At 37.3% G+C, this 144,179-nt stretch overlaps 1 protein-coding gene and 1 long non-coding RNA gene across 8 annotated transcripts in view; both read right to left on the minus strand.

Annotated features, from left to right (window-relative positions):
• Positions 1 to 13,417: 13,417 nt before the first annotated feature.
• TSPAN12 (tetraspanin 12) lies at positions 13,418 to 103,497 on the minus strand. 7 transcript variants are annotated; one of them, XM_016189043.2, is made up of 9 exons: positions 103,034 to 103,495; positions 101,822 to 101,957; positions 83,594 to 83,676; positions 82,395 to 82,530; positions 49,666 to 49,740; positions 45,056 to 45,163; positions 36,867 to 37,010; positions 21,240 to 21,401; positions 13,418 to 14,966 (listed from the first exon to the last, which is right to left on the minus strand). In XM_016189043.2, exons 2-9 carry the CDS (start codon positions 101,885 to 101,887, stop codon positions 14,661 to 14,663), a joined length of 1,080 nt encoding a protein of 359 aa, XP_016044529.1. In that variant the 5' UTR covers positions 101,888 to 101,957; positions 103,034 to 103,495; the 3' UTR covers positions 13,418 to 14,660. The 7 variants fall into 7 exon arrangements, with proteins under 7 accessions (XP_016044529.1, XP_016044530.1, XP_060052468.1 ...); XM_016189044.2 differs by lacking the exon at positions 103,034 to 103,495 and adding an exon at positions 102,170 to 102,761; XM_060196485.1 differs by lacking the exon at positions 103,034 to 103,495 and adding an exon at positions 84,779 to 84,861 and having other exon boundaries at positions 101,822 to 101,959.
• A 28,624-nt stretch (positions 103,498 to 132,121) lies between these two features.
• LOC132539789 (uncharacterized) overlaps positions 132,122 to 144,179 on the minus strand; it is a 12,467-nt gene continuing 409 nt past the window's right edge. Inside the window, exon 2 of the long non-coding RNA XR_009551082.1 lies at positions 132,122 to 132,655. This is a non-coding gene — a long non-coding RNA (uncharacterized LOC132539789). The remainder of the gene's footprint in view (positions 132,656 to 144,179) is intronic.

Genomic DNA, 144,179 nt, shown 5'->3' on the forward strand with positions numbered 1-144,179 from the left:
TTGGTCCATATTCCCAGTCTGCCTCTCTCTTTCCCTAGTAGGGTGGGTCTCTGTGGAAGCAGAGCTCCAGGACACATTGGTGGGGTCTTCAGTCCAGGGAAGCCTGGCCGGCATCCTGATGACATCTGGAACCTCGTGACTGAAAAGAGAGTTAACATACAAAGCCAAACAAATTGTTGAACAATCATGGACCCAAAGCTTGGAATAGTGGAGAGGAAGTGTTAGGGGGTGCTCACTGCAAACTCTAGTGTACTTCTGCTTTCAGGTATATATTTTGCAGTAGTTTATGGATACGTGTGAACAAATGCTCTCTCTCACAGAAACTGGTGTATATCTAGGTTTTGAGACTTTGTTAGAAAGTGATTCATCTGGGATGGAATTAGAGAATGCTATGAAAGGGAAGGTCTTACCCGAGTAATGAAGCTGAAGGGTTGTCATTCCACACGTGAAGTCTCTGGACACAGTCTGAAGTGAAGCATGTTGAGGTGGCGATCGTTGCGTTGATTAGGTTGTGATCGGCAGATGCAATATTATTTGATATGGATTGGGAGATGCACATGGGAAAGTGGGCCCTATCCAAAGGTTCCAGGACTGGGGGAAGTAGAGGGTCTATAGTGGAAATGTGAGGTTCCTGCTGTCTTAGGGTTCAAAAAGACAATCGATAGTTAATGTTATCATCACATTATTTGGTAATTGGGTTAACTTTGAAAAGTCCTTCTGTTAGGGTTTGCTGTACAGTACCCAGTATCTTGTATATAGCTGTGCTATTGGTTGCTTCTGATCTACTTGTTCTAGGCTTTTGAGAGAGTCCGCATATCAAATACACAGCCTATATATTAAAAAGATTCAGTCTATGTTTTAAAAAACTTCAAGACATACTATTAATTTTCCCCCTCTCATATTAATTAACTAGTGATTTTTATGACTACATTTTACTAGGAGTGTACATAAACACCATTCCCACCACCAAAAGACTGTGACCCATCCCTCCCACCCACTCCCACCCCCCACTGGCCCAGGAAGCTTCATGTCTACCCCTCACCACAGGGCTTTTACTTTGGTGCCCCACTTACAATTTGGTCAGGTCCTGCTTTTAGTTTCGCTTTCAGATCTTCTTCCTCAACTTCTGTTGATGAGTGGGATCATCCCATACTCATCTTTATCTTTCTGACTTAGCTCACTTAACATAATTCCTTCTAGCTCTGTCTAAGATGGGTCAGCAAAGGTGGGTTCATTGTTCTTGATAGCTGCATAGTATTCCATTGTGTATATATACCACAGCTTTCTTAGCCACTCATCTGTTGCTGGGCACCTGGGTTGTTTCCAGGTTTTAGCTATTATGAATTGTGCTGCTATGTGATGAATTTTTTATCTATTGTTCTGAATTTTTTTGCCCCTCTTCCCACATTTGAATGAATATCTTAGCAGGACAGAGTATTCCTGAAATTCCTTTCTGTTCTCTAACTTTTCTTTTGATAAATCTGCTTGTGATTTTATGGTGAATTATATGTGATATTTTACTTTTTTCTTTCATCTTTCAAATTTTTCTCTTTGTCATTTTAACAACTCCCCTGCAGGTGGGGAGCGGGGGAGTGGTGGAAACTTTGGTACATTTTAAGCATCATAACTCTCAATACATGTTTCTTTTTTATTATGAGGAATTTCTTAGTTATTATCCTTTCTTTCTTCTTTCTCTCTCTCTCTCTTTCTTTCGTTGTTTTATTTTTTTTTTCCCACCAGAGTTACTGCTGGGACTTGGTTACTTGGTGCCTGCATGATGACTCCACAGTTCCCAGCAATCTTTATTTCCTTTTTTCTTTCAGAGACAAAGAGAAAAGGAGAGAGAAAGAGAAAGTATTTTCAACAGACATATGGAACTCTATGGTATTTGGATCCCCACTTTCCTAGGCTTTTGTCTTGATCTATCAGTATGAATAAGTTTCTATTTATAATTGATTTATAATGGCTATATCTGTATCAGGGTACTGGACTTATGTGGGCTTGCGGGAGACCTGACTCACCTGGTAATCAAGCTGTCAGTGCCCAGTTGCTATGCTGGCTGCATAGAGTTTGCATATGTAAGCACTTACCACATAATGCTGAGAAGAAATTGAAGGTGGCTGTGCTGGGGTCTGGCAAGAAGAATATTGACTAATGGCTATTTGCTGCCAGGGAACCTAAGGTAGGTGGGTAAGTGCTTGCTGAGAAGGGCCTTTGAGACTATGGGAGCATTTCAAATAGAATTTAGTAAGATAGAGGGTGAGTGATGACTGTGAAAGTCACTGTGAGGTAGATGATATATGTTTTCAAGATGAGCCTGCTTACTGTTGTGGAACAGTACAGCAGGAGATTGGATATTTTCCACAAAAATGTATGAGCTCTGGAAGACTGGTTTTATCCCTTGGAAGGGAGACTATCTCCCATAGAGTCATTTTAGGTATGACAGGCAATAGGGCTGATGAAAGTGTAAAAGGCAAGCAATTTTGGGGAGGCTTGCGCTACCGTGGAGGGGTGGTGAAGGTATCTGCTTGAGGAACTTGGTGATATCTCTACAAATCGTCAGAAGTTTGTCTTCTGAATCTTCTGTTATGGAAATTGATTGAATATGGTGTCAACTGTGATACCGTCATATGAGTGACTTGCTAAAACTATATCTAAAAGGGATGCCTGTCCTCTAGTTTGATGCATGTCCTCTAGTTTCATTTTTTATTTTTATTTATGAAAAGGAAACACTAACATAAAACATAGGATAAGAGGGGTACAACTCCCAACACCAGAACTCTATCTCATCCCCTCCCTTGATAGCTTTCCTATTCTTTATCCCTGTGGGAGTATGGATCAAGGGACATCATGGGGTGCAGAAGGTGGAAGCTCTGGCTTCTGTAATTGCTTACCAGCTTAGCATGGGCATTGGCAGGTCGATCCATATTCCCAGCCTGTCTGTCTCTTTCCCTAGTAGGGTGGGGCTCTGGGGAAGCTGGGCTCTAAGACACATTAGTGGGGTCGTCTGCTCAGGGAAGTCCATTTAGCATCATGGTAGCATCTGGAACCCAGCGGCTGAAAGAAGAGTTAACATGTAAAGCCATACAAATTGTTGACTCATCATGAACCTAAAGGCTGGAATAGTGCAGATAAAGAGCTGGGGGTCTCCGTTTTGTAGATAGTTAGTAGGCCTATTTTAGTTATTATATTCCAAAGGGCCCATGACTGTACTAGTTTTTTTTCTTTCTTTCTTTCTTTCTGAGCCTGACATCTGATATGCAGGTGGATCCAAGTAGTTATCTGAAGAGATGATGTCATGGCTGGAAAAAGGACCAGAAAGCTGGATCAGGGAAGAGAGTAGCTCCCAAATATGGGAAAGGTGTATAAATATTGTTGACTGTAAATCCCATCAATTTGATATGATCTGGGGCCCATATTCAGCTTAAGAGCCTATGTGACCTCTGCAGTCCTGTAGTCTGAGCTCACATTCTGTGGTCATGAGTAGTAATGTTCTCTAGTTTCTTTTCTCCCCCTTCCTGTATGGAAAGTATGGGAGTATCAGATTGAGGCTATAGGGTGAGGGAGATGGCATAATGGTTATACAAAGAGACTTTCATGTCTGAGGCTCCAAATTCCCTGTACCTCCATAAGCCAGAGCTGAGCAGTCCTCTAATCTCTCTCTCTTTCTCTCTCTCTCCTCTCTCTTTTATTCCCTTTCTGTCTCTCTCTCTGTATCTTTATCCTTCTCTCTGTATCTCTCTCATTAAAATATAGCAAATAAATATATATTTAAAAAGGATTAGGGTTTAGGTGTTTATCATAGTCTCCCCAGGTGCAAGGATCCAATCCGAGCCCCTGCTCCCCACCTGCAGGAAGTCTCCTTCACCAGGGGTAAAATGAAATAAAATGTTCCCCAGTTCCACAATAGATAGGCAGGCCAGTAGATCTATTTGGATAAATTGTCATCTTTATAATATTAACATATTTGATCCTTAAACATAATACATGCCTTCCTTTCCATAGATATTAAATATCTTACCAATGTTTTGTAGTCTCTGATGATCAGAGCTTATACATCCTCCCAACATCCTTAAGTATCTAGTAATTTTAGTGCAATTAAAAACAGTACTATTTAATTTCACTTTCTGATTATTAGTTGCTAATAAATAAAATGCAAATTTTACATTGAATTTCTGCTTCATGTGTTTGCTAAAAGCATTTGTTTTTTTCTCCTAAATTTGTATATTTCACTGATTTTCCTACAGAAACAATCATACTGTCTGCAAATAAAGACTGGAATTTAGCTAGATGATTTTTATTTCTTTCCTTGTTTTATGTGATAAAAATGTAATATATTTACTTAGATAGCAGACCCTATAATATTTCTAATGTCAGGATAATTTTTATAGCTCTAAGTATTCTTGAACTTTGTCCTAGAAGTAGTTATATTATGTGAAAACTGTATGATAGCCTATAGTCTTGCTTTTATAGTTTGTGCCAATAGAATAACATTTATTTTAGAGTTAATGATTTACCATTATTGAATAAGACTTTCTGGGTACTCCACCAAATTCCCTATGAATTTGGAAATTTTTCTAGTCCAGTGTGCAAAAAAATAGCAATTTCCAGCTTTATAAGTTCACCACGTTTCATCTTTTTCTGTGTACTGGTCAGAACTTCTTTGAAAACTCCAAGGGCCTATTTCAGATATCTTTTGGGTTCATTATCTATGTAGTTCTCTCCTCTATTAATCTGTGCTTTAACTCTTAACTGCATGGGGTTTCTCTATTCTCAATGTCACTTCTTCTGATCATGAAGTACTCCAGGTCTACTTAAATTCCTCCTCCTTTTTGCCACACTGTGAAAGTTCTCTCAAAGTAATAAATAAGGGAAAGAACAGGACGCACCTCATTTGTTACTGGTGTCTCAAAGAGCACTGTCTTCTATCACCTGAATATCCTTGAAAGCATTGTTTCAACTATTTCCTAGTAGTCCATTTTGACTAGAAGTGAAAAGCCTATTTTGCATTCTTAATGTAAGTATACTTAGATACATACACTCAATATATTTTATTCTATAGAATAAAAGGTATGTACTATATATTATTAGACTAAAATAAAATCTCCTTGATGCATGCAATATCTATGTACTCACACCACACACATTAAAAAAAGTAGTTACCAAAATGTAGCAGTCTGCTAAAGTAAGGAGATGCCATGACCAAGAAATTAAGAATAATTTAATAATGTATTAATATGACAGCTTTGTTGTAAAGTAGTCAAGAGCTTGAATTCTTTTTTTTCTTTTTTTATTTATTTATAAAAAGGAAAAATTGACTAAGCCATAGGATTAGAGGGGTAAAATTTCACATAATTCCCACTAACACAACTCTGTATCCCTCCCCTGATAACTTTCTATTATTTAACCCTCTGGGAGTATGGACCTAAAGTCATTGTGGGATGCGGAAGGTTGAAGGTATGGCTTCTATAACTGCTTCCCCAATGAACATGGGGGTTGACAGGTCGATCCATACTCCCAGGCTGTCTCTCTTTCCCTAGTGGGGAAGGGCTCTGGAGAAGCTGAGCTCCAGGACACATTGGTGGGGTCCTCTATCCAAGGACGTCTGGTCTGCATCATGCTAGCATCTGGAACATGGTGGTTGAAAAGAGAGTGAACATACAAAGCCAAACAAATTGTTGACTAATCATGAACCTAAAGGCTGGAACAGTACAGATGAAGGATGGGGGGTGGGGGGGTCCTCCATTTTGTAGATAGCTAGTAGGCCTATTTAGTTATATTCCAAAGGGCCTGTGGCTATACCTGTTTGTTTGTTTGTTTTTTCTTTTTCTTTTTTTCCCCTGAAATCTGATATGCCAGTGAATCCAAGTTATTGTCTGGGGAGATGATGTCATGGCTGGAAAAAGGACCAGAAAGCTGGATCAGGGAAGAGAGTAGTTCCCTAATATAGGAAAGGGGAATAAATATTGTTGACTGTAAACCCCATCGATTTGATGTGATCTGGGACCCATAATCAGCTTAGGAGCCTATGTGACCTCTGCATCCCTATAGATCCATGCTCACATTCTGTGATCATGAGTAGGAACATTCCAGGCTGCCCCAATATTGACCCATTTTCCTCAGATGTAGCATAGAGTATGTTGTCCAGCCTCCCTTTGGAGGATGGAACATTCTCTACCATTGTTGATCCAACTTGAGGGCAAGGTCTTATGGGGGACCACGAAGGGGTCTATTGTGTTGTTCCTGATAGAAATGACCAGTAACAATGGAGAGAGGGATTTATTTCAGGTCTAGGCCCATCATGTGTGTTTGGGAATCTCAGGACTCCCGAATAGGGCCCCAGCTGATGGGGTGGCCTGATAGGGACTAAAGAGTCATTGTTAAAGTATGCCAGTTTCTTGCCCTTATTCAGCTTTTGCAGTCCTTGCTTTGATAAGGTTAGCTTTGGAGTGAGTGAGAAAACTGGAATAGGAAGTAGGTGAGGAGCGTATCTAAGTCTAAGTAGACATTATTGCATTATGAACTTGATACTGACTCACTGCAGGCTATTGTGTATTTTTGCTTTCAGGTATATAGTTTGCCCTAATTTATGGATACATGTGAACATATGCTCTATCTCATGGGACCTGGTCTATATATAGGTTTTGGGACTTTGGTAGGAAGTGAACCTCCTGGCATGGAATTAGAGAATACTATGAAAGGAAAAGTCTCACCTGAGTAATGAAACTGAAGGGTTGACATTCTGTGCTTGATGTCTCTGGACACAGTCTGAAGTAAAGCATGCTGAAGTGGTACTCATTGTATTGATTAGGTTGGGATCAGCGGACGCAATATCATTTGGTATGAATTGAGAGAAGCATGCAGCAAAGTGTGTCCCACTCTAGAGTTTCCAGGACTGGGGAAAATATAGGCTCTATAGTGGAAGTGGGAGGTTACTTCTGTCTTAGGGTTTAAGGAGACAATAGATAGTTATTGCTATAATCACATTATTTGGCAATTGGATTAACGTTGAAATATCCCTTTATTAGGATTTGCTATATCATACACAACATCACCATAATTTATGTCCTTTGACATTATTTGTAACGTGTTTACTCAACCAGGTGTGCCACCACCCTGCCCATTTTGACATTACTTGTATATAGCTGTGCCACCAGTTGCTTCTGTTCTCCCTGTTCTAAGCTTTTAAGAGAGTCTACATATCAAAGACTCAGCCTATGTATTAAAAAAGACAGTCTGGGGAGTTGGGCAGTAGTGCAGCCGGTTAAGTGCACATGGCGCAAAGCACAAGGACCTGCTTAAGGATCCTAGTTCAAGCCCTGGTTCCCCACCTGCAGGGAAGTCACTTCACAGGCGGTGAAGCAGGTCTGCAGGTGTCTATCTTTCTCTCTGTCTTCCCCTCCTCTCTCCATTTCTTGCTGTCCTATCTAACAACAATAATAACTACAACAACAATAAAAAAAACAAGAGCAACAAAAAAGGGAAAATAAATAAATAAAATTTTTTTTAAAAGACTCAGTCTGTGATTTTAAGTTTGAGACACTGAATAAATTTCTCCCTCTCATATTAATTAGTGATTTATATGACTACAGATTAATGGAAGTGTACATAAACACCATTCCCACCACCAAAAGACTGTGTCCCATCCCATCCCTGCTCCCCTCCCCCCTCCCCCCCACCTCCACCCTGTGAAGCTGAATATCCACCCTCACCCTCAACCCAGGGTTTTTATTTTGGTGCTCTACTCCAAATTTTGTCAAATCTTGCTTTGAGTTTCCCTTCTCGTTATTCTTTCTCAACTTCTGTTGATGAGTGGGATCATCCCATACTCATCTTAATCTTTCTGATTTAGCTCACTTAACATAATTCCTTCTAACTCCATCCAAGATGGGTCAGAGAAAGTGGGTTCATTGTTCTTTTTTTATTTTTCTTATATTTATTTATTTATTTATTCCCTTTTGTTGTCCTTGTTGTTTTATTGTTGTAGTTATTATTGATGTAGTTGTTGTTGGATAGGACAGAGAGAAATGGAGAGAGGAGGGGAAGACAGGGGGAGAGAAAGATAGACACCTGCAGACCTGCTTAACTGCCTGTGAAGTGACTCCCCTGAAGGTGGGGAGTCGGGGGATCAAACCAGGATCCTTAGGCCGGTCCTTGTGCTTTGCACCACCTGCGCTTAACTCACTGCACTACTGCCCGACTCCTGGGTCCATTGTTCTTAAAAGCTGCGTAGTATTCCATTGTGTATATATACCACAACTTTCTCAATCACTCATCTGTTGTTGGACACCTGGGTTGCTTCCAGGTTTTAGCTGTTATGGATTGTGCTGCTATGAACATAGATGTACACATACCTTTTTGGTTGGGTATTATGGAGTCCTTGGGGTATATCCCTAGGAGAGGGATTACTGGGTCATATGGAAGGTCCTTGTCTATCTAGCCTTGTCAGAGTTCTCCAAACTGAAGAGCTTGAATTCTAAATTTAGAGATGCCTGATTAAAATCTGAGAAGAATCATTTTTTGCTACATTAATTTGGGGAAGATTCCTTAACATCACTGATATATAGCTAACATCTTTATTAAAAAGCTCAATTCTTGGTGTATTGCACCAAAGTAAAAGGGGGTGTGAAGGGGGAGAATACAGGTTCAAAAAGTATGACAGAGGACCTAGTGGGGGTTGTATGGAAAACTGGGAAATGTTATGCATGTACAAACTATTGTATTTACTGTTGAATGTAAAACATTAATTCCCCAAATAAGAAATTTTTTTTTTAAAAAAAAGCTCAATTCATTGGGATTGTGAGAAGAGGATATGTAATGCTGCATACGATATACTTAATTGAGTGATTTGGGATGTCAAATACATTACTTCGTAGAATTACATGTAAATTATAAATAATCTGCTCCAAATTCTAGCTCCTATAGATCTCTTCAGTACTGTAAACTTAGCTGGTTTGCTGTGCATTCCCAGTTGAACAAATGTAGATTTAAAAGTTAAAGGAATTTGAGTTAGACATAAAAATAAATACAATTCACTATTAGAACATGAGTGCAATTTGCTAGTTCCTTCAGACATTTATAAGACCCAACTAGTTTTTGTAAATGCTTTTTACAGATCCATTTATAACTAAATAAGAATTTAGCCCATGATATTCCAGTGTCCTCTATCCCAGTCAAGAAGAGATCACCTATTTTAAAGAGGTTCCTCCTTATTGGAATAACTTTGGCTAATGAATTTTGATTAATTTAAACTGCAGTTCTATTAATTCATATACATGTTGAGTAGATATGACCTGTGAGAAATAGAACCTAATATAAAGCAAAATGCTCAGTGGAATCAAAATAGTACATTTTTTTTCTCTGGAGACAAAATATATAGGTCCAAAATAATGAATAAATAAGGTATATTATAGAATAGAAACCAGATTAGATAACATTACATCAAATAAATTCGAAGTATAGAGAGAAAATGATTGTTGGGGGCTAAAGTGGTCGGGGTAATATCTCATAAGCAAAATGAATCTGCAGAGCTGAAATTATGCGCTATAGTTTAATGGTAGAGTATTTGACTACAGAGATAAGGGCATATTGGTGGAAACAGCATAATGGAAGCTAAATCAAGGACACAAGGGCTACACATGGTCTTGTAGAAGCAGGGAGTAGAGCATGAGTGGTTCATCCAACTATTGTACTGTTAGTGACTTGTGGGAAATTTGTAGGGAATAAATTTATTTTTAAAATATATATAAGGCTTCAGAGGGAGATTTTTGTTCTATAGATACTAAGGAGTGTAGCAGAGAGTGCTAGATGATACCAAAAAAACAGTTTCTTCTCTCGTGATTATGGAAATTTCTGGTTTGGCTGCATACACAAATGTTTAGAATAAAGACTGTTTTTATGATTTCCCTCATAGCTGTGAATGCAAGATATATGTGCTTCTAGGTATGTTCTTATAGGCGAGGTGCATGCCTCCTCTCCTTTAACTTCCCTTTTCTCAAGCCTGATGTCTGAAATGTGCAAGTACTGTACCACTTAGAAGGTAAGCAAATAAAATGCTTGAGCACAGCAGTATATCATGAGTCTGAGTCCTTGACACCTTCAGGAACAGGACCAAATCAGATGTCCTGCATGTTTTACTATATATAGAATGACTTGTTTTCTTTATTCATTGTAGTCAAGCCTATGTGTTAAGCTGTTGCTTCTCTGTTGTCCTCAAATTAGTGAGGACTGTTGCTTCTGATCTTCACTTACCCCGATGGGTTGTATGAATGACATATACAGAAATGAATTGAACAAATCTGTCTTAAGACAAGGAACCCCTGGAAGTGTATAAGTAAGGAAATCAACTGCTAAGAATTGTGTTTGAGAACAAATTGGAATGACATTAAACAGATCAGTACTATCTATGACTAGGAAAGGGTATAGTAGGAATTTAAAGCAAAGGAATTTGAGATGGTGAAATGTTCTGTATGTTGATTGTGGTTATGGTATTTTGTGACATATATGTGTGTGTATGTATATATATATATATATATACATATGTGTGTATCACTAATTGAACTGTATATTTAAACTAGTGACAGTTATATATTATATATATTGTTGCTCTCTATATATGTCTATATAACCTCAATAAATTTGATTAAAGAAATGAATTTTGTTATGTGTATTGCAAGATAGAGTGATAGAAGGAGATAAGAGGTGGGGAGAACAGTTTATGACTTCAATAAAAGCATAAGTACTTTTGATGTGGTTTGGTGAAATTATAGGAAGAATGAAATTAGCTAGACAAGGATCATTTTGAATGAAGAGGCAACAGAATTTGGAAATAAATGGAGTCTGGAGATATTGAGTCATACATAGGAGAATCTGGCTGAGTTTTGGTGTTGATTAGTAAAGAGTTCATGAGCAGGAAGAAGAGAGTTTCATTTGTAAAATGGCATTGATAATGTCCACGTATTTCACAAAAGCTAAAAAGGGCAGAGATAATATGTATAAAAACACCCAGCACCTAAAGGGACCCTGAATGCATGAGATAAAGAATGATTGCATATTATGAATTAATGGAAAATAAATGAGCTTTTAAGATGATATAAAATTCCTCCCATATATGTCTATAGAAGTTTTATGGATGCAGGAAAATAAGAAGTCAGTTAATAGGAGAGACATAATTATATATCATGTAATAGTAAGAAGAGGAGTTGGGTGAAATGACAATGCAGTTAACAGTATTTTTTTTTTTTAAGGAAATAGCTTCTTAACCACAAAAGATTCACTGGTGTATTCATTTCTCATTCTTTACCTCCTTTGACTCATCTGCAGGAGTAGGAGTTCAAACAAAAGGAAACTTTTGTAGCCTCCTGCTTAAGATTCTCATCATTTAAATTTTGGTTTTCAGCCCATTTACTGTCAGGTTTCCTGTGATTGGAAAGCGGCGCATAAGAATTCTCAGGCTTTGCAGTGAACTCTCTAGAGCTCCAGACTGGGATTTACAGCTGCCTGCAGACATCTCCATCTGCAGGTACTGCAGGCAAGTCCAACTCAGTGTGTCCCAAATCAAATTAATTACCCTCCCACATGCCCAGTCCCCTATCCAGTCTCCCATCTAAGTTAATACCATCGCCAATGTACCAGGTACAGAGTCTATGGAGATTTCTCTTCTTTTGCTTCTCATCCCATACTCCCTGAGATCAATCTGCTGCTAATTTTTGTTAAATTCATCCTGATGTACTCAGTTTCAAGTACAGGCTTTTTTTTTTTTTTTTTTTTACTCCCTTTGTCCTGGTCAAGGTCTTTCACTTTCTCTCCAGGTCCACAGCTGTACAATCTAACCAGATCTCCACCAGAGGCCCTGCTGTTCTGCCACTTCAGTGACCTTCCTATTTATACTATGTATAGGCTGGCCCACCCAGGAGAACTGACTCATTGGTATACCTGTTCCTCTGTCTCCAGTTTCTCCATTTTTGTAATCCAGATAAATTTCTCAAGTACAAATCACCCATCTTGCTGAAAATCTATCAGTGATTCCCCATTGAGCTTTCAGAACGATGTTCCAAACTCAAGTTCATACATTTCCTGTCCCATAGCATGTCTTTGAACATTCTATGTTCTGCCTGACCATTCTGAATGGCAGGTTTTGTCCCCAAAATAATGTACAATTATGATTTCAGAGTACTGATCACAGGCTGTTCTCCATGAGCTAGTTAATTCCCTGTCCCCCAACTCCTTTCTTCTTCAACTTAAAGACCATCTCCCTGGTGTAGTTGCCTTAATTACACTCTACTGTGTCTCATTTTCCTAAGAATCATCCCCTATCTGCATATAATTTTACTTATGGTTAGCAAGAGTGTCTCTTAATCGTATTTTATAATGCTTGAGGACAGATAACATTTTTACGGTCCTCTGACAGTTTAAGTTGACTATTAGCAAAACCAAATGTAATCTTAAATCTTTAACTTACAAAATTGGTAGTTTTGAGAAAAGAAAGCTTTTAAAAATTACCAAAGAAACAGTTAACAATATACCTAAACAGTGAGCTTTTTCAGCTCTACCATATTAAGTGAGTGTTTAAAAGTTTCTTGCAGTTTTATTACCCCAGGTGCACTGCTGCCATAACAGGCCTCTGTAGACCACTGCAATAAATGTCATTTGTTCAAATTAAGTCCATACATTATATATATGACCACCTAAATTTATGCTATTACAGAGGATTAAATCTGTTAATATATCAAAATCTAAATAAAATGTAGAAATCTACTTTTATTTATAATCTTGAGTACTTTTACTAAGTTTAATACAACGTGTGATTGTTCCTTCTGTGACTGTAAGATGAATCAGAATGGAAGCATCTAATTTGATCTATATTCATTAATTCAAATATTCATAGCTGTCTCAAATCAGCATCTAAGTAAAATTGTGATGAGTTGAAGTCTTAAAAAAAAAGGGGGGAGGCTGCTTTTGGTTCTGATTTAGCCAATAATTTATTCAGTTTTCATGTAAATCCATGGAAGATATAAAAATTTTAAAATTTCAAATATTGGGTCTTTTAGCTTCATTTTCTTTGAAAATTTATTATTAAAACAGGAATATGAACTTATTGAAAAGATAAATTGAATGTACATGGCTTTATTTTGTGTTTTATTTAGAATAAAAACATTTTATGCTCAGAAACAAAGATAAACTAGCATATATGGGTAATTTATATTATATTGAACAATGAATTATTTACTATTTAGGTATGAACAAACAAAAATAGACATTTTTTGCCTTTTCCCAGTAAAGATAGATCAGTTCTCAAATATGCAAATGAGTATTCATTTTTTATTCAATAATTTTTTCATATACTTTCCCTTTGCTGATCTTCTCAAGTGGTGAAAGTGCTTACAGTCCATAAAAATTAGACACAAGTTAATATTTGCTAATAATTATTTATTAATATATTTTAATTTTCTTTCCACTTTCTGAGAATTAAACACAGTACACAAAATACAGTAAAATGCACTTTTCCCATTTCAAATAAATATATTTCACTCTTGCAAAAAATTATTATCTTTGTCATTCACCACAGTATTTTAATCAGTGAAGCAAAGCAAAGAAACTCTCTAGTAAATTATCATTTATTTTAATGATTCCCCAAAGCATTTTACTAGAGAAAAGAAATGCTGTTCTCTGTAAAATTATATTCAGACTTGGCAACTGTTGTTTCTTGCATGGAAAAGCAAAGATAAGTTCTTTTAAAAGGTATCTGAGTGTAAATAAAAAAGGTCTGGAAGATAGTATTTAAGTCTTTAAACCAAGTTATATGTAAACTTTCTTATTAATATTTCCTAGCAAAACAAGCTACATCCTGAATAATAATTGTCCCTTTGTATTACACTGAAAATATTTCAAAATTAGTGGTTATGTATTTAAATTTCTGGTTATGTGCACATTATAAACCCATGGTAGAATTTTATATCTCTATTACCCGGAAAAGTTAGAAATAACTGTGCTATACAAGACAGTATATCTCTTTTCACAACTTAACATTATAAGCACTGAAATCTACCGAATTATACAAATTGAACACATACATTTATGTACAGACATAGATCCCTGATCAGGTTAAGACACTATTAATTTGTCCTTGTAAGTAGTAAGACTATTTTAATAACCAGTAACAATCACATTAAGGTAGTCACCAATTTTCAGTTATCTTATGTGCAATCCATCCAGACTCAAAAGCACTTATTGCCAAGTAATAAAAGTTATTAGTATTATCTAACTTCCTGTGTGATTAATTAAATTGTATTTTATATTACTAGCAAGCTTATGGAAGTATTATCAATTGTTTATGGTACCTCCAATCCCACTCTAGTGCTGGTCATTGACACACATGCAGAAATTGTGTTTAACTATGCTGGAACATAAACCTTAAAGCATAACTGTGTTCAGTTAAAATCTTACACATACTACAAAGTGGGTATGAGAACAAGCCTCAGAATTAATAGGGCATCTATTATGTCCACGTAGAGTTTTAGATATAGAACTTTTTGTCCTCATTTTATGGGGTAGAAAAGTACATGCACAGGCATCTGTTTATGGCAACATTTTTATTTCTACGCATTTCTGAAAGAGGTCAGTATATGCTCAAGAATTCACACATCCAGTAAAATGAATCCTTATAACTCCTCCATTTCAAAATGTGTGTTAAAGCTGTTTGCCATGGGTGTATGTTGAAATATCCTTGACAGGTTTGGATTCAACAGCTCCACTGAATGGCATGATAGCTGCTGAGTGGTGTCGTTCTTCAGGGACATCATTTGCTCTGTTCCAGGTTCTCTTCTATCATAATAGAGAGCCCAGAGCAGTGTAATGGTAAGAATCATGGCCAGAATTTGTGTCACTCCAATGGAGATTCCCAGAAATCTTAGCACTTGCAGTTGTTTGGTTCCTCTCAAAAATGAATACATTTTCTTTCCACAACCCTGTAAAAGAAACATAGTCAAAGTTACTTTGGGTATCTTACAGCAGGTCAAAATAGTGAAAGCAAATAGTGTTTTAAAAAGTGACTAGAATCATAGAGTTTAAAAGACAGTGACTCTCAACAAAGACTGCCTTTAGGAAGCTGGAGGAGAGAGAGCAGTGAACCTTTTGAAAAGTGAAAATCACCTGCTGTTGTGATTCTCATGAGTGTACTCCTCCTTTCGTCTTTCCCACAAACTGAAATTGAGAAGCACTGTTACAAAACACATCTAGAGAAGTTGTTTTGGAAATAGCCAGACAGTAAATTTTTAAGGCCTTACAAGTCATATAGTCTTCATTTCAACTATTCATCTGTTATTGAAAGCAGTTATAATGAGTAAATATGATTTTGTTCTTTTCTAAAAATATTTTACTTATTTTAATGAGAGAGAGAGACCCCAGAGCACTGCTAGCTCTGGCTTATGGTGGTGCTGGGGGTTGAATCTGGGACCTTAGAGCCTCAGTCATGAAAGTCTTTTTGCATAATCATTATGCTATCTCCTCAGCCTGATATGACAGTTTTAATGAAGCTTCTTTTCTTTTGTTTAATTACTAAAAAAAAAAAATCACTGTCTTTATTTATTGAATAAAGATAGCCAGAAGTTGAGAGGGAGGCGGAGGTAGAAAGGGAGAGAGACAGTGAGAGATGCCTTCAGCCCTGCTTCACTACTCAGAAGCTTTCCCTCTGCAGGTGGGAACTGGGGGCTTGAACCTAGGTCCCTGCACATTGTAACATGTGCACTTAACCAGGTGTGCCACCCCCTTGCCCCCTAATGAAATTTCATGCATAAAAAACAAAACAGATTTGGGATATAGGTCATAGAGATACCAGTCAAAACAGATTTGGGATACAGGTCATAGATCCCTAATACATACTGATTCAAAATTTCACAAGTTAGTTAATATTATATGCAAAATGCTGAGGACTAAGGTAGATACTCTGAAAGAAGAAAATTAAAATTAAGAAAAATTAAAATCCATTATCAAGGAAAATTAGAGGCAAGGGGACACAGTAAAAGGCATAAAACATACCTAATAATTGTCATAAGTTACCTCTGAAGCGATTAAAAAAAAAGTCTACCTATCATGTCTCTAGTGAACTCATGGTAAGGAAATGGAAAATCGATCTTTTAAAGAGAAGTAGATTCTAACTTATGGAGAAATTTTAGGAATTACTTTTGTATCTACAAGACATTTCAAAAAATATGAAGACTCAGCTTTTGTTCCACTGGAAGCTAACAGATTGCCTGCCACCATTTCAGGGATGATGGTAGAAAACATGTAGCAATAGCAAATACCAGAATGCAAGTCGGTTCCTCCATCCCATGAGCACCATAACTTTCCCAAACCTGTGGGCCACTCAAATGACATTGGTTATGTCATGACCTGCATTATCAGAGAATTCCCCTAAACTTAGGTAATGTAATATCCTAGTTGGACAGTGAGCAAACCTATCCTTTGCAATGGAGAGACAGACATTATCTTTACTACACCAGACAATAAGCAAATCTGCTCTTTTCTCTGAAGGGACACACTATATCTTCAAGGCAGTATTCTACACAGACACCCTTGAAAAGATAGACCAGAATAAAGACAACCAGTCTCTCTGCTTGTTAAACACACAGAAAAGGACAAAGAGCCAAAGAAAAGTATCTGCAAAGAATAAGAAGTTGGTTTTTCAAAGGTTTTATTCTTCTGAGTTTGGAATAAAATGACTCAGAAGCAGCTCTTTGAATAAAAAGGAACTCATAATTATTTTAATGACTGTCTCCTTGTTTTCTTCTCCAGATTCATAAGCACCCCAAATAAATGGAGGAAAGCAAGAGTGTAGGTATTGTTAATCTCTGTATTATAATGAACGGTAAGACTTTGACCAGTGATTGTATCCCAGGATGCATAATTCTCAATAAATTTTAAAATCATATTAGGGCCGCCAACAAGACAGTTCACCTAGAAAGACACCTTCTTTGCCACATAGACAGCTCAAGTTCAAGCCCAGGTCCTTCAATAATACACTGTGATAAGCTTTGATGTTGTGTTATCTTTCTCTCTCTTTTTATCTGAACAACTCAATTTGGAGTGGTGAAGTAATAGTGATAGTAAAATAAGTCAAAGACTTTCAATAACTACTACTATACCATGTAAGGAAAATTAACAATAAAAGATTAACAGAGGTTCATCAATTTAACCAAAATTAAAATCAAAATGTTTATTGTTGAGTCTGAGTGGTGGCACACCTGGTTGAGTGAATGTTACAGTGTACAGGGACCCAAGTTCGAGCCCCTGGTCCCCCCCTGCAGAGGGAAAGTATCACAAGCGGTGAAGCAGTGCTGTCTCTCTGGCTCTGTCTCTCTCCCTCTCTATCTCCCCCTTCCTTCTTGATTTCCGACTTTCTCTATTCAATAAATAAATAACGATAATAAAAATGTTTACTGTTTAACACTAGTAAGTACTGATATAATAAAGTCACTTCTCTGATCATCTGACCTGTTAAACACATACACTAACATGTATGAACACACATGTGTGCAAACACACAAAACTCATCCCCTCACTCTAGGAAATCATAACAGATAACAAAAAGACAATTTGTCAGAATTCAAATCCAAATTTGAAACACCTTTTCAAAGAATACCACTCAGATATTACATAAGAGCCCATTAACTTATATGTGTAATTCTAGCAAGCAGCCTTACATCATACCATATGGCATGATACAGAGTTGGAATTCTAAATTCAAAACCCTACTCCACTACTTAAAATTTATTTTGTTTTTTGGTAAATTAATTCTCCTCTCTCTTTGATTTTTGTTCTTTTTGATCTGAAAATGGATAATAATAATACTCCCTACCTGTTTGGGATGTTGGCAAAAATAGATGGAGCAACAGGTATTAGTGGATAAGTCTGAGGTGCTACACTTTGAAAGAATATTAAATACCCACAACACAGCATTCCATCACCATTGAGTACTTGCCACAGTTCATGTCTGTGAAAGCTGAGGTGCCTGTCAGTTTTCAGGACAGTGCAATAACTGCCCTAAGCCCTAATGATTATTTGTCATTGAGATGGTAAACCACTAACCCCCATATTAGTAAGGTAATATTTTATAGAATCTGGAAAAGTCACATCAACATCATTGAATTCAAAAGGTTTAGTTTCAGATATTTATAAAATTAATTTATGTGGATACATAATAGTGTTGCCATGTGAGGTAGTACATGAGGTCATTATAAAGAAATTGAAATAAAATAATATTGGGTTATGTTTAATATATCCCTTATCTAGGCTTTACTATTTAGAGCAAAGATGGGTCTTTAATAAGTAAACAATTAGTATGATGTTAGATGTAGCTGTCATAATGATTCTGACTGATTTAGAGGTAAAGGCAACTTGAGAGATCACTATGCCATAAATCAAAAAGCAACCACTCAAGAAAGCACTGATAAGCAGATGTGGAAAGATAAAGGCAGATAAAAACTAGCAGTGCAAAGAGCAGCCATCTAAATTGAAAGTAACAGGTAGGTCCAATTACACACTTCTGAAAGCAGTATAAATATCAGAGATGAATTAAGCCATCTGAGATACCTTCTGGCTATCTCATCTTGAAGTTCTACAGATTTGGCTAAATTCAAGGATAAAACAGCAATTCCACACCCCATCCTACTGAGGCTTGATGCCTACAAAACTCCACCACTCACACTGGGGAAAGATGGTGGCAGGCAGATAATGCCATCTTCGTTAGCTCCAAGATGGGACTAGATTGCAGGAAAGAACTACAGGGACAGCAAAGGAATAAAATCATAGAATAACTTACAAGACAAACCCACTTTTTTTCTTCTTCTTCTTCAGAAAAACCAGTATAACTCTAGCAAGCAAGGGAAGATGTGCTTATGGCATTACAGAATGGGGATATCTCAGATACACACGCATGGGGACTAAGAGAGAGAGCCTCACCTAGGCCTGAAACACACAACCCAGCTACTTGTAGAAAGTGGGCAGGAGCAAACAAGAATGGAACCAGAAGTAAGCTACAAAACTTTGTGCTAGGACCCCAGCTGAGGCTGGGAACAAAAGAAATCTGCAAGTTCCCAAAAGCCTGGGAGCCAGTAGTGGGGGTGAGGAGGGTGTGGGGGAGGAGAAGTTTTTTATGGGTAGGAATTGAACCTGGAGACCAGCATCCACAACTGAGGTATCTCCCCCTACATATCTGTACTTCTCTCCCAAATTCACAAGTACTTAGGTTAGTGCTTTCCAAGTGAAAGGGAACTCCTTGCTCTCTGGGTAACATGGCTCTTCTAGAGTGATATCAATAGAATTGGTAAAGGATCTCTGAATAATTTCTCTTCCATATGATAAGTAAATATGGTTAGAATCCACATTTGTGAAGTTCTTGAAATTTAGATTTGTGAAAATGGCAGCTAAGGTGCATTTATTCAAGAAAAAAAACAAAACAGCTGACTCTCAATAAAAACAAGCTTTGTGACATTTTAATTTGTCCTGTCCCTATACCTTCCTAATGAAGTTCTCCAATAGGCTATTATGAAAAAAAGCAGAAACCCTGCAGTCACCATAAGGAACAGAACAAGGCTGCATTCTCAGAGTACTATCATTATTTGTCTTATTCACAGCTTCCCTGGAAGGACCCATTTGTAAAAAACTGTGTTTATTTGATCTCACTTGCAACTCAATCAGGCGGGAACACCTTCTTCCCCCAGGGTGTTTGTCAGAAGCAGTGGGAGCTGACTATTTAACTCAGAGGCTGCCTGAGGCAGTGGGAAACAGTTGTACCAAATGAGCTGGTTAAAAGCTTAAAACGCAAAGCATAAAATGCAAAGTTCACAGATTTGTCAAAACTCTGACATATTTGTGAGGGATCTAGAAATTATCCACATAAGCAATGTTCATGTCTAGCACCGTGCACATGCACAGGAAAGATGTATGTACAAGGACTTCAAGATCTCATACCTAAGGAAGTTCCAGGTTCTGTAGATCCTCAGATAAGGGATCTTGGTTTCTGGGATCTAGTGAAACCTCTGTTTATTCATTAACTGATTGCTAAGATACAGCCGACTCCAGGGGGTATAGATGGCAAAGGATACAACAATTTACTAAATTATTTCAGAAAAGTCATCAGCAATCAAATAACAATAAGATCTCACTCTCAGGCAGAAGTTGAAAACAAGATAAGAAAAGAGAAAACACAAGTAGAACCTGAACTGGAATTGGTGTATTGCACCAAAGTAAAAGACTCTGGTGGGGGGGGGCGGGGGGAGAATACAGGTCCAAGAAGGATGACAGAGGACCTAGTGGGGGTTGTATTGTTATACGGAAAATTGGGAAATGTTATGCATGTACAAACTATTGTATTTACTGTCAAATGTAAAACATTAATTCCCCAATAAAGAAATAAAAATACAAATAGAAACTTTTTTCCACGTGGCGCAAAGCGCAAGGACCAAGTCCAAGAACTGGCATAAGGATACCGGTTCGAGTCCCAGCTCCCCACCTGTAGGGGAGTCGCTTCACAGGTGGTGAAGCAGATCTGCAGGTGTCTATCTTTCTCTCCCCCCTCTGTCTTCCCCTCCTTTCTCCATTTCTCTCTGTCCTAATAACGACAACAATAACAAGGGCAACAAAAGGGAAAGTAAATAAGTAAAATAGAAAAAAAAAAAAAAGAGAAACTTTTTTCACTTTATTGAGGAAATGCTGAGTTACAGAATTGCTGCTATAACAAGGGTTACAGCTTCATAACCCTTCCTTCTTCTCCAATCCCCCAATCCTCTGAGTACACAACAGTGATCTAATGACAGATCACAAAGAGACAGGGCCCTGAGGTTAACTCTTTGCCCAAGTAGGCATCTGTGATTTTCTCAAAGCAAAGGTCCCTTCACTTTTTAGAAAGATAGGGGAGTTATTTTTCAAAAGGCATAAATAACCCCTCAGACAAAACATTTTATTACTGACGTTTGTTATAGTTTATTGAATTACAATTTTCTGCTTCATCTTTTTCTCTGAGAGAAGACTTACATAGGTTGCTTGCTTTAAAGTTAAGTCAACTGTCATCTCTAAATTACTTCTTACATTGAGTCATTTAAAATATTACTTGTATTAGTAAGTTAGCAATGATTTATGAGATTATAATAAGTATTATTTCCTTGACTATGGATTCTCCTCCCTTTTTTCTTCACCTTTTAGAATTGCTCATTGTTCTTATAATGACGTTTATAGTAGTATACCATATTCCTTGTGGTTACTTCATTTCTCCTAAACCAAATTTCTCTGTATTCTTCCATTTGAGAAATTATGATCATTTTTTCTTCTAGCACAGAGATTCTTTCCATTGCATGGTCAAGTCTATTCTTACATTTTTTCAAATTAGCATGAAAATCACTGAGAAGCTGTGGAGATAGAACAGTAGTTATGTGGGAGTCTGTGGTGGCACAGCGGGTTAAGCACACATGTGGTGCAAAGTGCAAAGACTGGAATAAGAATAGTAGTTATGCAAAAGACTCTCATGCTTGAGACTATAAAGTTCCAGGTTCAATCTCCAGCACTACCATAAGCCAAAAGTGAGCAGTGTTCTGTTGTTAAAATTCGGTGGCTCCAGCTGGCCGGGCTAGCTTCATGAGCGGGTAACAGAGACGACCAGAGACATACGGCTGGGCAGGGAAGCTGTATTTCTTTATTCAGGAACAACGATTCATAAACTAACCCAAACTAATCACCAAACAGAACTCTGCTGCCTCTTTCCCCCGAGACGGTGCCAAGCACTCTCTTACTCTGGAACTCTGGAACTCCGGAACCCTCTCGGGGTTCCTTGGGGCGGGGCCAAGCAGGCCCACGAAAACCAGCAGGACTGATCCAATTTTCTTGACAGGGGGAGAGCTAGAACAACCCAATGTAAAGCATACAACAGTGTTCTGGTCTCTTGCTCTCTGTAACTCTCTCATTAAAATAAAATAACATTAAAAAAAGATATTTATTTATTATGCCTTCATACTGGTGTCATTGGAATTGTGCTTGAAAACCAACTACCTAGTGAAGAATCCCCTGTGATCCCATATTTTTACTATGAACCAATTTACACATTACATTGAGAAAAGATAGACCAGAATAAAGAATATTCCCTAAAAAAAAAAATTGGGGAAGGAAATATAGTATAATGGTTATGCAAACATGCCTGAGGCTCTGAGGTCCCAGGTTCAATTCCCTACATCACTATAAGCTATCACTGAGCAATACTGTGACTAAAAAAAAAAAAAAATGAAGAAAAAAATTATTCATAAAATTTGTATAAAAAATATATTAAAGGTGTTTTCCTAGATAACTTATAGTAGTTGACATAAAGTCCTGAATGAAAAAAAAAATCAAAACTTCAGTATCTTGATCCCTTTCAAATGCTAGAATATTTGATCTCCTAAATTAAATTGTGCAAGGAATTATGTCTTCTTTAAACCTGGCTGTCATAAAATCGTTAAGGCAAATATGAACTCTAAAATGAGCAACCCTATTTGCTATCCTGTTGAAACATATTTAAGTTTCCTTAACTGTGATTTTCCAGTCTTATGTATATTTTATTGCTTTATTGTATCCTTTTATTGGTCTCCTTAAATTCTCCAATTAGCTAAATATATATACATATATATATATATGCTATACACATAGGAATAAAAGCACAAATATCCCTATATTGTACACAATGTAATATTTCTCAAGTGATTTAGAATGCTTTGTGAAAACTCATAGAGTAGCAGATATTATGTTGAATATCTAAACTATTTACATAGCTGAAGTTAAAGATTAACTTTCCAAAAGAGTATCGATACCTTTTTTTGAGAAAATAGTATTTTTCCACATTTCTGTGTATCATTCTATGATCCTCAGTCTCTTCCTACTTTTTTTTAAAATTTCATCCTATATTGAAACAGCTCCAGGATTACAGCCTGTTCTGTGTCATCTTTGTTGAGGTAGTTCATTCTATACATACACTAGCAACTTGTTTTGAGTCAAACAATAATGCATAACATTTGTACTTTTCAACGTAAACTTGGACACTGCTGTTGAAAAGCAAGCCCTTTAGAGAAGAAAAAATACAGATATGTTCCTGTGAAATCTAATGCACTAGTCATGGATATTTAGTTATATAAGCAAAAAATTGTTGAATCAGTCAAAAGAGAAAATAGAAATGTCAGAGTTCAAAACTGCATTTCTTTTACAAAGAAGATTTGATTAAGAATAGGAAAGAAATTATTTCACTTAATAGCTTTTCTCAAAGTAAATTGCTCTTGAGTTTTTACTTTAAATATGTTTTCTTTCTAAATAAAACATAAATTAGCTCTACCCTAATAGTTTCAGATGTCAAAGGTGTGGATAATACATACTGGTTGACTTACTTGACTTACTACAATATTATAATTCTGGCCAATATCAGCTGTAAATAAAAATCATTAATCCCTACATTTTTTTTTCAGAATTTACTTGAAGACATGTCAAGATGTCTCATTTCACTTGAGGAAATTATACACTTGAAATAATTCTCTGATAAATCTCTGAAATGAGTTTCTAAAATTGGAAAAACACCCATAAATTTTCAGTACTATATATTCACAGGTCACATAAAAATAGGTCAACATTTAATATGCTTATGAATATAAACTACAAATAAAATCAATAAGTCTATCCATACCAGTATTGACATTTTTGCAATTGATGTTTTGTAATAAGCATGTACCCAAAAATGACTGCATTATCAGATACAAATAAGTAACTTTTTTTAAAACTTTTTAAAAAATTTTATTTATTTTCTCTTTTGTTGCCCTTGTTATTTTTATTGTTCTTGTAGTTATTATTGTTGTCGTCGTTATTGGGACAGAGAGAAATGGAAAGAGGAGGGGGAAAAAGAGAGGGAGAGAGAAAGACACCTGCAGACTTTTTTTTACCGTCTGTGAAGCGACTCCCTTGAAGGTAGGGAGCTGGGGGCTCGAACCGGGATCCTTACACTGGTCCTTGTACTTTGCACCATGTGCACTTAACCCGCTACGCTACCACCCTACTCCCACAAATATATAATCTTCTGTCTTTTTTCTTCTAGAACTGAAAAAGTGATTGAGAGAAGCTGATGAATTCATAAGCTTTAACCAGGTTTGCCCAGCACATCTCTTCTGACAATGGTAAGCCCTGCAGGGAAATAAATGTTTACTTAAAAAATTAAACAGCAAAGAATGAGATTCATTGCAGGATTTTCTATTTTATGAGTTAAGACCAACTAAACCACACATAGAAAATGCAGTAGGGAAAGTCTCCTTTCTTACTAATGATAGCTACACACACCTCATTTAATACTCTCAGTATCTCCACTACAGTCACCCAATATAAAAGACTGAATTTGCTGAACATGTTTTTATTTGTATCAAAAAATAATGTTTCTAAAGAGACTCAAGTCAGAAAACCCATAACCTCCCTAGTGAGGTCATGCCCTGCAACAGGCATTCCCTACCTGACCAAACAGAAGAACATTTCAAAATGTTAACTCAAAATCTCTTTCCTTAGGTGCTACTGACCAGTAATGGGGAGGTAGTTCCCTTATCTGTGAACATAAAGACTTAGGGGAGAAGTGAAAAACTATGGATACCTCACACTTTACCCCTAAAACTCATCTTGATTGCCATCTCGTCCAAGTGGCTACTAATTTCTGCCCTTTAATATCTCTGTTAATAAATTGATGGTCTAGAGTGTGAAAAAGCAAAGCTGGAAGGTGTTGAAATCACCAAAGTGGGAAACTAAAGTCCCTAAAATGTTAATTTGAAAATCTACTGCTAGCAAGCACAAATATATAACCAGGAAAATGTATACTTCCATGTTACTGCTAGCAAAGCTAAGAGAAGTCAATGTAGTTAAAAATATAGCAGATCACAGTGGGTCTATTTATTTTAATCACTGAGCCAGGGAGATAGCTGTTCAGGTAAGGTATGTGCCTTGTCATATATACAGACCAGACTTGAGCCCAGACACCACAGGAGACGTGCTATGGCATCTGATCATGCTTGGAGGCTATGGTATCTCTCCATCTTTTAATCTTTCTGTCTGAATGAATAAGTCAGACAGTAACAGTGAAATCGTGCATACTTGAGGCCTTAACTACACTACATAAGTAAGGGGAAAAAAACCTACTTTTATTATCATCACCACTATTAATATCACTGTTATTTACCACCACCATGCATTGAAGATGAGTGATTATGCGCCAAATGTTTTGCTGAGAGCTTCTCATAGGGTAGCTAGATTTGTCCTGGTAACACTGTAAGGAGGTAGGTACTAGTGCTGTTTCATTTAAGAGATAAGGAATTGAAGTTTAGAATTAAAAGGAATCACACTCAGCTTGCACCTCACCATATAGCCCATATCTCTATTTTAAGGGTGTAAAATATGGGTTTTGGAATCAAATATGTCTGAGCTCAGTAACTAATCAGGTCTACGCCATTGGACAGTGTCATTTAACTTCTTTGTGCCTCACTTTTTGCACCTGTAAATAGAGATGGCAATCTTTTTTTTTTTTTTTGTCCTCTCCAGGGTTATTGCTAGAGCTCAGTGCCTGCACTAAGAATCCATTGTTCCTGAGGCCATTTTTTCCCTTTTGTTCCCCCCCTTTTTTAATCACTGTTGTGGTTATTATTATTGTTGTTAATTGATGTCATTGTTGTTGGATAGTACAGAGAGAAATGGAGAAGGGGACGACAGAGATGGGGAGAGAAAGTTAGACACCTGCTGACCTGCTTCACTACTTGTGAAGCGACCCTCCCCACAGGTGGGGAGCTGGGGGCTCAAACTGGGATTCTTACACTAGTCCTTGCACTTTGCGCCATGTGCACTTAACTCGCTGCACTTCCACCCGACCCCCAGAGATTGTAATCTTATTCACTGCACCTTCAGAGAAAATATTTAGGGCTTAAATGAGGTAATGAATATAAATGTTTATTCATAGTGCTACCTACATGTGAATGAATCCCTTTAGCAAAATCCAACATGTACTTTTCAACCCTCAATTTACATGAACTCTCAACTAATTCTGGTACTATATTTACATATACTGCAAATAGGTGCTACTCTGAGAGATTTAAGTTCATCAGTTCACTCTCTAAGCAACTCTCAGATAAGTACCTGGACTCATTTTACAGTTGAGTAAGATGAAGCACTGAAGGCTGAAAAACTTGCCTAAGGTCACACAGCTAGGAAGGAGCAGGCTGAAAATTTAACCTAGAATCTACCTTTTCAAACCTGGTCTTAAACTCTGACCCATACTATCTCATCAAGGACAACTTTTTCCTAAAAGTCTCTCCTTACACAGCCTCCAGAATGCTACTTTCCATTTCTTATCTGGCTTTAAAAGGTGCCCCCTACTTTGCCCTTAAGCATTTCCATTTCTGCCCTTGTGCTTTTATCTCCTTCCATGCACTCAAACCTTCTCCTCTAAGATAAGGTCTACCTGTCCCCACTTGATCACAGCAGGCAGTACTGTCTATGGGAAAACCATATTTTCCCACCTCCCCTGCAGCTAAACACAGCGTGAGTAGCTGACCAGAGAATGTGAGCAGAGGTGATGAGAATAGACTTAAAGCACTGGATATTCTTCTGCTTAGAGACTGACTGGTTTGGAGAAAAACAACTGCAACAAGGCAGTAAAAAGGTAAACTTATGTCACTGTCTTGGGCACCTGGATGAAACTGTTGAGTAGAGATTTCTGGCAACTCTATCAACTGACTGATTTGTGAAAGAAACAGATTCCACCTTGTTCAAGTCATGATACTCTGAGTCAGTGCTTTTCCTATTAGTACACTCACAATCCTTACCTCCAGGTAAGTATTGTCTGCTGACTTCTTTCTTTTAATGTTTCTGTATGTGGAACTAAAAAACCCAAGACTTTTAAACTGAAAATAGTTAAATTACAACTTTTACCCCTCAATAATCAGTTTCTTCATCTATCCAGGATCCAAGTTCAAGTCAAATGTCCTTGCAAGTTCCTTGTCACTCACTTCCCACAGCTAATTCATCACCTAGATCTGCTCATTCTTTCTTTAATAGCATTCCACATTCCTTCCCTCCCGCCTCTCTATCCTCAGTAGCACAAGCTAAATTCCAGTTCTTAAAATCACTCACATGAATTACTTGTAACAATTTCCTACCTGATTTCCTGGTATCCAGACTCAACCCTCACCTCAGTTCATTCTCTGCAATGCCAGCAGGGTGATTTTTAAGCACAAAGCCAAAATTGTTTCTTTGTGAGGTACTGTTTCAGGTCAAAATCATATAATGGCTCTCATATCAGTAAACTCTACAGGCAAAATTTGCAAGTCTACTAATAAAGCACAAGAGGAAAAGTTTCAATAATGAATAGGTAACAGGAAACTCCAATTGAGCTGTGTGGAGAAAGAGAGTGAAAGAAAAGAAGAAAGCATTTGTATACCTGAAGCAAAACTGGCAGAACAGTTCAAGACCTGATTAGATCAAGCAGAGTCTAAGATAAAAGGGACCCCCTCCTCACCAAGCCCAAACTGGTCCTGCAGGGCTTTGAATGATAAAAGAGGTATCACCCCAACTTAGTCAACTTGATTCCAGCCAGCAAGTTACAGAGGAGATAATGAAGTCAGCAGAGAAGCAGGAGGAAGTGGCTTTGACTTTTTATAAAAGAACACTGAGAATGGGACTTCTTGGGGGATATTCTATCTAAATAACCACTGAGCCTGAAAGCTGCCTACTGTTTACAATCTGAGCCAGAGATTCTACGTGTGTTTATCCAAGAATGGAGTTTGATAATTTAATAAATCAGAATCCATGATTCCTCTGTCCTAGTCCTTCCTTTCAGAGTACTACCTCAAGTTTGTGAATAAGTTTGCATTTTTATTTGGCAACCATACAGACTTCTGTATAAAATTCATTTTTTAATGAAATGCATAGCCTCTTCCTAAACCACTGCTGGCTCTGTCTAGCACTGTCCACATGGGCCTTCTTACAACCCAGTGTCCAGCTGTGCTATCTTGCTTCTAGTTCTAACTTTGCATATTGTCTCTTGGCTTGGAATGTCCTTTGGCCTGATGCCACCAAATGTTTGCTGCATTTGACTAATGCAGAGAGTGAAAACCTGCCATCCCAAAATATGTCTATGATAAAAGGTCAACTTCATGAGAGGAGTCCTAAGGCAGGACTGAAGTCACTTTGGAAAGAAATAATAAAAAGACATATCTTTTTAAGAAGTGTTTTCCTATAAAATCTTAATTTATATAGTAGATGGAGAAGGCAGAATTTAAATCAGTTTGGCTGTTTAAATCTGCATGCCCTGTTAGCCTCCCTAACTGACCTCCCTCTTTCCAACATTCCCTTCTTCTGCTAAACTGATCTTAAGAACACATCTAGAGCCCTACAGCTGAGTTACTCAAACTTGTTGTATTTCTCTCATGTATTCAGAAAAAACATGGTATTAATAGATATCTCTTTTCTCTTACCATTAAGTCTGATACTTGATCATCTATTATATAAAGGATCCAGTGAAGTACAGGGTGATTTTAGTGTGTGTATACATGTTCCCTAGTACTGACATTTGCTTCTCATTTAAGATCAGAATCTTAGGGGCCTGTGTTGTCACACCCCATTGTACTCACATATTACCATGTTCAAGCACACATTCGCATACACGAGGACCTAGGATTCAAGCCCCCGGTTGTGAAGTAGCACACTTTCCATATCTATCTCCTTTCAACTTTTCTCTAGTCTAAAAACAAAACAAAACAAAAAAGGAAATAAAGAAAAAGATAGAAAAAAATGAAAAAAGAAAAAAAAAATGACCCCAGTGAACTGTGAATTTGTCATGCAGGCACCAGTTCCTAGTAATAATCCTGGTAGTAATAAAAACAAATCATAATATAAAATCAAAAGTGCTATACATACTACTCCCTCTTTATGCTCTCACTGAAATTTTCAACTCAAACAACGGCAATAATAAATCATACACCCTATGCCTAGATCCATCCTAAACCTCAATTCAAGATCACAGATCATCAAATATAAGTACACTTGCATATATTGTATATGTACTTGTATAATATATTTAATTTAAAAATTAATAGTATAGTAATAAATAGATAGATAGTAACTGAATGGCTATTTATAAGATTATAAGATAATGGTATAGTTCTACAACACTCTCATTACCAAAGTTCTGTGTCCCCTCTCCCCCCCAAAGATAGCCACCATCATTCTCACAAGGTCTTAAAGATGAGATGGTTACTTTTCTTTGCAATTTAATGTGTTTCAATTCTCTATATTCCACATATGAATGAAACCATCCAATAGTTGTCTTTCACTTCTTTGTCTACTTCAATAAGCATAATCACTTTCAGTTCCATCCATTTGGCCCCAAAGGACACAGATAGTACCCTACTGAGCCTATATCCCATAAATTCTTTATCCAGTCATCTGGTAATGGAGATTTAGGTTTCTTCCAGATTTTGGCTCTGTGAATAATGCAACTATGAACTGTATTTTCATGGGTTACCAATGTGGTTTATTTGCATTACTCTAATGGTGAGTGACACAGAGTATTTCTTCATCTTTTTGTAAGGCATCTCTCTCATTTGTTGTTGTTTTTTTGAAAACTGTCCATATCTTTTGCCCACTTTTTTATTGGGTTATTCCTTTCTTCATTTTGTTTCAGGGTCTAAATGTTTGCTATCAACCACTTGTCAGATATATGATGTAGAAAGGTTTTCTGCTTATCCTTGTTGAGTTTTATTTTGATGTATAGATGTTTTTCAATTTGATGTAAAGCCATTTATTTAATATTATTTTAATTACACTTACACATGGTTTGAGTCTCCAAATACAAGATCACGTATGTAATTTTTACCTGTTATTCAAGCCAATGACATGAATATTATTTCTCCCTAGATTTAGCCAGCTTGATATTAGTGCAACTGGACAGTACATGCCCTTGCACATTTCACTTTGTGTCTTGTCCCCCCACCCCCCAAAGCTAGCCCCTAGTCTTGTTTACTTTATGTTAGCAACTTTCTTGGTACTAAGAAGTATCTCACAAGTTTGAAGAGCAAAGTTGTCTGGGTGAAAAATAATCAACTTAAAACTACATGAGCAGGTCAAAATGCCACACATCTATTCTACACCATGTTCTTTTGCACCCACAACACTGCCATATCACTACCTTCAGAAAATATTTATGAGGGTGCTATGTGTAAAATTTATGAAATAAAAGTTGTTTCTATAAATCACAACCAATAGGTATGAACTACTGATTCATCTTTGTTAATTGGTCAAAGACACTAACAAGGAGAAAAGTTATTAACAAAATGGTTTGACGGCTGATATAAACCTCAGAAATAAAGCACAGATTATAAAAACAAACACCATTTGCCATGGGTAATGGGAGAAAAAAGAGAGGAGTAGAGATATGTCCTCCAATTTTGGGTGAATGCTTAAGAGTAAATTCATAACTCTCAGAATCAAAGAGCAGATAACAAAGAATAAAACTTGGAAGGAGTGAGAACTGGGCAGTGGTGTACTCAGTTGAGCACATATGTTACTATGCACAAGGACCTGAGTGTAAGTCCCTGGTCCCCATCTACAGTAGGGAAGCTTCACAAGTGGTGAAACAGTGTTGCAGGTGTCTATTTCCCTGTTTATGTCCCCTCCCTCTCAATTTCTCTCTATCTCTTTTTTAAAAAATTTATTATATTTTTTATTGGACAGAGACAGTTAGAAATTGAAAGGGAAGGGGGTGACAGGAATAAAGACAGAAAGACACCTGCGACACTGCCTCGCCACTCACAAAACCTTCCCCCTGTAGGTGGGGACTGAGGACTCAACCCAAGTCCTTAAGCATTGTAACGTGCTCACCCGGGTGTACCAGCACCCGCCCCCTTTTCTATCTATCTACCAAAAACAAACAAATAAAAACTTCAAAAGGGCTCTGAGATGGCATCATCTGAGGCACCAGATCCCAGGTCCAACTCTTGGCATCACTAAAAGGCAAAGTTGAGCAATACTCTGACAAAAACAAACAGAAAACTGATTTATTATTTTGCCACGCATAGCCCAGCTCTCACTGTACTTAAGGACTCAGTGTTACCATATCTTTTCTTCCCTTCTCATCACCTTTGGTTTCCCTGAATCTGTATCTGAAAAAGTCAGAGCAGTGAGGCCCTAACATAAGAACAACAGAAACAACAGAAGTCAACTCTATCACCCATCCCATAAAGTTCACTAAGAGCTGATGGACTTTGACCCTCAAAAAGCACTGCTACATGTCCATTTACCTTTTGTGAACAGTAGGGACGCATGCATACTTGTCATTACCTGGGTTTTTTTGTCCTGCAAACCAAGACCCCCATCCATACCCCGGTTCTTCCTGCCTCTCTCTTAATAGATGTTTTCTGTTACTCAGAGAAAATGTCAACAACCATCTAGAGACAAAATAGTTTTGAACAACATTTTCTGTCATACTGCAAATTATTAGAAACATCTGGTATCAAATTCAGCGCCACATGAAGCACAGAATGTCTACAGGACAAATGAAAAGTATACTAAGTTTATATAGCCAGGTGGAAAATATCTCTGTCCAGTCCTTACAGAAAGTTCTGCAAGTATCCATTTTTGAAGAAATAGTTTCTCTTAACTGTGATCTTTCCTCTAACTATAAAACAAATATCTTGGGAGTCGGGCAGTAGCGCAGCGGGTTAAGCCTATGTGGCTCAAAATGCAAGGACCGACAGAAGGATCCCGGTTCAATCCCCCGGTTCCCCACCTGCAGGGGAGTCGCTTCACGGGCAGTGAAGCAAGTCTGCAGGTGTCTTTCTCTCCCCCTCTGTCTTCCCCTCCTTTCTCCATTTCTCTCTGTTCTATCCAACAACAACAACATCAATAACAACAACAATAATAACTACAACAACAAAACAAAAAGGGAATAAATATTTAAAAAAGGGAAAAAACAAATATGTTTTGGAAGATACATTTTACCGATTCTCTGTCTTTAAAAACAAACAAATAAGGACTTACTTATTAACACCATAGAGAGGAGGAGAGAGAGGAAAAATACCAGAGCATCACTCTGGTACAGGGATTGAACTCAGGAACTCATGCTTTGAAGTCCAATACTCTAGCCACTTCACTATCAATTGGGTTACATCATTCTTTTTTTCTCCCTGTTCCTGTCCTTCCTTCCTTCCTTCCTTCCTTCCCTTCCTTCCTTCCTTCCTTCCTTCCTTCCTTCCTTCCTTCCTTTTTTAAAACTTGAGTTGGTGCATTTCAAGTAAGTTTAATTGTTAGTCTGATTTCTTCCACTTCTTGTTGTTGTTATCATTGTCAGAGTTTCATCTTTTTGGGCCAACATTTTCAGGTAGAAAAAGGTAAAGATAGAAAGGCAGAGGAAAAGGGCAAAAGATACCATAACTTCCTCCAGTACTGTGGGATTTAGTCTCAAATCTGGGTCTTTCACATGACTATGTCTACTTTTTTTCTCTTAAGTGACATACAAAGGGGCAAAACTACTTTTTGCATTTAATTTATGCTTTACTTTCTACCTGAAATAGCAGGCACTGCCACTGTTCTCTACAAGAGTGGGTTTGTTTGTTTGTTTATTTGTTTGTTTTCATCATGCTTTAAAGCACTAAACTCCAAGGAAAGTTTATAAATCCTATGGCTCCTACCAGTCATTGAAATAAATACAAGCAAAATATCAAAACCAAACTCAGCACTATACCTTTGCTCTTGAAGGGCATCTAAGGATACACAGGTCTATGGGAAGGGGTTGGGAGTTTTACCCTACAAAGACAATTTCTCTCTTGGATTTCTTTATTCTTTCTCCCTGTTTTTCTTCCAAATCAACTCTAGACACAGAACTTTAGTAACTGATAGGATAGTAAGCTCAGCAGAAGGATGGGCCTCGCCCTGTAACTCTGAGTTTGGTGTTTGGCTGAGGCTGAGTCTCAACTCCAGTATGTAGAGAGTGGGGTTACAGATACACTCACAGAGGCGAAGTAATGGACAGAAATCACTGACCCAGACTTCCTGTGGACTGGGCTTGGCACTTGCAATTCCCTAGGCCAAAAATATCTTTCAACAGATCTCTGCATGACTGTGTCCTTCTCACCTGTTGGCCTCAGTTCAAATGCTACCTCCTAATACAGTTTATTCCTATATATCCTATTTTAAGTATCTCCCTTAATAACAACAAAGTCATTGCCCAGAACATAGCTTATTCAAGTCATCAAAGTGCTCACCATCACCTGAAACTATTTTTCATTGTTGTATTTTTTTTCTTGTATAATGTCAGTATGACTAACCAGAATACAAGTTATATAAATGGCAGTATTTTTTTTTTGTCTGTAATATTCTTCACCGAATCTTCAGCATTTATAACAGCAGCTGGAACCCAGTGTGGTATTAACAAAGCATTATGAATAAATATAATGGAGCCAAACTGACAGCCAGAGTTATTTTTCTCAATGATTTTAAATCTGTACTTACATACAAGTGTGTAGTTTATTACAGATATTTGAGGAGCTGCAAGCCAGATCCAACAATACTTCTGATGGTAATGGTTTTAAAATGTGCAATTGTTGCTATATTTCTATTGTCATTTTTCACCAGTTTTAAAAGGTGTCAAAAATGTTACTGGGTCAGGGACTATGCAGGTCACCAGATGGTTGAGAATGATTTATTTCCTTGATTTCAGATTACTAAGGAAAGACTGGAGGAAGAAAGCCAGTTCTTATCTCTGCACTAACAGAATATGAAAGATAAAAGGGACCTTGAATTTCATCTAGTCCAGATTCACTCTTAATTTAAAAACCCATTCCACCCACCGATGACATGATTTTCTGACCTTGACTTTAATATTTTTAGTGATGAGACAGTAACTATTTTACAAGGGAACCTGTCTCACAATCGGATAGAATTTGATGAGCAAGGTCTTCCTTCTATTGATTCGAAATTTCCTTCCTGTAACTTCTGGCCCTTGGAGCAACAATGAATAAGTCTAGTTCCTGTTCAGAATGATAACTCTGAAATTTTCGAAGACATCTAAATATCTCTCCTTAGTACTCTCTGCTTTCTCACTTGTTCTTTCTTCTAGACCCCCAGGTAGTCCCTTTCAGATGGGTGATTGCTAGGCACACTGCAACCAGTTAACTTGTATTCTCCATGGCAAAATAAGAATAACGTTTAAGCTTGGCATCCACTGTATTGAAAAAAGCTTTAGTGCTGTGGCTCCTCTCCTCCTCACTTCCCACCTTCACTTCCACCTGTCTCTACCTGAAAAAGTCAGCCTAGAGTGGTAACACCGTAACACCTGGTGATGACAAAAAATACATAGATATTTAAATGAATGACAACATCCAATCACAATGCATCTCAATACTACAAGACACAGTTAAAGGTATTTTGATTACTTTTTAAACATATGGCCTTAGTTTTCCAGTAGTTTCAACAATTCTGGTTGAGTTAAATCATGTCTCCCAAAGCAGTAGATGCCGAGACCCTTATCTAAAGTGCATCAGAATGTGACTGTATTTGGAAAGAGAGCTGTTGCAGATACAACACGTGAGGCCATACTAGAGAAAAGAAGACCCCTAACACAATGTGAGTGGGGGCCCTATGTTAAAAAAAGAAGAAATTTCAAGATAGACCCTAGTGAGGAACCTGCCATCAGCACAAAGCTTCTACTAGTAAAGGAATGCCAATTATTGCCAACTGGCCACTAGAAATTGAGACACACAGGGGTGTACCCAGATTGTAGTTGTATCTGGGACATGATCCCAGTCCTTTAGGGCACCCTAACTTTCATTTAATTTTTTCACTCTTTTTTTTACAAAGAGAAAGGACAGAGATAGAGTAGAAAGAGAGACTAACACAGTATTGTTTCACCATTCCTTTTAAGTTTCCATTATAACTTCTAACAAAGAAAAAAAGACCAAAGAACCACTACACCATTTAGGATGCTAGATTTTTAAAAAAATATTTATTTATTCCCTTTTGTTGCCCTTGTTTTACTGTTGTAGTTATTGTTGTTGTTGTTATTGATGTCATTGTTGTTGGATAGGACAGAGAGAAATGGAGAAAGGAGGGGAATACAGAGAGGGGTAAAGAAAGATAGACACCTGCAGACCTGCTTCACTGCCTGTGAAGTGACTCTCCTGCAGGTGAGGAGCCGGGGGCTCAAACCTGGATCCTTACAGCGGTCCTTGTGCTTTGCACCACTTGTGCCTAACCCAGGATGCTAGATTTTTTTTTTTTAAGTCTCTTCTGTTTTTTTTTTTTTTTTTTTTTGCCTCCAGGGTTATCACTGGGGCTTGGTGCCTGCACTAAAAATCCACTCTTCCTGGAGGCCATTTTTTCCCTTTTTGTTGCCCTTCTTGTTTATCGTTGTTGTTTTTATTATTATCATTGTTGTTATTGCTGTTGTTGGAGAAATTGAGAGAGGAGGGGAAGATAGAGAGGGGGAGAGAGAGATAGAACTGTTTCACTGCTTGTGAAGTGACACCCCCCCCTGCAGGTGAGGAGCCGGGGGCTTGAACTGGGATCCCTACGCCAGTCCTTGCGCTTTGTGCCATGTGTGCTTAACCTGCTGCACTACCCCCCAGCTCCCATCTCTTCTGTTTTTATGTGATGCGAGGGAGAAGAGCCTATAATTTGATGCATGTAAAACATATGTTTTACTGCTTAGACACCTCCTGGCCTACAGTTTTCATTCTGGATCAAGATTTCTCAATTACATAATGACCACGTAACATGACATAATAAAGCAATATTTTATACCTAAATTGTTAAACACAGCAGATGTCATTCCAAGAGTGACTGGGCATTTGAGATGTGGCTAGTACAACCAAGGAACTGAAATGTTTTTATTTAATTTAAGTCTAGTCATTTTAATTAATCAATCAACAAGCCAGTTAATTGCTTCACTGATTTTGGGCATAATTGAGGCCTCTTGTTCAATTTCAAAGTTCAATTTCTACTTTTACAACTGGAGGGAGTGACAAAGAGAGGGGAATTCCAACACCACAGCACTGAAGCTTTCTCCACTGCCAAAACATCTCCCTTGTAGGGCTGGGCCACAAACCTGGATATTGGACATAGCAATGCAAGCATACTACCTGTTGAACTGTCTCTTCAAGGCCCCCTAATTCTAACTTGAGTAGCCCCATCCAAGTATTGGTTATTGTACTGGATGGCACAGTTCTAGATTTTACATAGAAAATAAGTCCCCTAATAAAAAAGTTTGAATACCACTACTAAAAATGAAGGGATAGGAAAATTTCTGTTAACAGAGAAATAATTCCCAATTCTGATAAAATTCTCTGTATAAACATAAATGTATAGCTATCTAGGGCATGTGGCAACTGATTTTAACACCATGGAGCTTCTAACATCATAAATCAGCTAAATGAAATTAACATCACTGATCATTCACCAGCAGGGGGAACTGAAGAGTAGACAACAATTTTTCTCTGAAAGAGTGGACTTTTCTAACATGAATTTGAGTGTAGATGGAAACCCTATAACACATATTCTACTCAGACCCTATAACACATATTCTTCTCAGACCCTAAATATACATCTTTGCTCAGGATATTCCTGAATATCCCAAGTTAGCTACATGTTCTGTAGGCATCCCATTGCAAAAGATCTTGTGAAGCTTTCCTCCTGCAGGTGAGGAGCAGAGGCTGTATTGCAGGTCCTTGCACATAATAACATGAACAACGCTTAACTGGTTGTGCCACCGTCCACCCCCCTTGTTGGTTCTTTAAGATTAATTACAGGAAAACCTGTATACATAATAAGATAACTACACATTACCTTACCTCTTGATAAAGGTCACTGAGATCTTCCTGGTGGGCCTGTTTGGAACATCCTGGAAATTCCCTAACACAGCAGGAATCTGGAGGCCAGTCCATCTCTGTCATTTCCAACCAGTCCGTAAAATACACCACTCCACAGCACTTAAACTGCAAAAGAATGCCTGGTTAGAGGCAGAAACTGCAAAGATATTTTCTTCACTTTTAGGAAATTAAATGTTAGATTTCATACATTTTGTACCCAGAGCTAAACTCACTTCTCTCATTACCTTATTCATGATAAGTGCACATTCTATGCTGATGACAGAAATGTACTAAAAGTGTCCATAATAGAACAATTTGAAATAACAATATTCTAACACATAAAAACAAATCAAACACGACCAGGACTCACACCCCAATTGTAAGATCCTCTGCCAGGTTGCATATGTCAACAACTTGATGGATACTAGCAAAACCAAGAAATAAAATAATATATTTATCATTAAACCTGTAGCCACTAAAGAGTGGCAGACTCATTATTTGCATATACCCACTTACCAGTTTAATTGCTCAGCAAATTCAAATGTATATATAAAAATTTTATATAAATATATAGAAATTATTATATAATTATAACATAATTATAATATATATTATATATAAATTATAAATTATATATATGTATATATAAAATTTCCATAACCTCTCTATAAAGATTTGTTAACTACATTTCTTTAGAGTTTCACACTGTAAAAAATATCAGACTTCGATTCATTAACCAGAAAATGTTCCAAAACAAGCAACACCAAAAACCAACAAAGTTTAGCCAACACATTTTTAGTCAAGCAAGTGAAATTCTAGAAACAAGCTGATATTCTATCACCAGTCTCAGAAGAAATGATGTTACACTACTTTGAAATAAGTTGGGCTTTGTTTTGCTTCCTTTCTTTCATTTCACAAAAAGTTAGCAACCTTTTTCTCTGGTCAATATTTAGCACTGGCTAAAGGACATACATAGATTAGAGTCATAAAAATTAACTACAATGAACAACTGTTTTTCCTGGGGTGTTAGTTCTTCCATATTTTAAAAAGGAAAACCAACAGCAAAAAAGTCCAAGGACGATAAGCAATTACTGAAAGCAGCTTTTCCAAGAATTATTGACTCTGAAAATTATGTATCTCAGCAGATCACTCTGTCTCCAGAGTAGCACTGCATCATAAAATATTAAAATCATTGCAAAATTTAACTAAAATCAGCTTTGAAGAATCTTGTACTTAATATGCAAAGTGAAACAGAGACAATACTAAAAATGATTTTTCCATTCATCTAGATATATAACTTGCAGAAAAAAATCATCTTTAGAGCATTACAAATGATAAATTACTGAATACGATACTACTAAAAATTTCTTAGAAGCATTTTTCTATTATTTAAAAACATTTTACCTTTATAAACTTGTTCTAAAAGCCATGGATATAACATAAGCATCAAGAACTAAATCAAACATAATTTCATATCATATGTTACATAAGTCATTGATTATCCATAAAACCATATGCATAAAAGACTTCACTTCCTGAAAATCATAATAAACTACTTCATTTCCATGTACATATTTTAATATCCTTGCACTCAGAGAAACCTTACTTTCTCTCATTTCCGAACATGTTTTTCTATGTTGATGACAGAAGGGCAGTTCTTGGAACACTCTAACCTTATTCACAATAGAACAGCCCATATACCTGACCTTGTCAGGAAATGAGGTAGGTGCTCCACAAATTTTCCCAAATCACATAAGCATATTACATTCAACATCAAATGTATTATTTTAATAAGTCTCTTACACTCTTTTTTCTCCCTTTTACATATCATTTCTTCTTCAATACAAGGCATTTAATTGGTATTAAAATTTTTCCTATGAGAAATTCTGTTAAATCCTTTATTAAGCCACACCTAACTTTGGTATACATATTTGTGCTGTTTCCTGTCTCATTCAAAGTGACTTTCTGAAGTAATGCCACAATTATTAACACTGTGTCAAACTCTAGGAAATGGCACCATTACTTTATATACGAAGAAGATAAGGCTCTAGTGGGTCAAGTAATTGTCTAAGACACTTGGTTAAGACAAAAATCAGTGTGCAGCAGAGACTTTATTCACTCCAAACCTTTCCTTCAACCACTGTTAAAATAAATAATCTGACTTCCCTGGGCAGATAATCTCACCAATGTGTCCTGGAACCCCGCCTCCACAGAGCTCTGCCCCACTAGGGAATGACAGAAACAGGCTGGGAGTATGGATCAACCTGCCAATGTCCATGTCCAGTGGAGAAGCAATTGCAGAAACCAGAACTTTCACCTTCTGCAACCCATAATGATCCTGGTCCATGCTCCCAGAGGGATAAAGAATAGGAAAGCTTCCAATGGAGAGGATGGGATACAGAACTCTGGTGGTGGGAACTGTGTGGGATTGTACCCCTCTCAACCTACCGTCTTATTTTATTAAATCAATAAAATAAATAATAAATAAGATTTTTAAATTCTCTGGATTTTCTCCCACTAGAAAATTACTCTTATTTATTTTTAGATATAATTGACATATAAAATTACACTGATTTCATATGAGACATCGTGATTTGATATTTGCATATATTACAAAAGGATCACCACACTAAATCTAGTTAACAGATACTACTATACATAGTCACTTTTTTTCTGCAGTGAGAACATTTAAGACCTAGTCTGTTTGAAACTTTATTGTTGCAGTTATGTTTTTTTAAAAGACAGAAATGTATTAATTCAACTTGACTGACAAATAAGAAAACCTAGTGATAGTGATAAGATTTCTCTCCCCCCCCGACCAGTCAACGCCCATGTTCAGCGGGGGAAGCAATTACAGAAGCCAGACCTTCTACCTTCTGCAACCCTCAACGACCCTGGGTCCATGCTCCCAGAGGGCTAGAGAATGGGAAAGCTATCATGGGAGGGGGTGGGTTATGGGGATTGGGTGGTGGGAATTGTGTGGAGTTGTACCCCTCTTACCTTATGTTTTTGTTCATTAATCCTTTCTTAATAAAAAATTAAAAAAAAAAAGATTTCTCTCCCTCTAGGACTTCATAAATCATAGCACATTATGGTCTGATTTTTTTTTTTCAGATGAAGACAGAGGTAGAGAAGCAAAGAGTTGGGGGGAGAGAGAGGAAAGAAGGAAAGAGAGAAGAGGGAGATGGAGATACCATAGCACAGAAGCTTCCTTTAATACAGTAGGGGCCAGACTCAAGGCTGGATCATGAACATTTCACTCCTCTGTTACCTAAGAATTAAACTGAGTCTAGTTTAAAGTGAAACAGACAGTAAATTTCTTTTTGTATTACCTTGATAATCATATATGTTTTGAATATTTCTAAACAGTGTCATATATACTAGAATCATCCTACAGATAAATTCTCCTTGACTTTCATATCATGGTCCCTGGGGTTGTAATTTATTACCAGGTTGAATGTAATTATATCATTAAGATGTATTTCTATGGGATTGGAGAGTTTGCTCATTGGGTAGGATATATATCTTGCTATGCAGGAAGCCCAGGTTTGAGTCCCAGACCACAAGAGAATACCACAACACCACAGGAAGCACTCTCTCTTCTCACTCTCTGTTTCATTCTCTACCTGCATGGGAAAAAATGAACTAGGAACTGTGGAATCTCAGTGCATTAGGCTCTGGCTTCACGAGAAAGAAAGAATGAAAGAAAAGGAAGGGAGGAAGGAAAGAAAGAAGGAAGGAAGGAAGGAAGGAAGGAAGGAAGGAAGGAAGGAAGGAAGGGCAAAAGAAAGAACAAAGAAAGAGAAAGAAAGAGAGGGGGAGGGAGGAAGGAAGGAAGGAAAGAAGGAAGGAAGGAAACAAAATCTATCAAAGTGGAAAAGCAAAATCATAGCTTTTCATTCTTTTCTTTTTAAAATCACTTCATTGGAGTAAATGATTTACATGAATACAGATTCTTATTTCTCTATGACAGGTGTCCTCACACCACACCCATCACCAACTGACATCTTCCTCTGCCAATAGTTCACTGGGTCCCCAATGCCCTCTTAATACCCTCCTACTTTCTACCTTTAGAGTCCTTGGCTCAGCTGCAATATATCACAGATTGTCTAAATTTTACCTTGTATTTTCCTGCTCTGTTTCATATGTCAATGCAGTACTACTGATTATAGTCTTCATGATGTATGTTAGACGACCATGACTTACTTATTTATAACAGGAAGTTCCTATGTTTTGTTCCCCTTCACCCATCTCTCGGCTCTACTTTAATATCCTTGCTGATTTTTTTTTTTTTGTGTGTGTGTGTGTATGAACTTGGTTTGGAGATTTTTTTTTACATATAAGTAAAATAATATGGTAATTTATTTTTTCATATATAAGTAAAATAATACAGTTATTGATTTTCATAATTTAATCTATTTTGTTTAGCAAAACACCCCCAACTTTCATCTTCTTAAAAAGGTTTTGTATGAATGTCACTAGGACTTAAGTGAAAGCCCACTAAATTGAGGTACATCTACAGAACAACATTGACTGAGGAGTGGTAGATACAGGCTTGATAAGATTGCTTTCAGCTCTGCAGCTTTTTATTTTTATTTTTTGAAGAGACCTAGTATGGGCAATTATGTCTTACTTGTCCCTAAATTTTATGTGGAAATTCTAACCCCTAGAAACATGACCACACTTGGAGACAAGATCATTATAAGGGAAATTCAATTAAAATAAAGTCATGAGGATGGGTCATAATCTCTTGGGACTGCATCTTTTTAAGAAGAAACTTGGGGAGCTGGGCAATAGTGCACTGGGTTAAATGCACACAGTACAAAGCACAAGGACATGTGAAAGGATCCTGATTTGAGCCCCTTGTTCCCCACCTGCAGGGGGGTCGCTTTGCAGGCTGTGAAGCAGGGCTGCAGGTATCTATATTTCAATCTATCTTCCCTTCGCCTCTCAATTTATCTCTGTACTATCCAATAAAATGGGGGAAAATGGCTGCCAGGAGTAGTGGACTTGTATTGTTAGCACCAAGCCCCAGCAATAATCCTGAAGGCAAAGAACGAGGAGGAAGATGAGGAGGAGGAATTGAAATACAGGAATATACAAAAAAAAAAAAAAAATCACATGAAGTTACAAGAATATAGCCATCCATAAACTCAGGAGAGAAACCTCAGAAGAAACAGACACCACATTCCTTGAACATACACTTCTAGCATCCAGAACAGTTAGACCATAAATGTCTGTCCTTTAAGTCCATCCTGCCTAAGGCATTTTGTTATGACTGCAGTTCTATCAAATTAGCAGAAGGAAAAATAAATTGAAACAACTCTTTTAGAGAACCCAGAGGTTGTTGCTACCTTCTTTTGGGTCAAATAGGTCTCTGATACAAAGGAAGATGTTCACTATGCAACAACTCTAAAAAAAGATGTAAGTTATCATTTGCATAGCCTCTCTTCCAACCATTAGAAAACAATTCATTTTGCTTTATGACCTTATTATGATCTATATGACAAATCCCAGAAAATAAAGATTTCCAGGCCGTTTCAACCTAGAGTGGTAGTGAATACAGCTTACTATAAATTCCCTAATGCTTCCCTTATTTTCCCTTCACATTGTTTTCAGTGCAGATGAACAGTAAACAAGCATAGTCAGGAAGCATTTAAATAAATAGGAAGGCTGTGTTACAGTGATAATTTTCACCATCTCAACACAAAGAGCCAGATTTGGAGATTACACTGGACTTGAATGTCTGCCCATATCCAAGACAGTAACTGAGCAGAGTTTGGTATTTATAAGACACACTGATTCTCCTGTACTTTGTGGCATACATCCAAATAAAACCAAAGAAAATTAACATACTTGATCATATTGGGAATGTCAATTCAACCACATGGAAATTTTTTGAGTGAAAAGCTTCGTTTGAAGCAAGATTGATAGTTAACTTCACTTCAAGTCACCAGGTTTTGTATATCAAAATATAGTCCTCATTTGAAAAGAGATGAGACAGTCTATATGAAAGTTTCATTGTTAGTAACTATAAAATTAAATAGATCAAATTTGTGATTCCATTTAAGTGTTCAAAAATTAAAGAAAGTTTTATTTTCCCACTTTACAGTGTAGGAGATAAAGTAGATTATGGAAATTCAGGAAATCATAGCAGAGTCAGAATTTGAACCAAAGTTACTCTGATTTGAAAGTTCATGCCTTTAGTGAGACACTGAATCCTAATTCTCAAAGATACACACCATTTAAAAATATTAGATGTTTAGGTGCCTGGCAGGGTCACACTGAAATGAGTGAACATGCTACAATGTACCAGGACTCAGGTTAGATGGGACGCTTCACAAATGGTGAAGCAGAATTGGCAGGTGAGTCTCTACCTCTCTTGCTCCCCCTTTCTTCTCGACTTCCCCCTATCTCTATCAAACAAATGAGCAAGTAAAAGTAAATAAAATTTTTAATTTTTTAAAAATATTTATTTTCCCTTTTGTTGTCCTTGGTGTTTTATTGTTGTTATTATTGTTGTTATTGATGTCATTGCTGTTGGATAGGACAGAGAAATGGAGTGAGGAGGGGAAGACAGACACCTGCAGACCTGCTTCACCGCCTGTGAAGTGATTCCCCTGCAGGTGGGGAGCCTGAGGCTCGAACCAGAATCCTTACTCAGGTCCTTGTGCTTGGCGCCACCTGCGCTTAACCCAGTGCGCTACCGTCTGACTCCCAAAATATTTTAAGAATAAAATAAAATGTCAGATGTTTAAAATATAGCTAGTTCTAAAAGCAATGAAAAAATTTTCTATTCAAATAGAATGTGGGTAATTAAAATTTTTTGTTATTATCTTTATTTACTTATTGGTTAGACACAGCCAGAAGTCAAGCGGGAAGGGGATGCTGGAGAGGGAGAGAGACACCTGCGGGGATGCTGGAGAGGGAGAGAGACACCTGCAATGCTGCTTCACCACTTAATAAAGCTTTCCCCCTGCGAGTGGGGACTGGGAACTCAAACATGGGTCCTTACATTGTAAGGTATGCTCAACCAGATGTGCCACCCCCAGCCCTAGAATGTAGATAATTTATCAAATTAAGTCACAAAAAGAAAACTTAACAGTACTTCAGCAATATCTTTTAAAAATTCTATATAGGAAGCTGTGGGGACAGATTCCTAGGTGATCCCTGGCCTTGTGGGGGTTGAAGCCTGGGTTCCCTCTGCAAAGAGGTCAGCAGGGGCTTCCCTCCTTGGCTTACTGGAAGCCGAACAGATCACTGCCCCACAATAAAAGAGGCTCTCTGGCCAGAGATAAGATGAGCCCCACTCAGCATGACCAGCCTGACCATAAATTCCTTTACTAGCCACCTTGTTCCGCATACCAGCAACAGACCTCTCCCCAATATTCCTTATTTGGACTGATCTTCCTCTACTGGTCCTCTCCCTTTTTGCCGCTTTTCTTCCTTTTCTAAACCATATATAAATCTGTTCTCATCCCAATAAAATTGAGCTTTCAGAAGCACTCCCAGAGGTTCATGTCTTCCTCCACCGCCCATCCCTCCCTGTCCCTCAGGTACTTCCCTGGACCTCCGGTGGTCCACCCTTCCCTTGCTTCCAGCGGCCAAGGAGGTGGTGGGGTTTTTGCAGACGTAGCCCACAGGAGGTCAGACAGTGATGCACTGTGTTAAGCACACATAGTACCAAGCACAAGGATACTGGTTCAAGCCCCCAGCTTACCAGCTGGAGGGGAATCACTTCACAAGTGGTCAAGCAGCTCTGCAGGTGTCTTTCTCTCCCCTCTCTATCTTCCCCTCTTCTCTCAATTTCTCTCTGTCCTAGCCAATGGGGAAAAAATGGCCACCAGGAGCAGTGGATTCATAACGTTGTTACCAAACCCTAGCAATAACCCTAGAGGATATATATCTATATATACATATATATATACACACATATATATGTATATATATATATATGAATAGATATGAAATGAATGAGAACTGGTATACATGGGAAGAAGAATAGGGCATGTGGTTATGTGAGGTGTTTCTCAGAAGCAATTATACCAGCAGCAACTGAATCAGAGGCTTAACTTTACAGCACAGAGTGACCAAAGTCAAAATTCTCAACTCTTTTTTTGAAAGTGTGTTATTTAATCCCACCCTTTACCTCAGAAATTACAGCTATTTACCTCTCTCTGAAAAAAATTCCAAGCATGAGTAAGCCATCGGTATCTAGGTAAGCCATAGTTTGTCATTCTGGCTTTCAAAGTGATCATGTCAGACCACTGAACTGGAACCTGGAGTGGAAAAAGGAAAAAAGAAAAGCAAACTATCAAAAACTGTAAAACACAAATACATATAGGCATGCATATATTTATCAACACAGTATCTCCTAGATTCTTGTACATGCATATCCCTGAAATGCATAGATGGTGACAATTACTATTTTTCCAATTATGTGTGTGCTCTGAATTAAGTTCGAGATTACTAAGTGCTTTCTGGAAATTTTCTAGATGTAGGTTTTCGTACAAAATGAAGAGATATTTCACAAACTAATGGGAACTTCTGTGGCTTAGGAGATGGCAGAGAAAACACTGGACTTGCAGAGTGAGGCCCCGCAGTTTATATCTGGCACCACTAACACCAAAATGGAGAATGCTGTGGTTTTATCTCTCTCTCTCAGACACACATTGAACAAGTAAGCAACGTCTTTTAAAATAATTTAAAATATTTATCTTGTTTGAAAGGACAGAGAGAAATTGAGAGGGGTAAGGGAGAAAGGGAGAGAGAGAGGCAGAGAGAGAGACCTTCAGCCCTGCTTTCCCCTACAGATGGGAATTGAGTTTGACCCCAGGTCCTTGCTCATTGAAACAGGTGCATCACCTCCTGTCTCCCAACAGCAATGTCTTCACAAAATCACAAAATAATAATATGAATTATTTAATACCAACATCAAATTAAAGGAAATCATGAAACTACTATAAAGTTATACCTGAAGAGCTTTTCATACAAAAGAACAAAAAATATCCCTAAAAAGATTACCCTTTGCTTTAACTTCATAACATATTATTCTCTGAAATGACAAAAAAGAATGGCACTGTAATCAAGGAGGGTGTTCCAGTGCTGTGTTGTCTCTCAGTATCTCTCTTTGTCTCTTTGTCTGAGTGAAAAAGTCACTGGAGCAATAAAATCATGTATTTGCAAGGCTTCAGCAACACACAATAGAGAGTGGAGGCATGAAATTGAGGATGATTAAACAAGATCAAGTCAGGTCTCAGTCTAAAATAATTTGTAAGCAACCAATTTCTCAAAAATTGGAATTTGGACACATGCTAGCAATCTAAAAAGAACAGTTCTCAAATGGAAGCATCTTTTTGTTCAGTTCTCAAGTTACCTAGGATAATGTACCTTACAAGGGTGTTTACTCATGATAGAACTTAAGGCACACACACAACTGGTCAGAAATCTAGTCAGTATGCCATACTGTTTTATCTACAGTGTCATAGGAGAAATTAAGGCATACAAATTCTAGTCTCACCATATACCTGGCATCAAAGGAACTTTTGGGAAACAAGACAGACATCCACATTTAATATATGCCATAGTACATATCAAAATTAGTCTAGCAACCTTGACATTTAATATTTGACATAAAAATAAAAAAGAGACAGCACAGAGGCAATTACATAGAAATCAAACAGAACTTAAAGGAAAATTACTTATAAATTTTACTTTTAAAAAGTAGTAATATTAATATAGATAATTAAAAACTCATATTCACAGAAATTTTAGAGTTTTCCCTTATTATTTTTTTGTTTGTTTTTGTTTCTTGGAAATGCAATATATATATAAAAAAAAAATACCTCAAAAGCCCAATGCTGCTTCCCCTAAATGGACTGATTGGGCATACTTTGTGTTTAATTGGTTCAAGTTGGTTCAGGAAACTAATCTAAGTTCAAGTTATCATATATCATTATTATTTTATGTCTTTTTTCTACATTAAATAAATGGAAATGCAAAAAATGATCTTGACACTTATAGACAAATAATGTAACTGGCAGATTTGTTTTAAGAAAAGGAATAGTGACTAGCAAGCAAACATGTATAAAGAACCAAAATAATGGGGAAAACCAGTATCAAACAACTTCACTTGGTTATTAGAATAGTCTTATTTTAAAAGTTGTTTTCCAAATAAATATAACTTGTTTCCCCTTTATGACCACAAATGATGTGAGACTAAACGTGACAGGGAATATAAAAAAAATCATTGAGGTTCTGGCACACAATACTGTGCCCTGACTATCAAGGTAAACACATATTGGCTCCTGCATGAAACAGCTCACCACACAAAGCCCATTCTATGTACAGACTGAGTTCTGCAAAATTTGGCAGCTAATAAACTTTAATGGCACTTTTCATTCACACTGCTCTCAGTTCAGAAGCAATAAAAAAATCTCACAAATTATGTTTCTAATGAATTGCCCTCCACATTTCACATTTAAGAACCCTTGCTCTAGCATGGTGACTCAATGGGGAAGATTTACACAAGCAGTGATGTAAGTGCTTAACTGAAACAGGAGCTTGCTCCCATTTAGTACCACTGTGATTCTAAGAAGATATCTGTAAGTCACCTCTGCACAATAGAAAATGTGTCTAAACAAGTAGAAGTTCTTTTCAGTTTCCTCCAGTTTCTTAACATTTCCTCTAAAATATTTTAGTTTAACTCATTTCAAGCTTGTAGCACAGACTTAGAAAACATTAATAAGAGGAGCAGGATACAAGGCATTTTTAAAAAACCACAAAACAAGTTAATGTTTAAAGACCTTCTTTTCACCAAAAAAATAAATAAATAAAAGCTAAAGAAATAAAGAGCTGATTATACAATTCAGATATATTTTAAGTCAGAAATTATGACAGCCCCCACCAATAAAGCACAGAAACAGTCCACAGAACTGATTACTTTTTTACTCCCCTAACAGGCACAGTTTCTATAGTTGGAGTAAAAATATAATTCTCAAAGACAGCAGGAGTCTTCCTATCTTAATGAGAAAAAAAGTTTTGAATTTCTTAACTTTATATTATACTAGTTAGAAATGTTCAATTTTTAATAGAGGAGAAAATAAAATTTTTTATGGAGAGTTGTCAGACATTGGGAGTACAAGTATTTTTAGAGAGACTTAGATGTTTGGCAATGCCAAAGCATTATTTACATGTAAACAGGAGTGTTCAGAATACCCGTCAGTCTGTACTTATCACTTTATATTCAGTAGCAGATTCACCAGAGAGTAAGATTCACCAGAGAATTTTGAATGAGAGAATCAGTATCCAAAAACACTTCTAGTAGATAACTGCTAAAATACTTATCTGAAGCAAATACAAAATAATCTTGTTTCTTTCTTAAAGATCTGTTTATTCACTTATGGGGGTGGGAGGGACTGAGAAGAAGATCATCACTCTGGCACTTGTGATGTCAGTGGTCAAATTCAGAACCTCATATTTGTGAATTGAACATTTTACTCACTGTGCCACCTCCCAGGCAGATGAAACATCTTTTGAAAATGCTAAAGACTAACCTGGAAAACTATTTACAAATGGACATGCCCAGCCCCTGCCTCTTCTTGCTAGGCTTTTCCCTTCCTGACTTAGCAGATCTGGCCTAGGGCCTTGAAATGCTAATTTTTACAAATAACCTTGCATTAACTCATGCTGTAGACCGTCCAATGACTACATGTTGAAATATCATCCTACTGAAACCAAATTACTTTATAATACTTACAAGGCAGAGTCTAGCTTGTAGAGCATAAAAACAACCTGCAAATACAGACATGCAAAAGTGCTTAACTTCATTGGTGATAAATGCATCAATCTGCACCAATGAAGAGAGAAAACATTAACAGTAATGTGGACAAAGGTGAAGGGTAAATGGTATGCCAAATATGACTGGTGATATATTAAGGTTGAAAAGCTCTTTGCCTGATTCATTCTAGCAGCGTTATAATTATGTGGAGTTGTACCTCTCTTATCCTATGGTTTTGTCAGTGTTCCCTTTTTATAAATAAATTTTAAGAAAGAGGAAAAAAAAAAGTTGCTGCAGTGGAATCAAGGGCTAACATGAAAGAGAAAGAAATACTGAAGGGCTGTTTTGCTGTAGCCAAGTCTCAAATTGTGAGAGTGTTCTGAGACTGGAATGAACAGGTAACAACCCTTCAAATACACTTCATGAAGTGGTTCAATCTGCTGTAAACAGAAGACACATACTAGATAGTCATTGGCAAACAGACACAACAAACATTTTCAAGGCTTCTCAAATCCCAAAAAAGATAAAGTCTTTTTTTGTTATATGTATATATACACTGATAAGTTAGTAAAACTATTTTAGAACCTATATTATTTTTAGATATATTTAATAATGGGAGAGAGAGAGAGAGAGGAACCAGAGCATCATTCTTGTATATGTGATACTAGAGATAAAACTCAGAACTTCGTGCTTGCAAGCCTTACACTAGTTCTGTGCCACCTCCTACATGTTTTTTCATCTGTTACATCTATGTTAAAAAATTAAGGATTTAAAGGCATATATTATAGTATACCAAGTGAAAACAACTACTTGTGGTTTGAAGCTAGGCTTTAAACACAGAAAAGAAAGTATTTTTCAAAGTTTTGAGTCTACTCATTGTTATTATATGGTATACACACATTCAAATTAATAATTATATGCACAAATTTATCCAAAGTCTTATTTAGGTGGCTGATACTGGATACTGTTTCAGAGAGTGGTTATATTCTATTTTGAACTCACCATAATTTCCTGCTCATATGTCCAAACACCACAAGCCAATTCTACACAGAAAATGACAAGTAAACTTCCAAAGTACTGTGGGAGAAAAGAAAATTAATGTTTGTTAGGCCAAAGTCAAGTAAAACATGGTGATTAGAGACAAGAAAAACCATATATCGTTATTTATCTAGTGAACAAAAATGTAGAGGCACACATTCATAAAGCTCCCTTGGGAGAAAAATGGGGACTATTTCAAATTGATAGACATCTGAAGCTACTGCATTCAACATCTGTATTTATTTGTTACTCACCTGAGTGGGTTATTATTTATTAACTATATCCAAGAAGAGTATTTTTTAATAAATGTTTCCGCTTTCATTTGACTAAATAAGAATTTCTATGTTTACAAATACAAATTGATAAACTACAATAAGATTTTCTGAGAATCTTGACCTAGCTACTTTTAAAACAAAGTGAGTTTAACACGCATATAAGCAAATTTTAATTCATTTTTCTATTTAGAGGAGTTTCCTATACATTCTTAGAAAAGTATAATATAAGGGAAAATTTCAAGTACTGATAGTGATTCAAATTATATAGTAATTCTTACTATAAGGAAGGCTCTAGAATATATGAAAGATTACCACAAATTTTGATTAAGATTGCATAGGCAAATAAATAACATACAGCTTCATATAATGTCACAACAAATCCAAAGATAAAAATTCATATTACTATGAACCACAGAGACCATTATGTAGGGTTCTAAAAAGTCGGGGGGGGGGAGATTGCAACAAAGAGGTAAAGAATTTCTAGTGAATAATAATAATAAAAAATTGAAGGGGCCAGTTGGTGGCACATCTGGTTGAGTGCACATGTTACATTGCACAAGGACCCAGATTCGAGCCCCTGGTCCCTACCTGCAGAGGGAAAGCTTCACCACTTGTGAAGCAGTGCTGCATGTGTCTCTCTGTCTCTCGCCCTCTCTATCACCCCCTTCTTTCTCAATTTCTGACTGTCTCTATCCAGCAAATAAATAAAGATTAAAAAAATTTTTTTAAATTGAGCAAGAGAACAGGGAAGTAAACTAAAGGGCCCAGGAATAGGAAACACATCACACTAGCTGGTATGCTATGGTCAGAAAAAGGAAGGACAAAAAGTTCTATGAAAAGATGAAATCTTTTACTTTAATCAACACAGAAGTTCTTAGCTAAGAGTTGGAAATGAAGCTCTAGAATTTAGCTACCTAAAGGCAGAGGGACTGGGTAGCGGTGCACATGGTTGAGCGCACATGTTCCAGTGCACAAGGACCTGTCGCCTCCTGTAGCTGGAAAACTTCGTGAACCATACTTATTAAATATGTTTATATTAAGTCACTCAAGAACCGTGAGTAGGGACCAGTGGTGGTACGCCCAGTAGAGCTCATATATTACCATGCAGAGGACCCTGATTTAAAACCCTTTGTAGGATCAATAACCTTGCAGGAGCCTGGTTCAAAAAACCTGCAGGTGCCCACCTGCAGGTGAGAAGCTTCATGAGTGGTGGAGTAGTGCTTCATATCTCTCTCTCTCTCCCTTTGTCTGTCTTTCTGTCTCTAATTGTTCTTTCTCTATCACAGAGAAAAAGGAAAGACTAAAAACAACAACAACAACAACAACAACAAAATCCAGAAGCTGTGGGGTTGTTGTACAGACATTGAGCTGAGTGTCACTGATAACTCAATAATAATAATAATAATAACAATAGATGGTAATACTATTAGTATCAATAATAATAGTAATAAAGAACTTTGAGTAAAGTATTATTTCATTAAACAAATAAGAAAATTAATTTTATTTAAAAATAAATTTAGTTAATTTATTTTATTAATTATTTTCTAAATAAAACTGTCCATAATATTTTTAAAAGTATTGCATCAAAGTAAAAGACTTTGGGGTGGTAAGGCGTGTTTAGGTCCTAGGGCATGATGGCAGATGAGAAGCTAGGGGAGGAGATTAGATTGTTATGTGGAAAACTGAGAAATGTTATAGACGTAGCAACTACTATATTTTACTGTAGATTATAAATCATTTCTTCCCCCCAATAAAGACAAAAATCATCTTCATAATAAGACTTTTCCCCATCACCCAACCTAAGGCAGCTAGCTCTTAACCACTGTCTGACATCACTCATTTCATTTTCATTTATTGAGTACCTAGCTTTGTGGCAAGGAACGTAATAAAGTTTATGCCCTTTAATGGTGTTTTCATTCCTATAAAGAGGAATAATTAATAATTATCACCACCTTGTACCCCCTGCCCTAACTTCTCATCATAATTGGAGTGGAAAATTCATGAGAACAGTGGTGGTGTATTATTTCAGTAGAAGTCAATGAAAGAAACTCATTCCTTCTAAGACACTTAGGGACCACTGAAAAGATTTGGGGCTTTGTGTGTAATAGAAATCCATTAGAGGGGGGTTGGGCGGTAGCAGCAGGTTAAGCACAAGTGGTGCAATGCCCAAGGACCTGAGTAAGGATCCCCACCTGCAGGGGAGTCACTTCACAGGCGGTGAAGCTGGTATGAAGGTGTCTATCTCTGTCTTCCCCTCCTCTCTCCATTTCTCTCTGTCCTACCCAACAATGAGCGACATCAACAACAACAATAATAACCACAACAAGAGCAACAAAAGGGGAACAAAACGGCCTCCAGAAGCAGTGGATTCATGGTGCAGGCACTGAGCCCCAGCAATAATAACCCTGGAGGCAAAAGAAAGAAAGAGAGAGAGAGAGAGGGAGGGAGGGAGGGAGGGAGGGAGGGAGGGAGGGAGGGAGGGAGGAAGAAAAAAAGGAAGGAAGGAAGAAAGAAAGAAAAAAAGGAATGAAGGAAGGAAAAGAGAAAGAAATCCATTAGCAGGCAACATGAATTTATGTACTACATAATTTTCTGCTCCATAAAACAAACAAAAAATGGGAAACTAAGGGTATTATCAAGGCAACTAAATAAAATATTGCTGAATTAGGATATTCATTGAAAAATGAGATGAGAAAGTAGATAAGATTTGGATTTGAGTTATCTTGACCAAAACATTGAGTTTCTTTGGTTTGTGGTGGTGCCTAGGATCAAACCTGGGTTTTTGGAGCCTCAGGCATGAGAGTCTCTTTTCATAACCATTATGCTATCTAACCCCACCCAACACTGAGTTTCTTTTCATGCAATATTTTTGTCAAAAAATATTTTGTTAAAAAATTGAAAGTGGAAATAGAAGGTATTGAAAATCAAACTTCACTGAAGAATTAATTTTCTACTATTTCTCTGATATACTCAATATATATATATATATATATATATATATTTTTTTTTTTTTTTGAACAGAGCACGCTCATCTCTGGCTTCCGGTGTTGCTGGAGATAACACCTTAATCCGTTCATGTGTAATCCTGTGCTCTAGCACTGTATCACTTATCAATTAAGAATATAAATTACTAACGCTAGATCAATCTTGCTTCTCTTATTTAAAAATTGCAAATATTATTTCTAAATTAACTCTTGAATAAAATGGGGCTTAAACATAATAGTTCATCGTGTCAGCAATATAGCTCCAGTGCATAGTCAAGCATGGCTTTGTCATTTGTGTGACTCAGGTTCAAGCCCTAGCCCCTACTACATTGGAGGAAACTTTGGTATTGTGGTTTCTTTCTCTGTCACTGTCTCTCTATCTGAAAAAAGTCTGCCTGGAGTGGTGAATAGCTGGCAATGACAAAATAACAACAACAATGATAATATGTTTTCAAAATAATATATTGTATTGGGTAAGGAAATCTCTTTTATAAAGACTTTATTTTTTAGCACGGTTAGTACTCAAAGTCTGCTCCAGTCTGCTCAGTTCTCATCTCCAAGAGTTGCCATCTTGTAAAATATTTAGTCTTGAACTAAATAAAGATTAGAGAAAAGTTTGTGAACATAGTATTACAAGCAAGATTATCTCTGAGAATCCTTTAATGCCTGCTTAAGAGATTTCTGCTGGACAGTAACAATAATGTTTTCACACATTATACTACAAAGAAAATATTTAGCAATTTTATGATAAATCAACTTTCTGATTTTTATAACATAAGGTCCTAAGAGAGCGTAAGACTCCAGAGAAAGGCCATAATGCGCGATATTTTTGCTTTCTCAGGTCCCTGACCTATATCCCTTTCAAAATAGATGTTATGTTTATAATGAAAACCAGCAGCCATGAAAAATGGAAATATCTCTAAAGATAAAACAGGGTCCCGAGTGAGAATGATGTGTGCTACTGGTAGAAAGAGAATAGGAAATATCATGACTTGGTCTTGGAGATAATCATACAGACTTATGGATTGACTTGATTTTTAAAATCTTTAATACTCTTTATTTATTTATTGGATAGAGACAGCCAGAGATTGAGAGGGAAGAGGAAGATAGAGAGGGAGACACAGAGACACCTGCAGCCCTGTTTCACCACTGGAAAAGTTTTCCCCGGCAGATGGGGACCAGAGGCTCAAACCCAGGTCCATTGTAATGTGCTCAATCAGATGTGTCACCACCCAGACCCTCTGGATTGATTTTATATTCTTTTAAGTCCCACTTGAGCCATATCCTCTTTCTTGCCTCCTGTAGTACTGGCTACTTTAAGATGTCTCTGTTTTATCAGAGAAAGACTTCCAGCACAGAGCCAAGGGCATGCATGCACATGTATACAATACAAGCAATACCTGAATTAATCTTCAGGCCAAGATAAGCCTGCTTTGTCATGCACTTGATTCAAGTTTGAACTAATAATGCATTAAGAGGCAAATTCAGTGCTGTGGTATCTTTCCTTAGCTCCCTGTCTCCCTATCTCTGTCACTCTCTATCTGAACAGAAAAAAAAAAGTATTGGAATAGTGAGGGCCCAGTATAAATTCAGACAATGGTATAGAAAACCCATAGGTATAACATCACCTTCGACTTCTTAATGTAAACTTTATAATGAACTTGGAATACTATGATTTAAGCATATTTAGGAAGGTATTGTAAAAAATCTGTAACTTATAACAGGGGACAGGGTGAGGTGCACCTGGTTCAGCACACATAGTACTATGCTCAAGGACCTGCTCAAGGATCGGGATTCAAGCCCCCTGCTCACCATCTGCAGCAGGGATACTTTAAGAGTGATGAAACAGGTCTGCAGGTCTTTCTCTCTTTCTCTCCCTTCTCTCTCAATTTTTCTCTGTCCTACCTAATAAAATAGAAAAAAAGAAAGTGGAGGGGAGGGGAGGGGAGGGGAGGGGAGGGGAGGGGAGGGGAGGGGAGGGGAAGGGGAGGGGAGGGGAGGGGAGGGGAGGGGAGGGAAGGGAAGGGAAGGGAAGGGAAGGGAAGGGAAGGGAAGGGAAGGGAAGGGAAGGGAAGGGAAGGGAAGGGAAGGGAAGGGAAGGGAAGGGAAGGGAAGGGAAGGGAAGGGAAGGGAAGGGAAGGGAAGGGAAGGGAAGGGAAGGGAAGGGAAGGGAAGGGAAGGGAAGGGAAGGGAAGGGAAGGGAAGGGAAGGGAAGGGAAGGGAAGGGAAGGGAAGGGAAGGGAAGGGAAGGGAAGGGAGGAATAGTGGGTGTATAATTCCACATCTTTCCCACCACCAGATTGCTATATCCTCATTCCCTCCATTGGAAACTGTAGTAGTTCTCCCAAGATTACAGATATGGATGCACTATTATTTCTATAATTATCTATCTATATTTTATATATACTTTCCTTTTTTCTATGGTCCTGCCTTTTCTTCCCTTTTAAAGTCATACCAACTATTTCTGTGAACTCACACTTTTTATACCAAATATACAGTGAACTAAACCAAAGTTCCAGTTAGTGACTTAAAAAAAAAAAAGCACCTCTTATAAATCTGACAAATTCAGCCATTGAGAGAGCTGAGGCTACAAACTCTGATGGCAACAACAGACATAACCCACAGTGCTAAAGTAACTCTTCTCACACAGCAGGTACTCTGGGGTCAGGCAGTAGTGCTGCAGGTTAAGGGCATATATATATACATATATATACATGGCTTGAAGTGCAAGGACCTGACCAGCCCAACAATCCCAGTTCAAGCAGTGAAGCAGGTCTGCAGGTGTCTATCTTTCTCTCCCCCTCTGTCTGTCTTTCCCTCCTCTCTCCATTTCTCTCTGTCCTATCCAACAACAACTACATCAATACAACAATAATAATACCCACAACAACAACAACAACAAAAAAAAGGGCAACAAAAAGGGAAAAAAATAGCCTCCAGGAGCAGTGGATTCATGGTGCAGGCACCAAGCCCCAGCAATAACCCTGGAGGCAAAAAAAAAAAAAAGAGCAGGTATTCTATAAGTGTCAAGGGGAATGATGACTAATTTGACAAATAAAAGGGCCAAGCTCAGATGTCCTTGAGTTTCTCTGACTAATTTGAACCCCAAGTTTCTTGTTAACATTTGATTCACTTTAACTTATGCTTACACATATCTATTTTGGTTTTGAGTGCTTTACTACATGCCTTTTTTTGCAGATTGCACTAAGATAACACAGTGTACACCAAAATGCCTAAGACAATTTACATACTAAAAAAGGGAACAGTGTGCAGACTCTCCCCATCCTTCTTGAGTTATCAAATAAATATTTTAAACACATCAAGAAAGAAAAAGTGTGTGTTTACACAAGGAAATTAGAATGCTGTTATTTGTAGTACGAACCAGCCAATTTGCTTTGAAAAATTATTTAATACAGAGTTCCTTAAAAATAGCAAAGTTCCTCGGTTATAATTAAATTGAAATGTGTGTGTTCTACAAATATTTTATTACAGATAGATGTTCATTTTAAAAAAGACTACATCAAATAAGGCAAGAAAATAATGGGGCACATTTCCAAATGACAAAATTAATTGGTGATATTTTTTCACCAAGTCTTTAAAAGTAAGAATAGACGGGGGTTCCCGGAAGATGGCGGACTGAGAAGCTGCTAGTGGCTTGAGCTCTGACCACATCTTCCGGAAACGGTAGGATTTTCTGCCTTTAGTAGGCCAGTCAATAAGGGGTCCTAGCGGTGACACCAAGGAGGTGACTATAACTTAATTTGGGTTAAGAAATAGAGTAGAAAAAAAGGGAAAAAAATTTTAGTTCCTTTTAATTATTAAGCACACAACCTCCCCCTTCCCCCCATAACCAGTCCCTGGGGACCAGCTCCTAGCAGGCTCCCCTGCTGAGCTTCTGTCTTTACCAATTTTTTTCTTTCTAAGTAGCCAACCCCCTCCACCTCACCCTGCATAGCTAATTAATTAAAAATAAATAAATAAATAAATAAATAAAAACTTTCCTTTCACCGCTCTTTTATGACTGTTCTTTTTCTTATCTTTTTCTTTCTTCTCTCTCTCTTTCTTTTTTTATTCTTTTTCTCATTCTTGTCATCCTTTCTTCCTTAATCCTACAGCTTCCAAAGCCACAAGCCCCAGGCCCCACACCACCAAACAGTGTGCTTTTTTGAATTCACTGATACACATTTGGGAAATATTTGGGGGAAGAATTCTGACTCAGTGTGGACTCCCACTGCGAGTGTCTCTGCTCAACTTCCCTTCCTCCTTTAGCCACCCCTAGAATATACAGTGGATAGTAGATTTGCATAACTGTCTATTTCAGCCATCCTTGTCTAGTCCTGAGGTTTTTTGTTTTTTTTTCTCATTCTTAACAATCAGCTGCCTCTGATCACAAGGTTTGAGGTAATCTGGGACAGGGTTGTTTTTTTTTTTTACCCGCTCTATTTTATTATTAATACTATATAAAGGCATATGTCTTCCCCCCCTTTAGGTTGATCAGAATTAACTCTTAGGGTATCTTTCATTGCTAGGGTAGTGGGCATCTTATTTATTGTTGGAGGAACTTATCTCCTTAATCCTACCTCCTCTACATACTCTCCTCTCCCTCCTCCTCCTAGCTAATTGAAAAAAATTAAATTAAATTAAAAATAAAGTAATCAAAAAAAAAAACCTTTCCTTTCACTGCTCTTTAATTACAGCTCTTTTTCTTATCTTTTCACTTTTCTCTCACTTGTCTCTTTTTCTTTTTTTTTTTTTATCTTGTCATACACTTCTTCCTTCCTTCTTCTTTGCCTTTCTGAATTTGTGAATTATTTTGGGGAAGAAATCTGACTCAGAGTGGACTCTCTATGTGTGTATCTCTGCTCTAGTTCCCTTTCCCCTCTTGTTACCCCTAGAATATACAGTGGATAGTAGATTTGCATAACTGTCTATTCTTGCTAGCCTTCTTTCTTTTCTCTTTCTTCTTCACTGGGATTTGGTTACTATTTTTTCACGGACTGGAGAAATTGTTTGGCTAACTGATTAAACTGCTTCAATACTTGGTTCAGTTGCTACTGTAATTCCTGAGGTTGGTGAGTGCAATTGTCATAAAGGTATTTAGTACAGTGTTGCTTGTTCTCAAGACACAACAACTGAGGAACAACAGAGCATAAAAAAAGAAACACATAAAAAAATGGGTAGATTAAAACCAAATAAAACTGATACTCCAATGAATGAAGACAAGAGACCAGAAGAAACTAAAAATCAGCCAGAAGTAACCATAGATAAGAAAAGTATGCAAGCAATAATAAAATTAATAATCACAGAAATGAAAACAACATTGGAGGAAAGGAATGTCAGTATTAGGGAAACAACAGTTGAGACCCCCAAGGAAAATACTGATTATGTTGAGGCAACTAGAGAACAGAAAGCTGAAATAGCTGTAATGAAGAAAGAAGCTGAGGCAAGGGAAAGCAGACTAACAGAAGCAGAAAACAGAATTAGTCAGACAGAGGATGAGTTAGAGAAAATGATGAAAGAGGTGAAAGGGCTTAAAAAGAGATTGAGAGACACTGAAAACAACAACAGAGACATATGGGATGATCTCAAAAGAAGTAACATTCGCATAATTGGCCTGCGAGAGGAAGAGAGGAAGGTGAATCAAACATTCTAGAGGAAATAATAGAAGAACACTTCCCAGACCTGAATAACAGAAAGGACATCAAGATTCAAGAGGCCCAGAGAGTACCAAACAGAATCAAGCCAGACCTGAAGACAGCAAGACACATTATAGTCACAATGAAAAGGAGAAAGGATAAAGAAAGGATCCTAAAGGCTGCAAGAGAGAAACAAAAAGTCACATACAAGGGAAAACTCATAAGATTATCTGCAGACTTCTCCACTCACTCTAAAAGCCAGAAGAGAATGGCAAGATAACTATCGAGCCCTGAATGAAAAAGGGTTTCAACCAAGGATAATATATCCTGCTAGACTTTCATTCAAACCAGATGGAGGGATCAAAACCTTCTTAGACAAACAACAGTTAAAGGAGGCGACCATCACCAAACCGGCCCTTAAAGAGGTTCTAAAAGACCTCTTCTAAACAAGAACATCACTATAATACTGGCAATATATAAGAGCAAACAAAAAAATTTTTTTTGAACAATGGCACTACAATACATTAAATCCATAATATCAATAAATGTCAATGGCTTAAACTCACCCATCAAAAGGCACAGAGTTGGGGGATGGATCAGAAAACATAATACAACCATATGCTGCTTGCAAGAATCACATCTGTCACAACAAGATAAACACAGACTTAAAGTGAAAGGATGGAAAAACTATCATACAGGCTAACGGACCACAAAAAAGGGCAGGAACAGCCATTCTCATCTCAGACATGATAGATTTTAAATTAATAAAGTAATAAAAGATAGGCAAGGACACTACATAATGATTAGAGGATCAATCAACCAAGAAGACTTAACAATCATTAACATCTATGCACCCAATGAGGGACCATCTAAATATGTCAAGCACTTACTGAAAGAATTTCAAAAATACATAAATAGTAATACAATAATAGTGGGAGACTTCAATACCCCACTCTCACACTTAGACAGATCAACAAAGCAGAGAACCAATAAAGATACAAGAGAATTGAATGAAGAGATTGACAGACTAGACCTCTTGGACATTTTCAGAGTCCTTCACCCCCCAAAACTGGAATACATCTTCTTTTCAAATCCACATAACACATACTCAAGGATAGACCACATGTTAGGCCACAAAGACAGCATCAATAAATTCAAGAGAATTGAAATCATCCCAAGTATCTTCTGAGACCACAGTGGACTAAAATTAACATTTAACAACAAACAGACGATTATTAAAAGTCACAGAATTTGGAAACTAAACAACATACACTTTAAGAGAATCTCTGGGTGAGAGATTCACTCAAACAGGAAATTCAAATGTTCCTGGAAACAAATGAAAATGAAGACACAACCTATCAAAATATTTGGGACACAGCTAAAGCAGTACTGAGAGGGAAACTTATAGCCATACAATCACATATAAAACACCAAGAAGAAGCTCAAATGAATGACCTTACTGCATACCTCAAGGACTTAGAGGAAGAGTAACAAAGGAACCCTAAAGCATCCAGAAGGACAGAAAACACTAAAGTTCGAGCAGAAATAAACAACATCGAAAATAAAAGAACCATACAAAAGAACAATGAAGCCAAATGTTGGTTCTTTGAAAGATTAAACAAAATTGACAAACCCCTAGCCAGACTCACCAAACAAAAAAGAGAGAAGACTCAAATTAACAGAATTGTAAACGATGGAGGAGATATTACAACTGACACCACAGAAATCCAGAGAATCCTGCGAAACTTCTATAAAGAACTATATGCCACCAAGCTAGAGAATCTGGAAGAAATGGAACAATTCCTAGAAGCATATGCCCTTCCAAAACTGAACCAAGAAGAACTACAAAATCTAAATGCACCAATCACAGAAAAAGAAATTGAAACCGTTATTAAGAACCTCCCCAACAACAAAAGTCCTGGACCAGATGGCTTCACAAATGAATTCTACAAAACTGTCAGGAAACAGTACCCATACTTCTTAAGCTTTTCCATAAGAATGAAGAAACAGGAATACTCTCTTCCACCTTCTATGAAGCCAGCATCACCCTGATACCAAAAGCTGATAGGGACAGAACAAAAAAGGAAAACTACAGACCAATATCTCTGATGAACATAGATGCCAAACTATTAAAACGAGATCTTGGCCAACCAGATACAGCAACATATCAAAAAGATTGTTCATCACCACCAAGTGGGATTCATCCCAGGAATGCAAGGCTGGTTCAACATCCATAAGTCAATCAATGTCATTCACCATATCAATAAAAAGCAAAGCCAAAAACCACATGATTATCTCAATAGATGCAGAGAAAGCCTTTGACAAAATCCAACACCCATTCATGCTCAAAACTCTACAAAAAATGGGAATATATGGGAAATTCCTCAAGACAGTGGAGTCTATATATAGCAAACCTACAGCCAACATCATACTCAATGGACAGAAGCTGAAAGCATTCCCCCTCAGATCGGGGACTAGACAGGGCTGTCCACTGTCACCATTACTCTTCAACATAGTACTGGAAGTTCTTGCCATAGCAATCAGGCAAGAGAAAGGAATCAAAGGAATACAGATTGGACGGAAGAAGTCAAGCACTCACTATTTGCAGATGATATGATAGTATACATAGAAAAACCTAAAGAATCCAGCAGAAAACTACTGGAAATTATTAGGCAATATAGCAAGGTATCAGGCTACAAAATCAATGTACAAAAATCAATGGCATTTCTTTATGCAAATATGAAATCTGAAGAAGAAGACATCCAGAAATCACTCCCATTTACTGTTGCAGCAAAATCAAATACCTAGGAATAAAGTTGACCAAAGAAGTGAAAGACTTGTATGCTGAAAACTATGAGTCGCTACTCAAGGAAATAGAAACTGATACCAAGAAATGGAAAGATATCCCATGCTCATGGATTGGAAGAATAAATATCATCAAAATGAATATTCTCCCCAGAGCCACATCCAAATTTAATGCAATACCCATCAAAGTTCCACCAAGCTTCTTTAAGAGAATAGAACAAACACTACAATCATTTATCTGGAACATGAAAACACCTAAAATTGCCAAAACCATCTTAAGGAAAAGAAACAGAAATGGAGGCATCACACTCCCAGACCTTAAACTATATTATAAAGCCATCATCATCAAAAGAGCATGGTACTGGAACAAAAATAGGCACACAGACCAGTGGAACAGAATTGAAAGCCCAGAAATAAATCCCCACACCTATGGACATCTAATCTTTGATAAGGGAGCCCAATGCATTAAATGGAAGAAGGAGGCTCTCTTCAATAAATGGTGCTGGGAAAACTGGGTTGTAACATGCAGAAGAATGAAATTGAACCACTTTATCTCACCAGAAACAAAAATCAACTCCAAATGGACCAAAGACCTAGATGTCAGACCAGAAACAACAAAATACTTAGATGAAAACATTGGTAAAACAGTTTCCCACCTATACCTGAAGGACATCTTTGATGAATCAAACCCAATTGCAAGGAAGACTAAAGCAGAAACAAACCAATGGGACTACATCAAATTGAAAAGCTTCTACACATCCAAAGAAACTATCACACAAACAAAGAGACCCCTCACAGAATGGGAGAAGATCTTCACATGCCATACATCAGACAAGAAACTAATCACCAAAATATATAAAGAGCTCAGCAAACTTAGTACCAAAAAAGCAAATGACCCCATCCAAAAATGGGCAGAGGAAATGAACAAAACATTCACCACAGAGGAGATCCAAAAGGCTAACAAACATATGAAAAACTGCTCTAGGTCACTGATTGTCAGAGAAATGCAAATTAAGACAACACTAAGATACCACCTCACTCCTGTAAGAATGGCATACATCAAAAAGGACAGCAGCAACAAATACTGGAGAGGTTTTGGGGACAGAGGAACCCTTTTACATTGCTGGTGGGAATGCAAATTGGTCCAGCCTCTATGGAGAGCAGTCTGGAAAACTCTCAGAAGGCTAGACATGGACCTTCCATATGATCCAGTAATTCCTCTCCTGTGGTTATACCCCAAGGACTCCATAACAGCCAACCAAAAAGAGGTGTGTACTCCTATGTTCATAGCAGCACAATTCATATTAGCTAAAACCTGGAAGCAACCCAGGTGCCCCACAACAGATGAGTGGCTGAGAAAGCTGTGGTATATATACACAATGGAATACTATGCAGCTTTCAAGAACAATGAACCCACCTTCTCTGACCCATCTTGGACAGAGCTAGAAGAAATTATGTTAAGTGAGCTAAGTCAGAAAGATAAAGATGAGTATGGGATGATCCCACTCATCAACAGAAGTTGAGGAAGAAGATCTGAAAGGGAAACTAAAAGCAGGATCTGACCAAATTGTAAGTAGGGCACCAAAGTAATAACCTTGAGGTGAGGGGTAGACATGCATCTTCCTGGGTCAGTGGGGGGTGGGATTGGGTGGGAGGGATGGGTCACAGTCTTTTGGTGGTGGGAATGGTGTTGATGTACACTCCTAGTAAAATGTAGTCATATAAATCACTAGTTAATTAATACGAGAGGGGGAAAATTAATTGTATGTCTCGAAGTTTTTCAAAACACAAACTGAATCTTTTCAATATATAGGCTGTGTAACTGATATGAAGACTCTCTCAAAAGCCTAGACCAAGTAGATCAGAAGCAACCAATAGCACAGCTATATACAAGATACTGGGTACTGTACAGCAAAACCTAACAAAAGGACTTTTCAAAGTTAATCCAATTACCAAATAATGTGATGATAACATTAACTATCCATTGTCTTTTTGAACCCTAAGACAGCAGGAACCTCACATCTCCACTATAGAGCCTCTATTTCCCCCAGTCCTGGAACCATTGGATAGGGCCCACTTTCCCGTATGCCTCTCCCAATCCATATCAAATAATATTGCATCTGCCAATCACAACCGAAACAACACAACGATTGCCACCTCAACATGCTTCACTTCAGACTGTGTCCAGAGATTTCACGTGTGGAATGACAACCCTTCAGCTTCATTACTCGGGTGAGACCTTTCCTTTCATAGTACACTCTAATTCCATCTCAGGTGGTTCACTTTCTAACAAAGTCCCAAAACCTAGATATACACCAGTTTCTGTGAGAGAGAGCATATGTTCACATGTATCCGTAAACTACTGCAAAATATATACACTAGAGTTTGCAGTGAGTACCTCCATAACACTTCCTCTCCACTATTCCAACCTTTGGGTCCATGATTGCTCAACAATTTGTTTGGCTTCGTATGTTAGCTCTCTTTTCAGCCACCAGGTTCCAGATGTCATCAGGATGCCGGCCAGGCTTCCCTAGACTGAAGACCCCACCAATGTGTCCTGGAGCTCTGCTTCCCCATAGACCCACCCTACTAGGGAAAGAGAGAGGCAGACTGGGAATATGGACTGACCAGTCAATGCCCATGTTCAGCGGGGAAGCAATTACAGAAGCCAGACCTTCTACCTTCTGCAACCCACAATGACCCTGGGTCCATGCTCCCAGAGGGATAGAGAATGGGATAGCTATCAGGGGAGGGGGTGGGATATGGAGATTGGGTGGTGGGAATTGTGTGGAACTGTACCCCTCCTACCCTATGGTTTTGTTAATTAATCCTTTCTTAAATAAAAAAAAAGTAAGAATAACTACTTTTCAACTACTTTTCAGTTAAGTGCCCCACTATCTCACAGAATGAAATTGTTTTGTTAATTCTTTTCCATCAGGATTGTTGCTGGGATTTCACTTAGCAATCTTATTCCCCTAGTGTTTTTTTTTTTTTAATTTCTATAGAGATAGGTAAGAAATAGATAAGAAATGGAGGAGAAAGAAGGACACCTGATGCACTGCTCCACTACTTGGGAAGCTGGATTTGAACCCATACCTTTGCACACTGTAACATGTGCTTTACTGGTGTACCACCCTCCTGGCCCCTGTTAATTTCTTTATCTATATAGGGAAGAATATATCTATATATAATAGAATTATCTATATAGGGAAGACTTTAAAAATAAAATTACCTAGCTTCACTGTCTGGTTCCTTTTTAGACCAGTAATATGATCTTTGATAAACCACTAAGTCATACTTTCCTCATCTGTAAAATAAGAATATTAAAATTACCCAGTAGTGTTGTGCTATGGATTCAATCAAGTAAAACTGCTGTAGGGAGTGGGCAGTGGCACACTGGTTAAGTACACATATTACCATGCTCAAAGACCCAGGTTCAAGCCCCCGATTCCTACCTATAAGGGGAAAGCTTCACAAAGGGTGCAATAGTACTGCAGGTGACTCTCAATTTTTCTTTGTCTTACCATATAAAATAAACAGTTTTTAAATGTTAAAAAAATAAAGTTGCTGGAAGGTAAGCACCCCATAATTAGTAATCATCATTACTGATATCTCAGTATCTACTAGAATATAAACTTCATGAGGACAAGTGAAATCATGTTTTAAACACTTAACATACAGTTTGCAATAGATGTAATATACTAGGAGGATGGCAGTGAAATAAAATTGCTCACCCCCTCCAAAGACTATCAGTTTAAAATATTTATTTGATAACTCAAGAACGATGGGGAGAGTCTGCACACCATTTTTTTTTTTTAGTATGTAAATTGTCTTAGGCATTTAAGTGTACACTGTGTTATCTTAGTGCAATCTGCAAAAAAGGCATGTAGTAAAGCATTCAAAACCAAAACAGATATGTGTAAGAATAAGCTAAAGGGAATAAAATGTTAACAAGAAACCTGTGATCAAATTAGTCAGAGAAACTCAAGGACATCTGAGATTTTTATTTGTCAAACTTGGTTTAATTCAACAAAGGATATCTAAACCAACAAATTATCTGAGACAATCTTGAGCAAAATTCATGTCCATTCAGAATACATGTGGTAATTTTCAGAGTATATTAACTAAAAACTTAAAGCAGGAAAGGTGTGGAGGGTAAGGAAACTACTTTTGTTTTGTTTTGTTTTTTGTTAGTACTGAAGTCTGTCTGTCTGTTACTTTAATCTAAGGTTGGCCATAGAATTACAAGAATGGCATAGGTTACTAACCTTCACCCACTGGAAATATTTAAAAAGGAAGGGAAGGGTATAAAAAAATTACCTCCCTATTTTAAGCCCTTAATGACTTATAAGTAAATGCATCTCCAAGCAGAATCAGAAAGAATTAATTTACAACTGTTTATTTTATCTCCTTATATGTGTCCACACAAAGTAGTAGAATATCAAAGAAACTCTTCTTTCTTTGATGAAAGAGACCACACAAAGCACTACTTTACCATTCATGGGATTTTCTACTCAATTTGTCTTTTTTGCTCTCTCTTATGGGCCCCAAGTATGCAAAGCCCTACATTAAGGCTGCTCATTAGGCCTTTTTTTCTTTCTTTCTTTTCTCTCCTTTACCTATCTACCTTTCTTTCTCTCTCTCTCTCTTTCTTTCTTTCTTTCTTTCTTTCTTTCTTTCTTTCTTTCTTTCTCTTTCCTTCTTTGATGCTTTTCCCTTCCTTCCTTCCTTCCTTCCTTCCTTCTTTTCCCTCTTTCTTCCTTCCTTTCCAATGCTGATGTCACACAAAGGCAAAATTTCACCACTCTCTGGCTGACTTCATCATTCTTTTTATTTTTTTTTTAATTTTTTTAATATTTATTTTATTTATTTATTCCCTTTTGTTGCCCTTGTTGTTTTATTATTGTAGTTATTATTGTTGTTGTCGTTGTTAGATAGGACAGAGAGAAATGGAGAGAGGAGGGGAAGACAGAGAGGAGGAGAGAAAGATAGACACCTGCAGACCTGCTTCACCGCCTGTGAAGTGACTCCCCTGCAGGTGGGGAGCCGGGGTTTGAACCAGGATCCTTATGCCTGTCCTTGTGCTTTGCGCCACCTGCGCTTAACCCGCTGCACTACAGCCCGACTCCCAATCATTCTTTTTATTTAAGAGAGAGAGAAGTAGAGACAACACAATACTGGAGATTCCCCGAATTCCTTGGCACTCTTGTGTGGCTGCAGAACTCATAACCACATTACCTTGCCAGACAAGCTATCTTACAGCCCCAAGGAGATATTTTTCCTCAAGAAACATTTGTTTACAAAAAATTATCCATTTCCCTAACACCCATATCCAGGATTTCCCAGACAGGAAAGTAGATTAAACAATGAAAAAGTACTTTAAAGCGCATCAGCCCAGAGATAAGGAAAAAAGAATAGTAAGTATATCCGAGGTATAAATAAGACAAAAAAAGTAATAAAATTCTCCGTATTTCCCTCCCCACCTCCTCCCAAAAATGTTTAATCAGTAGTAGTAGGTAAGTTGACATCAACCTGATTCATATTACAGAGCACTTTAACAAGTAGATAAAGGTAAAATTAAAAAGATGAAAACATACTCAAGAAGTTCGATTCCTCCTGCCCCTTCCACATACTATATAACTGGGTGACTATTTGCACCAAAAATATAAAGGATTGGGAGGGGGCATCATTCTGTAGAGACAATAGAACTACCTCAGGAATGGAAGCATTAGATATATTAGAGGGAAAAGAACAGCACTAAGAACAGAGAATTGAAGTTCAAAACTTACATACATTTTCCCACAAAGATCCAAAGCCTCAAGCAAATGAAAATAGCACTAGATTTCTCAATAGAACATTAGAAGATAGAGGATAATGGGAGGATGTCTTTAAAAATCTGTAGGAAAAAAATTTATAGAATTATATTCTATATATACAACCATCAAAATGAAGATAAGAATACACATAAAAATAATTTTAAATTAGCCATGCTTTAAAAAAAAAATCTAATGTGCATGTTTTTCCAGGAAACTACTAGAAGATGCCCTTCCTAACATGAGAGACCAAATACAGAAGACAATAACTTGGACTCCAGGAAACACGGAATCTAAAACAAGAGGGAGGCAAAGGAAATCCCAAAACAGTAGTAAAGGGATATCCCATGATGGCAACAACGTCAGCAGGTCTAGACTGATGCAGGTCTAGAACATTCTGGGAGAGACTTTCTTGAGGAAAAAAAATAATAACTGAATTTATAAAAAGAAAAATTACAATGGGTAAGTTCAGAATTGAATTAGACAGAAATACATACAAAACAAAGAGAACAACAAATTCCAAGAAAAACAAAATATAGTTCCAAAATGAAAACAAAAAGTCCACTTGCTTATCTGGTTCAGTTATGAATAGCATTTACATGGTTGTAATCATGTATGCACTGGCTGAGCCAAAATTATATATCCATGTTGAGGTGTGGCAGGAAATATGTCTAGGTAGTAGGAGTAAGGGCAAGAAAGTTCTTCATTATCCATAAAGTCAAAGGACAATATTCAAAATTAAATTCCTTCAAAAGGAGGGGTGGGGTAACAAAACAACATGAGAGAGAGAGGGAGACAGAGAGAGGGACAGAGAGAGAGAGAGAGAACAAAACTGAACATGCCTCCTGTTTGTTAAAGAATTAGATTTAGGTTTGGTAAAGAATTAGATTTATTATTAAATTCTACCTAGAGATCTCTTTTTGTAGACCATACTGAACATTTTTTTTTAGAAATTTGGTGTGCTTTGCAATACTTTTCATTGAAACTATATATAAAGTCAGCTCAAATCCATATGAATTGTACCATTTTCCACAATTGCTCATTTCAATTACAAAATTATGATGCTTAGAATTCTTCTAGGCAATTTTGTTCAAGGATGGAGAGAGACCTGAATTTAATTTGTTGAATGTATGTATATATTCAAGTATTGGGCATATATATTGGGTTGTCAGGAAAATCATGATACCTTTTTGCAGAGAAAATCATAAGAAAAATGTTATGATTTTCCCAACAACCCAATAATATGAAAAACATATAAAAGTTTGTATGACTTAGGGTCTGGCAGTGATACATCCTGTAGAGTGCACGTATTACCATGCACAAGGACCTAATTCAAACCCCTGGTAGCCACTTTCTTGAGTAAAGCTTCACATGTAGTAAAGCAGTGCTGCAGTTGTCTCTTTCTCCCTCTATATCTCCCCCTTCCTTCTCAACTCCTGTCTCTATCCAAAAAGAAAAAGAAAAGAAAAAATGTAAAAGAGAGGGAATGGCTGGAAGGAGAAATAGATTCTTCATGCAATCTTAGAGCCCCAGCACAGCAATAAACCCTGGTGGCTAAAAAAAAGTTTGTAAAAGGCAATTATACTTGTATTGCTATTTATATATGCAAATGTGTATATGTGACTGACTATAAGCATTTGAGAATGAACAAATCAATTATTGTGCTAAAGATTTATGTAATTAATTTATTCCTTGAAACATAACACAATATATTATTATTTCTACTTTGCTTTCCACATGGCTATGTCAAAATCCTGTACAATATATCAAAAATATCACAATCTCTTTTTGTTTTTAAATGTTTGTTTTAAATGTATGTCAGTCTTATGTTCCTTTTCAATAATAAAATTAATTTTTACATTTATTTACATTTTATAATTTGTATAATGAAGTTAGATGCTATGTAGGTAAATTACACTGGATAATACACCTGTCTTGACCCAGGTTCAAATTCAGCAGCCACTAGTGCTGTGATGATTTCCATTCTCTCTTTGTCTCTCTATCTGAAAAAATGTCAGTTTACAGAGATAAAATCCTGGCAAAAATAACAACAAAGAAGGTAATATATTGTATTCTATAACTTTAATTATTTTACTGTTAATAATTAATATAATAATATTCAAAGAAGGTAATATTCAGTTTTGTATAAACTGACTTTCATTTTTTAGAAAATAAATTTATTTTAAAAATTTTTATTTCCAATTTTTATCTGTCTAATGAAAACAAAACCAATCTTCCATAACAAAGCCAAGTAACGTATAGTATTCTTACATTTTTGAGAGCAATAAACTTTATAAGTAATTAGGAAATACAGGAAACGATATATGGATAACTTTGAACATTTTCATAAAAATGCATTCTACTGGGAGTTGGGCAGTGGTGCAGTGGGTTAAGCGCACATGGTGCAAAGCACAAGGACCGGTGGAAGGATCCCGGTTCGAGCCCCCGGCTCCCCACCCACAGGAGAGTCGCTTCACAGGTGGTGAAGCAGGTCTGCAGGTGTCTATCTTTCTCTCCCCTTCTCTGTCTTCCCCCTCCTCTCTCCATTTCTCTCTGTCCTATCCAACAATGACATCAGTAACAGCAACAATAATAACTACAACAATAAAACAACAAGGGCAAAAAAAGAGAATAAATAAATAAATACAAAAAATGCATTCTACTAATATAACATTATCTCCATCCTATTCTTCTTTGTAGTGAAAACTCTCAAACTGATACTATCTGGAAAAAAAAACACATATATAATCTATCTAAAAGAAAATATTTCTATGTCCAGTCAGCCACAAATAGACAATACAGTTACTTTCTAAAAACGTACATAAATGCCATCTGGAAAATAAATTTACATTAAAAAATTGAGTGTCTTCCTTGAACATTTTTTACATAAGTATCTGCAAACAATCAACCAAGTATCAGAAACACCTTTCCAGTAAGAACATGTTTCTCTGATAGAAAAGTAAAAACGGTAAATATTATAAAAGTTATATTAACCTGCTACTCACTTAATTTATAATTATAAACTCAGATCATTCTCTCATAAGTAACACTCAACATAATTTAGAACAAGAAAAGTCAGATTTGTTTATCTTAGAAAATTAAAATGAATACAATCCCAAATGCATCTCTTCTCAAATAAAATGTATTTCAAAATATAACATAAATTACTGGACATTTTGATATTTTAAACACAGTGCTTTTTGATTTTATCTACATACTGCAGAACCAAACTTTTTAACAAACAGAAAACTGACTAAATACCTGCATTTTCTAAATGATAAATGATAAACTCCAGTTTCTACCCTGTCAAATACAAAACTCTGCAAGTTTTCATTGCTAAGTAACTCTATGTCAGTTGTTTATTTTTCCTTTTCTGGTGATTGGAGAGTTAAAAATATTATATTACTTGTAGTTAGTAAATAAGAGAGTTCCAGTGCCAAATATTTGTACAAGATAATGGAACAGCCGGCATTCTGTTAAGAAACTTCTGGGACTAAGAGTCTGATAGTACGTGCTGCTTAAAGCACAGAACACTTTTAGTCTGGTTGCAAAACGATGTCATGACAGAAATAGGCTTGGTACTTTCTGAAATTCAATTATTTACCATGTTCAGTGTCTCACTAACAGTTTTTTTTAAGATAAAGCAAACAGAAATATTATTTTTTTACAGAAAAATAATTATTATTTAAGGTTCTTTAAATAATTATGAATTACAGAATGAGGTCAGTCAAATTTAGAACAAAGACAGACCTATAAACTAATTTTTGAAGAAATAAATTCTGGCAACCCCTGAGACTATATAGAAATTCAATCTAAGGTAAGAAAGACTGGTACATTGTGGTCCTTTGTTCACACTTATACTTGAATAAATATCAAAGAACATATATCTTAATTCATTATCCGCTGAGTTAGCCTTTTTGTTGTTGTTGTTGCTGCATGAGCGCATTATCACATTATGTAGGTCTCAGATGGGCATTACATAAACATATGTGTACTCTTAATGTAGCTTGGGTTCAAATAAGTAACTGTATATTGCATTTGCTGTTTAAACTATAGAGAAAGTAGTGTGTTAAAATCTGAGGGGCTTAGCCAAGGGCCAGGAGTTCCTAGAGTCAATGATCTGCATCATGAGAGGTAACACATTAAGAAGAGGTAATAAAACAGTTGGACACTCTCGGCAGTGCACCACTAATAGTTTCTATTGCTTTGTAAGCTTGGTCAGCTAAAGTCTACATGCTTAGCCCTATCTCACAAGATTTGCAGGGTGTTATTGGTCTCTGAAGTGGCTGTCTCTGCATATTATTGGGCCACTCCTCAGAATGTGAGACAGGAAGCCCCATCACCAGAACCTAGTGGAAGAGGAAAGCGCCTTAGAAGAAAGAATCCTTAGAAATAACCTAACCAACACTGTCAAAATAACAGACTTAAGAAAACCATGTGAAAATAATAATAAAGACATTAAATACTCACTGAAAGTCCCCAAACATCAGTAGTCCAGTGTCAAGAGATAGAAGGAATGACTTGACTTAAATCACGGGAATTACAGAACAATTTTAAGGAAATGCACTTTGTTACAAACAATATTTGAACTGCTAAAATGTTTAAAGGTAGAAATGAGCTTTTATAAATAGATCAATGATGGATTTGAAAAGAACATATACATTATCTGTAGGTAAAAGATCTTAATAAGCTTGAAAACTTTGCTCTCAATAATAATAAGGCAAGTAATCCTACAATAACCTCCTAGTCTTATAGTCTTAGTCAATTATTAATGGAACATTTTTGCACCCCAAATTGCTATAGCACTCAAGGAGTTTATGATTTACCCTTGCAAAGGTGTCCTTGTCACTGGTTGGTCTCTTTTGGGCAACTTAATCTTAATTTTGGGCATCCAGTTTATTGGTACCTACTTAAACTAGGTAACTGAGTTTTTGCTATTAAACATAAGCTAAGCCAACTAGCATATTTTTGTTTGTAATGCACATCTAGAAAACATTCAAAAAACAAACAAAAAACCAAAACAAAAAAACTAGTATAGTCATGGGTCCTTTGGAATATAACTAAGTGAGCTAAGTCAGAAAGACAAAGATGAGTATGGGATGATCACACTCAGAAACAGAAGCTGAGAAAGAAGGACAGGGAAAATCAAAGCAAGATCTGACTGAGTTTGGAGTAGGGAGCCAAAGGAAATATATGTGGGTAGAGGGTGAGAGTAGATGTGCAGCTTCACTGAGGGGTGGGGGAGATTGGGACACAATCCTTTGGTGGTGGGAAGGGTGTTGAGGTACACACCTATTAACTTGTAGTCTCATAAATCACTAATTAATATGAGAGGGGAAAAAATTGATTGAATGTCTCAAACCTTCTAATGCACAGACCACAGGCTGAGCATATGTTCCTTCAATCTAAGCACTGAAGACTTCAAGGTGAACCAGAGTGAATGTTAACAGTGGTCTCAAATTGTTCATACATTTCTAATAATGACTTGTTCTTTGAAATGTGGACTTTACTCAAAGCTGAGACCAGGGAAGAAAGAGGTAACCAGTGGCATTACATTATAAGATATATATATATATATATATATATATATATATATATATATATGTCAAAGAACTTAAATTATGTTGATGTTGTCATGATACAGCAAATCCTAACAATGGGATAGCTAACCCAATTGCCAAATAATTTGATTATAGCAATAACTATCTATTGCCTTCTTAAGCCCTAAGACAGCAGGAACTCCCTCTTCCTCTATAAAGCCCATATTTCCCCTAGTTCTGGAACCACTGAGTTCTTTAGGAATTCTATTTGTCAGACTAGAATGCAAGCATTGAAAGATGAGTATCTATTACTGGAAAAATACATCCTGTCAAATAATACTCATTACTCATGTCTAGTAAAATGAACATTATCGTGTGAAATTTCTTATTTGTTTTTTTGTTTATTTAAAATGTTTATTTGAAACATTTTTTTAATTATCTTTATTTGATAGAGAGAGTCATAAATTGAGAGAAAGGGAGATGCAGAGAGGGAAAGAGACAGAGAGACCCTGCAATACTGCTTCACCACTTACGAAGCTTTCACTCAGTAGGTGGGGATCAGGGGCTTGAACCCGGGTCCTTAAGCATTGTAACATGTGAGCTCAACTAGGTGTACTACCACCCAGCTTCTTGTGTGCAATTTCATTATCCATAATTCCCCCAAGAAGGTCTAGACACCCTCCCTCAGTCCCCAAAATTTTAGTTCACATGCCATCTTTGATTTCCCAAGACAATGGTGAAACTAATAGGACTTTCTAAAGCTTTCAGCTAAATGTCATCCCTCTTGCAAACATACATTGGTCCTCTATATTCCAAGAGATAATATCAGAAAATCTCTTATAAAGGCCTTCATAATCGTACTACTTCATGTGCTTCTCATGAGCACAGAAAACATACCCATACTAAACTTTTGCCTAACTTGCCATGTTGTTTTGCCATCTTTGCATAGTCCTCATGTTATTTTAAGGCCTTTCCTACCTTGTTCTTCACCAGAAAACTTTTACAGATTCTTAACAACCAATTTGATATATTTTTAAAAACCTTCCAGCAGACTCCAATTGCTCCTATCCTATTTATTTTTAAATGGGATAGTGTATTTTGTTTTGTTATTGTCATTGTACTTTCACTTTTGTATCTATCTCAAGTGTCTGTCACAGATCAGGTCTTTCATACATGTGCAAAGAAGTGAAAAATGAAAGAAAGGGACAATGCAAAGGGAAAAAAATGAGAGGCTGTGGTCCTTTGATGAGATAAGAGAACTATGTTAAGTTTTAGAATTCCTTTTGTAAAAAAGACATTCAATGATTATATTTTAAGAGTTAAATGAATACCAAATACCTTGGTATTATAAGTACAGCATAATTAAAGCACACAGAAATAGTGCCATTAATTAATAAATGTATTATAACAGCAGTGTGGTATAATGAAATATGCATGCAATTTGAGCACAGATTGCATATGAATACTAATAAGAGCATCCACCAGCTATGTATCCTTAAACATCACATTTCTTCTCATCTGGAAAATAAGACTATATAGTTGCTATAAGTTGCTTCTGAGAAAACAAGGGAAAAACAATGAGTACATAATAAACATTCACTCAATGATACTGATGGGCTTTGATGACAGTAATAAAGTTATCAATGTGTGCGTAAATATTTACCAATCAAATCATAACTTTGACTATCAACTAAAATTATAAATAGAAAATGATAACAATGTTAAACTTGTTAAATTAGGGATCATGAATATCTACATATTATAAAATATGACTACTAAGTAAAAGCCTTAAACAATTTTCTGAAAACTAAAGAGATTTTTGTCTTTTCATTATGTTTTTAAACTACAAAAACCTGAGGATGATTAATTTCCCTATGCCAATAAAAATATTGCTTGATTTTCATTAAAAAATCATTTCAAGTCTAGTTCAATCACTTTACACTTTAAGAAATCTTTAAAAGTGAAGCAGTAATAATAATAATTCCACATAGTCAATAGCCATATACAGCTTGTTTGGAATGAAAAATAATCGATGCTTCTTTAAACATGTGACCCTGGTCTTAAATATGTGAGGTGTATCCATCTTAATTTCTGAATCAGTACTTGACTTGTTGTGGTTTGCTGGCATTTGAGCATATATTAACTTCACACTCTGACAAATGACATTCTTGGGATGGTGACATTCAGCTGTTGTCAATATTGTAAACATGTCTGCTCAATCTGTTTACATTCCCCCTGAGTTGGCACAGCTTCCTAATGCCTATGTTAGTAGCAAGGTAGAATTGCAATAACAAATGAATTTCATTTAGTCTACAACTGAAAGCCTAGGGAAGTACCCATCTAAGATTTAAACCAATTTCCATTTAGCTTTAATTTCTCTTATAAAGAGAAGGAATTTCTGCTTCTGAAATTACTTTGAAAGTCACAGCATATTTAATTTTATCCTCCTAGTCATTTTTGGCTTGTTTTCTCAATATAATTAGAATTTAATTACTCCTTACCTCCTCACAGAAATACATAAAAGTCTCTGTTCTGTGACAGTTGCACATTTATTAAGAACATATCTAGTTAAAATAGGGTTGGCAAATTCATTCAATAAAAAGAGAGGCGTCCCACTTAAATTTGCGTTTCAAATAGACAATGAATAATATTGACTGCATGTGATAAATGTGTACAGTAGAATATTATTACGATTATCTGAAGCAGAAATTTAATAGGGTTGTCTGTAGCTTACTTGGGAATCTTAAAACTAGGGTGTTATAGTGACTCAAATCTATAATGCATTATAAAAGTTAAATTAATGAGCAAGAACTTTAGAAATTTTTTTTACTAAGGTTGGACTCAGGCTACAAAGTTGTTGCTGTTGGTTGGGAGGCAGGAGGGCAGGTTAGTTTTAAAAATCTGTTTTGAAGCTCTTTCACTTTTTCTTCTTCAGTCTAATGAATAATGGCAATTTGACTTTTGCGTGAACAGCACCATAGCCCAGCTGCCAGCACTTTTTTAGTAATTATTCAAGAGATATGTCAACTCTCTCAGATACCAGTTGTCTTTTTAAAAATAATAGCTTCCTCCCACTAGTCGGGTTTACAGGTCTTAAAAGAAACAACACTGAACACAGGATAAATTGGTTTGAATGCATCCTGCTTATTGAAATATTACCACCCAAATTAAAAGTAAATAATATATATTTTCCTTTTTTTAATTAGGATGAAATGCTGAAGGGCACAAAGAAAAAAATAAAAGAGGTCTATCTTGCAAATATTTGTAAAAATCCTAGTAACATGTCACATTTTGCTTTATCAAACCAGTCTCATTGTAGTACAAACCTACCTCCTCCTTTAAAATCTCATACACTTCACTGCCTTCCAGGTACTATTTTACATCTGATGAAATGGGTACTCTTCTAATTTCCTGTTCATTCACCTATTTAATAAAATGCATTACAGTAATAGAAGAGTGAATTAATTATATTGTAAAATTTGTTATCTGGTAGTCTGGGCTACCTTTCTAGCAAAATAAGAATTTTTTTATTAGTGATTTACAAAACTATAAAGTAGTAAGGGTATAATTCTACACTGTTCCCACCACCAGAGTTCTGTCTTCTTACCCCACTCCAGGGGAAACTGCAATAATTCTTCCAAGGTCACAGATATGAGTTGATTTTATACTTATGTCTGTCTATCTATCTATCTATCTATCTATCTATCTATCTATGTAAATGATTTTCCCCCTTTTTTCAATGGTCCTGCTTTTACTTTCTAAATCACACCTGTACCAACTACTACTTCAGAGTGTCCTTCTTTCTTCCTCTTCTCCCTCAGGTAGGTGAAATAGAGTATGACTTCCTCTGGTGATTTCCAGACTTGCTTCCTTTTCAGTAATGGTATAAAAACAAAGATCCAAAAGGAGAAAATTTAATAAGGGAAATGTGTTGAACTTCAGAACTTGAGAAGAGTTTGTTAATAACAACGGTAAAAGTCCAAATGGCCTTGGCAGTCCAATCAAATGTCAACAAGACTTACTTGTTTAGTGACTTTGGAAGTATTATTGAACCTCTCTGAACTTCATTTATAATTCTCTGTGTTATCTGGTTATAGGTAGGCTTATAATAAAAGATCATAAATAAAAGTCAACTATTATAGTGTGATAGGGCTGGGGAAAAAACTCAGCACTAAAGCATAAATTTGCATCTCTAAGGTCCCAAATGCCCCACATTGTAGTTCAGTACCCCAGGGTTGAACAGCACCCCCCTTTCCTTTATTCTCATTAACACAAATAAATAATATAATTATAATAGTTTATAAGTATGCTGTTGGACCTGAATTGGCATGATCTGAATATTAGATTCTTTCCATTTAAAGGCTCTGCAAAATTTAACAAAGTACATAATCAAACTGTGCATCACTACCTTATCTACATAACGCAACTAGTAATAGCATCAACCTCATTAGAGCAAGAAGAGAATAACTAAATAAATAAAACAATATTAAACATAAAAAGAGGTATAAAATGATCACTTCAAGTATAATTCCTCCTACAATAAAAAAAAAAATCACACAAACATCTAGATCCTCTGCAAGTGCAGGAAAAAAATGTTAACCTTTGGAATGTACCTAGAATAGACCTACTAGCTGTTTCCAAAATGGAGACCCCAAATCTTCATCTGCACTATTCCAGCCTTTAGGTTCATGATTAATTAACAATTTTTATGGCTTTATATGTTAACTCCTTTTCCAGCCACCAGGTTCCAGATGCTACCATGATGCCGACGAGACTTCCCTGAATAGATAACCCCACCAATGTGTCCTGGAGCTCCACTTCCTCAGAGTCCTTCCCCACTAGGGAAAGAGAGAAAGGCTGCGAGTATGGATTGACCTGCCAATGCCCATATTCAGTGGGGAAGAAATTACAGAAGCCAGACCTTCCATCTTCTGCACCCCATAATGACCCTGTGTCCATACTCCCACAGGGTTAAAGAATAGGAAAGCTACCAGGAAAGGGGATGGGATTTGGAGCTCTGATGGTGAGAATTGTATCTCTTATTTATGGTCTTGTCAGTGTTTCCATTTTATAAGTAAATTTTAAAAAGAGAGAGAAAAAATGTTAACTATATAGGGCACCAAAGTAATACTGAGGTAAGGGGTAGACATGTAGCTTCCTGGGACAGTGGGGGGTGGGAGTGGGTGGGAGGGATGGGTCACAGTCTTTTGGTGGTGGGAATGGTGTTGATGTACACTCCTAGTAAAATGTAGTCATATAAATCACTAGTTAATTAATACGAGAGGGGGAAAATTAATTGTATGTCTCGAAGTTTTTCAAAACACAAACTGAATCTTTTCTCAGTATATACAGTGTAATTGATATGCAGAATCTCTCAAAAGCCTAGACCAAGTAGATCAGAAGCAACCAATAGCACAGCTATATACAAGATACTGGGTACTGTACAGCAAAACCTAACAAAAGGACTTTTCAAAGTTAACCCAATTACCAAATAATGTGATGATAACATTAACTATCCATTGTCTTTTTGAACCCTAAGACAGCAGGAACCTCACATCTCCACTATAAAGCCTCTGCTTCCCCCAGTCCTGGAACCATTGGATAGGGCCCACTTTCCCGTATGCCTCTCCCAATCCATATCAAATAATATTGCATCTGCCGATCACAACCTAACCAACGCAACGATTGCCACCTCAACATGCTTCACTTCAGACTGTGTCCAGAGACTTCACGTGTGGAATGACAACCCTTCAGCTCCATTACTCGGGTGAGACCTTTCCTTTCATAGCACACTCTAATTTCATCTCAGGTGGTTCACTTTCTAACAAAGTCCCAAAACCTAGATATACACCAGTTTCTGTGAGAGAGAGCATATGTTCACATGTATCCGTAAACTACTGCAAAATATATACCTGAAAGCAGAAGTACACTAGAGTTTGCAGTGAGTATCCCCCTAACACTTCTTCTCCACTATTCCAACCTTTGGGTCCATGATTGCTCAACAATTTGTTTGGCTTTGTATGTTAACTCTCTTTTCAGTCACCAGGTTCCAGATGTCATCAGGATGCCGGCCAGGCTTCCCTGGATTGAAGACCCCACCAATGTGCCCTGGAGCTCCGCTTCCCCAGAGACCCACCCTACTAGGGAAAGAGAGAGGCAGACTGGGAGTATGGACCGACCAGTCAATGCCCATGTTCAGCGGGGAAGCAATTACAGAAGCCAGACCTTCTACCTTCTGCAACCCACAATAACCCTGGGTCCATGCTCCCAGAGGGATAGAGAATGGGAAAGCTATCAGGGGAGGGGGTGGGATATGGAGATTGGGTGGTGGGAATTGTGTGGCACTGTACCCCTCCTACCCTATGGTTTTGTTAATTAATACTTTCTTAAATAAAAAAAAGTAAAGTAAAAAAAAATGTTAACTATATTAATTTTCATCATCACCTTTGCAATTATTATGTCAGACAACAATTAGTGGAATGGTTATTTCAACAAAGGCATTGGAAAGAAATTTCCAGCTAATGGACATCAAAAATAAGAACAGAGCAAGACAAGTTCTTTGGGGAGTAGAAAATACAGCTGAATCAGAGAATAAAGATGTATGTAAGAAAACTCAAATGTCAGATGAAGACTTGATTGTACAGAAGTTTGTGGTAAGATGTAGACGTCTCTAAAGAAATCTTCTAAGGTTAAGGAACAGAGAAAAAAACGTAATCACAGATCCATTAGATTAACCTGGTATCTTTGTTTTAGGGCAAATGAAAAGATAATAAATACAGGAAGTTTAGCTAGTGGTTCCAAATTCTTCTAACAAAAAGTAAGTAAAACTGAATCTGGGCATTTCACAATAGAGAAAAAAAGGAATGGGGGGAGGGGCAGATTGTAAACTTTACAGTTCTTTAGAAGAGGATTCTACGGCAAGAAAACCAGAAAGTATACTGTCTGAGCAACAACTAAAAGGCATATTGGCCAGGAGAGGCAACTAACTAAGAATTGAAATCACAGATTATTCTGTAACAGGGTACAAGCTATGATGGATCTAGACAGAGTAAGTACTAGAAACTTGCATGAGAAGAGAGTGGGAAATAAACTGCTACAGTTGATAGGAAGGAAGAACCAAAATACAGAGGGATACAGAGTACAGCTGTGATAAAAAGTTACACAAAACTTTTGTAAAAAATGAAATAATAGGGGTCCAGGTGGTGGTGAACCAGGTTAAGCAGACAGTACAAAAGCACAAGCCAAGGCTTTGTTCTCTGTCAACTTGTCTATTAGTCTTCAAGCAGCCTAATAAAATCCATAAATGGTTTTTCAAAAGGTATTCCTATATATCTTTGGGGTTCATGAAGATGTTATTCTAGCCCACCACATCTTGCAGTCCAGGAACCATCTATCCAGAGTTATACAAGTTTAGGAAAGTATGAATAGCAGCCATACAGAAACTGTGTAAACTGAGTGTGGCTGTTAAGGTCTTAGAAAAGGATTCTTGATTTTTTCTTTTTTTTTTTAAGTTAAAATACCCATTCTCAAAACCAGTAAATTTCGTGTGACATAAGTTCTATAGCTTCTACTTATAGTTTGACTCTAATATCTGAAATTGCAAAATAAGATTCCAATTGCTTCCATCACTTTCATTGCATATCAAAGTGGAAAGAATTTAGTCAATGAGCACATTCCACTTCTTTGAGTATGGTGTAATTTCTACAGCATTTACTGGTTTCCAATCATGAACTTGAAGTGTTATCCTCCATGAAGCCGAGGAATACATTAACGCAGGTTGTTCTTGTGAAATTCAAAGCTTTCATTCAGCTTCACACTATGATTCTGCTTTAATTGGCTTGGGATAAGAGCCAGTCAAGCACCGGTGTGCTGGAGCTGGCTCCTGAGTACCAATTTGCACTCCTCTCTCCACGACTCTGCATTCGGTGATATCATGTTGGTGGCCTAAAATCAGCCATACTGGCAATACTTAAGTCTATACAAATTCTCAAATGCTAGAGATTATAGCTTTTATTCCACCCAGAATCCTAGCATATCCGCACACCATTGAGATAAATTTTAAGTGCCCCAGGAGAAATTAATGCAAGGCAGCAATGAAAGGAATATATTTAACTAAATTTGAGGAGTCAGATATGCCTACAATTACATGTTAGTAGCCTTACTCGCAGGTGCTTCTAACATGCAATATTTTATATACTCAAAGCACTTCCAAAAAAAAAAATCTCCTGATAAGCTTCATTTATAATTGAGCTAACTTCATAATGTTAAAGAATTTGCTAAGTGTTAAAATGTATTTATGTATTGGTCGAGACAGACAGAAATTTATAAATAAGGGGGAGATACAGAGAAAAAGAGAAAGAGACACCTGTAGCACAGCTTCACCATTAGTGAAGCTTTTTCTCTGCAGGTGGGGACCTGATGGCTTGAACCCAGGTCCATGCTTACTGTAACGTGTGCTCAGCTAGGTGCAACACCACCCAACCCCAAGAGATTTCTTTTTTTTTTTAATTAAAAAACATGTCTTCAGTAATCACAAAATGTGAGTTCTGAAGGAAACTTAAGAAATAATCTGGGCCCAGTAGACCACACAAGGACCAAAAGTTAAGCCCACATGTGAGCATCTGCAGATAGAGAGCTTCACAAGTGGCAGAGTAGTCCTATGATGTTTCTTCTTCTCTCCCTCTCTCTTCATATCTGTCTTTCACTCCCCACTTAAAAAAATATTTTAAGGGAGTTGGGCGGTAGCGCAGTGGGTTAAGCGCAGGTGGCGCAAAGTGCAAGGACCAGCTCAAAGATTCGGTTCAAGCCCCCAGCTCCCCACCTGCAGGGGAGTAGCTTCACAGGTGGTGAAGCAGGTTTGCAGGTGTCTATCTTTCTCTCCTCCTCTCTGTCTTCCCCTTCTCTCTCCATTTCTCTCTGTCCTATCTAACGACATAAATAACAACAACAATAACTACAACAACAATAAACAAACAACAAGGGCAACAAAAGGAAAAATAAATAAATATTTTTTAAATTTTTTTAAATTTAAATGGTCACAGGATTGGCGGAGTTCTGCAGACACCAAGTCCCAGTTATAACCCTGGTGACAAAATAATAATAATAAAGAAAAGAAGTATCCACACCAACTCTTCGAGAATTGAAACCACAACAACCGTGAAGACAAGAGAAACTGAGACTTAGAGCCACCAACTTGTGTTTAAGCAGTATCAAAATTGTAGTGTCTGTCCTAAATTTGGGTTTATATGAAAGATTTGTTCCCAGAAAGAAGCAAGAGAAAGAAGCTAAGTTTCATTATGATTTCAGTTCTCGTTCTGAAGGACCTTTTTGAGTGGTAATAAGGCAATGCTACTAGAAAGAACTCAGACTTTCAAGTGAAAATGTCAACACATAGCCTCAGTGAAATAATTAAATAATGTACACATTTCCGTACCTCCTCATTTGAGAACAGCAAATACTTATATTGAAATCATCTCTCGTGGAAAGAACGCTTCCCTTCTCACAGGAAGTTGAACAATTACCACAGATTAGAGTACTGCTATCACGGTTCACTAAGCACGTAATCTTGTGCACTAATGAAAAAGAAACACACTACTTGATGGTCTTTTTAACCGATAAAGAGAAGATATAAATACTGTACCCATGCAAGAAGCAACAGATTTCTTTTCAGTGTTCCACAGTATCCTAACATCCCCACAATGATAAGGAAACAACAAACAGCAATCATGACCGGGTGAACCACAGGAAAGTAAGTCAAGATGACAGCTTCCTCCACCCTGAAAGAAGAAAAACAATGTCACATAGTAAATTAGATAGAGTCAAAAGACACCCACAACATCATGCAAGGCATAGCTTTGAGTTAGTAATTATTTTTAATACTTTAATTCATTGTGCTTCAACAACCTAGCTGTTTTCAAAATCACTACACTGTCACCAATTCTTGTTAGATTTTTTGCTTGGTCTGATGTAATTTTTATACAAGAGGTAGCATTCCAATCTCAACTCATTTCGAATATATAAGGTAGAGACTCTCGAGAAGAAGCCAATCTTTGAAGATACTTTGAGGAAACCACATGACCCTTTGCTATTTCCTAGTTAAGAAGAGACTCCTTCCTCTTCTCTGATCTGAGACACCATGTTTAATACTTCCTTTATCCCGATGACTGATCCTTTCCCAAAAGGTGAAGATGTTATATAAAGGGAAACTAAATCATTTTAAAACAAAGAGGAAAAGAGAGACAAGATATTCTGGAAATAGGGGGAAAGTGATTAACCATAACAATAATAGTAAGAGTAACAATAAAAGTACCAGAAAATTACTAAGAGCTTACTAAACTTCTTTGTATTAGGACTTCATAAAAACATGTCTCATTTCATCCTCATGATGAAGGTTATATGCTACAACGCCCAGAATTGAAAACTTTGAGACTGTGAGAAGTAATTTGTCCCTTACAATTTAGTTAGTGAACTGGCCTTTAAATTTGAGAAGAAAATGAGTTTGATTTGCATTAGCTTTGGTATATGAAAATAAGTCTGGTGGTTTTCTTAGGGAAAAGTAGCTATGTAGCCCTTTGTACATGAATACATCATAGCTAATATACATTTAAGACAAACAACATATTGCTAGACCCAGAAGTGTTCTCTGGGACTAGTGGCAAACTTTCAGGAGAATGTTAGAAAATCCAAGTATCTGCCAGAAAGGGTGCCCCAGGCAACAAAACCTTTCCAAATTATCATGGAAGAACACTACAATCTAAACAGCCGAGGGCAAAGTTACTAAGAAACTAGCATCTGAGAAAACCTGATGAAAAAAAGTCAATTATTAACTATATAGCTTACCTTGTTTCCGCAGTTAAAGTCAGAACATTATTTAGGTAGTCCCGCATCCAAGCCGAAACTGCCAACACACTGATGGACATTAGCTGGGGAGAAAAACAGTTTCACTGGTCACCAAGTATCTTTGCAATATTCTTTGCAGGATCAACATATTTAACAAAACTATGAAGATTTTCAGTGGAGAAGAAATCATTCAAATGGTAGAGAGTAGGACTAGTATGTCTGAGACTCTAGCTTGATACACAGAATTGCATGTAGCGGAGTGTTACCCTGGCTTATTTAAGTTTCACATTAAACTTTCTTTCATATGTAATAAATAAAATTAAATTTTTTTTCAGCTCTGCTCTTACTTATGATGGTGTGGGGGACTGAGTCTGGGACTTTGACGCCTGTTATAAGAGCCTTTTTGCATAATTTCTATGCTATCTTCCCCACTCCTAAAAAATGAATAAATAAATAAAGATCTTCATTACATAATCATTCTTATTTTTTCCTAATTATTATTTGCTGTCTACTGAAATTTACTAGCTCTATAAATATATGTCATTCTGTGTTGTTATCCTATCACAGTCACTAATTAGAATGTCCCCAAGTATAATACAGACAGCTAACACCCTGAAAATCTGATCCTTGCTGGGTTCAGGACAGAAACTGCATAGAATCCACAGAACAACTAAATTATCAAGCTGATAAGGTAAGCCTAAAACATACTGAAGTACTAAAAAGCAAGGAGATAAGGTAAGAATTTTTAAATGATAACTATAAACCTAATAAACCTAATAAAAGTTAGCCAGCAGGTCAACCACTGTATATTAACTAAACTTCCCATACTGGAAAACATAAGATTTACACGTCTCTGTTCTACACACGACCTTGGTCTGGACAAATCCATATATTATTCCCATAGTCACCTTCCTTGACCTTCTGCTCCCTTGTTTCTCTACCTTCCAAATGGGAATCCTTCTCCTAGGTAAATACAGTCCCCCCCACCCCCCCCCCAACCACCTTCTTTATCAAGCTTTTACACTAGTTATCCCAGGCTAGGTGCCAGACCAATACAGACAGCTCTTGTGTTCCAGAGTCTGATGAAATGATTCAAACCAACCAATTCTAAACCTACTTACCCTGTTTCAGCTGTTCATTCTCACAGAAACAAAAATAAAAGTAGTTGGCAGCTGCTTCTCTCACCCTTTGAGTTTCCATGGAGCCTAGAGCTTCCCCCTCTTGGCCCCAGCCTCTCATGGTGAGTCATATACTCCCTCTCTTGGGATCTGTGAGTATAAGAATTTATTTTTTCAATTTCAGTCATCTCTTGACCTATTGGCCTTACCATAGCTGAATAATAATGAACCCTATTAAAACATACAAGCCATGCATAGGACCAATGTGGGTCTTCAATATGCTGTAAATTTCATAGGTATCATAGGTTAAAGACTATTAACGTGATTTTATTCAATTATCACAAAATCTTTCCTAGCTAGAAATAAATCTCTACTCTTTTATTGTTCTTCAAATTAATAACTTATTTTGGATTCTCCACTTTCTATTTTCTCCTAGACTTTTTGGCTAGTATTCAGTTAGCATAACTCTTAGAAGTCCACATGATAGTATTCTGCATTGCGTACAATTTATTATCAGTGGTTATCACTATACACATTTTTATTTATGACACAGTCATGTGTATTTCTTTTAAATTGCATATTATAAGACATTTATAGCACGGTACAACAGACAATCATTCTTCCATTCAAAAAATAAATACTGATCAGTTGGCTATGCTTTGCCCTGTACAACATGTGACATGCTGGGGACACACTTACTGAAGAGCAATAACAAACACCACCTCTATTCTACAGTGAAATTAACCAGGTAAAGCGAACACAGAGTCATCAGTCCACAGCTGGAGTAAGTATAGGGAAGGAATAATACAATTTGCTAGAACTCCTTTGGGGCTCACTGAATTATTCTGAGGGTTTAAGAGGACTTATCTAAGAGAGCTAAGATCAGAGAGGTAATTACCAGTTAGAGAGAGGGAGTCTGAAAATAGCATTCAAGTCAGAAGGAATAGTAAAGTTCTCCGGGTAGAAGACTGCATGGTATATTCACAGAGGGAAATTTGGCATATGGTGTGATTAGATAGCCAAAAAGGTGCAGGGTCATACCAGAGTCACATAATTCTTGTTTTTTAATAATTTTTATCGACTTAATAATGATTGACAAGATTGTAGGATAAGAGGGGTACAGTTCAATACACTTACCAACACCAGAGTTCCATATTTCCTTCCCTGCCCCCAATGGAAACTTTCCTATTCTTTAATCCCTCTGGAAGCATGGACCCAGGATCACTATGGGGTACAGAAGGTGGGAGTTCTGGCTTCTGCCATTGTTTTTGCACTGGACATGGGTGTTCACAGAGTTCATTTTAAGTCACATGGTCTTGAGGCCAGGTGGTGGCTCCTACTGGTAAAGCGTACACATTACTATGCACAAGAACCCCTTCGTGTGTGTGTGTGTGTGTGTGTGTGTGTGTGTGTGTGTGTGTGTGTGTGTGTGTGTTTACAATCTGTGGGAACAATGTTACAGTTGTCTCTCCTCTCTTCTGTCTCTCTCTCCCCTGCCCATTTATCTCTTTCTCTCAGCCTGGAAAAGTGGAGTTGTGCAGGTACTGAACCACAGTGATAGCCCTCATAGCAAAAGGAAGAAGAAAAGAAGGTAAGGGAAGAAGAAAGGAAGTGGAGAGTGAAGGAGAGAAGAAAAGAGGGAGGGAGGAAGGGAGGGAGGAAAGGAGGGAGGGAGAAAGGGAGGGAGGAATGGAGGAAAGGAGGAATGGAGGAAGGGAGGGAGGAAGAAAGGAAGGAAATAGTCTTTACAATAATAATAATTAGAATCTACAGAATCAAAAAGTCTCAGAATTCCACCTCTACTCATTTTTATATGACTTTGGGTGTGTCATTTAATCTTTACCAAGCTTCCATTTCTTCAATTATAAAATATTCAAGCAATAAATTCCTACTTCATAGAGAATGTATTTGCTGATAACAAAGAGTAAGATATATACATGTATATATGTATGAATGTACGTATATCTGCACATATATTATTATCTCTAATCATTTTAATCTTAGACTTTCTTTTAATCTTTCTCAGTTTAAGACATCAAACAGTCCCTAAATCAGTTCACAATGACATCTTGAGATATATGAAGATCTAAAAACAGATGACTAAGGAAGCCATCTTATATAGCTGCCTTCAGAATATTACAGTCGGAGTCGGGCTGTAGTGCAGCGGGTTAAGCGCAGGTGGTGCAAAGCACAAGGACCGGCATAAGGATCCCGGTTCGAACCCCGGCTCCCCACCTGCAGGGGAGTCGCTTCACAGGCGGTGAAGCAGGTGTCTATCTTTCTCTCCTCCTCTCTGTCTTCCCCTCCTCTCTCCATTTCTCTCTGTCCTATCCAACAATGACAACAACAATAATAACTACAACAATAAAACAACAAGGGCAACAAAAGGGAATAAATAAATAAAAATAAAAATATTTAAAAAAAAAGAATATTATAGTCATCTTCAACTTCATCTCTAAACATGAAACTCATTTCCATTCCTCTCAAAGCCCCCTGGCTTTCTATCTCAGCAAATGGTATAATCAGCACCTCAATCGCATGAACTGGAAACTTGGCAGGCAGCCTGAACCTCTCCCTTTTCCTCAGTACTACAACTAATTAGCTTCAAGTCCTACAGATTGTTCCTACAACACATCTGGTAAATTCCTCCCCTTTCCTGCCACTTTTCTGGCTAGTTCAGGCCTTCCCTCTCTTGCCAGGCTATTATCTTATCAGAAAACTCTCTGGCTCTGATTCCATCTCAAATTCACTTCTCAGTTAACTTTACAAAACATAGGTCAAAATCTTCTGCTATTAAGCTGTAACTGCTGCCCCTTGTGCTCCTCCCTAACTCTTACTTCCACTTCCCTCAACTCTTCCCAAGAGAATAAAGTTTAAACTCTTTAGCAGGGCAAATGAGACTCTCCTCAGTCAACCTTTAACCTATCTCTTCGATCTGTTTCCTGTCAGGTTCTTCCCACACATATTCTCCAACTGACAAAAATAATTTGCTTGTGTTTCTCCACAACACACTGCATAGATTTCCCAAAAGCTCCTGCTTCCCTCCTGCAATTCCCTCTGTCTGGAATGTTCTTCTGTCCCAGTCTTATTATCTGACAAGAGGAGCAAATTTATCTCTCTCAAGATCAGCTCAAATATCACCTATCATGAAAGGTTTTCTCTCAATTTTCCCCTTACTCAAAGCTTTTGTTACCCATATCACCAGGTAGTTATTTATTGACTCCTAATTTTATCTACCCAACTCTCTTGACAAGAAGACCAGACCAATGCTTACAGTCCCACCAATAGCAGAGTGCTGGACACAGTAGAAAGACCTTCTTCACATTGGATATGTTGGAAAATACTTTACTATAATATAAAGAAAATTACTTTAGTTGCTAGATTAACTATTAAGATGTTTAGCAAAATTAGGAAAAGCTTTATCAAGACTTAGCCTCCAATTACTGGGAGTATCGGGTCAGAAATTGACTTGTGTTCTCAGAAGTTCGTTAATCTACAAAATTTGCATTATTTAGTCTCCCCCCACCCCACACACACACAAGTGTAATCCATCCATTATATTTACACACAGAACATTTGTCAAAATAGATAATGTCAGCACAAAACCTTATTTGACAGTCAACAAATAACTCTTGGGAATGAACTACTTTTATAATAGTGTTAATTATAGCCACATTAAACTTCTGAGAATAACTTCATTCTCTGAAAGGGTGTTTTACTCACAGGGATTGACCAAACAATAACAGTCACAAGAAATTTAAAGCAGGCTGTAGCAAGAAATAAATCTCAAATTACATGAGGTCACCTTAATAACTAATCTTGATGGTAAGTCCAGAGAGACAAATTATGCAATCAATTCTGGACCCTACTAGAGTGGATTTTTCGTAATTTTCCAAATAAAGTTAAGCAATTCTTTAACTGTCACTCAAGATGATTAAATCATTAGGAAGGCTATACCTATAAATTATAACCAGGCTTTTAGATGTGTACATTTTCTTCATTGTTGAAAATTATATTTGTTTCTCAATGAAACACTCCTTTGTCTAATCAAATATTTACTACTTAGGCCTAGACACCCTCCTCTCATACCCCCTACTTCACTTTCCTCAGTCACTCTATCTACACAACTAACTATGCAAAAGAAAATAAGATATAACTCTTAATCTCTCCTGAAAGCATCGGCATTACTGTAAATCCTTGATAATTTTTAAAGAAATACCCTATATAATAGCCAAGGGACATACTGACAAAAATATATATTAACTAAAGGACAATTATTGTCCCTATGACAAACTTTATTAGAATAATTAAACAAGTAAATGCAGTAAAACTTAAGGTTAACTTAGACTCCACTAAAATCTGAGGTGTATTTCCTCCCTAACTAGAAGCCAGACCATATAAACCTAATACCGGTTTATATACAGTAAGTGACACTCAATGCTTTAACATCTGGGAAAAGTCTAAACTCATCAGATAAAGAAAGGACTAAAAGGCTGAATAAAGGCAAGAGACTGGTTCACTTAACTATGGCCTTTTTGGTCAATACCAAGCTACCCAATCATCTAGGGCCCTAGTTAGGGAATCCTTGGATTCCCACATAGATATGCACTACTGATAGATCTCTCTCTCTCTCAGCCATCATGGGTCACTTCTATCAGGAAAGTCAGCATAAGCCTTCATGTGGAGCTAATCTCTGCCCTAATCCATCTTTCTAGTCCTATTCTCTACTCTGCCACCATCTTCCCAGACAATATTTTTAGGTTACCTGCATATTAGCTACTAAGCTCAAGCAAAAATCACTAAAGTAACATGTCCCTAGGAACAAACCTAAAATAAGCCTTTCCAGCTTCTCTCCATCCTAAGATTCCTATTTTCATAGCTATATTCCTACTTTTTGGTTCCTATTTATTAAACAGTTTTTCCTGCTTTATATTTCACCGCCTTTCAGGAGTCAAGTTGCAGATGTTACTATGATTCCACCCTGACCTGCTTGAGCAGAAGACCTCACCAATGTGTATGTCACCTCACCTCTCCAGAGTCCTACTCCACTAGGGAAAGACAGAAACAGGCTGGGGGTATGGATCTCTTGCCAATGTCCATGCCAGCAGAGAATCAACTACAGAAGCTAGGACTCCCATCTTCTGCAAACCATAAAGAAATTTGGTCCATACTTCCTGAGGGGGGGAAATGATAGAGGAAGATGACTAGAAGGCTCTGAAATCCAATTCCATCAGGACGAGGAGAGAAAAGAGGAAAAAATGAAGGACATTTGGAAGTAGTAACAGGTATAGGTGTGGCTTAGAAAAGAGAGAAGGCAGGACCATAAGAAAAAAATGGGCAAATATATATAAATAAAAAGAGTTATAAAGTCAGAATAAAGTAAACAAAACCAAGGACAGGGCGGAGGTTAGGCAGGGAGGTAGCATAATGGTAATGCAAGCAAACTCTCACACCTAAGACTCCAAAGTCACAGGCTTAATCCCCCACACTATCATAAACCAGAGTTGAGCAGTGCTCTAGTTAAAAAAAAAAAAAAAAAAGAACCAAAACAAAAGAAGTCATGGTACATCAAGAAGAAGAATATTCACACTACAGAGGTACCAGAAGAAGAGAGAAAAAGGGATAGATTGCTTAAAGAAATAATAACTGAGAATTTTTCCAAACTGAGGAAAAAGATAAAAATATTCTGATCTAGGAAGCTAACAGGACTCCAAACAAAACAGACCGAAACCAATGCACATCAAGACACATCATTATTAAAATAACAAAGGTAAACTGTATTTCTAAAACTACATTCAGACAAAAAGCTTTTCGGAAACCATACTTCTAAAACTATCGTAAAACAAGGTAACTATAAAAAAATGACTGAAGTGGTCCAGAAGGTGGCACAGTGGATAAAGTGTTGGACTCTCAAGCATGAGGTCCTGAGTTCAATCCCCATCAGCACATGTACCAGAATGATGTCTGTTTCTTTCTCTCTCTCTTCCTATCCCTCTCATTAATAAATAAATAAAATATTTTTTTAAAAAAAGAAAGAAATGACTGAATAAAGTCAATACTCTTCTTTAAAAAAATAGTTATAGAAATAACAGTCAACCCATACTTGTGATCTTGGGAGAACTACTATGGTTTCTAATGGAGGGAATGCGGACACAGAACTCTGGTGATGGGGATGGTGTGGAAATATATCTCTGTTATCTCATAATTTTGTAAATGCATATTAAATCACTAGTAAATATACTACAGTGCCACAATAAAAAAGTATAAAATAATGTTAACATTTTATGAAAACAGATTTAATATACTGCCTAATATAATATCGCATTCTATCTTGCAAAGTACTTAAAAAGTAGTAATCTTCAGTGAATACTTATAGTCATAAAATTTGTTATGAAGACATTATTTTTTAAATATGATGAAGTAAAAATAAGTATTTTCATAAAGTTGCTTTCTAAATCAAAATTTTATGAGTATACACACTCCATACATTTATTATGAAATAGTTTCCCTGAAATAGTAAGGTCACAATCAAAAGCAGACTTTCAATTCCTCAAATACCTGACATCCATAATATATATATTCTCATATATAAGGTGGCAATGACACAAATCTTTTCTTTTCAAGGCTGAACGGTGTCTAAAACTTATCTACCTGAGCTTTTTATGTTCAAAAAATTAGAAAAGAGAAGAATGCAGAAGAGAGCTGAGAAACTTGGGAAATGTCTCAATAGAGAACTTGGTCTTTAATCATTCAGAATCTTGCTCACCTTAAAGAAACTGATTAAAATTGGGAATTTTATAATTTGCTTTATTTTTTTCCTAAAAGAGAGTTATCTAGGGGTGAGGGGCTTTAGGGGGCACACCTGGTTGAATGCACACATCTACCATGTGTAAGGACCCAAGTTCAAGCTACCCCGCCCCCACCTGCAGGGGAAATGCTTCATGAGCAATGTAGCAGATCTGCAAGTGTCTATCTTTCTCTCTCTTGTTCTCTATCTCCCCTTCTCTCTACATGTCTGCATCCAGAAAGAGAGTTTTATATAGTAAAAAGTGCAAGGACCCGCTCAAGGATCCCAGTTCGAGCCCCTGGCTCCCTACCTGCAGGGGGTGGTTTCATAAGGCGTAAAGCAGGTCTGCAGACGTCTTTCTCCCTCCCTCTATCTTCTCCTCCTCTCTCAATTTCTCTCTGTCCTATCCAGTTAAATTAAAAAAAAAAAAAAAAAAAGGAATAAAATGGCCACCAGGAGCAGTGGATTTGTAGTGCTGGCACTCGGCCCCAGAAATAATCCTGGAGGGAAAAAAAAAAATGTAAAGAAAACTCTTCCAAATACCTTTCAGGAAGTCAAAATAACTCTGATACTAAAAGCTGATGGGGGCAGCATCACTGTAATGAGAAAACTATAATCTCTGATGAACACAGACACAAAAACAAAAATTCTCAATGAAACATTATCAAATCAAATTCAACAATACGTTAAAAGGATTTATGTATCATGGCCATGTGAGACTTATCTCAGGGACTCAAAATGGTTTTTCATACACAAATCAACTAACGTATTAACTCAAATCAGCAAGAGGAAAGATAAAATCACATATCAATAGATTGAAAGAAACTTTTCTGCAAAATTTAACAACCATTTATAAAAAAGATTCAATAAAATGAGGATAGTAAGAACATTTGAAACACAGTATAAAGACCATACATACCATTAAAAAGCATAAATTCTGTGGCAAAAAGTAACATTTTTTTCCTCTAAGATCTGGAATAAGACAAGGATGTCCACTTGCACCATTACTGTTCAACACAGTATTGGAAGTTTAAATCACAGCTTTAGGGAAGAAGAAAAAACAAAAGACTTCTACTTTGAAAAAGAATAAAGCTATCACTGTTTGTAAATGACAGACAATACAATACACACAGAAAGTCTAAATATTCCCAGTGAATAACTCTTAGAAATAAAAATCAACATGGGGTTTCAAGATAGTTCACCTGATAAAATGCACACTTTAACCATGTACAAGGGCCTGGGTTTGTGACCCCAGACACCACACTGGAAACTTCACTAGTGGTAAAGCAGTACGGTGATGTTGGTCTCTCTCTCTCTGTCTCTGTATCTCTCGTAGAACTTACAGATGTAAGATGTTACTAATGGTAACACTGGTAACAAAACAAAAAAGGTCAATACAGTAAAATGTCAGGCTATAAAATTAACAATATATATTCGTATTACACCAAAGTAAAAGACTGGGGTTTGTGGAGGGAGGGGGAGAGAATACAGGTCCAAAAAGGATGATAAAGGACCTAGTGGAGGTTGTATTGCTATATGGAAAACTGACAAATATTATACATGTAGAAACTATTGTATTCACTGTCGAATGTAAGACATTAATTCTCCAATAAAAAAAATTTAAAAATCAACAAAATATAAATATTTATTGACTGTTTATGTGCAAGGAATAGGCTAGAAGAAAAAGAAAACAATCCTATTCATAACTATACCAAAAAAAAGTAAATACATTGTAATATAACTGGGAATTTAAAAAGAAAGGAAACTATACACTAAAAACTAAGAGAAATGGAAATAGAAATAAGACAATGAAATGATTTTACCTGCTGATGGGTTAGAAAAATTAACAGTATTATAATAATCATCCTACTCACAACACTATACAGATTCAGTACAATCCCTACCAAAATCCCATTGGCATTGTTTGTCTGTTTTTAGCAAAATAGAGCAAGCATTGATGAAATTTGTTTGGAACCATAAAATACCCCAAAGTTGTTAAAGTAATTCTGAGTGCAAAGAACAATAATAGAAGCATCACATTCTCAGACTTCAAATAATATTGTAGAAAGATATAATAGTAATCAAAAATATATTACTGCTATAAAAGACTACAGATCAATGAAGCAGAATTAAGAGCCCCAGAAAAGGTCCGCATATGACCAGTTAGTTTATGACAAGGAAATTAGGACCATAACAAAGAGAAAGGGATTCTCTTTAATAAATGGTGTTGGTAAAGTGGGACAACCATCTGCAAGGAAGTAAAATCTATCACTATTTCACATTGTTCACAAAAATCTAACTCAAAATGGATTAAATATTTAGAGATTAGACCTGAAATTATAAAAAATACTGAACAAAGCACGAGTAAAACATTCAATGATATGAGTCTCAGGGATATTTTCTAAGTGTCAGCTCCAAAGGTAAGAGACACAAAAACAAAAATGAGTAAGTGGAATTGTATGGAATTTACAAGATTCTTCATTAAGACTATTATTATAACAAAAAGATATTATATATTGAAGGGGAGAAAACATTTACATAACTTGCACTTGACAAAGAGATAATTCTCAAGAGATATAGAGAGCTCATAAAACTGAACCACAAGAAAATTACCTCAATAAAAAATGGAAAAGAGTCACTTCACCAAAAAAGTCAAGCAAGTGTTCTAAAGGCCCATGGAGAAAAAAGTCCACTCTCACTCATTATCAAAGAATTGCAAATCACCACAGTGAGAAACCACTCCATACATCTGTGAAAACAGTCTGTATAAAAAGGCGGTAGCTCAGCGGGTTAAGTGCAGATGGTGCAAAACCCAAGGAGTGGCATAAGGATCCCGGTCTAGTCCCCAGCTCCCCACCTGCAGGGGAGTCGCTTCACAAGCAGTGAAACAGGTCTGCAGGTGTCTATCTTTCCCTCTCTGTCTTCCCCTCTCCATTTCTCTCTGTCCTATCCAACAACAGTGACATCAATAACAACAATAACTACAATAAAACATCAAGGGCAACAAAAGGGAATAAATAAATTAAATAAATATTTTATTTTATTTTAAAAAAAGGCATAAAACAAGAAGAATTGGGGGCTGGGGAGGGGACAATAATGGAGAAAAAGGAAGCCTTGTGCATCACTAGTGGGAATGTATGACCCAGTCCTCTGTGAAAAACAGTTTGTAAATTACTCAAATACTAAAAATATACCTATTATCTGATTCAGCAGATTCCATCCCAAGGCATTTATCCAAAGAATATGAAAATAAAAATTCAGGAAGATATATACACACCTATGTTCACTGCAGCACTACTCACAATATTAGATATACGGAAACCACTCAGATGTCCAGTGACAAATTGATACCATTCAGCTTTAAGAAATAATGCAAACTTCTCTTTCACTACTATGTGAATGGAGCTGGTAGTGGTCATGTTACATGAAATAAACCAGAAGTGGAAAAAAAAAAAAAAAAAACCACCAAATGATCTCATCCATAAGAGGAATACACAGAAACAAAGTCAAACAAAACAATCCTGAATTATTTTTCTCCCTTGGTACTCTCTCTAGTACTAATAAGTGAAAAATAGTGATTATTATTTGATGGTGAGAAATGAGAGTCAAAAATTCCATATTAGATAATCAAGACATTACCAATTTTAAGAATTTTTTTAAAAAGTCACGTTTATTCATAATTTTGAAAGTAGGAAATTGAAGGAAAGGGAGTCAGGCGGTAGCACAGTAGGTTAAGTGGGTTAAGAGCAGGTGGCGCAAAGCTCAAGGTCTGGCTTAAGGATCCTGGTTCCAGCCCCCAGATCCCCACCTGCAGGGAGTAGCTTCACAGGTGATAAAGCAGGTCTGCAGGTGTCTATCTTTCTCTCCCCCTCTCTGTCTCGCCCTCCTCTCTCCATTTCTCTCTGTCCTATCCAACAATGACATCAATAGCAACAACAATAATAACTACAACAATAAAACAACAAGGGCAACAAAAAGGGAATAAATAAATAAATATTTGGGGGAAATCTGTAAAAAAAAAAAAGAAGGAAAAAAAGAAAATTGAAGGAAAAAAAGATTAATACCTAAGAATGATAAATATACACACAAAACCACTGGAATTATTTTTAAAACAGATAAAAAAACTTTCATTTATTTAAATAATATGACATTTAAGTAGTTTGATAAATCTGAATTATAAAGAATGTAATTCTCTGTTCCATCCTGGCCAGAAACCAAGTAACAATCACAGAAGTGTTAAAACAGCTTAATCACATGCACTGTGTCTTATGTGCCCTTTCCTAGGGCAAACTCATGACCCAACTCGAAGGTGCAGCAATCCTCTGCCATCCCAGTACAGCTGAACCAGGGTCACACTTCTCCCTATTAGGAAAGAGTCACCCAACAGCTGGTGACAGATCAAGGTGACTTGATCGCAGCAATGAAGAGAATGCAGTGTTCGTGACCCTAAGTAAATGATGAATTGTTTTTCTTTCACCATTTCTGTGTTTCATGTTTTTAAAAAGTTATTATTCAAAATGTATTTTTACCAAAAAAAAAAAAAGAAAACGGTTTTTCATTGCTTGGTTTTCATCCCTAGTACAGCAAACCAAATTTACATAAGTCTTTGGTATTTTCCTAATTAATATTTTTCCTTATCCTACAGATTTTTTTTTCTATTGCCACCGAGGACATAGTTGGAGCTTAGATGCCTGCACCAAAAATCCAACACTGCTGTCAGACATTTTTATTCTTTTTTTTTAGCCCTTTCTAATTTTTTTCTATTGTTATTGATAGACATAGAGAACAACAGAGAGGGAAAGAGAAAAACAGACACCTGTAGCACTGATTCACCACTTATGAAGCACCCACCCCCTACCTCTACCCCCCCCCCCACACACACACAGGTGGAAACCAGAAGCTTGAACTTGGGTCCTTATACTAGGTAATGTATACACTCTATCCTATGTACCAATGCTGGACCCTTGCTCTATCATCTCTGAGAAGGGGTGACTGTGCCAGTATAGTAGAAGTAGAAATGGAAAAGTCTACTTAAAACGCCCAACAGAAAGAAAAGGTCTATTGCTCTTGATCTCACAATATTCCCCCTCCATACTCAAGGTATGAAATCTGGTTTAAGAAGTGGGGGTCCCTAATCCTTGGAATTTGTTCTATTTCAGATTGCAATGAGAACTAAAAGAAAGTCCAAAATTCTTGCTGTTCAACATGCAACAGTAGCATCACAGAAGAGTGTTTAAAGAAGCGCAGACTCTTGGGCCCAAGCCCAGACAAAGTAAATCAGAACCTGTTTTTATAACAAGAAGCCTAGGTGATTCACATGCGCACAAAGGAGGTTTGAAAAGCCCTACACTAGAAGACTTGGAATCAGCAGGTGGACAGCTAATTCCTTCCTACTGGGGATGTTTATTTCTTTGCTGCAAATAAATTCACCGCACTTTCTAGCAGGGCAACTTCCACTGTCCTTGGAGAAAATAAAAATTGAATTTTGAATTCCTTATCTGCAACTTACTAGCAAGTTACTGTACTCATCTGAGTAGCTTTTCTTTACCTTAACAACAACAATAATGATAAACAATTTTCTGGGACTGTTATGAGAACTAGATAAGAAAATACAATAAGACTGTCCTACAATGTGTCTTCTACAAAGCTAAGAACTGCATCTGACAGAAATGTAGGCTCTATAAACATCGCTTTAATGCTGAAAAAAATAAAGCCAGTTTTTTTTCTAGTTAGCACAATTATTCCAAACAATCCCAACAAAAATCAGGAGAGATCGTTTTTAGAAACTTTTAAGAAAAAAGTTTCACTGTTCAGCTCTCACATAGGTAGTGCTGGGGATTAAATCCAGGGCTTCATGAACACAAATCCTATGCTGTATATCTCTCTACCTAAAATACAGTCCTTAAAGATATATTTTACTTAGAGGATCAGGTATACATATTTTATCTAGATCCCCCCAGTAGAGCGCCTAGTTGACCTTACAAGAGAACCCAAGTCTATGCACCCCTCCACGCCCACCGCCCACCACCTATTGCATTGAGAAGCACCTTTACCAGGGAAGCTTCCTTCACAAGTGGTAGAGTATTATTTCTCAGCTTTTTCTAAAAATAAATAAATAAATATGAGTTTACTAGGAGTGATAAAATTATCAAGTATGAAACACCAGCGAAGACCAAAACAAAAACAAAAAAACCTCAAACTGAAAATAATTATTATCTATGAGTGAAGAGAGTGTCACATGCCAGAAAGAAAAAGACAGGGGTGGTCAGTGGCACACCCTCTTAAGCACACATAATACTAAGTGCAAGGACCCCCTCAAAGATCCAGATTGGAGTCCCCTGCTTCCCACCTGCACCTGTACATTTCACAAGCAGGTCTCTTCTATCTTTCTATCTCTTTATCTACCTCCCCCTCTTCTCTCAATTTCTCCCTGTCCTATCCAATAAAATGGAAAACCAGGAGCGGCCACCAGGAGCAGTGGACTCATAGTACAGGCACCAAGCCTCAGCAATAACCCTGGAGGCAAAAGAGAGAGTGAGAGAGAGAGAGAGAGAGATGCCAAAGCACCACTCCTACAGGGATGCAACAGGGAATGTCAAGCTTACAGGTCCAGTGCTCTACCAGTTGTAGAAAATAATTTTAAACTCATATGGAAAAAGAAATATTTTTTATTGGCTCTTTTTTTTTTCTTTATTGAGGAGAGTAATGGTTTCCAGTCGATAGCAGAATGGAAAAAAAAAAAATCTTAAAGAGAGAAGAAAAGCAGGTGCTCTTAAAGAACCAAATGCTATAAAAGAATAAAATTGTAGGGAAGAATTATATTTAAAACCATATATAAAATTTGGTTAGCTATTATAAAGCAAAAGAAAAAAAATAAAGTTGACAGTACGGCAAACCTAAATGATGAATATGAAATATTGAAAGAATATTAACTATGAAATGATCTACATGAAAAAGCATATGCATATATATACATTTATGTATACATATATGTATATACTTCTACTCACAAATACTGGAAGAAGTAAAAAATAAAGTAGCTGGGCCAGCAAAAGAGCTCACTTGGGGGGCCGGATGGTGGCACATATAGCTCACAAAGATCAGGTTCAAGTCCTGGTCCCCACCTGTGTGAGAAAAACTTCCCCAACAGTGAAGCAATGGGGTAGGAATTGCTCTCTTTTTCTTCCTATATCTCTTTTCCCTCTAGATTTTTCTCTGTCTCTATCCAATAAATACATATAAATAAATAAATAATAAATCAATAAAGCTTATAAAGAGGTCACTTGGGATAGTATGCTGCATGTGCCCAGTTCAGGTGGAAACCTGACTCCCACCACAATGAAGAAGTGCTTTGGTCCCTTTCCCATCCTCTCTGCCTCTCTGTCACTCTATGAAAAAGTTTCAGCCTGATGAAACAGTGAAGGCCCAGTGATGGAAAATATTTTATTTTCATTTTAACATTTCAACATTTTTATTGCAACTAAAGGAAAGTGAAAATTTTCTTCATATAGTTTTAACAGTTGGATATGTTTTACTTTTAAAATCTATGCCCTAGTAGTAATTTCAAAATTGAAGTTTCAACAAAATTTTGCTTCACAAATTCACTTTTCTAGATGGTAGGAAATATATACAACTTAGAATCCATATTCAGATAAATGTCCTTTTCCCTTCCTGAAAGTAATAGGCTTAAAAAGTGCATTTAAGCAATTACAGAAGCCAGACCTTCCACCTTCTGCAACCCACAAGGACCCTGGGTCCATGCTCCCAGAGGGATAAAGAATGGGAAAGCTACCAGGGGAGGGGATGGGATATGGAGATTGGGTGGTGGGAATTGTGTGGAGTTGTACCCCTCCTACTCTATGGTTTTGTTAATTTATCCTTTCTTAAATAAAAAATAAATTTAAAAAAAAATTTTTAAGTGCATTTAAGTAAGATGGCACTGCATAATTTTGTATCATATGGATAATATCTTGCTTAGCAGCAAAAGTAATGAAAAAATAGTCTATTAACTCTTTAAAACTTTCCAGACTGGCAAAAAAAAAAACATAACATCAACAAAATGACATCAAATGTGTGTGTGTGTGTGTGTATATATATATACATACATAATGTACTAGTGTTTTTATTTGGAAGGGAGATTTCTCAGGATAGGACTACTGGGTCAAAGGAATGTAGTGGCAATGGTGGAAACAGTATTAATCATAACAGTAGCAATGACTACTTTTATTACAAAGGGTTCCTTTGACTCAACACTTCCTGGTAATTTATTTGAGTATTCTTACTGTAGATGTAGTAGAAAAGGCAGTAACAACTATATTACTACTACCACATAAGCAATACTTATTATGTGTGGGTCTTCTAAGTGTTTTTCCAAAGATAAGCTCTAATTCTCTAAAAAAAAAAAAACTCTAACATTTACTCTTAAAAATAGAAACTCTCATTCTATTTACAGACTAGCAATCTGAGCCATTAATCATGCCTCCTGACAAACATAAAAAGAAATATATAAAAGAATTTTTGTTGTTGTCACTGTTAGTGTACATAGTAATCTCACACCTGGGACTCTACTACAGATGAGAAAAAAAATTGAATGCATAGGTAGGAAGCAGTAGAGTAATATATCTTTGTTTGCAATAAAGAAAAATGCGGAGGGATGCAAACTAGGTAGTTAACATGAATTATTTTGCTGGAGCAGAGGTGACTATGGGAGAAGGGGAGAACTGGAGAAGGGGGAAGCACTCTCAATAAATCATAACACATATGCAAACGGGGTGAAAGTTAAAGTGCAAGATAACAACAGAGAAATAACATTTCACATTCTTTGGAGACACCTAAAAAACCCTTAAAGGAGTTTAAGGAGTAGGTGTTGCTAAGCAAATTTCATGCTCAGAAAAGTATTCTTTTTCCTAAATGAGCTCTCTCTGTGTGTCTCTCTCTCCTTTAATACTAATTACTAAGATGTTTTTCCCAAGCTTTGCTTTGGAACAAAGTCACAGTACTTCCAGAGGTCAAAATTCAGTAAACATGCATGTAAAGGCATTAACTAGGGATAAGAAATCTGAGTTCTGCTCCTGGCACTGTCACCATGGAGATACTAGAGTAATTATTTTTGTACATTTTAAGGAAACAAAGCTTGAAAACTTAATAACTTATAGCAGGTACTAAGGTACGGTAGTCTTCTACTTAAAATGTAAATTTTTACAATTAGAATAGTGCAAGACGATTAGTTTATGCTTTTACATTTCCAAATGATGAATTAACCACTCAAAAACTTTCACACTGAAGAAAGAAAAATGTTTTAAGTTTGGGTGTCTTTCAGATTATTAGCTGAAATAAAACTCTATTTGTCACTTTAAGTTGGAATCATCCAAAAAGAGTTCAACATTTTAAAATGTCAACATCAAGATACTACATGTAAGAGTTCTGTGGAAAAATGGCTAGTCAATAACAGTTAATAGCTAAATAAATAAATTATGCATTAACTCTTCTAGCAGAAAATTCTGGATATAAAATTTAATAAAAGTCTGATAAAACATAAAAAGTACTTATTTGCTTGAGCATGACAGCTTCCTGAAGTAATATCCAGTTTTCATTTGTATACTTTCCTCCTAAGTTTTATAAATAATAATAACAATAAAAATGCATGACTGGGTGCAAAGTATAAAGTCACTAGATATTTCACAAACTTGTTAAATTTTATGTATTCTATTTCCTTAAATGGTCATAAGGTATTCCAAGAGCATACACAAGATTCTTTGAAACTTTGCCAACTTAAAAACAGCTACATGAAAACCACCTTTTTCACGCTGAATGTAATCTCCTAGAGAAATCTACCCAGTCTCTAGATAGGATATCTGGGTGTGAATTGCTACAAAAACATAGTAAGACTGCTAGCCCCAACCAGCTTTTATAGGCTAGGATTAAGTAAGGAAACAATTTATGGCTTGCAGAGTTATCTCAAATTCCTGAAAACAAGAAGTTCCCTAAGTAGTCTGTCATAATTTTCTTATCTACAAGCACAAGCACGTGCATTTATTTATATCCCCAGATTAACTTCAAATCTAAGTTTACCGCCACTAACTATCCAGCGGTAGATTGCTTTTTATTTTATTTTTTTAATTTTTAATCTAATTACCAATGGAACTGGAGCTAGATCAAAGCCATTTTCAACACGAAATTTACTTCTCTGAAAAGAAGCGGGTATGATCCCAAGTAATTAATGAGTGTTCAGCCTTGTCCTTTGGCGAATGACGCGGTGACTGCAGGAAACCCAGTCCAGCCGTCCCCACCTGTTGGCACAGTGCAACCCTTTGATTTACTTACCCAAAAGAGCAGATTGAGCGCGTACAGCAGGCAGCGCAAGCACTTGACGGAATCTTCTCTGGCCATTGCGAGCCCAGCGAGAGAGGAGCCCCATCCTTTCACCACATCCTACCCTTTGGTGCAAAGCAACAGTAATCTGCAGAGGAAGGGGACGGGGGGGGAGGGGGGAGCAGGAAAGAACAGAACAGGGGACTTCTCACCACCGCGCTCCCCGAACCCCTTGGCCAGCTTCCCAAGGCTCCCTTGGGAACCCCTTGGCCAGCTCTCAGCCGGGTCCAGAGTCTGGTCGACAGCCTAGTCCGTAGGAAACTTTGCTTCACGGAAGACCGTGCATATTGTAGTCTTCACCTTATCCTAAACTTTTCCCAGTCCCCAGTCCTCTTCCGATAACACCTGCTGGGGAGAGCAGAGACTGGCTCCTCCTCCGTGGACTGCAGGCGCACAGCAAAGTCCTGTTCTCAAGGGACACGCGACGGTGTCCTCTGCATTCTTATGAGACGCTCTTTAATACTTCTTTCAATTCATGTCCCTTCTAGGGGACTGTCCCAAAGGTTAAACTGTCCCAAAGGTTAAAAACCACACACAGACTCTGCCACCCGGAGAAGTCACAGGCGCCGCCAGCGAGTCCTAAACTGCCAGCGTTCCTCTTATTAGGACAGTTCCTGCCACCCACTCACCCCCACCCGCCCCTACTCCCACCCCCATCCCTATTCCGTAATCCCCGCCACCCGGTCCTTGCAGCTCCCAGTGAGACAGCGGGGGTTCTGGAGGCCACGCTGTGCTGAATTGGGATTCCGCCCGGCGACTAGGGTTTCCTGGGGAGAACGTGAGAAATAATGTTTCGGCCACAGAATGATGGATTATCTTGGGGCGGGCGGCGGGGAGGGGCGCAAAGGGAATTAGGGCCCATGCAGCTGTGCAGACGCTGGGTGAGGCTCCCCCCTCAACCCTACAAGTGTCCCCCTCCCCCGACCCGGGCCGCGACCCCAGCTCCCAGCCTCCCCAGGAGCACAAAGCCGAGCGTGGTCACCGACCCCGCCGCCGCCTCTGCGCGCGCGCCCCCTGCAGGGCGCGCGGGGAAGCGCCCGCAGCGCGGAGCTGGGAAGCCCGCCCCTAAGTAGTTTAGCACACAGCTCCCGGGGCTGATTCCGGCGGGCTGGCGGGACAGCCAGGCAGGAAAAGACCAGAGACGTGCAGCCAGCTTCCACTCACCGTCGGCGCTGGGCTCCGAGCCCCACTCCCTCGGGGGGGACAGCTGGAGACGCACAACGAGGGCTCATCGGAGCAGGGTCGCTGCTCCTGGAGAGTCGCTGGGTGGCTTTGGCTCCAGCTGTAGGCACTTCTTTCTTACTCTCTCTTTCTTGCTCCCCCTTTCTCCCCTTATCCCTCACTCCCTAGCCGCCGCCAGCACCGCCACTGCCTCCTGGGGAGGGGAGGGAGGGGGAGAGGGGAAAAAAGTCCTGGGCAGCAGTTGCTGGAAAGTCTCAGCTAAGCCACCTCCCAACACCGCTGTCCCTCCCCAGTGCTCGCCAAGTCCGGAGGAGGCAGCCAGCTGCACAAACTCTCAGCGCATGCTCCGGCCTGTGGCCTCGGGGGTTGGCTCCTAGTGGGTGTTTCTCGTCCCCTGACCAGGCTTCAGCTGCTGGAGGGACGCATCACCTCTACAAGTCACCATCCAGGAAAAGATGAAGAAAAGTTTGTCCAGTGCAACCCTTTACGACGATGGTGTTGGACGGGTGGTGGTGGGGGGACTGGGTTATAACTCTAGGGAGACTAGCTTTTACTATATGAAAAATATTTGTGTTTGAGAAGGGAGGGCGAAGGAGTGGCCCAACCCAATTCGTGCAATGAGAAACCAGTTTTCACAACCTTTATGGAGCCACCTCCTGTGATTTGCCACTAGCAGAGTGCCCCCTCTGATCCTTCTTTTTGCTTTGTTGCCATCCATGATAGAAGAAGGAAAAGAAGAAGAGGAGGAAGAAACAGTTCTACCCACTTCCATTGTGCACTAGCAACATCTGCATAAACACTAGGATAAAGATATCCCTATTCCTCTGATATTCAGAACAGGAAGAAAGAACAGATCATTTTTACTACATGCATAAGTAACCCAAAGTTTTCCAGATTTTCCTCCAACAAGATTGATGTTTAACTGAATGATGTATATTGCATTGTATACACAATAATAGACCTTTGAATACTTCTAAACTATAAAAATCAGGAAATATCAAACTAATAATAAGTAGGCCTTTGAACAGTAGCCTTCCTCTTGGAAATAGAAAGTTTCATAATTAAAAATCAATTGGCCATTTTGATGTTTATACCAACAGTCCACATTTCTATTGCTTTTGTACCCACTGTGTGGCAAATAAATCTTCACCAACAAAAATTACCTGAAATCTAAGCAACGCTTTGAGGAAATCTGTATGGTTTCCTTAAATTTCCTTGAGGGAGAAAAATAACATTAGAGTCTTGTGTCTCTTGTCTATCTGAAGTCAGATGCTAAATGACCAGAGTACCAATGAGACCATGATGTATATACTGAGTGTTCTGTATTCAAATAGAAATAGTTTCGCTAGCACTTCAATAGTTACATTTAAGGCAGAGAAAATAGTCCACAAAGATAATCACCTATATGAAAATTGGTCAGTCAACCACCAGATGATTGTAACTCTGACAAAAATACTCTGGAATCATGGAGAAGAAATGAGATGTCCACTTATTTCTTCAACCAATTTCTGCTAAAATTAGGATGTATTCCACTTCTAAATAGACCAGTTCTACAACACCTCATAACTGAAAGCTTTTGGTGCTGCACAATGTGCTAAGAAGAGATAGAATATTCCCATACTCAGGAGTAGCTGCTACTGCCATTAAAACAGCCCAAAAAAGAAGTACAAACTACTTCTGTGTCTCTGAACTGAGATCCTCTTCTACCTCTGGAAAGTAGCTGAATTCCTTTTAGGTCACAAATTTATAACAATCCTAGACAAGTTTAGAGGAAGGTGATATATATATATACACATATATATATACATATATATATACATAAAAACCCTCCATCTGTAGTCATTTCACTCAAAAATACTCATTGCTGTGTATCACTTAATAGGGAAATGAAACTGCATATGGATATTGATTATGAATTTGTCTTATACACATGCCATCTTATATATATTATGTATATATATATGTATATATATATACTTCCCATTTTTTCTGTAAATATTAAATATAAAGACAAGTAAAGGTAAAGGTTTTGCTCAGCATTACATCATTAGTTGAATTAGATTCCAAACTAGATCCAGAATCATAACTCTATTTTAATAGGCTAGGCTGGTATTCTCAAACTTGTATATTAGAATCACTTTCAGAGTTTGAAAAAAAATCCTAGTGGTGGTCTGAGAGATGGTGCAGTGGATAAAACATTGGACTCTCAAGCATGAGGTTCTGAGTTCAATTCCCAGCAGCACATGTACCAGAGTGATGTTTGGTTCTCTCTTTCCCTCTCCCTTTCTTTCTCTTCCCTCCTCCTATCTTTCTTATAAATAAATAAAACGTTGTTTTAAAAAAATCCTAATGACCCAGCAGTACTGCTATAACAATTTAGTTGAAAGATATGAAGGCTGGCGTAAGCATCTGAATTTTTCAGTTTCCAGGGTAATTCTAACCTGCAGCAAAGTTCGAAAAATCACTAAAGTAAGGGCTTTATCATTACCTAACAACTAGCAAAGGTATCTCTTCAGGCTTAACAAAATAAAAGCCCCATCCATAAATTAATAAATTACTATTAACAGACTTTTATTTTAATTAAGAAAGCAATTGAAATATTTGTGTCAGGGCTGCAAGATAGTTCTTTTGAATGGTATGCTTGATTTGTAGTTTTTATGACCTAGATTTGAGCCTAGCCTCAACAATACTAAAGGAAGCTTTGATACCATGATCTGTCTCTGTCTCTATTTCTGTCTCTATCTGATAAAAAAAAAAGTAGTTGTGATAGTGTTCATTAGTTTTTACACACTAGAAACATTTAATTATAGGAGATGTAGTCACACTCCAGACACTGCTGAAGAGAACAGCTCTGATTAATTAAAGCTGGTCCACTTTCCTTAACACTTACCAATCTACAATTTGAGTTCTGCTTTTTGGAGTCCATAACATGAACAGCACACAGTCTTTGGGCTACTTGAGGGCAGTTGCCATTCTCTCTCTCTCTCTCTCTCTCTCTCTCTTCCTCTACCAAAATAGAAATACAGTAAAAGTCAACCCTGTAGAAAACAGTCTGGAGATTTCTCAGAACACTAGAAATGATACTACCCTTTGACCTAACAATTGTTTTCCTGAAGGAAATAAAATCACCTATCAGAGGAGGTCTATGTACACCTATGTTCATAGCAGCACAATTCATAATAGCCAAAACTTGGAAGCAGCCCAGGTACCCAAAGATCAATGGCTAAGAAAATTGTGGATGGAGCTTAAACAAATCATGCTAAGTGAGATCAGCCAGAAAGAGAAGCAAGAATATGAGATGATCTTACTCATAGACAGAAGTTGAAGAACAAGAACAGAAAAGAAAACACAAAGCAGAACTTAGATTGTAGTTGCTGTATTGCACCAACGCAAAAAGATTCTTAGTAGGTGGGAGAGTTTAGGTCCTAGAACGTGATGGCTGAGGAGGACCTAATGGGGGATGAATGGAAATGTGGAAAACTGAGAAATGTTACACATGTACAGACTGTTTTACTATTGACTGTAAACCATTAATCCCCTAATAAAGAATTTAAAATAAATAAATTAAAAAACATTAAAAAAGGAAAAAAAAAGTTGTGGTATCTATACACAATGGAATACTACTCAGCTGTTTAAAATGATGAAATCATCTCCTTTACTTCATCTTGAATAGAACTTGAAGGCATCATATTAAGTGAGATAAGCCAAAAATAGAAGGATAGGTAATGAATGATCTCACTTATAGGTGAGAGTTAATAAATAAGAACAGAAAAGGAAAAACTCAAAACAAAACTTGGGCAGGGGTAGTAGATTGCACCAAAGCAAAGCAAAGCACTCTAAGGAAAGAGGAAAGATGAGGGTAAAGAGAAACTTTGGGTCCTGTTGCATGATGATGGAAATACCAAAGTCTTGGGTGAGAATTTTCTGCAGAGAATTTTCACAAGGAGATGAGAAATTTTACCCAGGTGTCAACAACTACACTGTAAACAAGTAACCCCTTCTCAATAAATATGATTTTTAAAAAAGTAACACAGCAGAGACGACATTATTCTGTGGGCTCTGCATTTTCCTCAGTAGGAATAACATTTGAGGATGCTATAAAAGTAGCTCAACTGATAAAGCATGTGCTTTGCCAAGTGCATGACCAACATTCAAACCCTAGTAGTATATTGGAGATACTGTCATTTCAGAGCATGTTTTTAACAGTGTGATATTTCTCCCACTGCAATTCTCTCCACCTGAATGGAAAAGCAGCCCCAGGGAGTAGTGAAGTTATGCATGTATAAGGCTCAAACTCCACAGAGTAAATAGGTGACTATATATACATGCATGCACGCATACTTCTACATGCCCTAAGATAGGCTAAAAAAAAAAAAAATCCTCAAGTGGACATGACAGTTTGAATGTGACACCTTAGAAAGATTACATGATCTCTTCAGAGCCCATGAGTAAAAACCCAAGTTTATGCCACATAAGTTTCACTAATTACCTTTTGAGTACGTGGCATCCACTGTGTCAGGTGTTAAAAAGATTAATAAGGTGGTTATTTTTCCTCTAAAGAAAAAGAAAAACAAAACATTCATTTCAGATTATATAATAGTTGCATCTGCTACACAGGCAATCTGTTATGTGCCTGGATGAAAGTCCCTGAGTACAAATTCTTACCTCACAAGGTAGCTAATTTGTTTGTTCCTATCCTATTCCACTCACTCTGCCCATATTATAGAAAAGGGTCAAGCAGCTTATGTAACAGGTAGAATGAATGAGCTTCTGTTGCTTCCTAGTATAATACTCTTATAGTACACCTTAGGCTGCTATCTACATTAGGTACAGGAAAGAGACCTTGTATATTTTAAGTGAGTAGTATGTGCCTGGTGTACAAGGTGTTTCACATGACATTTTCATTCTTCATATCTACACAGTGAGGAGCTTGAGAAAGAAATATCCAAGTAGAACAGGTATTTTTCCATGCATGCGGGCCAAGTTTGAGCCTCAGCCACTGAGTGAGAGAGGATGTGGCACTAGGGGAAGCTTCAGCATCTCCCCCCCAGCCCATCTCTGAAATAGTCAGTCCACAGTGGTGAAATCATACAGTCAGAAACACATAACTACAGGGTGAGATAATGACACTTAGATAGTTAATTTCTCCAGGGTCATATATGGAGTAAGTGAAGACACTGACATTCTAAAATCTATCTTACTCCACTACTTATCTTCTGTACTATAGCAATATTTCAAATTAAGTCAGTGGTTCATTCACCAAGTCTCAAGAAGAATGATATCTAAGGGTTTGTTATTTGTTTTAAGGATCTGAGGCTGAATTTTAAACATTTATATTGAAGTCATGACTGAAAAATCTTTTCCTTCTGAAAGAGTATACCCAGTAGAGCCTGAGGGGAAAAAGCTTTCTTTCTTTCTCTCTCTCTTTTTTTTTTTAATAATGAAGGAATAATCTCCTATGGATGTCCCTTTGGATTTTGTAAACATTTCCCAGAGGTTTTATGGTAGGTTGTCCCTTATGATTTATTAGCTAGAACCCCCTTACCTTCTCATACATGTACCAATTATTGTCAAGGAATTGTTAGTTCATGGACATTCCTTGTACCTGGTACAACCATTCTCTGAAATAACCTGCCAAACAGAGAAAAGTAGATAACTGAGCACTGTCCAATTTTTGTTTGGATTGGGCAGTAGGAAAAGGACTGGATACTACTAGTATGTTCTCTCCTGCTCATTGCTAAAATAGCACAGCTATCAGTTATCTATTTTGGTGGCACGGCCGGTCCTTAATTGCTGAGTTAATCACTGAAGCAGAAAACAACTGGCAACAGGAATGGACACTGAAAAACTATGATCACATTATTTTCCTTCTATGCTTCCATCCTGTACCCATATCTGTGTTTATATACAATACCAGTACTGTTGATTAAAGAAGTAGTCAAATCAGCACCCCTACGTAGGCCCAATGCAGGCATTCCTCTACAATTAATTCTAACTTAAACTCTGTACAAAGCTCAAAGATTTGGACTTATTTTGCCAGTTGATATTGATCCATATAGTTAAGTTGATATTGACCCACCCACATAATCCACTTCTAAATACTTGTCAATTATTACTAAAATAAAGAACTGTGCTAACATATATGAGAAGCACTAACATAATTATGACTCTTGAAGAATTTATGAATTTATTATCATACATCCCCTTCAGAAGACAAAATTTACAGGACTTAAGAACACGTTCTCTTTGTAAGAAGTCTTAATTTACAGTTAGTTGAAACAAATCATTAAAAAATGAAGGGATACAAGCTTTATTTATAGGCAACTGCCGAGCCCTAAATTTCTTAGAAAGATCCTTCAGGAATACCTTATCAATTTCTTGTCATGCTCATAATACAACAGCTAAGAGAAAGATAAAAAATAGTTACCATCAATATTAGATATTTATCTTCTTCAGCTGATACTTTGATTTGCTCAAACCATTAAGGAAGGAGAGTCTCTTCAACAAGTGACGCTGGGAAAACTGGATTAAAACATGCAAATTAATGAGATTAAACCAACACAAATTACCATGTAAAAGTCAACTCCAAGTGGATCAAAGACTTGGATGTCAGATCAGAAACTATAAAATACATAGAATAATACATTAGTAGAACATTTCATGATCGATGTTTCAAAAAGGTGTCCAAAGTTTCAAATCCAGTAGCAAAGAAAACAAAAATAAATCAATGGGACTATATCAAACTGAAAAGCTTCTGCACAGCAAATACCTCCACCCTAATAAAAAGACACTCTACAATGTGGGTGAGGATCTTTATACAACACACATTAGGTAAAGAACTGATAAACAAAATACATAAAGAGCTCAGTAAACTTAATACTAAAAAAGCAAACAATTCCATTAGAAAGTGGAGCAAGTACCTGGACAGAAACTCACTAAAGAAAAGATGCAGAGAGCCAACAAGCACATGAAAAGGTGCTCAAAGTCACTGATCATCAAAGCAATGCAAATAAAGACAATAAGATATCACTTTACACCTGTGAGAACATCATACATTAAAAAGGATGGTAACAAAAAATGTTGTACAGGATATGGGGGAAAGAGGACTTTTCTGCACTGTTGGTAAGCCTTCACGTTGGTCCAACCTTTGTGGAAAACAGTCTGGAGACTTCTCAGAACACTAAACATAGACCTCCCCTATGATTCAGCAATTTTCTGGGGGTTTATCCAAAGGAAACAAAAGTACTTACCAAAAGAGATCTATGTATGCCTGTATTCATAGCAACACAATCTGTAATAGATAAAACGTGGAAGCAAGGCAGATGGCCAGTGTCAAATGAATGGCTAAAAAACCAATGGCATTTATTTATACATAATGGAATGCTACTCAGCTGTTAAAAAATCATGAGACCGTCACCTTTTGAGTCACCTTGGATTGAAGACATCATGTTAAGTGAGATAAGCCACAAAGAGAGAGATAGTTATATGACTTATAAGTGGGACTTGATAAATAGGGGCAGGGAGGGAGAACATAAAATGAAACATGGGCTGGGCATTGTGTATTGCATCAAAGGAAAAGACTTGGGGGAAAAAAGGAGGAGAGGGGAGAGAACTTTGGAGTCCTAGTGCATAACAAATAGTATTCATCAATGATTGTGCTATAAAGCACTAAACCCCTCAGCAAAAAAAAAAAAAAGGAAGGAAGGAAGGAAGGAAGGAAGGAAGGAAGGAAGGAAGGAAGGAAGGGAGGGAGGAATGGAGAAAAGGAGAGAAAGGAAGGAAGGAAGGAAGGAAGGAAGGAGGGAGGGAGGGAGGGAGGGAGGGAGAAAGAAAGAGAACTTCCAGTTTCTCCAAATTTGTGTTAATAAAATGTTTATTCATTAAAGTAGTTAAATATTTAATTTTTAAAACTACTTTTGGTTAGTGAAACCAAATTCACAGATGTCCTCATCCTATAGTGTATAAACAAAGTGTTTTGTATAACAAAGACAACTGTTTATAATTATCAGTCTTTACAAAAGTTTTATTATTGAAATGTAAACTACCTAGTCCTGTATTACTGCCTGTGTGTAACTATTTGACACAACCATATATGTCAAATGAGAAGGGTAGTGAGATTTTATTTCATGTTTCCTATTATAAGTGCATAAATGACTGCCTTTTAACTAGAAAAGCCAGTGCTCCTGCTACCCCTCAGTGATGATGTCACACTTACTTTTCACTGCAAAGAACTGGCAATTACCATTTTGTTCTGCTCCCCTTGTATTGTCAGCATTCTCTCTTTGGGTCCATGATTGCTCAACAATTTGTTTGGCTTTGTATGTTAACTCTCTTTTCAGCCACCATGTTCCAGATGCCATCAGGATGCCGGCCAGGCTTCTCTGGACTAAAGAACCCACCAATATGTCCTGGAGCTCCGCTTCTCCAGGGACCCACCCTACTAGGGAAAGAGAGAGGCAGACTGGGAGTATGGACCGACCAGTCAGCTTCCATGTTCAGCGGGGAAGCAATTACAGAAGCCAGACCTTCTACCTTCTGCAACCCACAATGACCCTGGGTCCATGCTCCCAGAGGGATAGAGAATGGGAAAGCTATCAGGAGAGGGGATGGGATATGGAGATTGGGTGGTAGGAATTGTGTGGAGTTGTACCCCTCCTACCCTATGGTTTTGTTAATTTATCCTTTCTTAAATAAATTAAAATCAAGAAACAATATTAAATGACTACCGTTAGCCATAATACAGAAAAAATTAGTCAAGCCCATATGAAATCCATATAGCGGACCAGGAAAATACTCACCTGATAGAGTGCACATATTGCCATGCCTAAGGATCCAGATTGGAGCCCTGGGCCACTACTTAGAAGTGTTGGGGTGGGGAGGAGGTGGGGAATGGAGAACTGAAGGAATGGAGGAACTTCATGAGCAGTGGAACAGTGCTGTGGTCACTCCCTTTACTCTTTATCTATCTGTCTCTTACCTAGTATCAAAAAAAAATTTTTTTTTTAATTTTAGGTGGTGAAAGGGAGAAAGGGAGAGAAATGTAGGAAAGAAAGAGGGAAGGAAGGAAGGAAGGAAGGAAGGAAGGAAGGAAAAAAGGAAGGAAGGAAGGAAGGAAGGAAGGAAGGAAGGAAGGAAGGAAGGAAAGAAGGAAGGAAGAAAGAAAGGCAACTTCCAGGTTTCTGGGCCATAGTGTACATGGTTGAGCATGCACATTACCATGCTAGAGGACCAAGTTTCAAGCCTCCGTTTTCCAACTATAAAAGGGAAGTTTCACAAGTGTTGAAACAGTGCTGCAGTTCTCTCTCTCTCTCTCTCTCTCTCTCTCACTCTCACTCTCTCCCTCCTCCCCTTCTCAATATATTTTTTTCCAAATAAACATTTAAAAAATAATGGCTTCTGGGAGCAGTGGAGCTATGTAGGCTACTCTGCTGGTAGAAGGAACCCATGTATATTTCATGATGTTATTTTAAGTAACTCAAATGCATTTTTATTATTATAATGTGTTTTTAGCTTTATCAATCATGTTACTCTCTGTAAATGACTAGAAAAAATAGAGATTATAAAATCTGAAATTTAAAAAATTATATTCTTGAAGATGACTAATGGGAATCAAATTGCATAATTGTTTAAATTATTTTACCACTATAAATTTTATATTGATGGTGTTTTGTGAGTTCCTGTCATCTTTTAAAAAAGAGGAAGCTTTTGAAGTTGGCTTATGTGCAGATAGCTTTTTCTCACTCCAGGGGAAGGTGACCTAAAATATAGTGTTAGCCAAACTGAACTGCAAGACTGACTATATATTACCTTCATTAACTAGGTCTCAAGAGCCATCTTTTAGCTCAGGCCAAAAGAGGTGAAAATACAGCAGTCCAGAACTTGTCACTTGAGTTGACTCACCCGATCTTTTCTTCCAGATACTCTCTCCAACCTGCATGTATTCCAAGGACATGATGAATCTTTTTGTCTACCCTTTGACTCCACAACCTTCAGTTCACCCAGGTTAGCATAGTCAACTCTCCCATGAACTTAGCATGTTCACTGTGCATTCAAAGTTTCATAAATCTGCTTCTTCGGGTTTTGGGATCAGTTGAGAGATGGCAAAAACTTAAAAGCTAGCCCAATCAATTAGGGTGTGACTGGAACTTGAGTGAAGACCCATCAAAGGGCAGAGTAATTTCAGACAGTCAAGCGGAACCAGGCATGAAGGGAATGTGTTGGCAAGCAAGAGGTGGAAATCTCAGCAGGAAGACAGATGGAAGCATCAGAGAAGCCCAGCAAATGGTAGGGGCAGGTGCCCTGGCAGACAGTCAGAGCTCAGTGGCACAGAAGTTAAACAGGAAAAAAAAAATCCACAAAAAGGTTCACAAAAGCAAGGAAAGACCCTTCAATGTCGAGGTGATTTATTCCCTCTCTGTCATGGCCCATTCATCTAGGCTGTTCCAATGAGAATGAATGCAGAATTCTAGAAAAGCAAGATTGGAGAACAAGGACCTCTGCTTAGAAAAATTCCTCTAGTTCTTAATTTAAGAGGCATACTGTTAAAATTAGAAAAGTTAAGGCGTCCAGATTAAGGGAGATCTTAACTGCTGGCTTGAAGTGTGTGCATTTTATTTAGTGTCAGCTTCAACCTCAGCCACTGAAGGGCTTAGGGTTGTGGAGAAGTAGCATGTAACAACAGCATAGATTTTGAAGTCAGATCTGAATTTCAGTGCTGGCTTTATAGCTTGCTAGTGTTGGTAGTGATGGGATAAAAAGCAAAGGATCCATCTCCACACGCCTCAGTTTCTTTCTCTAAACCTTAACTCTATGCTTACCTTCTGAAATTATTGTAGGTATTCTGTAGTATGTGAGTGGCCTAAATTTAGCTAGGGTCACACTGTCCTTTGAGGTTTAAATAGAATACATAGCCTTTTTTTCCCCCACAAGCAGTGGATAAACTTGTTTTCCCCCTTGCAATTCTTCTAGGGAGTCTTTGGAAAAGAAATTCTACTATTGTCCTGGACCAGTTTATGGACCATCTTGTCACTCCATGTGTTCACCCTAAGGGCAACAACCTTCAAGAAAAGATCTCTTCCCTTTACAAGTACTAAACCAAGATTCATAGCTGTGTTTGACTAAAGTCTTAAGTCTTAAAAAAAAAAAAACAGCAAATTTTGGGTGCTGGGTGCTAGCACAAAAAGGAAAGTGCACAGATTTCCATGCTTGAGGCTGTGGGTTCAGGCCCTGGTCCCCAGATACAAGGGGGAAGCTTTATAAGCAGTGGAATAGGATGTAGATGTTTCTCTTTCTCCTCCCACCCTCTCTCTCTCCCCTCTTGCCCTATTGTCTCTATCTCAATTAAAAATAAGTAAATAATAAATTGTTTAACAGCATCAAATACAACTATAAAACAAGTATTAGGAATATTTTCCTCACTTTACTACTCCTTATTTTTTCCTGGAAGCTTTTCCCTGAAACTTCTGTGTTGATTGACATTCCTCTTCTCTCACAGCTCAAACATCATCCCCTTCCCCAAATTTTTAGTGATTTCTATGCAAATGATATAGCTCTGTTTTAAAACTATGTCTTAGGTGTCTCAGATTTTTCTTCTTTTTTGCTTTTATAAATATTTATTTATTATTTTTTAATGTGGTAAGACAAAGAGAAATTGAAGCATTGCTATAAGTGTCTCTCTGTCTCTCTTTCCCTATCTCTCTCTGGACTTCTCTTTATCTTTACACAATAAATAAATAAAGAGTATTTTTTAAAAAAGAAGTAAAAAAGGATGTGGTGGCAATGTCATGTCCTATAGATAATATTGATTTAAATGCATAAAAACAAAAAAAAAAGTTTTATATTGTCTAGACACTACAATGCATTTTAACTAGATACAAATGAATTATGTATATAACAACATATATGCATACATATAATGTATTATATATTTAAAATATATTATTGTGTCCAAAACTTAGAGACAACAAAAGTATAGAAATAGAATTGTAATGTGATGCCAGTAATATCACAAAGAAGGGAAGTGGGGACAAAACTGTAATGAGTTAATGAATTACTGTGAATCAGAAAGGAATGGTAGTACTAAAAATTTAAAATAGGGGCTGGGTGGTAGCGCAGCGGGTTAAGCACACATGGTGCAAAGGGCAAGGATCAGCGTAAGGATGGAAGTGGATCACTTCATAAGCAATGAAGCAGGTATGCAGGTGTATATCTTTTTCTCCTCCTGTCTTCCCCATCTCTCTCGATTTCTCTCTGTCCTATCTAACAACAGCTGTAACAACCACAACAAGGGCAACAAAATGGGAAAATTAGTCTCCAGGAGCAGTGGATTCATAGTGCAGGCACCAAGCCCCAGTGATAACCCTGGAGGCAAAAAAAAAAAAAAAATTTAAAAAGAATAGGCCTGAGTAACAGCTCACTGGGTAGAACTTGCATTGTCATGCACAAAAATCCAGGCTCAAACCAAATGGGAAATGTAACAGTGGAAAAATCACTGGTAGTGTTGTAGCTTTCTCTGTTTCTATCTCCTGTCTCTATCCAAGAATGATAAAGTGACCCTGAGAGGTTAAATCAGAAATGCATGTTCAAGATTCTGATTTCACCAATAAAAGAGAGAGAGAGAGAGAGAGAGAGATGGAGAGAATAAAAGGGAAAAGGAGTTAACCATGCCAGCCTCATCAAAGATATCTTCCTTTGCAGTTACTTTTAAGTAAGTTACTTACTCTTTTCTGCATGTTCAACACTTCTCTGCTGCTAGAACAATCCTGATGGTGCACGACAGGTGTCAGTCAGAACAGGATGGGAACATACTGGCTAAGAGGACTTTTGTAAATTCCTGTCTCCATTTGTAACTTATACTGCTCTATTGGTCCGACTATGACTCTGGTTTTCTGCCTCTGCTTTTCCTGCCTAATGTTACAATTTAGAGAGTTCTGCTTAAACTCAGAAATCCAACCTCTAAACCTACATTTGTAACTTCTCATTATTGTTCTTCATCTTCTTCCCCAGGGGCTATATCTTGCATTCTGTATTCCCATTGCTTTTTAACTTTGGGGGGAGGTCTGTTGGGACTCAACTCTTAAGTTGTCACAATGTTACAACCTATATGACAGGTTATTGTATTTTATCTTATTTTGCCATCAGTATTATCACTTGGACTTTGCATTTGAAAGACAACTCTACTGCTTCTGCTTTCTTTTTCTTTTCTGTGACAGAGGATGAGAGATAGAGAGAGAAACTTCACCACTCATGAAGCTTCCCCCTAAGCAGGTGAGCCTCAAGTCTTTAATCCCCATATTCTCACTTGATAATATGTGAATGTCTGTGTTCTATTGGGTGTGACACCACCCAGCCCCCAATTAGGAATATTCTTGATGTTGTGTACCATCAATTATTCCTTGCAACCACGACCACACTCCAGCATAAACACATGCACATTCACTCATTCATGAACATCATTGAACTGTTCCCCCAGCCCCACCCCTTGGATTTTAAAATCCACAAGAAACAAGTCTGAATCTACCTTCACCTTTCAGATATGTACCTCAAAATAGAGAGCTGAAGGCACAAATATTTAATGTACTGACCTGTGGGAATTGGTACTTTCTTGTGTCTTGTCTTCATAGCTGTCTATATTTCAACAGCGAATACATTGTATTCTCTCTTCAAGTGTGGATCTTGGAAATTAGTAGGTTATTAGCTTCTCTATTAAGTGAGTCTGAAATGAAATGATTGTTTCCTCACTGGCAGACTGATTTTTGCTGATTTGTTTACTGTTTCTTGTTTGTTTGTTTTGTTTTTACTGGCATAATATGCTTACAATAAGTAATGTGTCTATTATATTCCCTCTTCCCCTTTTTAATTTTGTTTTACAAAAAAAAATTAACATATTTATACCTAAACTGGACAGAAAACTAGGAGAAGTCAGATGATAAGAGCAGAATGCAGCTTTAATGTAAGGATTATGTGATGTCTATTATGAACAGCTTAAAAGCAAGAATGGATTTTGTGTGTGTTTACTTATCCATGTTCTGTGTAATAAAGGGAATAAAATAATAACCTCCATTTGTGAAAGTATCACTGAACTAAACTTTTGGGGAAAAATATTCTTGGGAAATATTTGAAAGAAATTTTAGTTTCAGCAAATAATAATATTTCTACGTCTAAATTTGCCTTTCAAACACAATGATATTTGTGTCTTGCTAATAATGCAAGTCTTTTTTTTTTACTCCAGTAACAGTTTCATTTTACTTAGAAATGGTTTACAAACTTAGAAATGTTTTAAAAGTGCAGCTTCTCATCTCTTTTTTTTTAATATTTTATTTTATTTATTCCCTTTTGTTGCCCTTGTTGTTTTATTGTTGTAGTTATTATTGTTGTCATCGTTGTTGGTTTGGACAGAGAGAAATGGAGAGAGGAGGGGAAGACAGAGAGGGGGAAAGAAAGATAGACACCTGCAGACCTGCTTCACTACCTGTGAAGTGACTCCCCTGCAGGTGGGGAGCTGGGGTTCAAATCGGGATCCTTATGCCAGTCCTTGTGCTTTGCGCCACCTGCGCTTAACCCGCTGTGCTACAGCCCGACTCCCCGAAAGTGCAGCTTCTAAGCTCTTCAAAATGTGGCATCACACTATCACCCCCATGAAAGCTCCTTCCTTCAGAGTCTAGTGGATCACTCCCTCTTGCAGCCCACCCCAGTCACTACTTGTAACCCCATTTCTGCAGTCTAAGTCTGTAAGTTTGTCTTCCCTGGGTTTCACTAGTTTGCTTTGCTTTGCTTTGTCTGTTTACCTCCTATATGTGAGTTCATTACATATTTTCATTTTGTTTATGTCCCTTTACTATTTGCTGAGGTCTGGTTTTATGGCAACGAATGCCTACAGTTGCTACTTTCCTGGAAAGTTCTTCATCCCTCCTTCAAACTCGATTGATAACCTGACAGGGTAAAGTATTCTTGGGTAGATATCTTTTCCATTGACAACTTTGAATATATCTTGCCAGTCTTTTCAATTCTTAAAGTTTCTGTTGTAAAATCAGCCTACTACCTTATGGGATTTCTCTTATAGATGACTCTGCTTTTTCTAGTCACTTTCAGAATTCTCTTTGCCATTCATCTATGCCATTTTACTTATTATGTACCATGGTGAACATAGTTTCACCATTTTTCTTGTAGCTCTGAAAAATTCCTGGGTCTTTGGGGGTCTATCTTCATCTTTAATTTGGGGTAAATTCCCAGCTACTGCTTCTTCAAGTATAAATTCTGGCCCATTAGCTTTCTCCCATCCCTGTGGTGTGAATGTTTTTTCTCTTGGTAACCCTAAACTCTTTCATATCACCTCTATTTGTTTTAGCGTTCTTTTCTTTTTGCTGTCTTTTTTGACCTCTACTACCTTGTCCTCCTGCTCTCCAATTAGACATTTGGCATCTGTCTTTTTATAGGTGTTCCCTCTCAGACATATTTTACAGCTCAGTTATTGTAATCTTTGTTCCTCTGATTTTTGCTATGAATTTGTATGTAATTTTCCTCATCGTTACTCTGAAGCTGTTGCAGTTTTCTCTCATAGATTTTTTTTTTTCATTTCACTAAGCACCCTTAGGACTGGCTGAAGTCTTCATTAAGAAGTTTATATATGTGGTCCGGGAGGTGGCACAGTGATAAAGATTTGGACTCTCAAGCATGAGGTCCCCAGTTAGGTCCCTGGCAGCACATGTGCCAGAGTTATATCTGGTTCTTTCTCTCTCCTCCTATCTTTCTCATAAATAAATAAATAAATTCATATGCTTCTGTTGAATTTGGGATTTCCATATAGCTGCTGTTTTAGCCTATTATTGTGGGTGTTTCCCTGTCTCCCCATTATGTTTAGTTTTCTGTGAAAAGTAGGGTCAGCAGTCTCTGTTTGAACAGGGCAGTGACTGAAGATTGCATGCATGTCAATAACTAGTGGGAGAATGGACTCTTGACAGGCTGAGTATCAAAGGGGTGCTTCTCTGTGGCTTTACCACCCAGGTCCCATTGCTATGGAAACTGAGTTCTACCATGGCTGCTTCAGCTGCCTACATATTCCACATTATTTATAGATTTTATTTTCTTACCCCTATACCTTAGTAAAGTTGTGTACACAGTTATAATAGTGGTGGAGTCAGAATTGAGACCAGTCAAACAAGCAGCAGCAGCAATAATCAAGTCAATGGAGGTAGTAGTTGTTGGGTCCAGGTCACAGACAATAGTGCCAGTGCAAGAGTGGTGGCTTGGCAGGGACTTAACTGTCCTACCTAGGTGACAACAAGGAAGACAACTCAGCTACGTAACATTGAAAGTAATAAGATCCCAGTAGGGCAGATGACAACAGTAGAGGGAGCCTGGCAAGGTGGTGTGAAACCACCTATGAAATAGATTTTTACTGTTGATGTGAAAATATCTGTTCTCACTATATGAATGCCATTTTTTGTTTTTGTTTGTTGTTTTGTCTTTGCAGCTTGTTTCTATGCTGTTCTTTCTATACATGTTGTATTGTTTTTTGTTGTTGTTATTGTTGTTATTTTTAATTATAAACTAAAAGTCCATTAAATTAGATAAGATAAGATAAGTATAATTCCCACCACCATGATTCTCCATCCATTGGAAGATTTCCTATTCTTTATCCCTCTGGGAGCATGGACTCAGGATCATTACAGAATTCAGAAGGTAGAAGGTCTGGCTCCTGTAATTGCTTTTCTGCTGGACATGGGATGGGCATTGGCAAGTTAATCCATACTCCCAACATGTTTCTGTCTTTCTCTAGTAGGGCAGGACTCTGGAGAAGTGGGGTTCCAGGACACATTGGTGAGGTCATCTGCCCAAGAAAGTCAGGTTGGCATCATGTTAGCATCTTCAACTTGGTGGTTGAAAAGCATTAAGATATAAAGCAGAACCAATTGTTAAATAATCAGGAACCTAAAGGTAAGAATATAGCAGATGAGATTTGGGTTCTTCATTTAGGGAAAAGTTAGGGAGTCTATTTTAGGTATATTCTAAGAGGCCCATGACTATTAATTCTTGTTTGAGCCCAACAGCTAATATGCAGACAAGCTAAAGGTATTGTTTGGGGAGTTGGTAATAGACTTGGGAATGAGACTAGAAAGTTGGATCAGGGAAGAAAGTAGGTCCCAAATATGGAAAAAATATATAAATATTGTTAACAGTAAACACCATCAATCTGATCTGGGACACATATTTATCACAAAAGCCTGTGTAACCTCTGCATCCTCGTAGGTCTGAGCTTACATTCCACATTCATAGCTAGGAACATTCTAAGCTACAGTCATTATAGAACCCATCTTCTTTGAGTGACAGAGTATACTGATCCAGTCTCTCTTCATAGAGTGGGGCAGTCCCTACCATTGTTGTTCCACATTGACACCTCAATTACATTACACCCAGTGTTGTAGTTTTTGAATGTGGTAGGGGTGGCCAAAGGAAATAGGATCTGCTAGTGTGCTACTACCTTTATTAGAACCTCTACAGCTAAAACTTGTATCTTAGCTACTTAAAGCCTATAAGCTTAGATGAAATGGGTAGTGAACTGGGAAATAGAAGACTGGCATTTCAGCCCAAATTTTTCTTTAGCTAGGAAATCTAGAGTGATAAGAAAGAGCTTTTTATTCATGAAATTCAATTAACTTTTTTTTCAGGGAGGAAATGATATATTACATGCACAAGGTGAAGCAGATCTTACATCTAATATATAGGTAAACAACATTCATCTTTGTTGTGACCCCAACAGGAGTTTGGGACTAGTATATTAGTATACTAGGACATTAGTATATAAATGGAGTTAGCCTGAGGCGGGATGCACAGAGAAGGGAATGTATAAAAGCATGGGACTGGAACAGCTGGCTTTCTTTGGCTGGTGTTTCTTCTCCTGGTCAGAAGCATCTCAGTGGAACTGTGTGGAGTTGTACCCCTCTTATCCTATGTTTTTTGTCAGTGTTTCCTCTTTTATTTATTTATTCATTTATTTACTTATTTATTTATAAAAAGGAAATACTGATAAAACCATAGGATAAGAAGGGTACAACTCCACACAATTCCCAACACCAGAACACCATATCCCCTCCCCTCCCCTGATAGCTTTCCTATTCTTTAGCCCTCTGGGAGTATGGACCCAAGGTCATTGTGGGATGCAGAAGGTGGAAGGTCTGACTTCTGTAATTGCTTCCCCACTGAATATGGGCATTGACAGGTCAATCCATACTCCCAGCCTGCCTCATTCTTTCCCTACTGGGGCAGGGCTCTGGGGAAGCAGGGGCTCCAGGACACATGAGTGGGGTCATCTGTCCAGGGAGGTCTGTTTGGCATCATCTGGAACCTGGTGGCTGAAAAAGAGTTAACATATAAAGCCAAACAAGTTGTTGACTAATCATGAATTTAAAGGCTGGAGTAATGCAGATTAAGAGTTGGGGGTTCTCCATTCTGTTGATAGCTAGTAGGCATATTTTAGTTATAAAGGGCCTGTGGCTATACTAGTTTTTTTTCCCCCTGAGCCTGAAATCTGATATGCAGGTGGATCCAAGTTATTATCTGGGGAGATGATGTCATGGCTAGAAAAAAGGCTAGAAAGCTAGATCAGGGAAGAGTAACTCCCAAATATGGGAAAGCTGTATAATGTTGTTGACTGTAAATCCCATCATTTGATGTGATTTGGGGCCCATATTCAGCTTAGGAGCCTATGTGACCTCTGCACCCCTATAGATCCATGCTCGCATTCTGTGGTCATCAGTAGGAACATTCCAAGCTGCCCCAATATCAGGACCCATCTTCCTCAGGTGTAGCATAGAGTATGTTGTCCAGCCTCCCTTCTGAAGATGGAACATTCTCTACCGTTGTTGATCCAAGTTGAGGACAAGGTCCTATGGGGTCCCACAAAGTAGTCTGTTTTGTTGTTCCTGATATAGATGACTGCTAACAATGGAGATAGGGATCTATTTGAGGTCTAGGCCCATCATGTCTGTTTGGGAATCTCAGGACTCCCCAATTAGTGCCCCAGCTAATAGGGTGGCCTGATAGTGACTAACAAGTAATTGTTAAAGTATGCCAGTCTCTTGCCCTTATTCAGCTTTTGCAGTCCTTGCTTTGATAAAGATAGCTTGGGAGTGAGAGAGGGAAGTATAATAGGAAATAGGTAAGGAGGACAGCTAAGTCTAAGTAGACACTATTTGATTATGAACTTCATACTGACTCACTGTAGACTAGTGTGTACTTTTGCTTTCAGGTATATATTTTGCCCAAATTTATGGATACATGTGAATATAAATTGTATCTCATGGAACCTGGTCTATATATAAATTTTGGGACTTTATTAAGAAGTGAACCACCTGGAATGGAATTAGAGAATCCTGTGAAAGGAAAGGTCTCACCTGAGTAATGAGGCTGAAGGGTTGACAGTCCATGCCTGATGTCTCTGAACACAGTCTGAAGTGAAGCATACTGAGGTGGTACTCTTTATATTAATTAAGTTGGGATCAGCAGACGCAATATAATTTCGTATGAATTGAGAGAAGGATGCAGGAAAGTGAGCCCCACTCTAGAGATTCCAGGACTGGGGGAAATATAGGCTCTATAGAGGAAGTGGGAGGTTCCTGCTGTCTTAGGATTTAAGAAGGCAATAGATAAGCTATTGCTATAATCAAATTATTTGGCAATTGGGTGAACTTTGAAATATCCCTTTGTATTTGCTGTATCATACACAATATCACCATAATTTATGTCCTTTGATATTATTTTTATATAGCTGTGCCACTGGTTGCTTCTGTTTTCCCTGGTCTAAACTTTTAAGAGAGTCAACATATCAAAGACTCAGCCTTTCAATCAATTTTTTCCCTCTCATATTAATTAAATAGTGATTTGTATGACTACAAATAAATAGAATTGTATATAAACACCATTCCCACCACCAAAAGACTGTGTCCCATCCCATCCCCTCCCCCCGCTTGCCTCATGAAGCCGAACATACACCCTCCACCTTAACCCAGGTTTTTTACTTTGGTGCCCTACTCCAAATTCAGTAACTCATAAACAGTGTTTCATTTTTATAAATAAAAAAATTTTATAAGTTTGAGTGTAGTTATCAAAAGTTTAGTCTCATAAGATAAACAATTATCAGCTGAGGTATAGATTGCCCATGGCTGTAGAGGGGTCTGAAAGTTTACCTGCTAGCAGAGTCACATGTATTTGGTTCCCAGGAGAAGTAGCCATGGCAGATACCTGGAGCACCTCTGTCAAGATGCTTCAATTGACTTTTTAAATTTTAATATTATAAGTCAACATTTGCACAAATTGATTGTATATATTTATATAAATTATTTCTAGTTCTAGCAACAGTTACCACTCATAATAATATCTTAAAGACAAAATATTCTTGGCTAATCATCTTTTTCTTGAAAATAAACCCTAAGCACCAACATAAGGTATATCTTTTAATTCTATCAATTGTTATAGTTCATTATTTTGACATAATGGTGACAAGTCACCTCTCAACTGTTAAAATTCAAAGTTAGATTTCCAATTATATGGTATTGATGATTAAAAAGCAAAAATGTCCTAATTCTAAGAAAGATTTTGAAGTCCCTGTGCTATATAAATCTAATTTCCACCCTCCTTAAGTGCATCTTTACAGATGTTGAATTTGCTTTCTTTCTTCTTATTCTTTCATATTTCAGAAGTCAAGATGGGAATGGATGTGATAAAAACATATAATGGTATTATACATCGACATTCATACTTAATCCTGTAATTTTTTGTGCATTGAACAAATGCAGAAGGTATAATCATGCCTTATAAATCAGTGCTAATTGCTAGTCACTAAATTTCTATTAATTCATATTCAAGACCATAAACCATGAAGTATTTAACCTTTTTAGTCTTTTATTTTTAGGATAAGATAAAAATATTATATAATTTTATGACTTGACAGTCATTATAAAATAAGTACACCTGTAATCAATAATAGCTCAATACAAGTACATCTGAAATTCCTCACTGAATAGAATGAGGGAAAGATGTGATTTTTCAAAAGACATATTTCTACTAAAACTAACAGTAGTGCCAAATGTTTTAGAAAATCGTGCAATGCAGATAATAAAACTGCAATGAATTAAACTAGAAATACCAAACTGATTTCAATAACTGGCTCATTCTTAGGACACACTCCCCACTTTGCGCTTTGCATTCTCTACATGAATACTGAAAGAGAAACACTTAACATGCCCTGATGAATACAACCATTATAATACAAAAGAAATCACTAATGCATCAGAACAGAAGAGTTAGCATCTAATTAGGCTTTTGCTGTAATTATCCTCCATTTGAGAAATTTTCTTAATGTAAAAATGATAAAACAAATCATGAGTATTCACTTTAACTGCTTAACAGCAGTTAGACACATTTAGTTTAATCTGTAACACTGTATGCACTTTATTCTATTGATCTTAACTTTAGAAAAACTGAGCATTTTACTACTTTCAGTCTTTTACAATACTCACATCATAAAATATTTCTTATACACCCTGATTTCCTGCCCTTAACAAAACACCTCTGGACAAACTGCTTGCTTATATGTCCTGAAGGATTAAAAAGAGTGAGGGAAGCATTAAGCAAGCATTGTTTAATTTGGGTTAGAATAGATAGGGAATAAGGGAGTGTTGGTGGAAAGAGATAGAAGGAAAGAGGGAAAGGGGAGAAAGATATTAAGGAAAATTGAAGAGAATGGGGGGCTAAGAATAAGGAACAAAGAGGGTTGTGAATAGAAGAGAGGACATAGGGCAAGATGAGTAGAGATAAGCAGTGATGGAAAGAGAGAAGATTAAAATAAAAAGAAATCAAAAAAGTCAAACTCTGAAGATGACTAAAGTGAAGAGAAATTCAAAGGCTGTTTAGAATCCATATGATTTGTTGGTCATTCAAATCTGACTGATCTCTCTGGCAGTAGAGTTTTTTTTTTTTTTTTTTTTTTTTTTTTTACAATTACTCTTTCTCTGAACTAATGTACATAAAGAGAAGACTAAATCCTACTTATATTTCTTCCAAATAGAGAATTTTTCAAATTCCCTAAAAATTTTCCTCCTTTCTTCTTTAAGGAAACTCTGAGCCACCCAGTTGGACTGAGTCTTGTTTCCCAAGATCATAAGTTCCAGTTTACCTCCTGGAAAATCAATAGAAAGATGATAGGAAAATTATCACAAACAATGTCAACTCTCAAAAGCAACTTCATGAATGTGCTCCATTTCGGCTGGTCACAACAATTGCTCCACAGACACATTTTGTCAGAGTTGAGTTGTACCCAAGTCAATATCTTTCTTTCTTTGCATGACTAGAAAATCGTTCATGTATTCTTTTAATATTTTTTAAATATGTATTTATTTATTTCCTTTTGTTGCCCTTGTTTTATTGTAGTTATTGTTGTTGTTACTGATGTCATCGCTGTTGGATAGGGCAGAGAGAAATGGAGAGAGGAGGAGAAGACAGAGAGTGGAGAGAAAGATAGACACCTACAGACCTGCTTCACCGCTTGTGAAGCTACTCCCCTGCAGGTGGGAAGTCGGGGGCTTGAACCAGGATCCTTATGCTGGTCCTTGCGCTTTGCGCCACCTGCGCTTAACCTGCTGCGCTACCGCCCGACTCCCTTCTTTTAATATTTTTACTTATTTATTATTGGATAGAGATAGAGAGAATTTGAGAGGTGAAGGGGAGATAGAGATGGAAAGAGACGGACAGACACCTGCAGCCTTGCTTCACCATTCATGAAGCTTTCCCCCTGCAGGTGGGGATCAGGGACCTGAACCTAGGTCCTTGCCACTGCAGTGTGAATGTTTAACAAAGTGTGCCACCACATGACCCCTCATGTGTTTTTTTTTAGTTATCTTTATTTATTTGTTGAATAGAGACAGTCAGAGATCAAAGGGGAGAGGGAGATAAGGAGAGAGCGACAGACACCTGCAGCTCTGCTTCACCACTCACAAAGCTTTCCCCCTGCAGGTGGGGACAGGGAGCTTGAACCTGGGTCCTTGTGCATTGTAACATGTGTGCTCAACAAGGTGTGCTACCACCTGGCCCCCTCATTTACTTTTTAAAACAATATTTATGATTATCATAGTTTGCTGCAACACCAATTAATATTTTTAAATGAATTATGGAAAAGTGATTTTAAAAACTATGCTGAGTTCTTCCCAAATATTTTGTGTAAAATTCCCATTCAAATGCATGTAGCCATTAAAATCAATGAGATTTATACTTCGTGATATTTATATACGTCTTTCATATTTGGAAGCTAGTCTTTGCACTAATCCAGCTTTCTAGTCCTATTTTCAGCTCTGACATCTTCTCAGACAATGCTTTTAGCCCACCTGCGTGTTTAGCTATCGGACTCAGGCAAAAATCACTAATGTAAATGTACCCCTTGGATTATACCTAAAATAGATTCCCTAGCTTCTTCCCATATGAAGTACCTTAATTTTATCTTCTCTATTCTTATGTTTAGGTTCCTGTTAGTTAAACAATTTGTCCTACTTTATATCTTACTGCCTTTCAGCCACCAAGCTACAGATGCTGTCATGAGACCATCCTGACTTGTGTTCTGGCAACCCACCTCTCCAGAACAGGCTGAGGGTATGGATCGACCTGCCAATGTCCATGTTCAGTAAAGAAGCAATTATAGAAGCCACACCTTCTACCTTCTGCACCCCATAAAGAATTCTGGTCAATACTCCTAGAGGGATAAAGAATAGGGAAGCTGGGAGTCTGGCAATAAATAGCGCAGGTTAAACACACGTGGTGCAAAATGCAAAGACAAGCATAAGAATTCCTGTTCGAGACCCTGGCTCCCCACCTTCAGGGGAGTCGCTTCACAGGCAGTGAAGCAGATCTACAGGTGTCTATCTTTCTCTTCCCATCTCTGTCTTCCCTTCCTCTCTTCATTTCTCTCTGTCCTGACAGCGACGACATCAACAACAACGATAACTACAACAACAATGAAAAAACAAGGGCAACAAAAGGGAAAATTAAAAAAAAAAAAAAAAGAATAGGGAAGCTTCCAATGGAGGTGATGGGATAAAGAATTCTGGTGATGGGAATTGTGTGGAATTGTACCCTGTTATTCTACAATGTTGTTAATCATTATGAAAGCACTGATATTTTTTTTTAAGTATTCAGTGGTGCTGAACTACTTACTGAATAGCTGCTGAATTGAAACAAATGATCAAGCCATTTCCTTTGCCTTCTCTTAATGGAAACTTGAGGAAATCATGTAAAGTGAGATAAGCAAGAAGAGGACAAATACCAATGGTCTCTCTTATAGGTGAAACTTAAAAAACAGGGACAAAAATGGATAACACAAAATAAAACTTGTCCCCTAGAGTGATGTATTGCACCAAGAAAAGGACTCCAGGAAAGGGGTTGGCAAAATAGAGAGGATTTTCATGTTCTGGTGCATAATGGTGAGAAAGGATAAAGTTAGGGGTGAGAGTGTTTTGAGAGACACCTAAATGAGAATAGTGTTCATTTGGCAATAGTTGTATTTTATTTTATTTTATTTTATTTTTTATTTAAGAAAGGATAAATTGACAAAACCATAGGGTAGGAAGGGTACAACTCCACACAATTCCCACCACCCAATCTCCATATCCCATTCCCTCCCCAATAGCTTTCCCATTCTCTATCCCTCTGGGACCATGGACCCAGGGTCATTGTGGGTTGCAGAAGGTGGAAGGTCTGGCTTCTGTAATTGCTTCCCTGCTGAACATGGACGTTGACTGGTCAGTCCATACTCCCAGTCTGCCTCTCTCTTTCCCTAGTAGGGTGGGTCTCTGGGGAAGCAGAGCTCCAGGACACATTGGTGGGGTCTTCAGTCCAGGGAAGCCTGGCCGGCATCCTGATGACATCTGGAACCTGGTGACTGAAAAGAGAGTTAACATACAAAGCCAAACAAATTGTTGGGCATTCATGGACCCAAAGGTTGGAATAGTGGAGAGGAAGTGTTAGGGGGATACTCACTGCAAACTCTAGTGTACTTCTGCTTTCAGGTATATATTTTGCACTAGTTTATGGATACGTGTGAACATAAGCTCTCTCTCACAGAACCTGGTCTATATCTAGGTTTTGGGACTTTGTTAGAAAGTGAACCACCTGGGATGGAATTAGAGAATACTATGAAAGGAAAGATCTCACCTGAGTAATGAAGCTGAAGGGTTGTCATTGCACACCTGAAGTCTATGGACACAGTCTGAGCTGAAGCATGTTGAGGTGACAATCGTTGCGTTGATTAGGTTGTGATCGGCAGATACAATATTATTTGATATGGATTGGGAGAGGCATGTGGGAAGGTGGGCCCTATCCTAAGGTTCCAGGACTGGGGGGAATATAGGCTCTATAGTAGAGATGTGAGGTTCCTGCTGTCTTAGGGTTCAAAAAGACAATGGATAGTTAATGTTATCATCACATTATTTGGTAATTGGGTTAACTTTGAAAAGTCCTTTTGTTAGGGTTTGCTGTATGGTACCCAGTATCTTGTATATATATATAGTTGAATTTTAAACCATATGTCCCAATAAATGATTTATACACTTTAAATAGTTGCTGACTTGAGCTGCTGACCCCACAGATAACCCATATATTCTTCGAAACTTTTTATACCATTGGGAAAATCAAGCATTAAAATTGACGGAGTGTCATACATGGATATGTTCTATGGCTTCAAAACATTAATTTTAATTTGTTGCTATGTGGAACATAGTGATATTAAATATCTTATTGAATATCTGGATTTCACTATAATTTTACTCAACAAAATAACTTCTGTTGACACTGTTGATCTTCATTTCAGTAACATTTTGCCATGAAATAGGGAAATCATGGCAAACTACATTGTCATTATGTTTTTTTTGTTCCCTTGGTCCTTTCCACTTCTGTGGCAAAGATGAAAGAAGGTTATATCATGTATATAGATGAACTGGTCCTCCAGTGAGTGAGTGAGGGAGTAAGTTAGTGTGTGTGTGTGTGTGTGTGTGTGTGTGTATGTGTGTGTTTATGTGTGTGTATATACATGTGTGTGTTTAATAGAATAATGTGTGCTCAAAATTTTTATACACATACTTGTGTCTTTTCACAACGTCAACATTTTATTTGCTAATATGACATAAAACAAATTATTTTCAATTCCCATAAGCACGTAAGTGTCTCACAGATAAGAAGGGACTCTTTTCATTTTTTTTTTTTTAAGAAGGGACTCTTAAGGTGACAGTCCCAGATGAGCAGAAGCTGGAAACAGAGACTCAGTCATTAAGGAAAAATTAACTCACTTCAGATGTCTGTCTTCAGCTTAGAGATCCAGAGTTAGAGCTGTAGCCCCATTGAGTGGATGGTGCTGTGCAAAGTGTTGTTTAAGCAGTTAAGTATTTATTTATTTTTTTCTTAGACTAAAGTCTAAAATCTTAGCAAGTAGTTACTAATAATTGATAGAGATGGGTGTAATAAGTTAGGACTTCATGATAATCAGTTTAGGCGTTCACACTTAGTTTTCATATGTTCAAGATAATTTTTTTTTAATTTTTTATTTAAGAAAGGATTAATGAACAAAACCATAAGGTAGGAGGGGTACAACTCCACACAATTCCCACCACCCAATCTCCATAACCCACCGCCTCCCCTGATAGCTTTCCCATTCTCTATCCCTCTGGGACCATGGACCCAGGTTCATTGAGGGTTGCAGAAGGTAGAAGGTCTGGCTTCTGTAATAGCTTCCCCGCTGAACATGGGCATTGACTGGTCAGTCCATACTCCCAGTCTGCCTCTCTCTTTCCCTAGTAGGGTGGGTCTCTGGGGAAGCAGAGCTCCAGGACACATTGGTGGGGTCTTCAGTCCAGGGAAGCCTGGCTGGCATCCTGATGGCATCTGGAACCTGGTGGCTGAAAAGAGAGTTAACATACAAAACCAAACAAATTGTTGAGCAATCATGGACCCAAAGGTTGGAATAGTGGAGAGGAAGTGTTAGGGAGGTGCAAACTCTAGTGTACTTCTGCTTTCAGGTATATATTTTGCAGTAGTTTATGGATACGTGTGAACATAAGCTCTCTCTCACAGAAACTGGTGTATATCTAGGTTATGGGACTTTGTTAGAAAGTGAACCACCTGAGATGAAATTAGAGTGTACACTCAAGATAATTTTTTTAAACTTTATTTATTTATTTACTGGATAGGGACAGAGAGAAGTTGAGAGAGGAGGGGGAGATAGTGAGGGAGAGAGACAGAGAGACACCTGCAGCCCTGCTCACCACTTGTGAAGCTTTCCCCCTACAGGTGGGGACCAGGGGCTTGAACATGTGTCCTTGTGCACTGTAATGTGTGCACAGGAGCGCCACTACCTGGCCCCCTAAGGCATTTTTTTTAATGGATTAACTTGAGCCTTACACCAATAGGTGCGTGACATGAATTTTGCTGTGCAAATTTTCCTGTGATTTCTTGATTTTAGCTTCCTAGGGTAACCTTTCCTTGGAGCTAGATCTAAGATACCATACTTGACAGAAATCAATATGCCTCTTTATTAATGATATTCACATGTCCCAAATGGAATACCTTTACTTTCCTCTTTTCAAGATGAGTTCCCTTGCAATAGGACAACCACTGAGAGAAATTGCTCTCTATTAAAGAGGCTTGTCCCAAATATAGGTTATAATTCCAACAAGTTCAGACATTTCATGTCCTTTGGGATATAAAAAAGCATTCAGGGGCATCATCTATTTGGAGATGATATTTAGGAGATGAAAAAGCCCTTTTGGTTTTTCATTTTGGTTTTCAGGACATGTACACAATTGAGTGGGCTACCTTTCTTATTTTTCTTTTTTTTGTTGTTGTTGTTGGGAGGATTAATGGTTTACAGTCAATAATAAAGCACAGTAGTTTGTACATGTCTAACATTTCTCAATTTTTCACATAGTAATTCAGCCCTTTCTTAGTCCTCCTCTGCCATCATATTCCAGGGCCTGAACCCTCACCCTCACCCCCAGAGTCTTTTACTTTGGTGCAATACACCAAACGAAGTCCAAGTTTCACTTTGTGTTTTCTTATTTTCAATTCTTCTTCTTATTATTATTACTATTACTATTATTGATTTAATAATGATAATTAGTTTGTGGGATAAGAGGAGTACAATTCATACAATTCGTACCACTAGACTGCTATACCCTATCCCCTGCATTGGAAGTTTCTCTAGTCTTTATTCCTCTGGGAGTATGGACCAAAGATCTCTATGGGGTGCAGAAAGTGGGAGGTCTGACTTCTGTAATTGCTTCCCAATGGACATGGACATTGACAGGTTTTTCCATACCCCCAGCCTGTCTCTACCTTTCCCTACTGGCAAAGTGGAGTTACAAGACACATAGGTGAGATCATCTACCCAGAGACATCCGGTTGGCATCATGGTAATATTTTTCAGCTTCTGTCTATGAGTGACATCATCCATATTTATTCTTTTCTTTCTGTCTTATCTTACTTAAAATGATTTCTTCAAGCTCCATCCAAGATGAAGTGAAGAAACTTAAATCACCATTTTCAGTAGCTGATTAGTATTCCATTGTGTTTACATACCACAACTTTCAGCCACTCACCCGTTGTTAGACACCTGAGTTGCTTCTAGGTTTTGGCTATTACAACTTGTGCTGCTATGAACATGGTTATACACAAATCTTTTTGGATGGGTACGTTTGGTTTCTTAGGCTATATCCCCAGGAGAGGAATCACAGGGTCATAGGGTAGGTCCACCTCTAACCTTCTGAGTTCTCCAGACTGCTCTCCACAGGGGTTGGATCAATTTACATTCCCACCAGGAGTGCCTGAGGGTACCTTTGTCCCTTTGTCCCCACAACCTCTCCAGCATTTGTGGATGTATAACATTTTCAGAGGAGTGAAGTGGTATCTCATTGTTGTCTTTATTTGCATTTCTCTGACAATCAATGACTTGGAGCATTTTTCATGTTTGTAGGTCTTTTTGGATCTCTTCTTTGGTGAATATTCTGTTCATATCCTCACCCCATTTTTGGGTGGGGTAGGTTGTTTTTTTGTTTGTTTGTCTTTTTGATTTTGTTTCTGGGTTTGCCTTTCTTAATTTTCTTACAAGCATTTAGCATCTTCTTTTTCAGTTATACTGAATTGTTATGTCTTAGTCAAAGACATCTACAATCATCTTGAGAGTATCTCTTTTACATGGGAAAATCACACAGGTGCTGCATAAATAGCATTATCTCAGCATTTAATGAGAAAAAAATTGATGGCTTCTATATCAATTTTGTTGATGTAAATTAACCTCATTTCAAAATACTTAGTTGTTTGCTCCCACTTCTCTGAATTAAAAGGGTTTCATCTGAGTATTTATTGAACATTGATGTGTCACATGAAACTTTTCCTTTTCCACTCAGCACTAATGAAAATATTTGTCTTCTACTTAACAGCTCCTTTCTTTAAAACTTGCTAGACTTGTTTTTTAACTTAGTAACTTCAGTGCAGACCATAACAGAGATGCCTTAGATTTTCATCTCTTTCATTCCTTAGGAAAAGAATGAAGGAAAAATGTTCCCAAACTGCAGACTGAATAAAGAGAATGAAGTCTCTTAATTTACAAAATAAACACTTTTAAACTATCATTAAATTTATTTCTTTCTAATAAGTATTAACAAGAGAAACTCCATTGCATAACAATATGAAAAGCACAAGTAGAAATAATTATTCATTATTAACAAGTATATAGTGTTTAGAATTTTAGTGTTGTAGAATTTTAGCTAACTCAAAGTAAACATATAGCATATCCACATTTTTATACCCTGAAAACATTTCATTCTACCTAAAAATACTCTTCTGGAAAACTACCCATGCAATTTAAACAAATTGCTAAAACATAAAGATATGTCATTGTAGGTAAAGGTATAGTCAGTACAAGAATATTTTAAACTACTTCATTGACTCTACAAAATTATTCCACTGAAGCTAAATAAATAGGCATCAAATTACTGCCCAAAAGAATCAGCAGCTGCTTCTATTTAAAGCTTTCATATATGTCTCTATTGTTCCCTTCCTACTCCACCAAATTAACCCAGGAAAGAGACAGAAGGATTAATTTCAAGAGCTCTTTCTCCCTGCAGGGTACTGGGAGGTGATGGAATGGGGAGCAGCTGCATTTCCTGAACTATTCTGTCCCTTCTATTTATTTTTCTTTCTTTTCTTTCCCTCTAGCCTCTCCCTTCCTTATATAATCTTAATTAGTATTCAAGCTTTCAATTATATTGATATCTCGACAACTCCTACCATAAGTACATCTTTAACCCAGATTCCATCTATTGGAAGTTCCAGATTCTACCATTCACTGAACTGCAGGATAGCTTGAACATCATATGAGTAAAATGGAATTCTGAGTCATGGAACACTGTATCACTTCTCAAAAAGTGGTTAGTGGAATCATCATCCATTCAAATAATTTCCAACCAGAAATGCAGATTTTACTCATAGTTCATCTTTTTCTCCTATCCTTACACTGTATTCACCCTAGAAGAAAATCTACAACTCTAGGACTGGCCTGTAGCACCTGGTAGAGAGCACAGTTATAATGATCATGGATCCAGGTTCAAGCCCCAAGACCACATTTGCATCAAGGGAAGCTTCACGAGTGATGAAACAATGCTGCAGGTGTCTCTTTCCTCTCTTCCTCCACCCCCTATCTATCGATCTCTTCTTTCCTTTCAATTTCTCACTCTGTCTATTCAAAATAAATAAATAATATACTTAAAAGAAAATACACAATTCTTCTGCAAAATAATTTCAAAATTCATATTCTCTCTCACCTTTTGTTGACTCTGTTCCCTTTAATCCATTCTCTATAAAATACTAACAAAACATCAATAAAATGAGATATTTTATTTGATAAAATATCTTTTAATCTCATTTGAAACAAAATACAACCACCCTTACTATGACTTACTGGTCTATATTTGGAGTCTCAAACATTTTCCTATCCTTTGGACAGGCTATTCCTTCAGTCTGGAACTCTAGTTCCTAACTTCCTCACAAATAGTTCCATCAGTGTTTGAGATTCTTTTTGAAATCTCATTGCTACTGGTCCTGCCTAAAGTAGATGCTTATTCCAACCAATCTCTAGAGGTATTGTTTATCCCTTACTTATTTCTTTCTCTTAACCTTTGTTTTATTTATTGCACATGCATTATCTCATGTAGTGATCCTCACTACCATATGCAATAGAAATAGTCACCCAATTTCTCCCCCTTTTGGGGAAATTAATAGTTTACAGTTGACAGTGAAATATAGTAGTTGGTACATGTGTAACATTTCTGTTTTTCACTCACTTTAACACCATACCTAGGTCCTCCTTTGCCATCATCTTCTAGGACCTGAACACAACCCCCTACCTCAGATTTCTTTACTTTGGTGCAATACACCAAATACAGTCCAAGTTCTGCTTTGTGTTTTCCCATCTGTTACTACTTTTCAACTTCTATGAGTGGTATCACTCTTTATTCATCCTTCTCTTTCTGTCTTATCTCACTTAAAATGATTTCTTCAAGCTCCATCTAAGGTGGGGTGAAGAAGATGAATTCACCATTTTTAATAGCTGAGTAGTATTCAACAACTTTCAGCCACTCACCCGTTGTTAGACACCTGGGTTGCTTCCAGGTTTTGGCTATTACAACTTGAGCTGTTATGAACATGGTTATACACAAATCTTTTTGGATGGGTATGTTTGGTTCCTTAGGCTGTATCCCCAGGAGAGGAATCACAGGGTCATAGGGTAGGTCCACCTCTAACCTTCTGAGTTCTCCAGACTGCTCTCCACAGGGGTTGGATCAATTTACATTCCCACCAGGAGTGCCTGAGGGTACCTTTGTCCCTTTGTCCCTACAACCTCTCCAGCATTTGTGGATGTATGACATTCTCAGAGGAGTGAAGTGGTATCTCATTGTTGTCTTTATTTGCATTTCTCTGACAATCAATGACTTGGAGCATTTTTCATGTTTGTAGGTCTTTTTGGATCTCTTCTTCGGTGAATATTCTTTTCATAGCCTCTCCCCATTTTTGGATGGATTTATTTTGTTGCTGAATCTGGTGAGATGATTATATATTTTGGTTATTAACCTGTTGTCTGATGTGTGGCATGTAAAGATCTTCCCCCTTTCTGTAAGGGGTCTCCTTGATTTGTGGTTTCTTTTGCTGCTCAAAAGCTTTTTAATTTGCTGTAGTATCATTGATTTATTTTTGTTTTAGCCTTCCTTGCAACTTGATTTGTATTATTAAAGATGACTATAAAATTTAGATGGAAAAGAGTTCTGCCAATATTTTCCTCTATTATTTGATAGTTTATGGTCTAACATCCAAGTCCTTGATCCATTTGGAATTTACTTTTGTGTGTGGTGAAATGTAGTGGTTCTGTTTTATTCTTCTGCAGGATTCAACCCAATTTTTCCAACACCCTTTGTTGAAGAGACTCTCCCCATTTAAGAGTCTGAGCACCTTTGCCAAAGACTAGATGCCCATAGGTTTGGAATTGCCTTAATTTTATAGACAAAGATACTGAGATTTTTAGTAGTAAATAAATTTGTTGAATGCTACACGGTAATGATAGAACTTGAGTTTTAAGCCACATAAACCAATTCAAAAGTTAGACATCTTACCATACTCTATATGGCTAGAAAGTTATCTGGTTAGGTCAAATCTGGCTGATTTTGAGTTCTTTTTTTTAAATAAATCATACTGATTCACTATATTTGAAGGACTAGTGACCAGAGAAACACTTGTCATATTCCCAAATTAAAATTTACTTGATGCACACAAATGTATTGCACCTATATTGTAGGAAATGCCAAAATATTAAGAGATTATTGAGTGTACAATAGGAAAAAAGGAGAATTATGAGCAATCTCACTTTATCCTCTCCAATTTTCTATTTATACATTATTCCAGATTTTTTTTCTCTAAAAGTATATTAGTTACAATTGGAAATATCACAATGAAATTATTGCCAGATTCTATGCCTGCACTAAGAATCTACTGGTCCTGACAGTCATTTGTCCCTCTTTCTTTTTTATTAGACAGGACATAGAGAAACTAAAAGAAGAATCAGTAAATACAGAGGGAGAAAGAGACATCCCTGTAGCTTGGCAGGTGGCACACCTAGTTAAGCATACATATTACCATGTACAAGGACCTGAATTTGAACCCCTGCTCCCTACCTGCAAAGAGGAGGCTTCACTAACAGTGAAGCAGGTCTTCAGGTATCTATTTTTCCCTCTCCATCTCTATATCTTCTCCCCTCTCAATTTCTCTCTTTCCTGGCAAATAAAATTAATAGAAAAAATAAAAAAGGCCATTGGTAATGGTGGATTTACAGTGAAGACACTGAGCCTCAGCGATAGCCCTGGAGGCAATAAATAAAGAAAAAAGAAAAAGAATGTGAAATGTAAAATAAGTGTGAGTATAAATCAATACATATTTAACTAAGCTAAGTTCAACTGAAACATTTGCTATATACATAGTAATTTCATAAATCTTCATTACTTCCACAATTTTTATTCATTTATTTTTACTTCTGTGTTGTCATCAAGATATCACTGCTATAAGCCAGCTGTTTCAGACAGGAAGAGAGACCATTGGAGGGAGAGAAGGAAAGATACCATAACATCAAACCTTTTCTGGGAGCAGGGGGGTCAGAGTGCCAACTTTCATCATGTACCTGATAACCAGGCACACTATCCAGGTGACGTATCTTATGAACCCACTTCTGTAATTTTTATAACTTCATTGATTTTTCATTAACTTTATAGACCATTGTATAGAAATTAGCTAAAGTTGTTCTATTCAGTTGAGATTAGTCATTAAAACCTTGTTGGGGATATAGAATAATCATTATGCAAAAGACTGTCATGACTGAGGCTCTGAAGTACCAAGTTTGATACAAAGCACCACCACTAAACAATGCTTTAATTAAAAAAAAAAAAAGCAGTACCACACCCACTTGAGTGCACATGTTAATGTGGACAAGGATGGGATTCAAGCATTCACTTTCTACTTGCAGAGGATGAAACTTCTGGAACAATGAGGCAGTACTGTAGGCATATCTCTTTCTTTCTCTCCTTCGTCTTCTTTCAATTTCTCCATGTCCTGTCTAATAAACAATATAAAATAAGCTTGAATATAAATATAACTGCTTTTCTGCCCATGTCCAGCAGAGAAGCAATTACAGAAGAAAGACCTTCCACCTTCGGCATCCCATAATGATCCTGGGTCCATATTCCCAGAGGGATAAAGAACAGGAAAGTTTCCATGGGAAGGGATGGAATGTGGAACTCTGATGGTGGGAATTGTGTGGAATTCTATCCCTCTTATCCAATGGAATTGTTGATCATAAGTAAATCAATAAAAAGAAGAAGAAGAAAAAATGGCTGTCAGGACCAGTAGATTCTTAGTACAGGCACAGAGCTCCAGCGATATACCTGGAGCAATTCAAAACCAAATAAAATTAAACTTAATGGAAATTATAACCTTGTTATAGCCTCATGAGATTTAGTTTATTTGCTTCATATTTTCTGATGAAATACGTAATCAAAAGTCTTTGGATCTTTCTAAGTAGTCCTAATGATTATTTTTAAACTGTATTTTCATGTACATTTGAAATTAACAGAAAGAATAGCATAACATTTACACATCCATATGACAGATGCTTTAAGAGAACTTTGATTTTTTTTCATAGTTCTGAGTAGGACCTAGAGTTCTGTCTGCAACATTTGCTTGCTCCAAAATCACTATACTGCACATTCAGCTTCTATTGTCAACTTGTTGGCACTTTCATTCCTAGATCTAAAGCCCAAACTGTAAACAGCTAAGCTGAACTGTGACAGCCCCAGAATGAATTATACACTCCTCTAATTGTCCCAAACACTTTATGAGAGCAACCTCTATGCACATCATACGTGTATAACATAATGGCTTGGTTTTTTTTTTGTCAAAAGACATTAGTAACCATATTTTCAAAGTTAAAATTAACTTTTGAGACTAGGCACTGATGTATGCAGTAAAGCATAACATTCCAGCTCTGTTAATTCCATAGAAAAGTGCTTCCTAGGCATACAGAGAAAAACATCAAATCCAAGTAAGGTTCTCAATAAGGGATATTTTCCCCTTTATATATCTTCCTGTCAATGAAAAGAAATGTATACATATATTTTTATGGCAATAAGGCAATTTTTTAGACTCAGTGCCTATACAACTCCACTGTTCTAAGTGATTTTTTTGTTGTTGTTGTTTGTGTCCTTGCTTTTTTGAGAGAGGTTCAGAGATAGTACAAGTGAGAGAGGGAGAGAGAAAAAGAATAAGGGCATCTGCAGTAGTGCTCCATTATTCATGAAGTTTCCCCCTACAGTGTGCTGGAAGTTTGAACTCAGGTATATGCTCACGATGATGTATGTATTCTATTAAGTAAGCCATCACCCAGCCCCTCACCTTTCTCTTTCTTTATATGTAAACATTGTGGGAATTTGTGGTCTATCTCTGTTCCTCTCAATTCTATCAATTTTCTTTTAATTTTGTTTGGATTTGGGGTCTTCTATAGAATTATACTTTTAAAATTTCATCAACCATAACAGTATGCAGAAAACAAGTTTGTTTTTTTTAAAAAAAAACAATTTCCTCCAGAGTTTTGAAGTAGGATATTTTACTTCAAGGAATTGTTGCAGGAGCAAAATAGCAGCCACTGCAACTGCGAATAATATCAACACCAGTGTGTGTGACTGATGGGTCCTTACCAGTAAGGTCTTAAGGAATTAGTAAACTGCTCACAATATATATGGAGATTTTTCTCACTCCAGTAGGGTATGAGATATGTGATCTCTGGGAGATTGTATGAAGCCAGAGCTTCACTACCATGAAGTGTGAACTTTAGAGTTCTTGCAAGGTATCATTTACATTATACAGCTCATTGCCTAACATTGCACAAGGGTGTATGGAGTCTCTATTTGGCAGCCAGCCATGATTCATTGCAACTGCATATTGTCAAGGCAGCTGATCCTTTACACACACACACACACACACACACACACACACACACATACACCACACACACACACACACACACACACACACACACCCCTCCTTCAATGCAGAAATTAACCCTGTCTCACCTAGTAACACATACACACCCTTGTTTTCATACCACCCATAAAAATTACATTTACTAATGAGGGCCAGTTGTATACCGATTCATTGCATATATTGTTATGCTTACAACATCCAATGAGGTAGACATTATCATAACCAATTGACAGATGAGAAAATAAAGAGGTTGAATATGATGCCCAAGCTCTTAGAATTTGTGGGAGGCTTAACTGTAATTCAAACCAATATCTGTCTCATTCCCCAGACCTCTCATCATTAATAATCAGTAATCTATTCATGCATCACAATAGCATCTATAGAGGAGAAACAGCTCTTTTGAAGTGCAAACTCATGAAAAAAATCATGAGGAAGTTAGATAAATTCTATTGAATTTAATAGCTTATCCTTATTGCCAGGGTTGACTTGCTTAAGAAACATAAGAACCTATGATTACTTAAAGTGTGTGCTTTTATATAAATGATCTATTGTATTTGAAATACATGGTACTTAAATGAAATAGCTTAATTTAAAATAAATAGGCAAGAATGTTATAGGAGTTCCATAAAAGGAAAAGAAATGTCTAATAATGTGGACAGAATTCAGTATGTTAAAGTTCAGTTGTCTTTCTCCCAAAGGACTAGCCTGGCCTGACCTTCTCTAGTTAATTTAATACAACCTAATCTACTGGCCTCAACATTTTGATATCAGAAGCTTGACTGTGTCTGCACACTGAAAGTGATTCCTATTAAGTGAAATTTCTGGTTCATCCAGACTTTTTTTTTTTACACAAGAAAAGTCATTAAGAGATGATTACTTTAAAAATATTTAATTTATTACAGTTATAAGTAAGAGAAGATTAGGTCTTTACAATTTTCAGTTCATTTTATAAACTTTATTATCCCACGTGTAAAGCTAGTAAGTTTTCACAACCACTTTAAAGGATGTCTTTAATTACAAGCTAAAACAAGTTGTAAGCCTTGTTATTTAAACTCAATTTAACATTCTAAACTGCATTAATACACTTAAGATACTCAGTTGCTTTCTATGCATATATAAATTATCTAGAAAACTTTCTTAATTATTTAAGCAGTACTTATAAAATTAATAAATGAATCTTTAAAAGTGGTTTTCTTTAAGTTTTTCTAAGCATTCAGGTATTATATATAAGATTAATTGTTTTCATCTAGATACACAATTAGATCTCTAAATGCTGTTACAAGATTAACCAGTTATTCTAAAAAGTTACTCTTGCAAATGCTGCAGGCAATTAATATAGCAAGTATACATACATCAGTATAAAAATATTCTATTTGATTTTTTTAAACATTTCAAAAATTAATCCAACATTTTCCTACATATAAAAATTCTTTTCCACAAAGAAAATATACTATATCACAACATTTTATGGAATTGTATACCCGTGTAATTTTTGGAGTTGCCTTTTCACATCATCCTGGGATAAAACGGAATCTTGTCTATGACAAAAAATAAACATTGAAGATTACAAGAGACTGTAGATATAATAAGGATTTAAAATAGAAAGAGGACTTCATGTATCCTTATACCTTTAGGGGTGGATTGCTTACTAAGCGAATTTTCAAGTCAAGCAAGTGTTTAACTCCCACCCAGGTGGCCATATGCCTTAATTGAATTTTTAGTTCTTTAGTTCTTAAGACTAATAAATATATTCATATATAGGTGTAAAGACACATGAATGTAAAGCAATCCTGCATTTTTCTCACATTAATCAAACTACAAAACTATTCCTGGACATTGAAATCACATTGAATTTTGAATGTCTTAGAACATTGTCTATTTTACTCACAACTTCCAACATCATTCAATTAAGAAGCACAGTAGCAAAGCTCTCAACAATAAAGTATCAAAGCAACTTGCCTGTGTATTAATTTACTAGAAGTATAACTGCTAAGTTCAAACACTTAAACTTTGGTATACACATTATTTATCTACAAAAAGTCCACTTAAAGAAATGAGTTATCTGAAGGTTGTTTGGCTAAATATGGAACCATCATAAGAAGAGGTTATATATGATAATCAATGATGGCAGCATAGTACAATTTGATATGTCTGCCAGGGTTTAGAGGAATCTCATTGATAGTATCCCTTTCCACTGTGCTAAGATTGCTACCTATGAAATGACAAGTATGGGTCAAACATATGGAACTGAAAATATTAGTTTTGCTTACTGACAAAGGCTAGACTAATGGCAGTCCTTTCACTATGCATCTAAGTGCACTTAATCATTTTTCTGTCGCTGGAATAGTTGTTCAACCCCAGCCACTTACAAAGTGATTTCCTGAGTATAGGGGAGTAGACAAAATTGTATTCATGATGCAGGAAGGATGATTTCCTAAGAAGATAAGGGGCAGGGGTGGAGAAAAAAAATGAGTAGATATGGGGGAGGGGGAGAGAGAGAGAATTATTCTACCTTTTCTCTTTCAAATTTCACTTACTAAAGAAGACATTTCTTGTTCTTTGAGGAGGAGCAAATAGAGATGAGAGGGTCAATGAGTGGTTCTACACAAAGAATGAGAAATAAATGCCTCTCAATTCCTGGTGATAACTGTCTCCTCATGAAGGATTGATTCAAAGGAGTCAAGGAAATATTGTGTACCTGAATCCAACCTATGAAGACTTCATGGAATCAGAATGGACTCCAATGGTATATATGACTTGATAATTTTTACATTTCCATGCTTCTTTTACAGGTCAAGCCATTTCATCATTTTCAAGGCATAAGAGCCCTCTCTACCCATACCCCTTCAACATCAATTCACACAGGACATTTGAATCTACCATGAAACACTGACCCAGATTTGTACTAATGTTTGCCTTTTGTGAACCTCATATTAGTGATTTATCAAAATTTCAAAATTCTGGAATTCAAAAATCAATGCAACCAGTACCACATCGGCATGTTTCACTTCAGACTGTGTCCAGAGACTTCAGGCATGGAGACTTCAACCCTTCAGCTTCATTACTCTAGTGAGACCTTTCCTAGCTCATAGGACTCCTTAATTCCATTTTAGGTGGTACACCTCCTAACAAAGCCTCAGAACCTAGATATAGACCAGGGTCCATAAAATAGGGCATATGTACACATGTATCTGTAAGTTAGGGGAAAATATATACCTTAAAGCAAAAGTGCTCAATAGTTTGCAGTGAGTCAATAAATGCAGCAAGCAAGCAGAAAGACCTAAAAAAGACAACATAAAGTACCTAATAAAATAGTTTCTACTTAGACCTAGATACCCTCCTCACCTACTACCTATTTCACTTTCCTCAATCACTCCAAAGCTAACCTTGTCAGACAAAGTAAGGATTACAAAAGCTGGATAAGGGCAAGAGACCAGCATACTTTAATGATGGCCCTTTTTGTCACTACCAGGCCACCGTATCACCCGGGACCCTAGTCAGGGAATCCTGGGATTCCCACAGAGACATGATGGGCCTAGACCTCTAAAAGAATCACTCTCTCCACTGTCAGTGCTCATCTCTATCAGGAACAACATTATGGACCCCTTTGTTGGTCCCTATAGGACCTTGCCCTCAATGTGGATCAACAACAGTAGGGACTGTCCCATTCTCAAAGGGCGGTTGGGCAACATACTCTACCACTCAAGGAAAATGGGTCCTGAAATTAGTGAAGCCTGGAATGTTTCTATCTGTGATGACAAAATGCAAGCTCAGACCAATAGGAATGCAGAGGTTACACAGGCTCCTATGTTGAATATGGACCCCAGATCAAATCAATGAGGTTTACAGATAACAATATTTAGCTACTTTTCCATATTTGGGAGTGACTTTCTTCTCTGATCCAGCTTTCTAATCCTTCTTCCAACTATAACACCATTTCCCCAGACAATACCTTGGGTCCACCTGCATGCTAGTTGTCACGCTCAGGCAAAACTAGTAAAGTCAGGGGCCCCTTGTCATATACCTAAAATAGATCTACTAGCTTTCTCCAAAATGGAGATGTCAAATCTCATCTACTATATTATTGCCTTTAGGTTCCTGATTATTAAACAATTTGTTTTTTTTCATAAACTTAAACAGCCAAAAAATCAAGAGGGTGATATAAAGTGGGAGGAACAGAGAGACACCTGCAGCACTGCTTCACCACTTGCAAAGCTTTCCCCCTGCAGGTGGGGACTGGGGGCTTGAACCCGGGTTCTTATGCATTGTAATATGTGTGTTCAACCAGATGTGCCACCACCTGGCCCTGATTATTAAACAATTTGTTCTGCTTTATATCTTAATTCTTTTTCAGCCACAAGGTTCCAGATGCTACCATGATGGCAACCTGACTTCCCTGGGCAGACAGCCCCACCAATATGTTTTGGAGTCAAGCCTTCCCAGACCCCTGCCCCACTAGGAGAAGACAGGGATAGGCTGGCAGTATTGATCAACCTGCCAACGCCCATGTTCAGTGAAGAAGTAATTACAGAAGCCAGACCTCCTACCTTCTGCACCCCATAATGATCCTGGGTCCATACTCCCAGAGGGATAAAGAATAGGAAAGCTTTAAAGGGAGAGGGAGGGATATGGAATTCTGCTGGTGGGAAACCTTTGGAATTGTACCCTTCTTATCTTATGATCTTGCCAATATTTATACTTTTATAAATAAAAAATAAAATAAAGTTCTTTTTTTCAAAAAAATATATTATCTTTATTTATTTATTGGGTAAAGACAGTCAGAAATTCTTTCAGTAAGGTTTCATTCTTCTACAACAATTCAGCATTCAGAACAAAAGCTCAGTTTTAACAAAACCCATGACCTGGACTTGTTTAAAACTGGGATGAAACTTGACATTTGAGGAGAGAAGTATACTAGAAAGAATCTACCAGATAATAGAAGTGGATTATTAAAAATGGAACTGGGACAACCTAACTTTTTCCCATCTTCTATTTTTCACTGCACCATTTCCTGCCAGTAAAT

This window comes from Erinaceus europaeus, chromosome 8 (genome assembly GCF_950295315.1).
Source record: "Erinaceus europaeus chromosome 8, mEriEur2.1, whole genome shotgun sequence".
NCBI lineage: Eukaryota > Metazoa > Chordata > Mammalia > Eulipotyphla > Erinaceidae > Erinaceus > Erinaceus europaeus.

Bases quoted from the DNA above. Each gene is read 5' to 3' on its own strand.
- TSPAN12 (XM_016189043.2), bottom strand. From the start codon at position 101,887: ATGGCCAGAGAAGATTCCGTCAAGTGCTTGCGCTGCCTGCTGTACGCG. The intron at 83,677-101,821 runs GTAAGTAAATCA...TTTTCTCCCCAG, and splicing joins CGCTCAATCTGCTCTTTTGG to CTAATGTCCATCAGTGTGTT. The intron at 14,967-21,239 runs GTATACTACTAT...TTTCTTTTACAG, and splicing joins AAGTAACCACAAGGAATATG to GGTTGTGGAAAGAAAATGTA.